The sequence below is a fragment of the Brachypodium distachyon genome, chromosome 2 (genome assembly GCF_000005505.3).
Source record: "Brachypodium distachyon strain Bd21 chromosome 2, Brachypodium_distachyon_v3.0, whole genome shotgun sequence".
NCBI lineage: Eukaryota > Viridiplantae > Streptophyta > Magnoliopsida > Poales > Poaceae > Brachypodium > Brachypodium distachyon.
The window spans coordinates 39,221,836-39,363,720 of record NC_016132.3 but is presented as its reverse complement, the minus strand read 5'-3'; the positions used below and the strand labels follow the sequence as shown (position 1 = coordinate 39,363,720).

Below are 141,885 nucleotides of genomic sequence, written 5' to 3'. Positions count from 1 at the left end.
GACTCCCAAGTACCATCGAGTCATGACGACGTACCTTCCAATGTGACATACGTCTTAGTCCCTTTTTGCCTCACGATATACCTTGTCGAACTATAGGCGATTAATCGTCATCCCTTTAATAGTTCAACTCTCTTCTCGATCTGTGATATACGATTCATCCGACTAACTCTTAGTCGATCAACCCGGTTAACAATTAACCAAGTCGCGCATGGCCATGCTTCCCGAATCATATCACTCGAGAGGGCCCAGAGAATATCTCTCCAGTCGGAGGGGCAAAATCCCATCTTGGTTATCCACATCACACAGCTTGATTCTCAGTCAACCCGAACTCTGCCTTTATAACTGCCCTGTTACGGAACAACGTTTGACAGAACCTAAGTTGGTGATCCACAACTCGGATTGTGCGATAACCTCAGGTCTAAGGATTACATTGATTGAGACATGCAAATGACGACCTACTCGTTGCATCTCAATATGGGTCAGTCCGACTCGCTAAACTCTTTAGCCGAGTCCGTGTAAGCTGGAATGACATCACCATGCCCATGACAAGTGGAACCGAGTCATCAGCCAACTTTCACATTAGTCTAGGTTATGTGTCCAGCACAACCTCAATGACTAAGGACAATTTAGTATGAACAACATGAATACATAGTTCCACAATCAAATCACATATTCAATGATACATATCAGATGTTTAAACAAGGACAACTCAATAATATTTATGAATACATTGGGAATTACATCATACATGATTGCCTCTAGGGCATATTCCCAACAGTCTCCCACTTGCACTAGAGTCAATCATCTTGACATCATATGTCTAGACATCTAATGCCCATACCTCTCATGTGCGCCTCATGCTTAGGCTGTGGTAGCGCCTTTGTCAACGGATCTGCAATGTTTGCATCCGTGTGTACCTTGCATAACTTGATATCACCTTGTTCGACGAACTGGCGAATGAGGTGGTAACGCATGAGTATATGTTTGTTCTTCTGGTGTTGTCTAGGTTCCTTGGCTTGTGCGATAGCACCATTGTTGTCACAATATACGTCCAATGAATTGGACGCGCCCTGAACCACACCAAGATCAATCAGGAGATTCCTGATCCAAACGGCTTCCTTTGCTGCCTCCGAGGCAGCAATATACTCAGCCTCTGTTGTAGACGCAGACACAGTATCTTGCTTGGAACTCTTCCAGCTCACAGCCCCTCCGTTCATCACGAACACATATCCAGATTGCGAACGAGAATTATCTGAGTCGGTGAGATAACTCGCATCCGTGTAACCCTTTACACTGAGTTCATCCTCACCTCCATAAACTAGGAACATGTCCTTAGTCCTTCTCAAGTACTTAAGGATGTTTTTAACTGCTACCCAGTGGCTTTCGCCAGGGTCAGCCTGGTATCTGCTTGTTGCACTTAGAGCATAGGAAACATCAGGCCTAGTACAAATCATGGCATACATGATGGATCCGACTGCCGAAGCATACGGGATCGCACTCATCCGATTTCGCTCATCAGTTGTCGAAGGACACTGAGTCTTGCTAAGCTTTACACCATGGGACATCGGTAAGAATCCCTTCTTAGACGATTCCATGTTGAATTTCTTCAACACTTTGTCCAAATATGTACTTTGACTCAATCCAATGAGCCGCCTAGATCTATCTCTATAGATCCTGATTCCCAGTATGTAAGTTGCCTCACCCAAATCTTTCATTGCGAAACTCCTTTCCAATGATTCTTTGGTTTCTTGCAACATCAAGACATCATTTCCCATCAATAATATGTCGTCCACATATAAGATTAGAAAATTTACTTTGCTCCCACTAAACTTCTTGTACAAACAAGAATCATGATCGCTCTTGATGAAGCCAAAAGATTTGACTACCTCATCAAAGCGAATGTTCCAACTCCGAGATGCTTGCTTCAGTCCATAAATGGATTTCTGAAGTTTGCATACCTTGTCAGCGTTAGCCGGATCGACAAAACCTTCGGGCTGTATCATATACACGTCCTCAGTTAAATTTCCATTGAGGAAAGCCGTCTTGACATCCATCTGCCATATCTCATAGTCGAAATAGGCTGCTATAGCTAACATGATCCGAACCGACTTAAGCATCGCTACGGGCGAGAAGGTCTCGTCGTAGTCAACTCCTTGAACCTGTCGGAACCCCTTCGCGACAAGCCGTGCTTTATAGACAGAAACATTTCCATCCATGTCAGTTTTCTTCTTAAAGACCCATTTGCTCTCGACGGGTCTTGCACCGTCTGGCAGATCAACCAAGGTCCAAACTTGATTTTCATCCATGGACTTTAACTCAGATCTCATGGCTCCAAGCCATGACTCAGAATCAGATCCCACCATCGCTTCCGAATAAGTTGTCGGCTCATCACTGTCTAACAGTAATACTTCACGAGCACTTTGCAATCTAGCAGATCTCCGTGGTTCTGGTGCTTTTACCGGCATAGATACCACGACCGGCTCAGCCTCTAAGACTGTAGCTGACTCGCCTCTAGCAGGTTCCTCCCGAATTTCTTCGAGTTGCACTGTGCTCCCACTGACTCCCCGACTGAGAAACTCTTTCTCAAGGAAGACACCGTTCCGAGCGACAAACACTTTGCCCTCTTCTCGGTTGTAGAAGTAGTACCCTAAGGTTTCCCTTGGATACCCCACGAAAATACACTTATCCGACTTGGCCGTGAGCTTGTCCGACTGAAGTCGCTTGACGAATGCTTCACAGCCCCAAATCTTAAGAAAAGACAAACTCGGCCTTTTGCCAGTCCACATCTCATGCGGTGTCTTCTCTACCGATTTCGATGGTACTCTGTTTAGTGTGAACGCTGCAGTTTCTAGACAATATCCCCAAAATGACAAAGGTAGATCTGTTCGACTCATCATTGATCGTACCATGTCCAACAAGGTCCGATTCCGCCGTTCTGATACACCGTTCCTCTGCGGCGTACCCGGTGGAGTAAGCTGAGGAACTATTCCACAACTCTTTAGATGGTCATCAAACTCATGGCTCATGTACTCGCCTCCACGGTCCGACCGTAGAAACTTTATTTTCTTGCCGAGTTGATTTTGTACCTCACTCTGGAATTCCTTGAATTTCTCAAAGGCTTCCGACTTGTGTTTCATTAAATAGACATATCCATATCTACTCAAATCATCAGTGAAGGTAATGAAGTACTCATAACCACCTCTGGCTGTCGTGCTCATTGGGCCACATACATCACTATGTATTAGATCCAACAAGTCAGACGCCCTTTCACAACTCCTTGCAAAAGGCGTCTTGGTCATTTTGCCGAATAGGCATGACTCGCATGTCTCGAACGACTCCAAGTCGAACGAAGTTAAAAGTCCATCATCATGGAGCTTCTTCATGCGCTTCCAACTTATATGACCAAGCCGACAGTGCCAAAAGTAAGTCATATTCAGATCATTTGGTTTTAACCTTTTCACATTTATGTTATAGACTGATTCACTATCAAGATTCAAAATAAATAACCCGTCCAGGACGGGTGCAAAGCCGTGAAACATATCTTTCAAATATAAAGAACAACCATTATTCTTAATATTCGACTCATAACCTTGTCTCATTAAACATGAGGCAGAAATAATGTTTCGACTAAGCACTGGAACATAATAACAATTATTCAGCTCCATTAAGAATCCTGAAGGTAAATGAAGTTGCATCGTGCCGACTTCCAACGCAGCGACTCTCGCTTTGTTGCCGACTCGAATATCAACCTCGCCTCTTGCCACGCTCCTAGTTCTTACCAGCCCCTGCAACGAGTTGCAGATGTGAATTACTGATCCGGTATCATATACCCATGAACTGTTAGGTGCATCAGCAAGATAAATGTCTATAACATTACAAACAAGCGTACCTGAGTTAGAAGTCCCACTTCCACTCTTGGCTTTGTCAGCCAAAAACTTGCTGCAGTTCCTCTTCCAGTGCCCATCCGTCTTGCAATAGAAGCAAGTGGATCCAGCTGTAGGAGATGGCTTAGTCCCTGAGGCAGCGCTCGGGACAGAGTCCTGAGTTTTGCCTCCTGACTTAGCCTTCTTCTTCTTAGTCCAAGAACCCTTCTTGAACTTAGCCTTATTCTGCACCATCAACACTTGACTGGTGCCTTTCTTGAGGTCAGCCTCTGCTGTCTTGAGCATCCCATGTAGTTCAGTGAGCTTCTTATCCATACCATGCATGTGATAGTTCGAGATGAACGGAGCATATGCACTAGGAAGAGAGTTCAGAACTATATCTGTAGCGAACTCATCGCTTATGGGAAAACCCAGCCTATCCAAAGACTGCACGTAACCAGTCATCTTGATCACGTGCGGACTCAGTGGATCGCCGTCTTTGAGCTTACAGCCAAGCAAAGCTTGAGAGACTTGATACCTCTCGGTCTTTGCCTGAGCCTGGAACATACTTTTGAGGCTTTCGATCATATCGTAGGCCTCAACATTCTCGAACTGCTGCTGCAAGTCCGGTTCCATGTGTGCAAGCATAAGACAGCTAATTTCCGTAGACTCATCTCTAGCCTTACGGTGGGCATTCATGACAGCGACTGTCGCATCTTCATCAGGCTCATCTGGGAGTGGAGTGTCTAGAACATGGTCCTTCTTTTCTTGCTTGAGGACTATCCTCAGATTACGATACCAGTTGGTGAAATTAGTTCCATTAAGTTTATCTTTCTCTAGGATCGACCTCAACGCAAAAGTGGACAAATGAGGAAGGTTGCTAGGTGCCATTGATCTACAACAGAAAATATGCAAAACACTTAAGACATGTATTCATAAAAGAGCAGGAATATTAAACGCTTTAATACTTATGCTCCCACTAGAACCAACATCTCTCCGATGGTTACTAAGTGATTCAGGATCCTAAATAAGCAAAACGACTAGTGAGCTTTAGCATCACCGCTAGCTGCCAAGTGATCTGGGTAGGCAACACCTTGCCAATCGCATCTCATACGACTCCTGTTAGTCGGGTGGCATCACATGCCTCGGCTCCCGACCTACCTCGCCCCGAGCCCCACAACCGTTGTGATGGACTCGTCTAGCTTACCAAGTGCTTCCGCTGTAAGAGTCCGACTCAAACCCACCTAGTTGGAAAGAATTGGTAGCACCTCAATTTCATGAGCCCACTACCAAGAATGTCCAACTTGTGATGGTGCAGCACTTGGCGGGGCGACCGACTAGACCTTCTTTGAGAGATTTAAACTACCAACTATCTAATAGAGGTAAAACTGAGACATAACAATAACACAAATAAAGCAATTATAATGTGAAATGGTATGGCTCTCTTCATGGTGATCTCCATCTCCACAAAGCTTGTAAGTAGACTCGTGCCAATTCTTGTCACGTGCCGCCTTACTCCATGTCGCCGACTTGTACATCGGATTGCATGTCCTCCAGGTTCTCCAAATAGCTACACTAGCTAGTGAACGGAAATTACATGGAGAATTCGACACGCAGGTCGTTATACAATAAATGACAGCACCTAGGCTCCAGCCGGCTGACAAAAAACGTGACACGCAGATCACGTATGGATTACACACATCACATGCACATAAGCCATACCATTCACAACATCCTGCAAAACAAGTTATGCATAGAAACGATATCTAGCGGCGTTGTGAATCTCGCAACGACATCTAAGGCGCTACGACAGGGCGAAGCCGGCGGTCCCGCGATCGTTGAGATGAAGGGCCTTCTGGCCTTGTTTCCTTTAGTTAATGTCCCTAGTATCTATCCGAAAACACTCTTTGGCGCTCGTCCGCCCGGCGCGGACGACTTGCGACAGCTTCTCCCCGATTCCCCCTTTCCCTTTTCTCTGACAGCGCGCCGCGGAGGGAGACAGTGCCCTTTCCCCTTCTCCTCTAAACGCACCAGCATCGAGCGATCCCCTTTTCCCCTTCTCCTCCAAGGCACCAGCCAGTGTTGACCGCCGCTTCTACCCGCCGCAGGTTGCCTTCGGGCCGTCGCTCACCGCGGGCCGCGCCAAATTCTAGCGGCTCCCTCGTCCAAATTTCCCTTCTAATTTTCCCCAATCCTCTATATTGTTTGCCGCCAAATCGGACGCCGCCTCCCTGCCCTTGCCCTCTAGGTGACTGTTAGAGCGCACAGCGGCTCGGCCCAACTACTCATACATGAGCTGATGCCTTACTGGGCCAGGTCCACAGGAGCCCACAACATATAAGGCCTCGAGCCTAACTCAACCCAAAAGACCGATCCAATAGGTGAGGTTTGCTCCACCTTTGAAGCGATCCCCCTTCACAAAGGGTTCGATCTCTGTGCTTACTTGTGCTAGTCCCTGGATCGACTCACTAGCACACACAGTTCAAGATGTAATACCAAGATACAAAGGTCAAAAGTACTTTATTACATCGTATCATCCAGAACTTAAATTGTACTTACAAACTTGCATGACCTCTTAGGCCAGCATAAACAAATAATGTTCAAAACCATGACAACAATGTATCATGAAGCTGCAGCGGAAAAGTAGAGTAAAAGGGCCTCATCTACTCCCAGAGGAGAGAGCATGTTGGAATGTAAGCACATGACCCAGAGAAATATCGACGAACCTCACTCTTCGTCAGTTTCACCTGCATTATTAATTGCAACCACTACGTGGTCAATACATTTGAATGTATTGGCAAGCTCACTAGAGTTATAAAGGACCTACCAAGTACATGCATAGTTTGGCTAAGTGGGGTTTGGCTATTTTGCATAAAAGCATCTTTATTCAAATCCTATCATTTTTAGACAAATAGTTTTGAATTCTATTGGACACGGGGTAGAAACACCCATGCTCCTATTAACCTAGGCACATTGAGTAGAAACATCAATGCTCCTACCCAGTTCAAACCATTCGTTTTATTAGGAAATTGGAATGAGTGAGACTTTCCTTACAGCTCCGATGTCTAGTTGCTCATAATTGTCCGTAACCGGGGACACGGCTAAGTACTTAGTTTGACCCTCTCGAGAGGTGGTACACTTTACCCACAAGAAATCGACGTGTTAATCCCTTGCTGTCCTCAGGGTAGAGTAGCAACGGCATCGATTACAGGAATTTTCAGAACATATTCCCCCAAACCACCTAAGGGACGCGTTCCAACCTACACTGCTACATACTGATGTCACCTCGGATCCAGGTTCATATTTCTTACATCCATCCTGGCAGAGCCCATAATACCATGTGGTTGTACTGGAAGCTACTAAACAGGAAACTAGTCCAGTCTCTGGTTACCCCGGGTGGCATCCCACATTGTGACGCAGGCGCTCCCCGAATCGCACGGGGAGACGACCATGGACGCTCCCGAATCACACGAAGAGACGACTCAGTGGGCCCCATAGAAATGGACCTAACGTCACGACAACCGAAAACTCAAAGCAACCCACCCAGAATGGTTCATTGAATTACTTGTTTTGCCACACGCTAGGAAATTCATATTGTAATTCAATAGTATCACATTGTATTAATACCACCCTCATATATTATCATAGCATAGCATTTTACTACTACGATGGCAATTGGTGGTAAGGTCATGACAAAGGGTATCATATATGAAGGGGCGCGTAGAGATAAACAAAAAACTTTTCCTACGCGAACTCCCAAGATCTAGCCGAGGTAGAAGGCCACGAGGATTACCACTAGACGCGCAGTTGCGGATTATTGATGCGGCGCCTTGATGCAGTGCAGTCCCTCGATCCGATCCAGCCGATCCAATCCCGCGATCGTCGAAGTGCTGAACGTACAGCACCTCTGCCGGTATCCACACGTGCGAGGAGGAGCTCCGGCGGCGGACTGCTAGATCCGGTGCGACGGTTGAACTGAATCGGGCTAGGGTTCTCAACGCATGAGAGTGGAAAAAACCGTGCCCTTTAGGCATCCCACGCCCCTGCTTATATATCGAGTGGAAGTGGGCTCCAAGCCTTGTGGCCCATCCACCCTGCGAGTCCAACTCGCATTGTCAGCCCAATTCCAGTTCGGGTCCAACCCGACCAAATACTTGCTCCCGCTCTTAAGTGTGTGACCCCACAGGCTCATGGCGACTTGGACACGATTGGAGTCCGACTCACAATCGATCAATCGGTAGCGGCTCCTAGCAGAACGTGCCGACTCCCAAGTACCATCGAGTCATGACGACGTACCTTCCAATGTGACATACGTCTTAGTCCCTTTTTGCCTCACGATATACCTTGTCGAACTATAGGCGATTAATCGTCATCCCTTTAATAGTTCAACTCTCTTCTCGATCTGTGATATACGATTCATCCGACTAACTCTTAGTCGATCAACCCGGTTAACAATTAACCAAGTCGCGCATGGCCATGCTTCCCGAATCATATCACTCGAGAGGGCCCAGAGAATATCTCTCCAGTCGGAGGGGCAAAATCCCATCTTGGTTATCCACATCACACAGCTTGATTCTCAGTCAACCCGAACTCTGCCTTTATAACTGCCCTGTTACGGAACAACGTTTGACAGAACCTAAGTTGGTGATCCACAACTCGGATTGTGCGATAACCTCAGGTCTAAGGATTACATTGATTGAGACATGCAAATGACGACCTACTCGTTGCATCTCAATATGGGTCAGTCCGACTCGCTAAACTCTTTAGCCGAGTCCGTGTAAGCTGGAATGACATCACCATGCCCATGACAAGTGGAACCGAGTCATCAGCCAACTTTCACATTAGTTTAGGTTATGTGTCCAGCACAACCTCAATGACTAAGGACAATTTAGTATGAACAACATGAATACATAGTTCCACAATCAAATCACATATTCAATGATACATATCAGATGTTTAAACAAGGACAACTCAATAATATTTATGAATACATTGGGAATTACATCATACATGATTGCCTCTAGGGCATATTCCCAACAATATACTACTAGGACAGATCATAGCTAGCATAGATACAATAATAATCCTAACAATGCAACTAATAAAATCTAGTGCATAATAAAAATAATAGGATGATGGTCAAAGTGAACTTGCCTTGATAGTAGTTGGAGTTCAAACACTCGTCACAATCGCAAGGTTCGCTCTCCGAGACTACTATACAATCAACAAACATATACACACACATAAACACACAATACAAATATGACAAAAGAATATGTATGCCATGATGTGATGCAAAACATATGACATGGGTGGGTTGGTTTTATTTGGGTGATCTACTGGTCCAAGGCATTGATAATTAAGCACATGCAATTAGGATTTTTAAATGAATTGCAATGCCTAGGGTTTAAACCCTAAAATGAGGTTTTATTAGCATCAGCCAAATAGATTAATTCAAAACATTTATTTCTCTGTCCCATTGGACAAAGGACATTAAAACAAAATTTTGGGCACTGGTTTCATTCAAAAAGGACTTCTAAATAATTAGTTATGATTTAAATAGTATAAACCCTAATCTGTAATTTGAATGTGATTCAAATATTCAAATTTGAATTTGGACAGTGCCAAAAGATTCTACACTTTCTAAGGATTCCAAAAAGGTGTGGATCAGTAAATTTGGCCAAACAGATTTGAAGTTATGACCATTTGAAGTTACAGGGGCCTATCTGCAAAAATGCCTTTTATTAATCCGGGGAAATAAAATTACATTTTTATTTTATAACTCGGGTGCCACGTGGCGCATTCCTATTCGTTGGTACCGGTTCGGTTTAAATGAATAAGGACGATCTAATCTACACCGTTGGAGATGGATGGACGGACGAGATCGATCGGGGGAAGCTCACCGGCGGGTTAGGGTTCCGGCGACGGAAACCGGCGGCGGCGCGGCGCGGGCGGGGCGGCGCGGGGGTGCTCTGGCGTCGGGGCACGACGGGGAAGTGACGGGCGATGACGGCGCGGCACGGCGGAGACGGGGCGCGGTCGGGGACGGCGGGGTCGGCGCCGAGGACGGGACGAGCGGGCGGCGCGGTCGGCGGACGGCGGCGCGGGCACGGGCGCGGCGGCGTGGGGACGCTCCGGCGACGTGGGCGCGACGGGGAAGACACGGGGAGGCGCGGCGCGGCACGGCAGAGACGGGGCGCGGTCGGGGACGGTCGGGGACGGCGGGGTCGGCGCCGAGGACGAAGACGGGCGGGCGGCGCGGTCGGGCTCCGGCGAGGAATCGGGGCAGCCTGGTGGTGCGATTGGATGGGGAAACAAGGGGGAAAGAGAGAGGAAGTCGCGGGGGTTATCAAGGCATGCTCGGGCATGAAAATGGAAGGCCGGAGGAGGAGATTGCGGCGGCGGGCGCGCGGGGACGGCGGCCGGAAATCGCGCGCGTGACCGGCGGCGCTTTCCTTCGGGGAAGACGCAGCTGACAGGTGGACCCCACCTGTCAGCGACTGCGGGCGCGCGCGCGCGGACCGGGCGGTCTGGGCCGGTCGAGCGCGGTCGGACTGGGCCGGTTCGGCCCATTTTGGCCGGGCCGGTCCGGTTTACCCTTTTTTTTTTCTTTTAGGCCTTTTCTTTTTCTGTTTTTCTCATTTCTTTGATATCTTTTGTGTTTGAACTCCAAATTGGTCCAAAAAAATACCAGAAAATTTGTAAAATCATGTTCTACCATGATACAACTTTTGGAAGTAGTTTCTCTTCAAAATAAAATATATAAAAATACATTTGCCCTATAAATGACTTTAGGGCTATATATCTGTTTGAATAAAATACTTTTTCAACTCCAATTAATTAACCAAAAATTATGGGATAGCTTACATATGCATTAAACCCTTTTTATACATCAACCCTATTGGTTTGAAAATCCAAAGGTTACAGGGATGTAAACAAAATCTCTTAAAGCCTTTTGTGATTCAAAATTTGAATTCAAACATGCAATTGTGGCATGATGCTCATGGATGCAATGCACATGTAAAGGTTTGAAATTTTGGGATGTTACAACCTTATATGTTGTGCTCCCCCATAGTCAATTTTCGATGTGGGACTAAACCCAACAGTGACGCCTCAAGCAGGCTGCAGCGGCGCAGCTTCCCTGTCCTTTCTCTTTCACTCTCTTGGCGGCGTGCCATGTTGTGTTGTCGTGCCACTGCTCTGCAACCCATCGAAGTGAAGAAACATTAAGAGGAGAAGGGCTTGTGGAGGCGGATCCAGTGGGTTGAACACTACTGGAAGTATGGCGAGGTCTTTGTTGCGTACGGCAGCTTCCCACTACTACAGAAAGGTTTATCAGTAACGGTCGAAAACCGCATCACTAACGGGCGAGGCGACCGTTACTAACTTCCTGCCAGTAATGATGGCCATCATCTGAAAGGGCATTTCGATCCCTAATGAGTTTTGGTGTTAATGACAACATAATATGTGGACTAACCGTATGCTAAGTGTTTTCAGAAATTATATAGAATCAAGCAAAGCAGTTCGTTGCCCTCAAAGGAAAGAAGCACAGAAGGATTTACGGCTTTTTATTTATATTGAGTCGTAGAAAAATCCGTATTATAAAGAGAGAGTCCATCTGGGAAGGCTTGGGTGAATCAATTTCACGTACACACAACCACCAAATTGCACCCACCAGGTAGCCTCAATTTCACCGGTGAAGATTAGCTAAAACTTATTTTTGAACCAAAGGGTTCTGCCAGTTTTGTGTCCAGGGCGGCAGTACCGGTCATCCCAAGCCGGTAGTACCGCACCAGTGCTATGAGGTAGCAAAACGCTCCTAACATATAGCGGTACTGGTACGGTACCGGTGCTGCACTATCCCTAGCGGTAGTACCGCTTGTGACAGCGGTAGTACCGCTCTGTGCAGAAATTGCACATAACGGACAGAAATCAAGGATCCTTATAAAAGGGGGTCTTCGTCCCCAACGGTCCCGAAGCTCCATTCCTGCAAGCGTTCTTCCCCTCCAAAGCTTCAAATCTTGAGATCTCTCTCCCTAGTGCTTCCCCCTAGCTAATACTTTGAGGAAGGGTTGAGAAGAGCTCGATCTAGGGTTTCACCAAATCAAAAGTTGATTCCCCTCGTTTTCCTTGGTGGATTTTGTTACTCTTGGGATTTTGGAATCCCTAGCCGGAAGGTGTCTCTTCAAGCACTCCAATCTTGTGAGGAGGTGTTTGAGGATTTGGGAAGGAGCCTCCAATTTAGTTGTGGATTCGTGCAATTTCCCTTGTTTGTAAAGGTTCGGCGTTTGCCTTCAAGGAAGCCATTAGGGGAACTCACCTCGCCTTTGTGATATTGTGAAAGCTCATCCCACCTTTGTGGTGTGGTGAGTTGGAGAATAGAGTGAGCCTTCGTGGCGTCTCTCCCTTTGTGGTAGAGCACTCCTCCAAACAGAGACGTACACCGATTCCAATAGGTGGAACTCCGATGAAATCTTCGTCTTCCTGTGTGGTATCATACTTGCCCTTTACTTACTTGTTTTACTTCATTGTCTATACTTTGCTTCGGCTATTGCACTTCATACTAGGGTTGCTTTTAGAGAATCTAGTAACCCTAGGATTAAGTCTTTGTATCTTTCAAGAAAAGGAAAAGAAAAAGTAAAATTTGTTAGTCGCCTATTCAACCCCCCTCTAGCCGACCATACCGATCTTTCAATTGGTATCATAGCCTCGTTTCTTAATTAGGGCTTTACCGCTCTTAAGAGTATGGCCAGCGATGATGGGTAACCCACCATGAAACCCAAGAAACCGAGGTGATAGGTGATAATGCTCCACTAACTTTTAAATCTATCAAATTGCTTTTGGATAGCATGCAAAAAATGATTCTAGATAGTGTGGACAAAAAGATTATTGAGCACCTACCTAACAAAGCCTTTTCTTCTTCTACCGAGTCCTTCCATGCCAAGCCACCAAGTGCGGTGGATTTGACTAAGGAAGATTCGGATGCCGAAGCCCGTAACAAGGCTAAGGCTATCAAGGAGAGTGCTACCAAATCCTAAGGTAGGGGTGGCTATGGGTTGTATAGTGAGGTGGCTTCACCACCTCAATATAAGCATCCTCACCATAATTTGCCACCTATGTACGACCAAGGTGATCCCCCATGCTAACATGTACTAACTACGTTGATTGGTTTCATTCCATGAGGACTCATTTCAAGAGCACAACAACGGAGTTGTGGAGAATTGTTGATGAAGGTTACTTTATGATCCAAAGAACATGTTGCAAAGAGAGTATGTGGACAATCAACTCAATGAGCATGCAATTGAAATACTCCTAAAGGCTCTACCCTTAGAGTATAGAACCTATGTCCGTGGAGTTGATTCCGCTAGAGATGCTTGGAAGCTCATTGGTGACCACTTTGACAACAATGAGAGTGTCAAGAAGTCAAAGTTTGAAGTGGTTATCAATGAATGCAAGAATTTCTTCATGAAGGATGGAGAGGTTCCGGATGAGCTTTATAGGAGAGTCATCACTCTTGGAGCCAAGATGAAGGACCATGGAAGTCGTGACATCAATGATGAATGGATCAAGCGTATACTATAGCTTGACTCCAAGTCAAGTGATGGGAGAGTTTGTGGCTATGGATATTCTCAAGAAGACCTCCGAGGACAATCTCATTCGCGCCAAGTTTCTCTCACAAAGCTCAAACCTTGCATTGAAGGCCAACGTGACTCCCACCTCAACTCCATGTGAAGCACCCCAACAAGACGAAGTTGAGATCATGGAAGAAAATTGCAACTATGAGTTTAGTGATCACATGGCTCTTGCGGCTCAAGCTTTTTGGGAGAACAAGAAGTTTGTGAAGACCAACACCTTCAACCCCAACAACTTCTACAACAACAAAGGAGTTTCAAGCTCCAAGACCAAAGGTCAAAGATCTCGTAAATGTTATAATTGTGGTAACAATGACCATTTATGAGAAGAGGGAGGAGAATGGTGGTCGCTTTATCCTTAAGGGGAAGACCAAGCCCTCCTTCCACAAGAAGCCAACGAAGAAGAGGCAACCAAGAATGCTTCTTGTTCAAGAAGAATATACTTCGGGTGACAAAGATGATGATGAGGAAGAGTCCACGAAGAGGGCAAACATTGCCATTGCTTCTTCACTTCCATCTCTCTTCGACTCCCCCAATGAGAACAAGAACCACTCACCCAAGTGTCTTATGGCCAAGACCTCTTCGGTAATCTCTCCTCTCACCAAGTTTGTCATTCCTAAGAGTTTATCTTATTTTATTGTGTGGAGGAGAGTAGTGTTGTTAAGCATAACATGAATGAGTTCGAGATCTTCATGGCAAGTTTGGAAGGTGAGACCAAAAAGAGGTTTGAGAACCTCTTGGAAAAACTTGGGGAAGCTCAAGCAATTATTGAAGAACATGATGAGCTCATGGATGAGAAGGTAAGACTTGAGTGTGTTGCCGCTCATGAGATTGCAGAGCTTAATGAAGCTCTTGATGAAGAACAAGCAAATAGGGAAGCAATTGAGGAGTCACTTACTAAGGAACTTGCTAAAATTAAATATTCCTATGATAATGCTATTTTCCTTGCTAATGATTACTTGGGTAGGATATGTGAAGTTGAGAATGGTCATAGGAACCTCCTTGAGGACTTTGACAAACTTGGAAAGGATTACAAGTCCTTGACAAGTGAGTACAAGTCTCTCAAAGAGCCTTGTGATCATCTTCTATATTCTCTTGTTAAGGATTTAATTTCTAATGATAAAGATGATTCAACTAACCCTTGTTGTAAACATATATCTGTGATTGAGGAGAATGCTAGGTTGAAGGCTCAACTTGAAAAGGGCCTAGCCACTTGCTTCCAAGGAGAGAAGAACCTCCATGATCTTTTGAATGATCATAGAAAAGCTTTTGGATTGGAGGGAATTGGGTATAACCCCAATGAGAAGAGCAACAACAAGAAGGCCAAGGCTCCTCCCCACACTAATGTTTATTTTGTGAAGGAAGGGGAGGCGGCCAAGGAGAAGCCAAAGAACAAGAAGGGTGGCAAGGCCACCTATGATAATAGTGCGGGGATTTCAATCCCTCATATGTTCTTTGTCGTATTAATGATGGGCATGTTTATGCCATATTTGTTGGTTCTCCTTATGAATATGTTCATTGGTCTATTTGGGTTCCTAAGACCCTTGTTGCTAACGCTAAAGGACTCATTCAAAGATGGGTACCTAAAACCAAAGCTTAAACTTGTAGGAGGTCGCTTCCGGTGGATCTTCATGGATAGTGGATAGTGGATGCACTAATCATATGACCGGGAGCAAAGAATTGCTTGTGGACACTAAAATGAGTACATCAAGGTCCAAGCAAGTTACTTTTGGAGATTTTCACAATCCACAGTATTGGGACTAGGCAAGGTTGCCATCTCTCCGGATACATCCATTGAGAATGTCATGCTTGTTGAGTCCTTTCCATACAATTTACTTTCGGTACTTCAACTTGCACATATGGGTTTTTATTCCTTCTTCGGCACAACTAGTGTGACCCTTTTATGGAGCAAGACTCTTAAAGTAGCCTTTGTTGGATATGTGGAAAATGGTCTCTATGTGGTAGATTTCGGTAAGAAACCCACTAGAGAAGAAACATGTCTAATGGCTAAAGTTTATGTGGGTTGGCTATGGCATCGCCGTCTAGCCCATGTCAATATGAGATCTTTGCAAAGTCTCCTCAAAGGTGAGCATGTGATAGGACTAACCAATGTTTCATTTAATAAAGACTGTGTGTGTAGTGCTTGTATTGAAGGGAAGTTACATGAGAAGGCACATCACCACAAGACAATTATCACTTCAATGAGGCTTTTGAAGCTCCTTCATATGGATCTCTTCGGATCTCCTACATATGATAGTCTTGGTGGTAAGAACTATTGTTTGGTTATTGTTGATCACTATTCTAGGTACAGTTGGGTATATTTCTTCAAGCACAAGACTAAGACCCAACAAACCGTCATCAACTTTGCCAATGAAGCCTAATGTCAATACAATGCAAAGATTATGGCTATTAGGAGTGATAATGGCTCCGAGTTTAAGAATTACACCTTGATTGAGTTTTTGTGTGATGAGGGTATCAAAAGACAATATTCCGCTGCGTATACCCCTCAACTAAATGGTGTAGCGAAGAGGAAGAATAGAACTCTCATGGATGCAGCAAGGACAATGTTGGCGGAGTTCAAGTCTCCATACAACTTTTGGGCCGAAGCAATCGACACTGCATGCCATGCTACTAATCGCCTCTATCTCCACAAGATATTGAACAAGACACCTTATAAAATTCTCACGGGACGCAAGCCCAACCTCAAGTACTTTCGGGTATTTGGTTGTAAGTATTTCTTGCTTAAGAAAGGTGTTCTTTTATCTAAATTTGAGCCTAAAACTTACGAGGGCATATTTGTTGGCTATGCATCAAACTACCACACTTATAGAGTCTACAACAAATCCACCGGATGTGTTGAAGAATCTTTTAATGTGGAGTTTGATGAGAATAATGGCTCCCATGTGGGGCAAGTTGATGTTGTGGATGTAGATGATGAAATTCCTCGCCAAGCCATACGAAGAATGGGCATAGGTCAAATTATGCCCGTTGAGGATCCCCGTATGGAAGAAGGAGAAGGACAATGCTCTACTCAAGTGAAGCCCTCATCTCCACAAGATCCACAAGCTAGCCAACAACAAGAATAAGTCTCTCATGTGAATGAACAAGTTGATCAAGGGCAAGATCAAGCAAATGTTGGTGTTGGTGACTCTTCACCAAATGATGTCCAAGATCAAGATCTTCAAGACGTTCAAGCTTCCATTGAGCCTCAATATTTATCTCAAGAAGCTATGGAACGTCGGGCCATGAAGATTGCCTCACGACTTCAACGTCAAGAACATACCTTCGACAATGTCCTAGGAAGTGTGAGGAAAGGGGTAACTACTCGTAGACAATTAGCTAACTTTTGTGAACATCATGCTTTTGTCTCTTGTGTTGAGCCCCAAAAGGTACAAGAAGCACTCGTGGATCCGGATTGACTTAATGCCATGCATGAAGAGTTGAATAACTTCTAGCGCAATAGAGTATGGTCATTGGTGGAAAGACCAAAAGATTGCAAGAATGTCATTGGCACTAAATGGATATTCAAGAACAAGCAAGATGCACTTGGGACAAGTGACAAGGAACAAGGCAAGATTGGTGGCTCAAGGTTTCTCCCAAGTCGAGGTCTTAACTAGGGTGAAACTTTCGCTCCCGTTGCTCGCCTTGAATCTATTCGTATCTTACTTGCATATGCATCGCATCATAACATTACTTTGCAACAAATGGATGTGAAAAGTGCATTTCTAAATGGTCCACTAAATGAGTTGGTATATGTCAAACAACCACCGGGGTTTGAGGACCCTCAATTTCCTAACCACGTGTACAAACTTGATAAAGCCCTTTTGTTGGAAATATGCCCTAGAGGCAATAATAAATTTGTTATTATCATATTTCATTGTTCTTGATAAATGTTTATTGCCCATGCTATAATTGTATTGATTGGAAACTCAAATACATGTGTGGATAAATAAACAAATACCGTGTCCCTAATACGCCTCTACTAGATTAGCTCGTTGATTAAAGATGGTTAAGGTTTCCTAACCATAGACATGTGTTGTCATTTAATAACGAGGTCATATCATTAGGAGAATGATGTGATGGACAGACCCAAAGCTAAACATAGCTTTTGATCATGTCACTTAAGTTTAAGTTGCTTATGTTTTATTATGTCAAGTATTATTTCTTTAGACCATGAGATCATGCCACTCCCTAGTACCGGAAGAATACTTTGTGGGCATCAACCGTCATCTCGTAACTGGGTGATCATATAGGTGTTTTTCAGGTATCCCAGAAGGTGCTTGTTGGGTTGTATGGATCAAGACTGGGATTTGTCACTCCTTGTGACGGAGAGATATCTCTGGGCCCTCTCGGTAATATAACATCCTAATGAGCTTGCAAGCATGCGACTAATGTGTTTAGTTGCGGGGGTATTATATTACGGAATGAGTAAAGAGAACTTGCCGGTAACGAGATTAAACTAGGTATGGCGATACCGACGATCAAATCTCGGGCAAGTAATATATCGCGAGACAAAGAGAATTGGATACTGGATTAATTGAATCCTCGACATAGTGGTTCAACCGATGAGATCTTCGTGGAATATGTGGGAACTATTATGGACATCCAGGTCCCGCTATTGGTTATTGATATTTGATCATGTCCACATGTTCTCGAACCCGTAGGGTCACACACTTAACGTTTCATGTTGCTTGGGTTAGATGAGATAAATGATGATGATATCGAATTATGATTCGGAGTCTTGGATGGGATCCTAGACGCAACGAGGAGCTCCGGAATGTTCTGGAGATAAAGATTTATATATGGAAAGTTGTTTTCAGGGTTCTGGAAAGTTTGGAATATTTCCCGGTTTTGACCGGGAAGCTTCTAGAAGGTTCCGGAGGGATCCGGAGGGTTCCACCTTGAGGCCCACCTATCCCTGGGCTAAATGGGCCTGTGAGGGAGCACCCTGGCCTTAATGGGCCGAGGGGCTAGCCCACAGGGCCCATGCGGCCAGGAGGAGAGTCCTGGCCGCGGGAGAGTCCTGGCCGCATGAGAGTCCTGGCCGCCGGAGAGTCCTGGCCACGGGATAGTCCTGGCCGGCCACGCCTCCTCTACCCCTATATAAATAGAAGGGGGGGTCAAGGGAGAGAGACACCCCAAGCTTTCAGTTGGATCTCTCTCCCCTGAGCCCTCCTCTCCTCCTCTTCTCACGCACACGGCGTAGCCCTGCCCGTGAGAATATTCACCATAGTCACCACGCCGTCGTGCTGCTGGGATCTCGTCTACCTCTCCCTCTCGCTTGCTGGATCGAGGAAGGAGGAGACAACGTGAAGCTGAACGTGTGGATACCAAGGAGGTGCTGTCCGTTCGGCACTGAGATTGATCTCATTGAAAGTTCCACTACACCAACAACGATCTCGTGATCGTAACGCTTAGTGGTCTACGAGGGTATGGTGTTCATGATCCCTCTCGTTACATACATCTAGTATATATATTCTTGGGTTTTCTTCCGCACTTCTCCTAGGAAATTTTTTGTTTCCTATGCAACGAACCTAACACCTTTATGGTCTCAAACAAGCACCTCGAGCTTGGTATGAGCACCTAAAGGAGCTACTAGACCGGATATTATGTTGAGTGTGGGTATTTGTGCAAGATATCAATCCGCACCAAAAGAAAGCCACTTAGTGGCGGTCAAAAGAATCTTTAGATATTTGGTTCATACCCCAAACTTTGGTTTATGGTGAAGCGATCCCCCTTCACCAAGGGTTCGATCTCTGTGCTTACTTGTGCTAGTCCCTGGATCGACTCACTAGCACTCACAGTTCAAGATGTAATACCAAGATATAAAAGTCAAAAGTATTTTATTACATCGTATCATCCAGAACTTAAATTGTACTTACAAACTTGCATGACCTCTTAGACCAGCATAAACAAATAATGTTCAAAACCATGACAACAATGTATCATGAAGCTGCAGCGGAAAGGTAGAGTAAAAGGGCCTCATCTACTCCCAGAGGAGAGAGCATGTTGGAATGTAAGCACATGACCCATGACAAAACGACGAACCTCACTCATCGTCGGATCCACCTGCATTGTTAATTGCAGCCACTACGTGGTCAATACATTTGAATGTATTGGCAAGCTCACTAGAGTTATAAAGGACCTACCAAGTACATGCATAGTTTGGCTAAGTGGGGTTTGGCTATTTTGCATAAAAGCATCATTATTCAAATCCTATCATTTTTAGACAAATAGTTTTGAATTCTATTGGACACGGGGTAGAAACACCCATGCTCCTATTAACCTAGGCACATTGAGTAGAAACATCAATGCTCCTACCCAGTTCAAACCATTTATTTTATTAGGAAATTAGAATGAGTGAGACTTTCCTTACAGCTTCAATACCCAGTTGCTCATAATTGTCCGTAACCGGGGACACGGCTAAGTACTTAGTTTGACACTCTCGAGAGGTTGTACACATTCCCCACAAGAATTCGACGTGTTAATCCCTTGCTGTCCTCCGGGTGGAGTAGCAACGGCATCGACTTCAAAAATTTTCAGAACATGTTCACCCAAACCACCTGAGGGACCCGCGCTCCCACCTACACAACTACCTCAGTACAATCCCTCGGATCTGGGTAAACATTTCTTACTCCATCCAGGCAGAGCCCATATTACCATGTGGTTGTACTGTAAGCTACTAAATAGGAAACTAGTCCAGTCTCTGGTTATCCCGGGTGGCATCCCACATTGTGACGAAGGCGCTCCCCGAATTAACGGGAGAGACGTCCATGGACGATCCATCTCCGAATCCACGGAGACTCGACTCAGAGGGACCCATAGAAATGGACCTAACATCACGACATCCGAATACTCAAAGCAGCCCACCCAGGACGGTTCACTGAATTACTTGTTTTGCCATACACTAGGAAAACTATATTTGTAATTCAATAGTATCACATTGTAATAATACCACCCTCGTATATTATCATAGCATAGCAATTTACTACTACGATGGCAATTGGTGGTGAAGTCATGGCAAAGGTATCCTATACTACTAGGACAGATCATAGCTAGCATAGATACAATAATAATCCTGACAATGCAACTAATAAAATCTAGTGCACAATAAAATAATGGGTAAATGATCAACGTGAACTTGCCTTGATAGTAGTTGGAGTTCAAACACTCGTCACAATCGCAAGGTTCGCTCTCCGAGACTACTATACAATCAACAAACATATACACACACATAAACACACAATACAAACATGACAAAAGAATATGTATGCCATGATGCGATGCAAAACATATGACATGGGTGGGTTGGTTTTATTTGGGTGATCTACTGGTCCAAGGCATTGATAATTAAGCACATTCAATTAGGATTTTTAAATGAATTGCAATGCCTAGGGTTTAAACCCTAAAATGAGGTTTTATTAGCATCAGCCAAATAGATTAATTCAAAACATTTATTTCTCTGTCCCATTGGACAGAGGACATTAAAACAAAATTTTGGGCACTGGTTTCATTCAAAAAGGACCTCTACATAATTAGTTATGATTTAAATAGTATAAACCCTAATCTGTAATTTGAATGTGATTCAAATATTCAAATTTGAATTTGGACAGTGCCAAAAGATTCTACACTTTCTAAGGATTCCAAAAAGGTGTGGATCATTAAATTTGGCCAAACAGATTTAAAGTTATGACCATTTGAAGTTACAGGGGCCTATCTGCAAAAGTGCTTTTTATTATTTCCGGGGGATTAAAATTACATTTTTATTTTATAAAACCGGGTGCCATGTGTCGCAATCTCATTGGTGCATACCGGTTCAGTTAAATGAAAAAAATTGGGATCTAATCTGGACCGTTTATCACGATCGGACGGACGGGGACTCTCGGGCTCACCTAGGGTTCCGGCGAGGAAACTCCGGCGGCGGCGCAGCGCGGGCGGGGGCGGCGGCGGGGTCTCCGGCGGGGCTGGCGTGACGGGGAGGCGCGGGTACGGAGCGGCGCGGCACGGCGAGCTCGGGGACGCGGTCGGCGCAGGGTCGGGCGGTCGGGGGCCTCGCCGAGGTCGGAGACGAGCGGGCGGGGAGCGCGGGCTCTGGCGAAGCTTCGGGCGGCGACGGGGGCGGCGCTACGGTGCATAAAACGACAAAACGAGCGTGTCAAAACGTGCGCAAGCGCGAGGGGCTCCGGAAATTTGAAGACTCGCGCGCGAGGGCTCACCGGCGTGGTCGGCGCGGCGCGAGAACGGTGGCGGCGCGGGCGAACTCCGGCGACGAATACCGGCGGCGTGGGCGCGTGCGGGTGCGGGCAAACAGAGGGGAAAAGAAGGGGGAAGCCGGGGCTTTAAAGGGACGCGAGCGGCTCGATTCGGGAAGGTCGGGAGCGGCGGATCCCGATGATGGCACGTGGCGGTCACGCGCGGGGACGGCGGCGCGATTTCGGGCGCCTGCCCGAGGTAGGGGACGACCCCGACAGGTGGGCCCCACCTGTCGGTGGCTGTGGGGCGCGCGAGCGGGCGGCTGGGCCAGCTGGGCGGTGGCGCGCGCGGGGGAGTTGGGCCGGTTCAGCCCAATTCGGCCGGGCCGGTCCGTTTACCCCTTTTTTTTTTCTTTTAGACCTTGTCTTTTTCTGTTTTTCCCATTTTTTTGATATCTTTTGAGTTTGAACTCCAAATTGGTCCAAATAAATTCCAGAAAATTTGTAAAATCATGTTCTACCATGATACAACTTTTGGAAGTAGTTTCTCTTCAAAATAAAATATATAAAAATACATTTGCCCTATAAATGCCCTTAGGGCTATATATCCATTTAAATAAAATACTTTTCCAACTCCAAATAATTATCCAAAAATTATGGGATAGCTCATATGTGCAATAAACCCCTTTTATATATAAACTTTAATGGTTTGAAGATCCAAAGCTCAAATAGGTGTAAACAAAATCTTTAAAGCCTTTTGTGATTCAAATTTGAATTCAAACATGCAATTGTGGCATGATGCTCATGGATGCAATGCTCATGTAAAGGTTTGAAATTTTGGGATGTTACATATGATATCCTAAAGGATCAAGTTTCAAGCTCATGGGATATTCGGATTCGGATTGGGCGGGAGACAAAGTGGATAGGAAGTCAACTTTCGGGATGTGCCAATTCCCTGGTAGGTCTTTGGTGAGTTGGTCTTCTAAGAAGCAAAATTGTGTGTCTCTCTCCACTACGGAAGCCGAGTATATCGCCGCCGCAAGTTGTTGTGCACAATTATTATGGATGAGGCAAACATTGTTGGACTATGGAATCATTTGTGAAAGCGTGCCTCTTTTATGTGACAACGAGTGCCATGAAGAAAATTGGGATGTTACACCCGGTCCCGGGAAGTGGAAGAAGCGCCTCCCCGGCAGCTGGCCGGGCGCACTAGCCGGGCAGGGGCACCCCAGCAACCCACGCTCGGGCATGCAGGCGGGGCCCGCAGAACAGTGAAGACAGGACAAGACGGCGGGCGCAATGCATTTAATGCACCGACAGGAGTCTTATCAGCAGGCCTAGTCTTGCTTATCAAGGCTAGGGCGCCTACTTTACGAACCATTTTTTTCTACCTTGTATAGTGGACCGGGCACTGCATGGCGTCCATCATGGATCAACGGGAGTGTATCTCATGTGGCTGGGACACGCATTGTCGTAGCCCGGGGATTGGACATCGGGGGTGCGTGGCACCCCCTTTTAGGTTCGGCAGAGGGCGTCGGGGATCGCTCCAGCGATCGCCGGCGAGGCCAATGTCAAGCGCGAAAAATGCACACGACCGTTTTACCCAGGTTCTGGCCACCCTGAGGTGTAAAACCCTACGTCATGTTTTTGTGTTTGTATTAGCTAGTGAACAAGGGTTTACAGGTTGCCGGGGGAGTTCCCGAGCGTTCTCTCCTTTTCTGCTAAGTGCTACTTGCTATTCTTGGGCTAAGACTAGTAGGAACCGAACCCTTTGACCGTTGGTGATGGTCCTCCTTTTATACTCAAGGGGATACCACAGGTGCCTTGGTACATGGGTGACAAATGTCAAGTGAAGACCCTAGGCAGCTTGCCATTGCTGTGCTGGCATGCATGCATGGTGCAAAGCACTGTACCTAGGGCGGTACGTACCTTGGATTCACTGACAGACACTCACTGTAGGCTGACTTGAGAAGGAACCACCCTTTTGTTGGAGTATTTAATGCCTGCTTGCGCCACACTCCTTGCCCTGACGAGCCCTGCGCACAGGGAGCCTGCCGGGGGCTGGGAGGCAGGAGGGTTGTCTGTGCTGTATTGTTTTTCGTGCATTTTGAATTTTTTTTTGCAGCATCTCGGGATTGGTAAGAATCTCACATGCAGGATAAAGATGGGGGTCAGACACACTGTGATGCTCATGGAATGCTCACGGACCGTGTCATCTAGCGGGTAGCCACTGGAGCATGGCGACCGCTTCAAGATTCTTACCGCAGGAGGGTGTCGCCACGTGTGCTGCGGTAGCTCGGCGCGCGCGGCGGCAGCATTCTTCACCGCGCCTATAAAAGGACATGGTGGCCACGGAGCAACTCAGAGCGGAGCTAAGAAGATGGCTACAACGGTGAGGGAGGCCGCAGAGACACGGTGGAGGTGCATGCCATCCGCGCTCAGTGTCGATGGGTGCACTGCCACCGTGCCCTTGCCGCATCCCTCCAGCAGGCGCCCCAAGTGCAGAATTGATACGTTCGACGTGAGAACGGACAGCTAAGTGCATGATCCTAATCGCCTAGCTTTCTAATACTCAACGTCGGCTTGTTGGCGTGGGTCTGGTCTTGCGTGTGGCTGGAGTGTTAGAAGGACGCTTGCGGGGAGAGTGCGCTTCTCATGCGGCTTGCGGGTCCGTCCCACAGGCGTGTGCTTGGGAGTAGCTAACCCGCAGGCGGAGTGGCTCGCCGCTGCTACTTGGCCCCAGGTTGGCACTGTGGGTCCGTCCCGGGTCCCTGGTCTGGTTAAGTGGGTAGCGTGTGAGTCCCCGGCAACACAAAGCACAACACACGGGGACAAGAAGATCCACCCCGCGAGTCAGTTTCAGGAACAAGAACCAAGTAGAACCAGAAAATGAAATTTCTAAAAGTAGCAAACGATTACATGGACTGATAAAGCCATAATTGTTCAACGGCGCCAAGCGCGACACTTGCAGGAAACAAAAGGAAAGACAAAAGCTTGCAGGGGACTAAGACGGCTGGTTGCCGGGGGCTTCTGCTGGGGGCTCCGGCTTCCTCTGCATCCGGTCCACCACTTCGTCGACGAACCGGCTTATCACCCTGGTATGGGAGGGGCCGTCCTCGCTGTCCGACCACGCGTCTAGCAGTGTCTCAAAGGGGAAGTCAGGGTGGTGGTAATGCACCCGGGGGAGGATCGTCTCAGCGATCTCCTTGGCGCACGACGCTATCTCCCCGTCGCAGAACTTGGAGATCCACACGTCCAGATGGCAATGGGTACCCATTACCCGTTTACCCGGCGGGTAAATACCCATTAGGGTACGGGTATGGGCAAATTTTTTACCCGTGGGTACGTAAATGGGGAAAAAGTTGTACCCGGCGGGTATGACGGGTATGGGTATGGGGAGTTAGTACCCATACCCGTTTACCCATGTACCCGTGTAAGATGGGTTGACAAGTGGGTCTTCTAAAGTCTCTGTACACTTAGTAGCCTTGTTTTTTTCCGAGTGAATCCTTAGTTGGGCCTTGCTAGACGCAGTAAATTGATGGGCCACTTGCCCGCCTCGGCCTGCTGGCCGCTAGCCACGAAAACCCTAACTCCCTATGCTCCATGTTTCTGTCGATCTCTCCTCTCACTATACGTGTTGTATGCTACAAATGCTGCTGTTTTTTGTGCGCCATATGCTGTTGTCGAATGAAGAATTGTTGTTGTTTTTAGCAAATATGCTGTCGTTTATGTCAAATATAGTGCTATTTATAACCATGCGATCAAAAAACTATGTGGGTATTTTTACCCGTGGGCACCCGTCTACCCTGGCGGGTACGGGTATGGGCAAAAGTTGTTACCCAATCACGGGTATGGGTACGGGTAACGTGTCAGGTTATGGGCGACGGGTACGGGTATGGGGAGCCAATACCCGTGCCCATACCCTGCGGGTGTCATCTTGATCCACACGTCCAGCGCCCCGAGCTTCCCCACCATGTCAGAGAAGAATGGGATCAGGGTGCTGATGTCCGTGCCGTCCACCTTCGCGGCTTGCGGCTCGAACCTCGGCAGCAGCTCATGCACGGCCTGGGCGATCTCATGTAGCTTCTCGGTCTCCCCCCGCCACTGCTCCGCCAACTTGTTGTGGTTGCCGCGCGCCAGCGCCACCGCGTTCTTGGCCTTGCGAACGATTTCCGCGAGCCGCGCGATCTCCTTGGCCTTGGTCACATTGTCCTCGCCCATCTTGACGAGCTCGCCCCGGGCGGTGGACAATTCCGACTCGAGATGGGCGCTCTTCTCCTTGGCTGAGTTGAGCTCCTTCTCCTGCCGCGCCGACGCCGCTGCCGCGTCCTCGGCGGCCCTGGCCTGCTTCTTCAGCTTCGTGCGCAGCGCCTGGAGCTGGGAGGAGTAGCTACTGACCAGCTCGCTCTCTCGTTGAGGTGAGCCTGAGCTGTCGTGAGCACCTCCTCGTGCTCCTTGTTGGCCTTCTCCCGCGCCGCGGCCAGCGAGTCCAATGCTTGCTGGTGCTCGGCGCGTTGGGCCTCCAGTTGCCGATGGAGCTCAGCCTTGGGGACGACCGGCGTTGCGGCCTCGTCCCTGGCCTACCGAGCCAGGCGCGTCTCCTCCCGTAGCCTGGAGAGCTCCTGTCGCTCCCTTTCGATGTCTAGCCGCACCTCGCCGAGTTGGCTCTTCGCGAGCTTGTGGTGCTCCCTCACCTTGTTGAATGAGGTGACGGACGCCAGCTGCTGCTCCTTGATGGCGTCAAAGAATTGGTGCCCCTGATCGTACATGCTCGGGTCCCAAGTCGCTCCGGCAAGGATGCCGGGGTCTAGGCTGGAGGGAGCGGCGGATGACGATGAGACCCCAGCCGCGACGGTCTGGCCGGGAGGAGCATCGTCTCCTTGCAGGGGAGCCGCCTGCTGCTCCCCCGCCACTTCCTCCTCCACCCCCGTGTCCGAAGGTTGCAGGTCTGGTGGAGGAACCGCGCCCCCGGCAGGAGTTGCCTCCTGCTTGGCACCCGCGCGATCCGTGCTTCCAGCCTGCGAGGCCAGGGGCGCGCTGCCGGGCCCCGCTGCGGGAGCGACGGTGGGCGCCGCCACCGTTGTGTCTGGGGCGGCGGGGCTTGGCGCGGGAGCCGCCTCTGGCTTGTCCCTCGACCCAGCGTCCTCGACGTCAGAGGTGAGGTCGATCACCGCGTCGCCCGCCCCTGTTGAGGGCGCAATAGTGCCTGAGACAAAGAACAAAATGAGCGCTTCGGGCAAAGCTGAGGTACCCGGCGACGAACGGAAGGAGGCTCTGGACGAGTACCTTGCGGGGCCGCCGTGCTGGCAGGAGGAGCCTTATCCCCCTCTGTCCCGGCTCCTGCTGCCGGGCTGTCCGCTGCGGGCTGGATTTCTCCTGCGAGACAAGGTAATGGCACGGTCGTGGGCCAATGTGCAGAAGGAGCATGTGCAATGGAATCAGGGGAGGGGCATGTACCTGCTGCGGGCTCCTCCTCCATTAGGATCGGGTGGGCAGCAAGCGTGGTGGCGGCGCTGCTGGCCCCCGTGCCGGTTTGACTGGCACTGGCACTGGCCCGGGTGCGTGGCTTCTTGCTTGGCGCGGCGGGTGCAGTGTCCGTACTCCCCCTCTTGCCGGCTCCCGCCAGGGTGCTGTCCCTGCAAGGCGTCAACAAAGGACTAAGGAAACCAGAGCTTGCGCAAGCCTTTTAGGAAGAAGGGGGGGGGGAGACGTCGCCTTACTTCGGGGGGTTGAGCTTGAGCGTGTAGCCCCTGAAGATTCCCCGCTTGGGCGGAGCCACGGACCCTCATGGGTTGCCGCCGCCCTGGTTACCGTGGATACCGCCACGGTGCTTGCGGCCGCTGCTGCGGGCGCCCTTGTCCTCCGCACCAGAGGCGCGTTGTCCTCATCCACCTCCTCCGCCACAGGAAGGGCCGTCTGGGCCCCGGCAACGTGGCCAGCCTCGTCGCCGGAGGACTCGACGTCGGGTCAGCTGAGCTTCGATTCCCCCCCACTTTCCTCGACCATTCGCCTCCCATGGGCTGCGGCTGGCGAAGGTTGCGGGGCTCGAGCAGGGGAATCAGACATCAGCCCCCACTCGTTGCAGGGCGGGTAGCTGCTGACGATGTCGTGCAGCCCCGTGACGCCGGCGTGGAGGGATGGAGCCCCCGATGGAAGATCCATGAATGGGGCATCCTCGCCGGTGATCCCTTCACCCATGCCCGGATCGCATCCGGGGTCACGCCCCCGTTCTGGAGGCGCGTGTTGTCCCCGGGCCCTGTGTACATCCACGCGGGGCGAGACCGCAGCTGCAGCAGCGCGATGCGCCGGTTGATGTAGGTGCGTGCCACGTCGAGGTCAGTGAGCCCCGCTAGTCGCAGGGCCTTGATCCTTTCGATGATGGGGAGGAGCTCCGTGTCGCGGCTGTAGCGGTCCCGATGTCGTTGCATGGGGCTCCGACACCAGGGGCGTGCGGGCACACCCCCTTTTAGGTTCGGCAGGGGCGGCGGGGATCGCTCCGACCATCGCTGGCGTGGCTGATAGCGTACGTAACCTGCAGAGAAATACACTAAGGATGCATGCTCACTAGGAACACATGCACGCACGTTTTACCCAGGTTCGGGCCACCCGGAGGTGTAAAACCCTACATCCTGCTTGTCTGAGCTCTTATTATTGCAAAACCAAGTGTTTACAGGTTGCCGGGTGAGTTCCCGGGTGCTCTCCTCCTTTGGCTAAGTGGTCCTTACTATTTTGAGCTAGTGGTAGTGAACTGCTTGTTGGTTGAATGAGCGAACCCTTTGACCGTTGGCGGGGGTCCTCCTTATAGCCAAGGGGATACCACAGGTGCCATGGTGCATGGATGCCAAATGGCGAGCAAAGAGCTAGGGCAGCTCCTTGTCGGTGTGCTGGCGTGCATGCAGATGCGCCAGCCCCGCGGGTAGGGGTCTAATAGCCTAAGAGTAGCCCTGGACGGCCACTGCTGCTTTGACTTGACGGATAACCTCCCTCCTGTCGGCTGAGCCTTGCGTTGTACTCCTTGCTTGCTGACTTCGCACACGGGACGCCCGCCGCGCGCACACATGGCGCTCCTGTCCTGCGCGCTCGGTCCCGCCCTCGCAGCAGAACCATCGCTCGGGAACGCCTCCTCCCGGGAAGCGGCTTCCCGGCAAGCGCCCAGGCTGGAATATCCCCGAAGCTCCACTAGCCCAGCCGGTAGCTTGCCGGTTAGTTTGTACTCGGCTGCCCAGGGTCTGACCCTTCTCGGGATCGTGCGACGCGACCCACGCGTCGCGCAGCGATGGTACCCCGGGTGCCACTGGTGCGACAGTAGGCCCCGGGCGTGGGCCAGCAATGCTCGCTCCCGAGCGAATCCTGCCTCAGCCGGTTGCCGGGCTACGCCCTAACCGACGCGTGGGTCCCAACTTGTTCCGGGCCCGCGTCTCCTCACCTTCCGGTAACTCCTCCGTCACAGGCGGAGTAGTGGGCGCGGGATTTCCGCCGTAACCTCCCCCTTAAACAGAGAAGTTAAGGCCACCCGCATCACATTCCCACGATCTGCAGTTATCCCTGCGCAACCAAGGGATACGGTATCTACCTCGCTGCAGCGCTGGGAGGCAAACACTTAGCCCCCTAGCTTTTCCTCTTCGCCTTCTCGCACCTAGCCCCCACGAACTCTGCAAATCTTGTTCCTCTGCTCCCATGGCGCCCCCCACCACCCAGAAAGGGAAGGAGGCAAAGCCCTTGAAGGGCAAGGACAAGGCGGCCACCGAGGCCGCCGAAGAGAAGGAGCTGAAGAAGCAGCAAATGTGGGCCACGCTTGCGTTCTTCCCTACCGGCAACAACGGGGAGGCGGTGGAGAAGCTCCAGGGGGCCGTCGCCTCCAGCTTCAACGAGCACGGGAAGACCGTGCTCCACCCCTCCGGCGCCACCATCGGGCCCAAGGGCATCCGGGTATTCGCCCGCTTCATCCTCTGCGGGTTGGTACCTCCATTCTCTCTCTTCCTCAACGCTCTGATGGAGGCGTACCAGATTCAGGTGGCGCAGCTCCACCCGATGTCCCTATACCTCCTCGCAATCTTCTCCTACCTCTGCGAGGGGTTTGTCGGAGTGATGCCCTCGGTGGCATTATTCCGGCATTACTTCTATCCCCACATCGAGAACAAGCACGCGATGTCCTCGGGGATAAGCTTCCGCGCCCGTGACCGGACGAAGTCAGAGTTCATCGTCCAGTCGGAGAAAAAGATCGAGAAGGACTGGCACCCGGACTGGTGTTGGATCCGGGTTGAGGAGCCTGAGGAGCTCATCTTCCCGCCAACCGAGTTGCCGGACAAAGCTCCTGGCTAGTAGGACCGGTACCACCGGGATGACGACCTTGCTCCGATCGTAGCGAAGATCGGGGCACTGCAGCGGCTCGGGCTCTCCGATGTGGACGTGGCGCGGGCCTTCATCATGCGCCGCATCGCGCCGCTCCACCCCCGCCTGGGCGTACACGGGGAGTGCAGACCAGACGCGCCTCCGCGCGGAAGGCATGGACAGGGACACGCTTTGGGCGTGGATCAAGGGGATCTCCGGCGAGGTTGTCCCTACGCGAGGCTGCCGCTGGGGGTCGTCGCCCTCCACGCTGCCACTGAGGGCCTGAGCGACGTCATCGGCTCATACCCACCCTGCAACAAGTGGGGGCTGATGACCGACTCCCCCGCTCAGCCCCTGCACTCCCCCCGGCCGGAACCCCGCGGGAAGCAGGTCCGGGAAAACAGCGGGAGCGAGTCGGAGGCCGAGCAGCCTTACGACCCGCCCTCGAACGATGAGACCAGCCGGGTCGCCGCCACCTGGGAAGTCATCCCCATGGGTGACGAAGAGGAGGAGGAGAGCGACGACGACAGGCCCCTGATTGTGCGCCGATCAAGGGCGCGCCCAGCGGCCGCGGCCACCTCCTCGTCTGCTATAGCGGCGGCCGCCCCAGCGGTGGCTCCCTCCTTGGCGGCCACGGCGGTAGCCTCCCCTGCGACAGCCGCCGGTGCCGCGGTGGCAACCGCCCCAGCTGCGGCTGCCAGCGGCCTGGCGGCAACCATCCTAGCGGCCGTGGTGGCTGCCACACCCTCAGTGGTTGCCGGCACCGAGGCGAGTCCTCCACCGGCTCCTGCGGTGTCGTAGGCAGCGGCGACTCCACGAGCTCCCATGGCCCCGCCTGCACGGGGGATCTTCTGGGGCTTCGGGCTACGGTGTAACCCCCCGAAGGCGGGACCGTCGGCGAGCGACGCAAGAGGGGGAGGGATGACTCCCCGCCCCCCGCACCCAGCAAGAAGGCGTGCGCAGATGGCAGCGCCGACTCTACTGGCGCGGGGGCTAGCAGCGCCACTGCCGCACCCGCCGCCGACCTAGTTCCGATGGAGGTGACGCCGACAACAGGTACGGGATGCTCCTTGTCCTCTTTTACCTGCAATTTCAAGCATCGATTTAACATATTGTAATCGTACCTTTTTTGTAGACGACGCTCCGCCAGCGGCAGATGCTCCGGCGGCACCTGCCGGAGTAGAGGTGGAGGCCCCTCTCGTGGCGGACACCCTGGCAGCGGTTGCCGGGACAGGGGAGGCAGCTCCCCCGGTGACGGACAACCCAGGAATAGTTGCCGGGATGGGGCAGGTGACTCCCCTAGCGACGGACGCCTAGGTGACTCCTGCCGGGACGGAGGAAGCTCCTCCAGCGACCGAAGCTGCGCCCGGTGATGCGCCTGCGGCCACGGGCGCCGACGGCGCGGACTCCCTCGCCTCCCAGTAGGAGACCGTCCCTGCTGGGAGCGCGGTAACCACACCGGCCCCGCAACCCTCGAACGTGGGTGCGGGGGAGGTTGCAGCGGAGGAGGAGCCGGATGCTCCATCGCGCGCGGACGATATCCCGCCCAGCCAGACGGTGGCAGCGGGGGCCTCATCTTCCTCGGGCGCCATCTCCGGCACCGAGCTCGAGACACTTGCCGGGGTCGCCTGGAATCCCCTGACCTGGGACCCGAGCATCTTCGAGCGCGGGCATCGGTTCCTGGATTCCGTCAGGGACCAGCAGGAGGCATTCGTCTCCTCCTTCAACCGGGTGCGGGAGCAACACTCCATCGCCAAGGGCCAGCTTGCCAAAGTGCGGCTGGACGTGGAGAAGGAGCGACAGGAGCTCTCGCGGCTGCGGGAGGAGACCCGCCTCGCCCAGGAGGCCTTGGTGGACGCCACGGTGCCGGTGGTCCTAGAGGAGGAGCTCCACCGGCAGCTGGATGCCCTGCACGTCGAGCACCAGGAGGCCTTGGACTCGGTGAGGACGGGTCTGACAAGGACCGAGGAGGAGCACCAGAAGGCGCTCTCCACGCTCCAGGCGCGCCTCAAGGAGAAGAGCGACTTGCTCGCCACCGACTCCGGCAAGATCCAGGGCTTGGCGGTCAAGCCGGAGGTGCAAACCAAGGCCACCGAGAGCGCGGTGACCGCGGCGGCCCAGCGCGAGCTCGAGCTCAACTCCGCTAAGGACAAGGTGGAGCGTCTCGAGACCGAGCGGGTCACCCTCCGGGAAGGGCTCGCCAAGGCCGGCGCGGACATCAGGCTCAAGGATGCGGAGATCAAGGGGCTAGAGGGGCGCGTCCGCAAGGCTAAGAAGATCACGCACGAGGCCCGGCTCCACCATGGCACGCTGATCGGCCAGCGGAAGATGGAGACCGAGAAGCTGCTGAAGATCGCCACTGCGCTGCGCGACCTGCTGCCTCGGTTCGAGCTGCAGGCCGCAGGGGTGGATGGCACGGACGTCTCCACGCTGATCCCATTCTTCTCCGACTTGGTGGGGAAGCTGGGGATGCTGGACGTCTGGATCGCCAAGTACTGCGCCGACGAGGTGGCCAACTGCGACAGGGAGGTAGCCGGGACAATCCTTCCGCGGATCCACCTCCGCCATCCGGACTTCCCCTTCGAGATGCTACTTGGAGGGGCAGCTTCTTCACCTTGGCGACCTCCTCCCGGAGCTTCTGGCCCTTGCCGGGGCACGAGCTCGAACCTGCGCTTCCCCCGGCAAGCTCTCGCAGGGTAGCGCGGGCCTTCTTCGTTGCCAGGCCGTCGCCCGGCGAGCTTCCGCCTTCGGCAACGTCCCCGTCACCGACGCCGGCTGCGGCGCCGACCCTGACGACGTTGCCAATGCACCAGGCCGCGTCCTTGAGGTCGCACCTGATGGAGAGGACCCCGTATACGGACGACATCTTCATCACGCCATAGGCTCAATGCGTCGCCGCCATGAACTTGATCAGCGCCGGCCGACCAAGGATCCCGTTGTAGGGCAACGGGGTGTGTGCGACGTCGAACACAATGTGCTCAGTCCTGAACGCTTTCCGGGACCCGAAGGTCACCGGCAGCGTGATGCGCCCCAGGGGGCGCACGATCTCGGGGTTTACTCCCCGAAACGGGTCAGTGGGCTTCAGTTGCTCTACCGGAAAGCGTTCAGGAGGTTCAGCCCTGCTCCGTTGTCCACCAGCACCTTGGTCACCGTCATGTTCTTGATGATCGGTGAGACCACGAAGGGTATGACCCCCGAACCCAGCTGCCGCGCAGGGTGATCGTCAGAGCTGAAGGTGATCGGGACGTGCGACCGCTTCAGCGGCTGCTGCGGCTCCGCGTCCGGCAACAGTGCGCACACGTCGCGGGTGAGGCGCTTCACCGCGGCATGAGATGGGGGAGCGTAAGCTCCCCCATGGATGCAGGCGACGCCGCGGGGCTCCAGGAAGCCTGGCTCGTCACCGTCAGTGCAATCGGACTCGTGCTGCTCCTCAACACGAGCCCTGTCCCGTCCCTGGGGAGGGCGTCCCTGCCAGTGCGGGCCTAGCCACGTCCCCCCTGGGCTTCCTCCCTGCCGGGGGCACCGCCGGCAGGCTTCGGCCCAGCCCTAGGGTCATTCGGCCAATCTCGGGAGAGATGCCCGACGTCGCCGCAGTTGAAGCAGGCGCCGGCTGTCCGGCGCTCCTCGTGGTGCTGCTCACGCCGCTGCTTGATACCCTGCAGGATGCGGCAATCCTGTGCGTTGTGGGTAGAGTTTGCGTGGATGGGGCAGCGGGACGCATCGCCCTGCTTGCCTCCAGACCCGCCACCGGGCGAGGCCTTCTTTGCAGGCCTCGCGGTAGCCCCCGACTCCGCAGTGAAGACTAGTTTCCCGCTGCGCTTGTGGGAACTCTTCTTCTGTGAACCCTCTCCTGGGCTCACGGCAGCTTTAGCTGCAAGTTCGGGCGCTAAGCGCCCTTCCTCGGCCATGGCACACTTGTGCACCAAGGCGTACAGATCCTGCATCGTTCGGATCCGATGCATGCTCAGCTTCTCGCGCATCTTGGTGTCGCGGACATTGATGGCGAAGGTGGTGTTGCGAGGTGCGGGGCGCGTCTCCGCGCCCTGGGTTTTGCCCGCGGCCTGAGCCTGCCGGGCCGCCCTCGCTCTGTGACCGTTGGGCGGCGAGCGCGAGGAGCGCATCTAGTTCCGCACTCCATGCCTCGTGTGCTGGCATGCCCTGCTGTGGCTCATACCGCACCATGACCCGCGCAGCAATGATGGCTTCCGCCGGGGTTTGGGCGGGAGGCGGCCGGTTTCCCGAGCAGCTGCCTTCCGCCCTATCCCCGGATGCGCCCGGGTGCGCGGGGTGCGACCCTGTTGGCGTCGCTTGCGACGCGATATGCTCGTGGCGCAGCTGACGCTGCGCGCCTTCGGCCCGCGACTCGACTCGCTGGCCGGCGCGGGCGACACCATGGCTGCTCGCACGACTGGCCCTGGCGCCGAGGGCCGTCGGCCCCCTCAGCCAGTTGTCTGCCGATGGCCGAGGAGGTGGGGATGGCAGCTGTGACTGCTGCGCTCGTGAAGGTTCAGGATTTTCCTGAACCCGCGACGCGGGCTGCACGTCATGGGACCGCGTGTGTGCCACTGGGCCTTCACGCGGATCGATCCGAGGGTCACCAGCCCGCTTAGGACGCATGGTGGTTGGCTCTGTCGTCGAGGAGGACGAGGCCGATGTTGGTGTAGACGTTGCCGCCGGCGGTTACCGGTGAGCTCTCCTCACGCGCCCCCCTACCTGGCGCGCCAGATGTCGTTGCACGGGGCTCCGACACCGGGGGCGTGCGGGCACACCCCCTTTTACGTACGCCATCGGCCACGCCGGCGATCGCCGTAGCGATCCCCGCCACCCCTGCCAAACCTAAAAGGGGGGTTGCCTGCACGCCCCCGGTGTCGGAGCCCCGTGCAACGACACCCGCCAACTGTCGTTACTCATGGGCAGCTCGGTGGGCGCGTAGATGAACTCATCGGGATCCTCCACGCGAACCCAGCACCAATCCGCGCGCCACTCCTTCTCGATCTTCTTCTCCGTCAGCATGATGAACTCCGACTTCATCTTGTCGTGGGCACGGAACACCACCCCCGACGACATCACCTCCGATTGCTCGACGCGCGGGTAAAAGTAGTGGTGGAACAACGTCACTGACGGCATCACCCCAACAAATCCCTCGCAGAGGAATTGGAAGACGGCGAGAAGGAAGAGGGAGGTCGGGTGGAGTTGCGCAACCCGGAGCTGGTACGCCGCCATGAGTGCGTGGACGAAGAGGGAGAACGGAGGCACCAGCCCCACAAGGATGAAGCGGGCGAACACCCGGAAGTCATTGTCCTGGTGATCAGCGCCTGCGGGGAAGACGAGCGTCTCGCCGTACTCGTTGAACCGGGAGGCGACGGCATGCCGGATCTTGTCAAGCCCCTCACCGTTGTAGCCGGGCCTGAAGAAGGCCTGCGTGGCCCTCAACTCCCGTTTCTTCTGGTCCTTCTCCGAGAGTGGATTCTTGGGAGCCTTCTCGCCTTTTTCGACTGCAGAATTCTTGGAGCCTTTCCCTCTCTCTTGGGGACTGTGGGCGCCATGGGGAATGCGGGCGGAGATTAGTAGGAATCAGGGGCGCAAGGAGGAATGGGGATGAGGAAGAAGGGCTGGGGGTTAAGTGTTTGCTCCTCAGCGCAGCGGTGGGGTCTTATAGCGCCCCGACGCTGAGCAACGGTCGCATCCGCACCCTACAGGTGCGTTGGGGATAACTACGCTTAAAGATGGGGAATCCGGGCCGTGGCCTTAACCACCCGTGATTAAGGGGAGGTTAGGGCGGAAATCTCGCCCCCACTACCCTGCCCGTAACGGCGGAGTCCTTGGAGTAACGCATAAACGGGCACCTGAAGCGGCTCGGGACCCACGCGTCGGTTAAGGGCGTAGCCCGGCAACCGACCAAGGATGAGTTCGCCCGGGAGCTGGTGTTGCCGGCCCACACCTGGAGGCTACTGTCGCACCAGTGGTACCCGGGATACCACCGTTGCTTAACGCGTGGGTCGTCCCACGTCCTCCCCGGAAGTACAACACCCTGGGTAGCACCGTTCGAGCTGCCCGGGGAGTCGCCAGCCCAGCAGGACTAGCCGGGCTGTGGGGGTTACCCCGGAAGGCAACAAGAGGGTCTTGGCCAGGACGCCTTCGGGGAAGGTCACTTGCCGCGAGGGTGTTCCCGGGCGCAGGCACCTACGACAGGGCCGGTGCCCAGCAGGCAGAGCATCCACACCACGTTGCCACCCCGGCAGGCTCCCTGTGCGCAGGGCTCCTCAGGGCAAGGAGTGTGGCGCAAGCAGGCATTAAATGCTCCGACAGAAGGGTGGTTCCTTGTCAAGTCAGCCTACAGTGAGTGGCTCTCAGTGAATCCAAGGCACGTACCGCCTAGGTACAGTGCTTTGCACCATGCATGCATGCCAGCGCAGCAAGGGGAAGCTGCCTAGGGTCTTTGCTCGACATTTGTCACCCATGCACCAAGGCACCTGTGGTATCCCCTTGAGTATAAAAGGAGAACCATCGCCAACGGTCAAAGGGTTCGGTTCCTACTAGTCTTAGCCCAAGAATAGCAAGTAGCACTTAGCAGAAAAGGAGAGAACGCCCGGGAACTCCCCCGGCAACCTGTAAACCCTTGTTCACTGGCTAATACAAACACAGAAGCAAGACGTAGGGTTTTACACCTCAGGGTGGCCTGAACCTGGGTAAAACAGTCGTGTGCATTTTCACGCTTGACATTAGCCTCGTCGGCGATCGCCGGAGCGATCCCCGACGCCCTCTGCCAAACCTAAAAGGGGGTGCCACGCACCCCCGGTGTCTAAGCCCCGGGCTACGAGACGCGTCTAGGAGACGTGTCGCACTACATGCATTGGCACCTGTGGTATCCCCTTGCCTATAAAAGGAGGACCAATGCCACCGGTCAAAGGGTTCCGATCAGTCTATCTTGAGCTCTAGTTAGACCCATCGCCAAGTAGCTCCCCGGGAACTCCCGGATCACCTTGTAAGTGACATACGCAATCTTGAATACAACAGAAAGCAGGACGTAGGGTGTTACACCTCCGGGTGGCCCGAACCTGGGTAAATTCACATGTCAACACTTCGTGTCTATCGTCACGCCGGCGATCGCCGGAGCAATCGCCTCGCCCTCCAACGAACCAAAAAGGGGGTGCTCGGCATCCCGGTGCCGAAGACACGTGCTCCGACATCTGGCGCGGCAGGTAGGGGGGCGTGCAGAGAGCTCTGGGTGACCGCCGGCGTCATCGTCTTCAACACCGGCTTCTTCGTCTACGACATCCTCAACAACTAGCTCGCCATGCCGCCCAAGAAGGCAGACGAGCCCTGGGTCGACTTGCATGGCACCCTCGCCATGCGCACTCGATCCCACGACGCCGCGCGCGTGTCGCAAGTTCAAGGGGACCAGGGGTGGCCTCCACGGCAGCAGCAGCAATCGCAGCTGGCACCTCCACCTCCTCGGCCGTCGGCGGACAACCGGCTGAGGGGGCCTACGGCGCCTAGCGCCGGAGCCAGCCACACAAGCAACCACAACGTCGCGTGCGCCAGCCAGCGAGTCCACTCGCGGGCTGAGGATGCGCAGCGACAGCTGCGCCACGACCACAGTGCGCCGCGTGCAACGCAAACAGAGCCTCGCCCCACACGTACGCCATCAACGTCCGCGACCCGAAGATGCGTGAGAAACTGAACACGCACTGGATCCAGACTACAAGGGATCTCTACGCTCTCGCGCACAAGGGCGCGATGGCCGAGGAAGGGCGCTTGGCGCCCGAGCTTGCCGCCAAAGTAGCGGCAAACCCACCCGAAACGCGGTGGGAAGCAAGTGCTTGCCGCGGAGCCGGGGGCTCCTCAGAGGCCCACCAAGAAGGCGGCGTCGGTGGGAGCATCAGGTAGCAAGCCGGTGGTGGCCGCGCGCTGCCCCATCCACACCAACGCCACCCACGACGCGCAGGACTGCCGCACTCTCCAGACCATCAAGGAGAAGCGTGAGCAGCGCCACGAGGAGCGCCGCGCTGCCAGGGCTTGCTTCAATCGCGGGGACATCGGGCACCACTCCCAAGACTGCCCGAACAACCCCCGCAGCGGAGCAGGCTGGGGCGCAGCCGGCGGTGACAAATGAGAAACTGCGGGGGGTTGCGGTCAAGCCCGCGGCGGCAAGGACCGGCCTCCTCGGGGACGCGACAAGCCTCGCACCGAACAGCGCGAGGATGACTGCAGCGACAACGCCGACGAGCCTGGCTTCCAGGAGCCTCTTAACGTCGCCTGCATCCACGGGGGAGCGTACGCTCTCACGTCTCACGCTACCGTGAAGCGGCTTACGCGTGAGGTCTGCGCCCTCCTCCCCAGCGTGGAGGCGCAGCAGCCGTTGCGGTGGTCGCATGTGCCGATCACCTTCAACTCGGACAATCACCCGATCCGTCCCTTGGGGTCAGGTGTACTCCCCCTCGTGGTGTCGCCGATCATAAACAATGTGACGGGGACCAAAGTACTGGTGGACAGCGGGGCGAGCCTCAACCTACTGTCTGCCAAGCTGGTGGAGAAGCTTCAGCCGCCCCTGGAGCAGATGAAGCCCACTGCCCCCAGATGGCAGCGTACGTGGAGGAAGTGCGAAAATTGGAGTCCAGGTTCAAGGGACTTCGGTTTGAGCATGTGATGCGCAAGGACAGCTTTGTTGCGAATGAATTGTCCAAATGGGCAGCGGAACGCAGCAAGGTGCCTCCTGGGGTGTTAGTGCAGAGGCAGTCAAAGCCCTCTGTCGACCCCAAGGCGGTTGCCGGGGAAGCCCCTGCGGCGACTCAAGGAGACCCCGCAGCTGCGGGGGACCATGCCACCAAGCTTGTGGCATGCACTAGCTGGGAACCACCACCCTGGGGAACGGATATTATTCGTTACCTCAGGGACAGACCCTCCCGGAGGAAGACGTTGCCACGGAGCGAGTAGCCTGGCAAGCCAAAATGTACGCCCGGGTGGACGGGGGACTCTACCGGAGGCATCCTAAAGGAGTCATGCTCCTCTGCGTGCCCCAAGAAGAAGGGTGCATGTTGCTTGAGGATATACATCGAGGCACATGCTCGCACCATGTGGCCTCCAGGGCACTAGCTAGGAAAGCATTCCGGCATGGCTTTTACTGGCCGACAGCACTAGCTGACGCAGAGCAATTAGTCAAGACCTATGAAGCGTGCTAGTTTCACGCCAAGAAGAGCAACCAGCCAGCGCAAGCCCTGCAAGTCATCCCGTCCTCGTGGTCGTTCGCGGTCTGGGGGCTGGACATCGTCGGCAAGCTGCCGAGAGCAGTTGGCGACTACGAGTACCTGCTCGTGGCCATCGAAAAGTTCTCGAAGTGGATCGAGGTGGAGCCTGTCCGAGCCGTCACGGCGTAGGCGGCCATCAAGTTTTTCAAGGGCATTGTGTGCCGGTTTGGTGTGCCTAACGACATCATCACCGACAACGGCACGCAATTCACTAGTGCGGTGTTCCAAGCTTACAGCGAGGACATGGGCACTAAGATTCACTTTGTCCCAAAAATCTTGACGTAAATTGAATGCCTTTGTCTGAAACGATCTCCTTAGGGACTCCATGTAGACACACAATTCTAGACATGTAGCGTTTGGCCAACTGAGCACTTGTATAAGTGGTCTTCACAGGTATGAAGTGAGCAACTTTAGTCAAACGGTCGATTACTACCCATATCGAATCATAGCCAGACTTTTTCCTCGGAAATCTGGTGATGAAGTCCATGCCTACTTTGTCCCATTTCCAGTCTGGCACTGGCAGCGGTTGTAATAGTCCAGCTGGTTTCTGGTGTTCAACCTTGATTCTGTTACAAACATCACACAGAGCAATATATTCCGCAATATCTCGCTTCAATCCAATCCACCAGAAACTTTCCTTCAGATCCATGTACATTTTGGTGTTCCCGGGGTGAATGGAGTATGGTGAATCATGAGCCTCTTGAAATATCAACTTTCTGATCTCAGGGTCCTGGGGTACGCAAATACGCTTCTTAAACCAAATAGTTCCTTGTTCATCCTCCCGAAATCCTTCAGCTTTGTTTTCGGCCATATTAGCTTTTATTTGTGCAATCTCTGTATCAGTTTTCTGGGCTTCTGTAATCTTGTCCAACAGTGTGGGTACCTCTAAGGTAGCTAGATAACCTTCCGGGACTATCTCCAACTTGAGGTCCTTGAATTGTTCACACAATTCAGAGGGTAACACTCCAGCTGTCAGTCCATTGACGTAGCCCTTGCGGCTCAAAGCGTCAGCCACCACGTTAGCCTTGCCTGGGTGGTATTGCAGATTCAAATTATAATCCTTAATTAGTTCCAACCACCTTCTTTGTCTCATGTTCAGCTCCTTCTGCGTGAATATATACTTCAAGCTTTTGTGGTTGGTAAATAATTCACAATGCTTTCCCACGAGATAGTGCCTCCAGGTCTTGAGTGCGTGCACTACCGATGCTAATTCCAAATCATGAGTGGGGTAATTCTTTTCGTGGCTCTTAAGTTGTCGCGAGGCGTATTCCACAACTCTCCCTCCTTGCATCAAAACACAGCCCAATCCTAGACGCGAGGCGTCACAATACACTTGGAAATCTTCCTGTATATTGGGCAAACACAGAACTGGTGCAGACACTAGTCTTTTCTTCAATTCCAGAAAACTTGCTATCTTGGTCCACTCAAATTTCTTATCGGTCCACTCAAATTTCTTCTCCTTCTTCAAGAGTTCCGTCATGGGCCTTGCTATCTTGGAAAAGTTCTCGGTGAACCTCCTGTAGTAACCGACAAGTCCTAAGAAACTGCGAACATCACCGACATTCTTAGGGTTTTCCCATTCTGTTACCGCTGCTACTTTAGCTGGGTCAACAGCAACTCCTTCTCCTGACACAATGTGTCCTAGGAAACTGACTTCCGATAGCCAAAATGACACTTGCTGAATTTGGCATACAGCTTGTGCTCTCTAAGCTTCTCTAAAATCAATCGCAGATGTTGCTCATGTTCTTCTTTGCTCTTGGAGTAAATCAAAATATCATCGATGAACACCACGACAAACTTGTCCAAATATTCCATGAATACCTTGTTCATCATATTCATGAAGTATGCTGGAGCATTGGTTAATCCAAATGGCATCACTGTGTACCCATACAACCCATATCTAGTGGTGAAGGATGTTTTGGGTATGTCTGCTTCTCAGATTTTCAGCTGAAAGTACCCTGATCGAAGATCGATCTTAGAAAAGACGCAAGTTCCCTCCAATTGATCGAACAGATCATTGATTATAGGTAAGGGGTACTTGTTCTTTATCGTCACCTCATTTAGTGAACGATAATCTATGCACATCCGTTGACTCTTATCCTTCTTTTCAACAAATAGAACAGGTGCTCCCCAAGGTGATGAACTAGGGCGAATAAAACCTTTAGCCAGTTGCTTTGCGAGTTGCTTCTTCAGTTCCTTCAACTCATCCACAGCCATCTTATACGGTCTCTTGGCTATAGGTCCACTTCCTGGCATTAACTCAATAAGGAATTCCACATCACGGTCGGGTGGCATGCCAGGTAGCTCCTCTGAAAACACATTTGGATATTCTTTCACTATCGGTACATCCTCTAGGCTAACCCCTTTAAGAGAATTTACCTTGGGTCTCTTAAGTTCATAGGTTGACTTGAAGCGGATTTGCTTCTTTTCCGGGGTGGTAAGGGTAATTGTCCTCCTGACACAATATATGATCCCCTCATATTTGGCTAACCAGTCCATCCCTAGGATAACGTCCAATCCTTGTGTTTCTAACACGACAAGGTCGGTGGGGAAAATTGTTGGAGATATGCCCTAGAGGCAATCATGTGATGATGTTATTTCCTATGTATTCATGAGTTATTGTTATTGTCCTTGAACATCATCACTGATATGTATCAATAAATACGTGATTTGTTTGTGAGACTATGTATTCTATGATGTTGTTCTAATGGTCCCTGGTCATTGAGGTTATGCGGACACATAACCTAGACTAGCAATGTGAATCAGTATGATGACTATGTTTCACAAGTCATAGGGCAAGGTGTTGCCGACTGATAGCATGGACTCGACCCGCACTGAGACACAACAAGATGATTGTCATTTTTTAGTCTCAAGTATGATGTATATGCCAGTCCTAGACCTGAGGTCATCGCATGAGCTTGGGATGTGAATCGGCCTACTTAGGGGTTGCCGAACGCTACTCCGTAACTGGGTGGTTATTAAGGTAGCTTTCGGGTTTGCTGAGAAGCATGCTACGAGTCATGGTTGATCAAGATGGGATTTGCCCCTCCTGTTCGGAGAGATATCTCTGAGCCCTCTCGAGTGATCAGATTCGGAAAGCATGGCCATGCGACTTGGGTTAAGTGTTAACCCGTTCGGGAATCTGTATCACAGGAACGAGAAGAGAGTCGAGCTATCCACAAGGATGACAAGCACTCGCCTTGAGCTCGACACACATATCGTGAGGCAAAAGGAATGTTGCATATGACACATTGTATGGTTCGTCAATATACCTTGTGGTTACTCGGGAGTTGGCACGTGCTGCTAGGCGCCGCTACCAACTATCGACTTGAGTCAGTGCCAGTGGACGAGTAAGGTGTTACTCAGGCCCGCAGTCCGAGCTCGTAGTCGTGTCCGTCTGACCGTGAACCTGTAGGGTCGCACGCTTAAGGGGACGGGACCGAATTCGATCGGATCCAACTCGTATCGGGCTTAGACTCCTAACAGGCCTCAAGTGTTGAAGCCCACCAGGGAGGTCTATATAAGTGGAGGAGGCATACCCGGTTAGGGTTACACAAGTCTAGACGCGAGTTAGACTCGGCCGTCACACCTCCACGCCCAAAGCCTTGCGATCGGATCTAGCAGTCCGCCGCACGGAGTTCCTCCCTGTACGTGTGGATACCTCGGAGGCGTTGCACCTGCGGCGCTTGGACGAACTGTTCGTGGGATCGGCGAGGAGGAGTAGGCTGTTCGACTACTCGACATCGACGCGCTACATCGACTCTACTTCTGCTACGGGTCTGCGCGTCTAGTGGTAATCTCGTGATCCATTATCTACAGCATTGATCCGGGCGGAAGCGGTAGAAATTTTTATTTTGTGCTAGCGTAGCATACCGCATTCCCCTACAAAAATATGCTTCCCAATATCTAAGGACAGTAGGCGGCATCCATAAGCTGCTATCATGGCTCCCCCCGGTGATTTCACTTTCATGGGGTCGGTCAAGGTACTGGTAGGTAGCTTATGTTCGTTGACAAACAGTCTTGGTATGAAGGAATTTGATGCACCGGTATCGAAAAGTATGAGTGCTTGAAAGGTATCTACGGAAAACGTACGGTGATCACCATACCTTTTTCCTCGGTGAGATCTTCCACGTCAATGTGGTTCACGTGCCCTTTTTGGAAGTTGTTTGGCTGGTGGACATTCCCATCAATTCCTTCCGGGCAGTCGTTGGAGTAGTGTCCATGTTTGTGGCACTTGTAGCACTCCACTTTGCTGATGTCGCGCTTGCGGCGGTTATCGTTGCTGTTCTGTCCTGGGTTGCCTCCACTACTCTGGCCATTGCCATTTCCATTGTTGTTCCTCGGACGTGAATGCTGGTGCTGGTGCTGGTGCTGGTGCCGGTTGCCATTGTTTCCCTGGTGGTTGTGTGTGGCGACCCAGACCCGTAAGGATCCGGACCTCTGTGTAATCTGTGCTAGTCCCTGGATCAAATGCTAGCACACACAGTTCCATTGATGAAATACCATACACATGTCTATTACATCGGTTCGAAATACAAATCCAGAGTACTTAATACAGGCCAAGCAGAAGTCCAAATGAAACAAACTGATAAAGAGGGAGTCCCATCAACGCCACAGGCAAGTTGAGTTTAGACTCGCGACTCTGCGTCTTCTTCTTAAGCGTCACTCTCTGCACATGATAGGTGCAGGTCAGTACATTGAATGTACTTGCAAGTCACACCTGTGTGGTTAGGAGAAATGCATGGAAATGATGAAGGATTTCCTAGTTTGGCTGCTAGGGTTGTTTTTGCAAAATGCTGCTTTTGGGGTTTTGAAATACTCATAGTACTTTTCTTTGAAAATCTCTAACCCTGGAGTTTTGATAAAACAGGGTTTGATCAATAGTATGGTCATTCTTTGGATGTTCATTCCACGACCTAGCTATGCACTCTGGGTCAACTGACACTCACATCGCATCCCTTTTTCCCCTGACTCATTCTGTGGAACCTTCCATCGAGTCAAAACAGTTTTGGGGTTTTTGAAAACAAAACTTGAAGATCTCCACTTCTCCTGACTTAATGACTCAAAGTCGCCCGTAACCAGGGGCATGGCTAATCGATTAGATTGACACTCTCGAGAGGTTTGTACACTTTACCCACTTGACACAATCAGTCCAAAGTGTTGCCGGACAACAAGCGTGCGCAACAGGTAAAGATTGTGACGAAGTCTTTCACTAGAAGCCCCCTGATACCTAATTCTGTCACCGCCCGCCCCATATGAGCACATTGGCCCCTCTCCGGATGGCGATACCCAGGTAAGGGTTTCCCGCTAGTTAGTCGACCAAGCCAGAGCCCATAATAGCAAGTGGTTGCACAAAAAGCTTTTGGGTACATGAGAAGGTTTGAACTCTTGGATTTCTGGACGGCGGTCCCCACCTTCTCCTGAGCGTGTACCCGTTACGGGGTTACAACACATGCCGACAGCCAACTAGCCTCCATCATACCACTCCATCCAGATAAAACATTTTGGTTTTATTTCGCAAACATTTTTCCAAAAACATACTCGCTCATAAAGAGCACTTAATACTTTTCAATATAGTTTGGGTCCCGTCCCGTTATAATAGTATACCATGCTTTGGAAAAATGTAAATACATAACCTAAGGTATCTGGTGGCATGGCAATAAATCCTATAAGCAGTCTACTAGGAATAACTAAACATGTTGAAAACGCATTTGATAAATACTTCATAAAGAAATAAATCTAACATGCATCCCTATGACTTTGTAAACAAAATAGCATAAGCAAAAATATAGGTACTACATGATCAATAAGTGTAACTTGCCTGGAACAGAAAAGTTGTTGCGGTCGTCAACTCCCTGACACTCGTCGCAATCACAGTCTGAATAATCTAACGCGAAGAACGAAACAAAATAAATACATAGTTCCAAACATATAATCCGATTCCAAATATAACTCCAAATGAACTTCGAATAAAAGAATGTATTACAAGCACTCAAGAACAGAACCTAAGCGTCATCTATGTAAAAGCATAGTATTAACAAACCAAGTTCTAAAGCCTAAGGCCAAGGCTAGAGTGGCTAAGTCTGAAATTCAGTAATCTGCTACTGTTAACAGGTTGCAACTAGGGTTGACAGGTAGAAGGTGCTAAAGTACAGTACATGGCATGAAACGTATGCTAAAGTACAGTACTAAGTTTTTACTAACTAACGCAAAAGGTTTCAGGTCAATTGGATAAACAAATCAAAAGGTATTGGCTTGCAAAGTGGCTAGTCAGATTCTGACAGATAAAGGGTACTAACTTCGACTGAAAGCTACTGGTGCTAAACTATTCCAATGACAGAGACTAAACATACGAATCCAAGAATATGATCTACTCTTCCAAATGGCACTGGTTTCACGAACTATGGAGATATGAGGCAGTAGCTATGAACAGATGAATGTGGCTACTCTAAAATAGAACAGTACAGGATATGAACTTCTACCGTCGTGCTGCTAGTGAAGGTGAAATTGAAATGGTCCAACTAGGAAATTTCTGTGTAGGGGTGTATCTAAGGTTCAAACTACAGAAAGAATCAACTAAAATGATGCTACGGACAACAAGAAGAACTACTGCGAATTAGACTACTCGGTAAGAATGGTGCTACGACTTCCTGCCGCGGCAGAGATACGGCAGAGAGGCTGCTAAGAATACAGTTTCGCAACGACGATGCAGTGCTCAAGATGAACCATCTATGGCTACTGTCTACAGAGAAATTATAGAGAAACATTCACTCCACAAAATGGTGAAATCTAGAGCACATAATGATCAGCGGTTTGAAAGAAATCGACGCCTGAACAGGGCTAACCAAAGAACAAGGAAGATGAACACGTTCATACCCAAATCTCTCTTTGACATGAACGAATCGACGAATCGAGGCTAGAGGACGAAGATGAAGGGTTGGACGAGGTTCACGGCTTCGCGGAAAGAAGAATGGCGTCGGCGTCTTCGCGAATCGGTCGGCGCAGCTCCGGCAATTTCTCGCCGGAGTTGAGCGGCGACGGCGGCAGCGGTTAGCGCGGATTGGGGCGCAGGTGTGCGGGGAGCGCGGGCGGCGAGCGGGTGCGGGCGAGAGCGTGCGAGAGAGGGTGCGGGGGCGCTTTAAAGGGGTCGAGGGCACGTGGGCGGGGTGGAGAACGTGGCGCCGACGGCGGTTGGAGTCGGGAGGCGGGTGTAGGCGCGCGCGGGGCGGCGGTTGGCGTAGGCGAGCACGGGCGGGCGCGCGTGCGGGATGGCGCGCGTGGGCCGGCGTGCGCGGGCGCGCAGGCATGTGCAAGGGCAGGCGGCGGCAGCAGTTAGGCCAGAAATCGTGGGCGCGTGGCGGTCGTGGGCGGCGGTTGCCGGAGGTGAGGGATGACAGGTGGGGCCCACCTGTCAGTGAGAGAGAAGGAGAGAGAAGAGAAGATTGAAAGTGTATTTCTCCGAGAATACGCTTTCCCGCGGAGAACGCTTTCCCGCGGAGAAAGCGTACTTCCAGAGAAAAAGAAAAAAGAATAAAAGAAAAAGATTATAAAATGCTTTTCAGGATCTAATATTCACCCGAAAATCCATTTAAATCATTTAAAATACCAAATGGTCTCAGAAAATTTTTCAAAAATTCTGTAAAATAATATATTTCATTTAGAGCCCAGGAAAATTATTCCCACTCAAAAATAAAATAATAAAAATATTTTTAATGTTTTTAAGCTTTAAATAAATCCAAATAAAATCCTAGAATGCATTTTTAAATTCTAGAAAATTCTCAAATCAATTTGTCTCAACCTAACACATTCCAAAACACCATTTCAAACACTTTCAATAATGCATCATGACGAACACCGAAATTTTAAGATATGATCAAAGTGATGTGCATGAGGAATGAAAAGGTGCAAACATCCGAAATTGAAAATTTGGGATGTTACATTGTGTCCATGTCCTCCATGGCGATGGTGATGTCCATTTCCCCCATGGTGATTGTGGTTGTGGTTCCCATGCTTGACCATTGAAGAGCTGCCACTACCCTCATAAGAGGTGCGCGGCCTTTGGTGTGGACCAGTGTGGGTGCTTCCATGGTGAGGCCTCTTCCTGCGGTTCTCCATCTGGTTCTGCTTGTTCTCTAGTATGATGGCCTTGTCCATCAGGGACTGATAAGTAGGAATGTAGACAACTGCCAACTGAACGGCAAGCTCGTCGTTCAATCCATCCAAAAACCTTTCACGACGCTTGGCATCAGTGTTGACATCATCAGGAGCATAACGAGACAGTTTGTTGAATGCCTCAATATACTCAGACACCGTGCGGTTCCCCTGCCTCAGCTTATGGAACTCCCTCTTCTTTAGGCTCAGCACGCCCGTAGAGATGTGGGCGGTGCGAAAAGCATCCTGGAACATCTCCCACGTGACCTCTTCCATGGGAGTGGTGATCTGGTAAGTCTCCCACCATGCTGCGACGGGTCCTTCAAGTAAGTGAGCAACAAACCTCACTTTTTCTGCCTCAGTGCAGCCCACAGTTACTAAACACTTGTTCACCGAGCGAAGCCAGTCATCCGCTACTATTGGCTCAGGGGAGCTTGTGAAAGTAGGTGGGCGTAGTCTCAGAAAACGAGTTAACATGTCAACCTGGGGTGGCGGGTTGTGGTGCTGATTGTTGTTGTTGTTCTGGTTGTTGTGGTTCTGGTTGTTGTTCATCTGTTGGGTGAGTGCTTGTAGGATCTGAGTCTGGGCTGCCAACAGTTGTTGCATAGTGGCGCATTGTTGTCTTGCCCCTCATTGTTGTCAGCAGCATTGCGACGAGGTTCACGTCTCGGCGGCATTTTTTTTGGGACAGCATAGATGAGGACAATAGCTAGACAGAGTCTAAGCAAAACTAAGCCCCACAACACAGGCAAAATAACAAACATAAACCGCAAGCACATCACAAGCATAACAATTTAAAAACATGACCAAGGCAAGTATAACACAAGCAAAGCATCCACTAAGATTTAATATCCAAAGCAAATAGTTCACGGGGCATTCAAGCCTAAGATGAAAGCAAATAGTCGCAAGCAAACCACACAAATCCTACATTGCCACACCACAAGAACGGTATGGTCAATGACTAATACGAAAGCGATAGATAAAAGATATGGAGGTCTCCAATTTAAGTTTAAGGGAGCCCGGTGAAGGTGCCGGTTCCATTGGCCCTCATCCTGGAGCGAGTGTTGGAGGCGGGGGTATCCATCTCCAGCGGCTCCTCCTGGGGTGGTGGTGGTGGTGGTGCTAGGGCGGTGTTGGTGACTTGAGCCTGGAGCTGGTCGAAGTTGTATTGCAGAAGGTCCTTCTCGTACAGGATGTGCTCCATGAAGTCATGCATGTTCATGATAGCGGTCCCCCTGCGGGTCAGCTCATTCTCATGCTGTGCCAGTTGTCCCTTGAGTTCTCCCACCTGTTCCTCAGCGATGTCCGCTCGAATCATCTCATCATAGAGCCACTTTCCCATATCCATCAGGTCGTCGTAGTACGCCTCGCACACACGCGCTATCGCGTGCTGCATAGCGAACTGCAGTCCCAGCACGAAGTCGGGGTAGCGTCCAGCATAGATGAAATCAGGCGTCATTGGAACAATCGCCCGTCCCTTGATCTCGGTCCCAATCTCCCAACGGGGTGCTCCTCCCTGAGATCCCACTGACTCGGCGCGTCCTCGGAAGCAAGGTGCTGCCAGGTGCAACGTCGTGCACAACACCGCCAACTGCTCTCCAAAAGGGATGTCGTCCTCGGTCGTCGGGTAGTGGACGTGAGTGAAGGGAGGAACGTCGCCAAAGTTTGGTGGGTTGTTCATCTACAAGATTTTTGGTGGAAGGAGAGAATCAGTTATATGCTCCAGTAGATAAATGCATAAAGGTAACAATGACAAGGTGGTGTGTATGTTATGCAAACATGACGAAAATGCGACGGTGGAAACATGACAGTGTAATATGAACTTGACATAAATGCACATAAATATCTGAAGGTGTATAAGAAGGAAATATATTGCAAGTGTAGTATGGAGGAAAAACATGTAGTATGTATGTGCTATACAATGATATGATCTGCAAGTGTAGATGAATATGAATAAAATTTAATATGCAAACTCAAAGGGGTATGAAATGCATAGAAGAATCCTAAGGTCTCTTTTGGTTTAGTCCATGCTAGGGTTATGTTCCTACAGGCAACACAATGCTCTGATACCATCTGAAACAACCGCGCCCATAAAAGGGTTCGGTCTCTGTGCTTAAGTGCTAATCCCTGGATCGACTCACTAGCACACACAGTTTCAAGATGTAATATCATAGAACAAAGGTCTCAAATATTACAACGCAATATCCAGAATTTAAGAGTGCTTACAAACTCGCATAACCACATGGGTTAACTGGAAATAAACGAAAAGTTCTATAGCGGAAAACGAAGATACAAGAGCCACATCAATACCGCAGTGGTAGCATGTTGGAATGTAGGCTCGTAACCCAAAGACCAAAACGTACCCTCACTCTTCGTCAGAACTTCCTGCATTATTAAACGATGTAGCCACTAGGGTCAATACATTGAATGTATTGGCAAGATCACAATTTGATATAACAGCACCTACCAAGTACATGCATATTTATGGCAAGGTGGAGTTCGGGCTATTTGCGTAAAAGCTTCATTGCTTAATCCTATCATTTTAACTAAATAGTTTTATCACTATTGGACATTGGGTAGACACACCAATGCTCCTATTAAACTATGGACATTGAGTAGACACATCAATGCTCTTATCCCCAAGTTCAAACCATTCATTTTAATTAAGAAATTAGCGTGAGTGAGACTTTTCTTACAGCTCCCTAATCTAGCTGCTCATTAATGTCCATGACCGGAGACACGGCTAAGTACTTAGTTTGACACTCTCGAGAGGTTGTACACTTTACCCACAAGAAACCGACGTGTTAATCCCTTGTTGTCCTCAGGGCAGAGTAGCAACGGCATCGATTACAACACTTTCAGAAGTAATCCCCCAGACCTCTAGTTACCCCGGGTGGCATTCCACATTTTGCGACGCAGGCGCTCCCATAGACATGGCGAGACGACTCATAGAAATGGACCTATAGACATGAACCTGACGTCGCATAACATCCAAAATCTCAAAGCCGCCCACCCAGGATGGTTCATTAAAAATTAAGTTGTTTTGCCATACACTAAGTAAAACACAGCTTTTCTCCATAACCAAATTATTTTCATGACGTAGTAATTTCCCCCACGATACTACCATAGCATAGCACTCAACTACAGACGATGGCAATTTGGTAGCATGGTAATGGCACGGATAAAAACTACACTACCTGGGATTCATAGCTAGCATAGAGATACAAATAATATTCCTAATGCAACTAATAAAACATCTAGTGCATAGAAAAAATATTAGGGAATGATCAAAGTGACTTGCCTTGTTCAAAGCTGTGGTAGTTTTCGCACTCTTCGCAACAACAAGGTTCACACTCCAAACAATCTAAAACAAACAAGCACAAATACACATCTGCTTTGTAGTATTAACCGAGATACCGAGATCTACAATGGTGCTCCTTGAGCAGTTTTCTTGAGGAAGAAGAAGAAGAAGGGGAAACCCTAGATGACTAAGTGAAAGACCCCTCTCCTGGGAGGGGTAGTGCTACTATTTATGGGCCGCCAATGTCACATTGACATGTGGACCAAAGGCTAACCTTATCTTCTAAATGCCCCGTCGGGCACACGCCTCGGTTCCCACCGGGTGGCACAGCAGGAGACAAAACAGCCTCACTTTTCCAGGCGTCAGGTGGCACGCACTGTAGCCACGCGCCGGCTTCCGTCATCGGTCCTCTTTCGGTGCTTGTTTGTGCAGTCGCCAGGCACCACGACGTGAGCAACAACTGCTTTCCCGTGATAAAGAGGGCGTTGCTTTACTATGCGCCATGTGATAAGGATAAGACCGTTGACGCATCTCGGCGCTGGCCGAGATCAAACTGCTCATGCTTATCCTGCAATCACATAATACAAGATAGACATGCCTGATGGGTCCGTTGCATAGGAAACAAAAAATTTCCTACGAGAAGTGCGGAAGAAAACCCAAGAATATATATACTAGATGTATGTAACGAGAGGGATCATGAACACCATACCCTCGTAGAGCGCTAAGCGTTACGATCACGAGATCGTTGTTGGTGTAGTGGAACTTTCAATGAGATCAATCTCAGTGCCGAACGGACAGCACCTCCTTGGTATCCACACGTTCAGCTTCACGTTGTCTCCTCCTTCCTCGATCCAGCAAGCGAGAGGGAGAGGTAGACGAGATCCCGGCAGCACGACGGCGTGGTGACTATGGTGAATATTCTCACGGGCAGGGCTACGCCGTGCGCGTGAGAAGAGGAGGAGAGAAGGGCTCAGGGAAGAGAGATCCAACTGAAAGCTTGGGGTGTCTCTCTCCCTTGCCCCCCCCCTTCTATTTATATAGGGGTAGAGGAGGCGTGGCCGGCCAGGACTATCCCGTGGCCAGGACTCTCATGCGGCCAGGACTCTCCCGCGGCCAGGACTCTCCTCCTGGCCGCATGGGCCCTGTGGGCTAGCCCCTCGGCCCATTAAGGCCAGGGTGCTCCCTCACAGGCCCATTTAGCCCAGGGATAGGTGGGCCTCAAGGTGGAACCCTCCGGATCCCTCCGGAACCTTCTAGAAGCTTCCCGGTCAAAACCGGGAAATATTCCAAACTTTCCAGAACCCTGAAAACAACTTTCCATATATAAATCTTTATCTCCGGAACATTCCGGAGCTCCTCGTTGCGTCTAGGATCCCATCCAAGACTCCGAATCATAATTCGATATCATCATCATTTATCTCATCTAACCCAAGCAACATGAAACGTTAAGTGTGTGACCCTACGGGTTCGAGAACATGTGGACATGATCAAATATCAATAACCAATAGCGGGACCTGGATGTCCATAATAGTTCCCACACATTCCACGAAGATCTCATCGGTTGAACCACTATGTCGAGGATTCAATTAATCCAGTATCCAATTCTCTTTGTCTCGCGATATATTACTTGCCCGAGATTTGATCGTCGGTATCGCCATACCTAGTTTAATCTCGTTACCGGCAAGTTCTCTTTACTCGTTCCGTAATATAATACCCCCGCAACTAAACACATTAGTTGCATGCTTGCAAGCTCATTAGGATGTTATATTACCGAGAGGGCCCAGAGATATCTCTCCGTCACAAGGAGTGACAAATCCCAGTCTTGATCCATACAACCCAACAAGCACCTTCTGGGATACCTGAAAAACACCTTTATGATCACCCAGTTACGAGATGACGGTTGATGCCCACAAAGTATTCTTCCGGTACTAGGGAGTGGCATGATCTCATGGTCTAAAGAAATAATACTTGACATAATAAAACATAAGCAACTTAAACTTAAGTGACACGATCAAAAGCTATGTTTAGGTTTGGGTCTGTCCATCACATCATTCTCCTAATGATATGACCTCGTTATTAAATGACAACACATGTCTATGGTTAGGAAACCTTAACCATCTTTAATCAACGAGCTAATCTAGTAGAGGCGTATTAGGGACACGGTATTTGTTTATTTATCCACACATGTATTTGAGTTTCCAATCAATACAATTATAGCATGGGCAATAAACATTTATCAAGAACAATGAAATATGATAATAACAAATTTATTATTGCCTCTAGGGCATATTTCCAACAGTCTCCCACTTGCACTAGAATCAATAATCTAGTTTACATTGTAATAAATTTAACACCCATGGAGTCTTGGTGTTGATCATGTTTTGCTCGTGGAAGAGGTTTAGTCAACGGGTCTGCGACATTCAGATCCGTATGTACTTTGCAAATCTTTATGTCACCATCCTTGACATATTCACGAATAGTGTGAAACCGGCGTTTAATATGCTTGGAATTCTTGTGAGACCTCGACTCCTTGGCGTTGGCTATGGCACCAGTGTTGTCACAATAGATGTCCATGGGATCCAACGCACTCGGAACCACACCAAGTTCAGATATGAACTCCTTCATCCAAACTCCTTCCTGTGCCGCTTCTGAAGCAGCCACATATTCCGCTTCAGTTGTTGATGCTGCCACAACGCTCTGCTTGGAACTCCTCCAGCTAACTGCACCACCATTCAAAATAAATACGTATCCGGATTGAGACTTAGAGTCATCCGGATCAGTGTCAAAACTAGCATCGACGTAACCCTTTACGACGAGCTGTTCGTCACCTCCATAAACGAGAAACATTTCTTTAGTCCTTTTTAGGTACTTAAGGATATTCTTAACTGCTGTCCAGTGTTCCACTCCTGGATCACTTTGGTACCTGCTAGTCAAACTAACAGCATGACACACGTCTGGTCTAGTACACAGCATGGCATACATAATAGAGCCTATGGCTGAGGCACGGGGGATACTATTCATCTTTTCTCTATCTTCTGCCGAAGCTGGACACTGAGTCTTACTCAATATCTTACCTTGCAACATGGGCAAGAACCCTTTCTTTGCTTGATCCATTTTGAACCTTTTCAAAACTTTGTCAAGGTATGTACTTTGTGTAAGTCCTATCAGGTGTCTTGATCTATCTCTATAAATCTTGATGCCTAATATGTAAGCTGCTTCACCAAGGTCTTTCATTGAAAAACTTTTATTCAAATAGCCTTTAACACTTTTAAGAAGTTCTATATCATTCCCAATCAGCAATATGTCATCCACATACAGTATTAGAAATGCTACAGAGCTCCCACTCACTTTCTTGTAAATACAAGCTTCTCCGTGAGTTTGGACAAATCCAAACCCTTTGATCACCTTATCAAAACGGAGATTCCAACTCCGAGATGCTTGCTTCAGCCCATAAATGGAACGCTGAAGTTTGCATACCTTATTAGCATCCTTAGGATCGACAAAACCTTTGGGCTGAACCATGTATAACTCTTCCTCAATGTGACCATGTATCGTTCAGGGCCATACATGTTATGCAGGAACAAGGGCCCTAGGGACAAGATCTCATCGCATATGTGGATCATTAGATGGACCATGATATCGAAGAATGATGGAGGGAAGAACATCTCAAGTTGGCATAGAATCTGTATCATACTATCCTGCAGTATCTAGCATCGTCTAACGGTGATTGACTTCTACGAGATGCTGTCAAAGAAGTCAGAAAGCTTCATGATTGTCTCCCTGACGTGCGGCTCCATGATACCTCTGATTGTGACTGGAAGTAACTGAGTGAGTATGACATGGCAGTCGTGAGACTTCATGCCAGATAGCTTGTGACTCTTCATCTCAACTAGATGCTTGATGCTCAACGAGTAGTTCGATGGAACTTTAATGCCCTACAGGCACTGGCACATCCTATGCAACTCGTCTTTGTACAGGTTGTAACATGCAAGACGACATTGTGTGGTCACCGTCACGAAAGCATTCTTGTCGGCTGCCGACACTTGATCTTTGCCCCACAACTCTTTTTTGATAGACATGAGTTCCAAGTCCTTCCGTGCATTGGGTCCATCTTTCGTCTTCTCTGGAATGTACATCAGCAACCCCAGCACGCTGTCGCATACATTTTTCTCCACGTGCATGACATTTATGCTGTGGCGGCATTCCAAATGTGCCTAGTACTCCAGGTCCCAGAATACAGACCTCATTTTCCACACGACGCCTTCCGGTTCCTTATATTTCATCGCAGTAATCTTTCCGGAGACAACTTCAAGATCGTTCAGAATTTCGAAGATTTGCATACCAGACTTCTCCTTCGGCTCTGTCCCGTGCTCCGTCTTCCCATTGAACCTTTCCTTGTCATCCCTCCAAGGGTCTTTAGCATCCAACCACTTTCGGTGGCCCATGTAAACAATTTTGGATGAAGCGGGCAACTTCTCTGATGTCGTGTTTTCCCCGCATTTTGTACAAGCCTTGTAGCCATGTGTCACCAAGCATGAAGTATTTTCATTTGCGTGGTAGTCATGCACGCGGGTCAGAAGCGCTGCTCTCATCGTGAAGTACTCCCTCCTGTTTGCGGTTCCAAAGCTGCTTCAGCTCATCCTTCACTAGCTGCAGATACACATTTAGGTCAGCTCCCGGCTGCTTTGGACCCTGTATGAGCATGCACAGGTGGATGTACTTTCTCTTCATGATTAACCATGGAGGAAGGTTGTAGACAAACAAGATCACTAGCCATGTGATGTGCTTGTTGTTCATGTTTCGGAAAGGATTTATCCCGTCAGTGCTGAGACCGAGCCTTAGGTTTCTGGGCTCCTCGCCGAAATCTGGAAATGACGTGTCGAAGTTCCTCCATTGAGTCCCATCGACAGGGTGTCTTAGGACCCCAGGTTCCTCCACATGGTAGTGCCCGTCAGGATCGAATGCTGCCTGCACCGGATCGTGACGGACGACATACCTCGCGTCCTTAATGTTTTGCATCCAACGCTCAAATCGGCCACCTGCCGTAAGATACCAGACAGTCTTTGCCGGCCTACCCTTCATCACTTCTTCCCCATAGTCTTCGCCAGCTCTGGCGTTTTTCTTCTTGTATCTCGATGCATCGCATATGTGGCAACTCTCATGGTTCTCGTACTCTCCAATGTATACCATGCAGTCGTTTGGACATGAATGATGTTTCACGCAATCTAATCCAAGCGGGCATGTAATCTTCTTCGCCTCGTATGTGCTCTTGGGCAACTTGTTTGGCTGTGGAAAAACCGAAGCAAGGTAACTCAACAAGTCCGTGAAGCCCTTGTCTGACCAGCATGATGCTGCCTTCAGCCTCAGAAGTTCGAGTGTTACTTCGAGCACGTTGTTTTCTTCGCCAGCTCCATCATACAAAGGTGTGTTTGCGTCCTCTAACAATTTTTTGAACTTAGCACACTCTGCCTCATCTTCAGGGTCCTCCAGCTGGTCCCGTAGGTACGGGTCATCTAGCATTTCGGCAATCCTGGCACGTGGAGCTCCTTCACCTTCCACATTAGCCTCCTCATCAACCCTTATTTATTCCTCGGAATCATTCGCCAGATCATACTGCAGGACATGATCATCTTCGCTACCACTACCGACATCAACTGCATCCTCCCTGTGACAAGTCCAGCGTGAATAACCTTCCACAAAAGCCAATGCTAGCACGTGCATCTGAACATCTTCAGGCTTCATCATGCATGTGTTTCCACATTTGCGACATGGACAACACATCATCACAAGACCTTTTCTTTCCATATCACCTTTGACGACTCCAAAAAAGACTGTCCATTCGGTTATCCAACGAGCATTGATTTTTTCCGTGGCGTACATCCAAGAACGGTCCTTCGATCTACAACACAATACACAAGAAAAACACAAAGCAAAATAGTTAGCCTAATAATTAACAAGGGGATTAAGGTGTTAATTAACGGGGGTTAAGGGGCTAACTAAATTTGAAATTGGGGACATTCAGAGAGAAATTGGAGGCCGGAGAGAAAGATCAGGAGGGAGAGAGAGCTCGCAAGGGAGAAGGAAGCTCAGGTCTCGAAAAATGGAGTTCACCGGCGGCCGGCGGCCGGATCTGGAGATAGGGGCCGGCCGAGGAGATAGGAAGAAGGGAGAGGAGGAAGGAGATACCTGCAGCTGGGCTCGTCGACCGCCATGGGAAATTTCGACAGCGCTCCGCCGTCGCCAAAGGAGAAGGCGTCGTAGCTGGTCAGTGAAGACGCGCAGCACGACCAGCTGCGGCTCTGTCCAGTGCATTTAAATGCGTTGATCATCAGTGTCAGTCGGGACACCTGCGACCATTATTGATAACAGAGGCGACATCAGTGACGGTCGCTGTATGGGCGACCGCGAGTGATGTACAGAACATCACTGGCGGTCGCGCCACGAGTGACCGTTACTGATATGCTCTGGGCATTAGTGGTGGGCGCGTTTGAGCGACCGTTAGTGATGTACCACTCATCACTAACGGTCGACCATTCAGCGACCGTCACTGATGACTCTCGCGGGGTATGATGGTACATCAGTGGCGGTCGCCTCGCACGACCGTCACTGATGTATGGCTGGGCGGAGACAGGCAGACCCCCGTCTGTTCTTCAGTGACAGTCGGGGCCGCGACCGACAGTGATGTTGTTCATCACTAACGGTCGCGCCCGACCCGTTACTGATGGCCCGTGAGATATAGACCGTTTTGTAGTAGTGTCTTCACATCCTCTTTGCCAGGGTACTCTCTCTCTCTCTCTCTCTGCATCTTGTTAGCCCCATTAATTTCCGAATGAACTAAACTGATGCTAAGTATGTGGTGTTCGATGTTGATTGGAGTCGATCTCACATTTTTTTTCATTCGTTCACTTCTCAGTGTAGCATGTTGGGGAACGCGGTATGCTACGCTAGCACAAAATAAAATTTTCTACCGCTTCCGCCCGAATCAATGCTGTAGATAATGGATCACGAGATTACCACTAGACGCGCAGACCCGTAGCGGAAGTAGAGTCGATGTAGCGCGTCGATGCCGAGTAGTCGAACAGCCTGCTCCTCCTCGTCGATCCCACGAACAGTTCGTCCAAGCGCCGCAGGTGCCGCGCCTCCGAGGTATCCACACGTACAGGGAGGAACTCCGTGCGGCGGACTGCTAGATCCGATCGCAAGGCTTTGGGCGTGGAGGTGCGACGGCCGAGTCTAACTCGCGTCTGAACTGGGGTTCGCACTAGACGGGTTGGTCTCCTCCACTTATATAGACGTCCCTAGTGGGCTCAACACTTGAGGCCCATTAGGAGTCTAAGCCCGATACGAGTTGGATCCGATCCAACTCGGTTCCCACCCCTTAAGCGTGTGACCCTTCAGGTTCGCGGTCAGTCGGCCACGACTACGAGCTCGGACTGCGGGCCCGAGTAACACCTTGCTCGTCCACTGGCAGCGACTCAAGTCGATAGTTGGTAGCGGCGCCTAGCAGCACGTGCCAACTCCCGAGTAACCACAAGGTATATTGACGAACCATACAATGTGTCATATGCAACATTCCTTTTACCTCGCGATATGTGTGTCGAGCTCAAGGCGAGTGCGTGTCATCCTTGTGGATAGCTCGAATCTCTTCTCGTTCCTGTGATACAGATTCCCGAACGGGTTAACACTTAACCCAAGTCGCATGGCCATGCTTTCCGAATCTGATCACTCGAGAGGGCCCAGAGATATCTCTCCGAACAGGAGGGGCAAATCCCATCTTGATCAACCATGACTCGCAGCATGCTTCTCAGCAAACCCGAAAGCTACCTTTATAACCACCCAGTTACGGAGTAGCGTTTGGCAACCCCTAAGTAGGCCGATTCACATCCCAAGCTCATACGATGACCTCAGGTCTAGGACTGGCATATACATCGTACTTGAGACTAACAAATGACAATCATCTCGTTGTGTCTCAGTGCGGGTCTGTCCGACTCAACAATCTCATTGTCGAGTCCATGCTATCAGTCGGCAACACCTTGCCCTATGACTTGTGAAACATAGTCATCACACTGATTCACATTGCTAGTCTAGGTTATGTGTCCGCATAACCTCAATGACCAGGGACCATTAGAACAACATCATAGAATACATAGTTTCACAAACAAATCACGTATTTATTGATACATATCAGTGATGATGTTCAAGGACAAATAACTCATGAATACATAGGAAATAACATCATCACATGATTGCCTCTAGGGCATATCTCCAACAGTGCACTAGGTCAGCCGGAGGGGAGGAGGTGGCTGAGGGCTTGTGGTGCCCGAAGGCTGCATGTCAAGGAGTTTTAGCTTGTTTTTAATGAAGAGCCTGCACTTTAGGAAGAAGGTTGTGAGCTTTTTGATGGTCGTAGTTTCCTGGATGAGATCTATTTTGTTTTGCTTTCCTGTTGAGACCTTACATGTGACATGTTTGTTCCGCATATTCCTATATGGAGCCACTTGTGTTTTCCATTGCCAATTCAGGTGCCACCACTAGTCAGAGTATTAGCATAACAAATGCTCGTGTTTAACTTCTAGGTAAACAATCTTACCATCTAGTGAAAGTGATACTATATAGCAAATGATGACACAATTGTTGTTCATGCTTGCAAGATAGAATTGGCTCAAATAGAGTTGAGATGAGTGAACAGCCGACAATAGTTGGAATAATGTTCAGAAAACATAACAAATTTATGCCTGCTAGTACTTTTTATCCCACATATGAAATTAATAGAAATGACAATTTGGTTATGCTTGCTTAATGACCTTCTTCTATTGTTATCTCAGATACAAGGCAAGCGTATTATTGTGTTATGAGGTGAGAAAAATGTATGCTCTGTACATAGAATGTTTTAGAATGCTTACTGTGTTTGTCAATTAAATGGATAGCCTCTTTAGTTAATTATATTGCATAAGGGACTACAAATTTTAATTTGACGACTACATACATAGGAAGCTTGAATATTTGAATCATTCAGGTTTCACAATTACTTTGACATGGCTATTCAGGAGTTTGTTTTTGTTTTCAGAAACACCAAAGTCAAAACTTTTAATTGCAAACATGGAATTTATTTCAGGAGCCTTAAGATCTAAATCCTGGTCTACTTGTCTAGCTTTATTCAGAATTAATCAGACAATAGCATGATTACACTCCGTGCCGAGCACGGCCAACAGCTCAACAGGTCCTGAGCCCAACCAAACGGCTGTACTCTCGTCTCTCCTAGCTATATTGGCCAGAGTATGACTTGCAAGATTCTCGAATCATGTGATCTTTTGAAACTTAAACGCCCTTTCGTCGCCAAGCAAGCGGCGAATCTCCTGGATGAGGAAAACATATTGGGATCTGGCAAAGAATCATTGTAGTCCTAAAAAAAAAGAAGAAACAAAATTGAATTAATTCAGAGAATAAAAAATTGAATAAATTGACACGAAATAAAGAAATGATTGAAATGATCCGGCAGAGTATTGCTATCCAATCAGCGAGATTAAAATAATCAAATCGTGTGCTGGCCATCTTCCTAGCAGCATCCATTTGATGTAATGCTTTGCACGAAATGTCCTTTTACAAAGTCTTCAAATGTTCATAAAGATAAATGTCCAAAGATAGGTTCGGTTTTAGATTCATTAGATGTTGCAAACACGATCCATAGTTCCTGTTTTTTTTAAAAAAAAATCATCATTAGCATAAATCAGCTGTAGCCTAATCTTGTATGGTGAAATTTATAAATGTCAGTTCTCAAAAAAACTTTAAACCAACTCTGCATCGTTAAAAAAAAGAAAAGTAAAATTGGAGCAAACTCCTATTCCTATGCATTCAAGTGTCCTATCATAAAACGCAACCTGAAAATCTAATTACTTTAATCTAGAGAGTGTTGTTTATATGATATGATATCTATCAATCTATTATGTTTCTCGAAGTGACCAAAGTGACGTACGAAAAGAGACTAATTGAATGTTGCACTCACCGGTCTCTTTTGCTTCTACAGAACTCCAAAGGGAAAACGGGTTGTCCTATGATAGAACAATACTTCTGGTTTATAAGCACTAATGAGTAATGAGACAAAGTCGCAAAGTGTATCAATATCAAGCATGCATTCTCATTGTTCTCGGGAACATACGGTTACAATATCCTTATCATACATGTATGCTATACAGATAGTAAATGTAAGAACAACCACCACGCTGAAAAGGTTGCCAACAACAATTAAAGTCTAACAATCTGTTCCAATAGAATTATACCTTGAATTAAAATCATTAACTAGATCCAGAAAGTAATATTCCTCCGATCCTAAATTCTTGACTCAAATTTGTCCAAATATGGATGTATCTATTCTTAAAAAACGTCTATATACATGTAATATTTCAACAATAATTTAGGATCGGAGGGAGTAGAATTTTGGAATTGTTAATAACTTTCCTATGTAAAAGTATACAAATAATCATGTTCTGAGCGTAACCGCACAAAAGATGTCAACAAAAGATCATGTTCTGGACATGCCCATTATCTACAAATTGGATGTGGATGCTTCAACTAAGAAAGTAAATTAAATTGAAGTGAAAGTGAAAATGCAGCAAAGTATTCGTAGCTACCTGTAGCAGCCTGGGAGAAGTTTGTGAATGTTCTTGAGGTTCAAAATAAAGTTTAATCCACAAGTGACTACTGGTACTTGTAGGTTTACTTACAATGATGATTCATTAACACTAACTTCACTAAAAAAGTGTAGGTTTACCACCGGCGGGTTGCTGCATCTGCGTATCAGAATTTGGTTCAATATGGTTTGTATACTCCATTTATGACCCAATTTTGTTTCATATGTACAGTACAAGCGTTAAGCTTCTGTTATGCAATGGTACTAGCCAACAAATACTGCAAGTTTTATAAAACCCGTACCGTACACTTCCTAGACCTTTGAACAATGCTTCCAACAATAGTGCATCATGCTTTCCTATAAAGTTGAACAATGCTGCCAACAATAGGGACGGAAGTAGAAAGACTCATCGTGTTCAATCATTCTGCTATTCTACAACAAATGGCTCAAATGGAATTTACCAGTTACCCGTAATTGTCATCAGGAGACATTGGCCTGACTGGCTGACCGTAAGAGATGTGTAAGAGAACAAAGGTAAAAAATCTTTACACGAGACAAAAATTCTCTTAAATAATGCCCTATGCCATACTGCCAATTACAGTCAACTTTCGGTGTAAAAAAAAGGAAAAGAGTATTTCATGGCTGCACCCTTCATCCTCTGCCAAATGTATGACCGGTAAATAACTACAGGCCATCCCTGATCAGCTCTGTTTCCTTCGTTGCAGCACCAGCATGTCCAAACTTGCAATTTCAATCAACAAGAACCAGCAGAAATGCTGCAACGCGATCCTTTTCGTAACATCTCAAGAGCCCCATCTTATCCTCCCAGGCTGCCAGGCACAACCATGCCTGCTATCACAGGACTTCCATGAAGAACAGGGCATTCTGGGTTTTCTCGTATCATCAGTGGACTGTCCCTTGTATGCATCTGTACGTGCAAAGTACTTGAACAGAGGATCATCTGATTCAAGAGAACCTTATGTGGCTTTCCACAAATACACAGGAGGCTATGCTTCTTGCAACCCTGTCTTACATGTGGGTTCACAACATAGCCTGCTGTTCCGACTAGCTGCCTGCTCAAAAACTGTGCAGCTCGGAAATGATCTGTGGACTACTTTACTCCGGGTTCAGTTTGCACATCTTCTCAACTTGTTAACTTCAGTTTTGACACTAAGTCATCCAAGATAACATATATTTCCTGATTCTCAGGTTGCCTCTCCCTGACTTTGAATTGATGAACAATTTCATTTAAATCCACCAGACGATGTCCAGGACTGAACCTTTCATCGCTTTCCTTTATGATAGACTTCACTCTGTGGACATCTTCCCATCTTCCTGCCGAAGCATACACTCCGCACAGAAGTGCGTAGTGGGCACAATTGCTTGGTTCCAGCTCGATCAACCTGAGGGCTATCCGTTCCCCAAGTTCCCACTCCCCCCGGAACCGGCACAACCCGAGCAAACCACCCAATGCACGCGCCTTCAGCTCCCCTGGAACACTCTTCAAGAGGCCCTCAGCTTCTTCCAGATGCCCAACACTCCCTAACAAATTTGCCATACACCAATAGTGCGCAAATGTTGGCCTGAGACTGTACATCGTGCTCATCTCCGCAAAATATACCTTCCCAGCATCCACGAGGCCTAGACGGGTACAGGCACAGAGGACACCAACGAAAGTGACCTCATCTGGTCGTAGAACCAATTTGTCATCTGAACCATTCTTCCCTGGAAAGGCAGACGATGGATATATCAAAAACTTAGAAATTGCAGCGAGCCGGAAGTACCAACACCATAGTAATGTCCAAACCAATGTACCCACCTCGTCCAATCATCTCATGGAACAACTGAATCCCATCACCAGGTTCGCCATACACGCAATGCCCGACGATCATCGCATTCCAGCAAACAAGGTTCCTGAATCTGAGCCGATCAAACACCTTCCTCGCAGCCTCCAACTTCCGGCACTTGCCATACATATCGACCAACGAGGTCCAAACCAACAGGTTATCCTCCTCGAAGCGGCGCATGAACGCGCAGTGGACCTCCCTCCCGGACCGCAGCCTGCCCAGCCTGGCGCAGGCGGTGGCCGCCCCGACCATCATAGCCGCGGTGCCCCTCACCCCGGCCCCCGCCATCCACCGCACCACCTCCAGCGCCTCCTCGGGCCGCTTCGCCCTCACGTACCCGGTGACCATGACGTTCCAGGACACCGCGTTCCGGAGCAGCATACCGTCAAACAACTGGCGGGCAGCATCGATGCCGCCGGATGAAACAGCAGCGGCGGCGTAGGCCGTCATCATGGTGTTGTGGGAGACGATGTCCCGGGACGGCATTTCGTCGAACAGGCGGCGCGCGGAGGGGAGGCGGCCGGCGCCGGCGTAGAAATGGAGGAGCGCGTTGGCGGCGTGGGGCGGTGGGGCGAGGAGGAGGCCGCGGCGGAGGAGCTGCGCGTGTAGGGAGAGAGCCGCGGGGAGGTGGGCGCGCGGGGAGGCGGAGGACGCGGCGGCGGAGAGAAGCGGCGGGAAGGAGAAGAGGTCCGGGAAGCCGGAGGAGGGGACGCAGTGGGAGGAGCGGAGGAGGCGGGAGAAGAGGGAGAGGAGCGCGGGGAACGGAACCCGGCGCCGGGCGAGGGCGCGGAGGGCGGCGTCGAGGGAGAAGAGCGGGAGCGGCGGCGGCAGGTGGCGGAGGAGGAGGCGGAGGATGTAGATGGCCGGGGGCGGTGAAGGGGATGAAATGGAGGAGGCGGCGGCGGAGAGGAGGAGGCCGGCGGGGACTGGGTGGCCGAGGAGGAGGCCGCGGCGGAGGAGGAAGGCGTGCGCGCGGAGCACGGCGGCGTGAGAGCGGAGGCCGCGGCGGAGGAACGCGTGGAGATCGTCGGAGGTGGAGGTGGCCGGCATCACGCGGCAGTGCGGGGAGACGGCGGCGGGGGCGCCGCCATTGGGGATTTAGCTTGGCGGCCGGTTTTAGTTTTGTTCAGCTTGGGACTGTTGGGATCGCTGACAGACTGGTCCCACCTGCAGGCCTCATGGGCTCTCAGCGACTCAGCGGCAGTGAGCGTGGAGGATTAAATTAAACCAAGAATGTATTTTTCCTGTGCTCCTTCTACGTACCTACTGTATTTTCTTCAGGGTAAACCGACAGTAGTACGAATAGTTTGTTTCTTTATCTTGTTGGTTGATTGGGCAGTTATATCCGCATGATCTAAAAAACATAAGAATTGAATGCCACGCCATATTGAATCCTATTTGAATTCAGGACACGGAAATTTGCAATACAATTTGTTCTGTTTCCTCCGCCGGAAATTTTGACACGGAAATTTGCAATATAATTTGTTCAATTCATAACACAGAAATTTTGACAAATTTGAGACATTTTTTGTTGGACGGAGGGAGTAGGAAAAATTCACATGATTTCAAATCCTAAAAATCAACAGGCGCCCGGGCTGTAGATTTTGCTGAATTTTCCTGCTACCACATTCAAACATGCATCAGAATGTTTGACCGGTCGTCGACGTTGATTAATTGTGGGAACAATTAACATGCATGCATGCATATGCATGTATCGTGGCATGTGGAAAGTAGTATGTCGAAGAGTGTGTGGCTTCCGATGATCGATCTGGTTGACGTTGTTTCCCTTAATTAAGAAACCGGCCAAGCTAGCTGACCACACAAACACAAACCGACAAAAACAAATGCGCACACGATCGATCTGATATCAACGACGATCTCACGTCTTCTTCGAAAGTTCAAATTAAGATGAGCCTCAAATTGAGCTAGCTCTACTGTACTGTCTACTGTGTGCGCGTGTTTTGGGTTTTGTAATGTTGTGCTGTGCCTACGTACGTCAATTAGACCCGACCCTGTACTTTCGTAATATACCGATTTGATGTCATATACGTTGTTACTATTTTCAACGAAGTTGGTCAAAATAAAAAAAAATGACTTAGGACAAAACATAGAAGTGCGCTTATTTGTGGACAGAGGGAGTACATACGTGCCACCAATTAATCCTTGCTCCTCACGCTAGGTAGACTCCTTGAAATTAAGTACGCACATATGTATTACGCTCTGGCCTTAATATTATTTTGATTGAAAGTAGAGCCACTGTTAATGACATATATATAGCTAGCTAGTATAGGAGATCGAGCAACAAAATTAGTATAATTTGGACGGTAGAAAGATTAATTGCATGTTTACATATCTACGTCACATACATGCACGTACGTACGGGCGACGTCATTGACCATACTAACTAGCCACTACCATAATTCATGCAAAAAAAGAGAGTACGCAATTAGTTAAGCAACCAACCAAGCTAGCTTAGCCACCGGTTTACATTATTCCCTATGGGGAGTAGGTAGCTTAGTAGGGAGAAATATACATGGCATGCATATATGGTCTCACTCGCTTCCTATGTTTTCACGTTGAAGCTAGCTACGTGTATACGTGGTTATGCATGTGTGTACGTGCATGCAAATTGCAATATATGCAATAGTGACCGTTGGTTGACTAGTACTGCATGCATGCTTGGAACGCAAGGAAAGACAGCTTAGTTTCATTGCTGTCCCGGCAAGTACCCTCCAGCTTTGCCTTACCTAGCAAGGTCAACGCCCCCTCTTCAGCTCCCCTCAGCTCTTAATTAGCTGCTATAAGATGCACACTACACACCACCTAGAGGAGACCAGCAACCAAGCATCCTGTACACAAAGCAAGATCGAGCTAGCTAGAGATCCACCCATCTCCATCAATCAGGAGAGATCGAGCTAGCTAGTTTCGAGAGAGCTAGCTAGCTAGCAAGAAAGATAAGAATGGCGGCACGGCGGGCGTTGGCCGTGGTGTGGCTGGCGGCGATGGTGCTGGCGATGGCGATGGCGGCGGCGCAGCCTCAGGTGCCGGCGGGGAGCACCGTGCAGGTGGTGAGTGTAGTCCCGGGGAAGAAGAACGCCAAGTCGACGTGCAAGAACAACGACAGGAAGCACCCGGACTGCCAGGCCGAGTGCCCCGACCGCTGCCGCACCAAGTGCCTCGTCCTCTGCCCCACCTGCAAAACATTCTGCCGTAATTATATATTTATCATGCACTCTCCTATATATCGATCTAATCTCATGTTAATTAATCCTGTATGAACATACTTCTATATACCAAATTAAGAGGGTCTATGTTAGCTAACTGCACCTGTGCTGCAGTGTGTGACTTCTACCCGGGCGTGTCGTGCGGGGACCCGCGCTTCACGGGCGGGGACGGCAACAACTTCTACTTCCACGGCAAGAAGGACCAGGACTTCTGCATCCTCTCCGACGCCGACCTCCACATCAACGCCCACTTCATCGGAAACCGCAACAACGACACCGCCCGCGAATTCACCTGGATCCAGGCCCTCGGCGTCCTCTTCGGCGCCCACCACCGCCTCAGCCTCGGCGCCACCCGCTCCGCGCGCTGGAACCCGGCCGTCGACCACCTCGACATCGCCTTCGACGACGACCGCGTCGCCCTCCCGCTCGCTGACGGTGCCCGTTGGTCCCCCGCCTCCGTGCCTGGGTTGTCCATCACCCGCACGGCAAGGGCCAACGGCGTCGTCGTCGAGCTCAAGGGCGTGTTCCGGATCGTCGCTGCCGCCGTGCCCATCACCGCGGAGGAGTCCCGGGTTCATAGCTATGGCGTCACCGCCGACGACTGCCTCGCGCACCTCGACCTCGGGTTCAAGTTCCCTGCGCTCTCCGACAATGTCCACGGTGTGCTCGGCCAGACCTACCGCTCCGACTACGTCAACAAGCTCAACGTTGCTGCCAAAATGCCCGTCATGGGCGGCGCCCCCAACTTCGTCTCCTCCGGTCTGTTCGCCACGGACTGCGCTGTGGCCAGGTTCGGTCGTGCCGGCACCGACGGAATCGCCATGGTCACCGACGCCAATTAACCGATCGACCAAGTCGGAGACTCAGCCTTTGAAAGATTAATTAAGTAATGGAACGCTAAGTGAAATATTTGGTCATGGATTAATCATCCTGGCTGTTAATTTGTTGGTATATATGTAAGTGGATATTTGTTATTTCGGCGTATGGAAAATGAGAAATAATTCGTGGAGTCTATATATATGATCATGTAACGTAATTAACTAAGCCGATACATATGTGTGCACTATATATGTGCAGCGCAGTGAGTTCATTAATGTTTACGCAATAACGTTTTTCTACAAGTTAATCCTTTTGCCTTTGATCCGGCCGATGCTTAGTTTTCCCTAATTTTGGGCTGTACTTTGCTGGTCTTTTAAGTTATTCGGAGAAAAAAATGAATGCGCGCGCGCGCGCACACACAAAGACATCGGAGAAAGTAACGATATGTCTTAACTGTGAAGGGACCATGTCTTGGCCGAAGAAAGTCAACTACTAAGAAGTGATATATGCCTCACCCAGGCCACACGCTTTAGAAGTCAACACTCTTTCTTTTTTCTCACTCCCCCGGCCGATCCAGCATGGTAGCGCGTTTGGCAAATTTAGAGAAGGAGAATGAGAATTTAATTTCAATTCCCCTTCTCACACGAATTACCACGTCCCCCACGGGAATTGAACTGTGTGAGAGTTTCACATGACGAGTTTGCTAACCATCACCCGACCCTTCGTGTAGAAGAAAATGAATATCTGTTCCATGGTATCTTATATGGCGATTAATGTTCATACTAATGATAATATGCAGTGGCTAAACATAAGTTAGATAACACATGACGAAAGGAAGACATATCGTGTAACGGAGAAAGTGATGTTGCAATGTCTTGATTGTGCAGGAACAATCTTCTTAACCAAAGAAAGTCAACTAAGGCAAGGAGAAGCGTCCAGTGCTACTAAGACATTGGATGCTCGTGCCATATTTCGAGCAATTTGGATCGTCCGATCTGTATCTAACACTAGATGGTACCCTGCGCATTGCTGCGGGAATTTCCACCGGGAATTTGTGGAATACGATGTACGCTAACATGCAAAGTACCAACAAATAGCACCTAATGGTGCAAAGCGCATAATTGAGTTATGTAATTTGAATTGGTTATTAAATTAATACATTTTCTGGTTGGCGAATGCATGTGATAATTAAAACAAAAATGTTTAAACAACAACGTCACATTGATATATTGGCAACGGCCTTAGACAGAATCGCATGGGCATGGATGATGGATGTAATATTTAAAGATACATGTACATATATCCTAGAAAGGCCCCGCAACTGCTAATAGCAGTATCGTAGAAAATGCTAACCCACTATTTGCACTTGATTTACGGATCTATGGTATTAAGTTGGGAAATACCAGGTTAGCTTCGCCTCATCACCTGCAGATTAAATTGACAACGTGTGAATATAATAACCGACGTTTGCAAAAATTATAATTGTCAAAATTGAAATATACTTTCTTGATGGGAATGGCAGGTGCTCTGCCTTTTCAATCAGCAGAAGTTTGGAAAAACAACATACACAGGCAAAAGCCCTGATACCGAAAGAAAGAAAGACAGCCGACAAAGCCCGGCTGTCAAAAAACAAAATTACAACTCTTTCGCCTCTTGATAAGGCCATAGTCATCGTTAATCAAACGAATCAACATCAACGGACTAATCTTCTTTTGCTTGAAAACTCTTCTATTCCTTTCGTTCCAAATGTGTCATGTTCCATAGGCCACCAAAGACACCAACTCCTCCTTGTCTGGACACTTCGTCGTGATGATCTTTCTCCACCAAATTTTGACAGAGGATCTATTAGTAGCGCAGTCCGCCAGCCATGGCCATCTGCTCAGGAGAGAATGCCAAAGTTCCTTTGCAAACGGGCAATCAAGAATGATATAGGATGAGCTTTCCTGAACCTGATCACACAAAACGCAAAGAGCATTATGAGGCCACCCTCTCTTGGCCAATCCATCTACAGTCCATAATCTGTTATGCAGCAGCAGCCACATGAAGAAACAGATTTTTCCTTCAGCCTTTATTCTCCAAACACTCTGAAAAGGGGCAGCCGAATATTCTGAATGAACTGTGCAGAGTACGCCGACGAAGCTGAATAATTTCCATCTGTCGAGAGAGTCCATCCAATGGAATCAGGTACATCGGTCAAGATAACTCTCTGCAATCTCTCCCACAGAGCAAGAAACTGATCAATCTCAACAACCGAAGCCATTCTGTGCATCCCTTTCATCCAGTTTCCGTTCGCCATTGCCTCTGCAACAGACAGGTTCTTCCATAAAAGAAACATTTGAGGTTCTGACGTCCATAAAAGAAACGAAGTAATTAATCAAAACAAAATTTGATTGCAACATTTCCCTTGCCTTCGGTCCTCTGCGCAAATCCCTTGGGCTCCATTCCTTCGTATTGTCCACGGTCCACAGGATCCGGTCGCAGTCTCCCGTCGCTGTTGGGACAATGAACATATGAATGCAACATTAGCACACTGCACCCAACAAATCTTTGGCCCTTTCCCCTCAAAAAATCACCTGGCAATGTGGAGTTGGAGCATTACCTGGGTGCATGTCTGTCCTACCAATCCTTTGGAAACTCATAGCTTGCGGAAGATACCTGTCATGTGCATAGAATCACTCGACCTCGATCGTCCTGCGACTGCATGTTGGGGAGGTAGCGCAGGGGGTGTTGGTGGACGGTGGTCGTCGAGGGCAAGGCTAGAAAAGGAGAGACGTGGAGCCGCCGATGCCATCAGAGGTAGGAACAATATTTATAAAGAATTACGTAGAAGGTAAAGAGACTTGGCATTGAAGTGGATCGAACATCGTGGACCGTGGAGCAATAAAAAGAAGAAAGTGAAGAACAACGTCAAGGAGGAAGCCAACAGATCGAATAAATTACTCTCTCGATCTCTCCTCCGTTGCCTCACGGGAGCCTTCTCGGCTTCTCGCCTCCGAGATGGACGGACCCTACCACTTGGCCGATCCCGTCGCGTCCTCCTCTGCTCCCGAGGCCGGAGGCTCCCACCCGCACAGGGGTTTCGTCTCGGCCTGCTGCTGCGCCGACGGCCTCGCCCGGCGCTTTCCGTGGCTTCTCGGAGCGGTGACGACTATGGAGGAGGCGCCAGCGGCGCTTAGGACGAAGACCTCGCGGTGCCACTGGGGCTTTACGTGTGTGCGATGTGGCTAGGTGCAAGTGGGCCGGGTGTTACATGGGCCAAAAGGATAGATATGAACGGGCTCCTAGGTGGAAGGAACGTGAGAGTCGTTAAACCGGATGGAGTCACGGGAATACACGGAAAAAAAATTTGATGACGTGGCAGCACGAGAAAACAGGAAAATCATCCAGTGGGGGCAAGATGCTGACATGGATAGGCTGCATGTGCAGCTTGCTAAATTAACTACACTTAGTGGGCTTCAACTTTATATGAATAAACCCGCACTCCATCCCTCTATGTAGGGTGTGATGTTGTACTAATATACTCCAGGGGAGTATCAAATGAATGAAGTCATTGGAATTTCACTGTTATATCATTGGAATTTCAATGATATGTCGTTATAATATCTATGAAATTTCAATCAAATACCAATGAAACAAACATGTTAATTAAATAATATTTTAAAATAATAATACACCACCAGAAAATTGATATCATAAATGAAACCTCAATAGAAAATGAAATCATAATGAAATATAAATCTATTGTGAAAATATAATGAAATCAAAATGAAAATATCAATGAAATTAACGAATTATCTTTTGTGGATTAGGGGTGGATTTTGTTAAACCTCTCAGTGATGCATGGAAAATGGTCCTATGACTCTTGATCACTCATAGGAAAACCATTGAAAAACCAGCAAGACTAGTACATTCATATTTTGCACCCAAGTACAAGATTTGACTTCTACATATATGCAATCTTGCAAATAAATGACACATGGAACACATGTTTTCCTCCCCCTTGGGAAACAAAAAAAAATCACGTGTTTCGATATTTTCTCTCCTCTAAAACCCATTTTGAGTTGAATTACTTCCAATTCCAAATCCTCTCCCTTCCATATCTCTAACTCCACCCTCCCAAACCATGCATCTGCTCCATCCTCTCCTTGACATTTTGCAGAGAAGTACAATATTCAACTTTTATATATGCAATCTTGTGGTAAATAAATAACACACAAAACACATATTTTTCATCCTCCTACGGAAAGAAGAAAAATATCACGTGTGTCGCTCTTTTCTCCCTACTATCCAAATCCATCACATCAATCGATCACCTTGTCTCCTACAAAAAAGGTTTGAGTTGAAATGCTTCCAATTACAAATTCTCTCCCTTCCCTATATCTCCGGCTCCCTCCCAACCCCTGTGTCGACTCCATCCTCATCGTCACCTCTGACCCCACCTACCCCTCGCCGCAACAACGTTCTTCACCACCACAATTCCGCACCAGTCGCTACTCCCTCTTCTTACTCCGCCTAGCAGCATTTGTCGTCCTCCACCCAGCCACCCTGTCCTAGATAGGCTGCCTTCTGGCCACGCACGAGTGGTTCCTCCTTCTTCTTCCTCCGCCTAGCAGAATTCGTCGTACTCCACCAGCCACCATGTCCTCGGCTGCTTTCTGACCACATCTCGTCCTATTTCTTGTCGCCACCCTCGCCGGCGATTCCCGCAAGATGCAAACGACGTCTGCGAGGTACCCGTATTTGCATAGATGATCTTGTCAAATCCACAGACCCAAGTTTTCCTCCTCCGAGGAAGAAACACTGTTTCTTCTCTTCTCCATTACCCAAATCCATCGCCGTCGAACTGTGGATCAATCAGTCACAATCACCTCTAAAAAGGGTTTTGAGTTGAGTTTGACTCCAATTCCAAGCTCCCCCCCTTTCCACCAAAACCCTGCGCCGATTCCTTCCTCGCCGCCGTATCCAACTCCGCCCCCAACCCCTCGCCCGCCGCAGCAACCTTCCTCTTCCTCCTCTTCCTCTCCCACCACCGCAATTCCGCACCGCAATCGCTCCTCCCGCCGCTCTCCTCCGCCGCCCCGCAGGCCGCAGCATTCGGCTCACCCAGCCCTAGGCCGCCGTCCCGTGTTGCCACCCATGGCCGGCGACTCGCGCGAGGGGCCGGCGGAGCCAGCGCCGGCGGGTTCTCCTTCTACTACAACCACTACGGCTGCTGCTCCGCCCTCTATCGCGAAGTACCTGTGGCTGGACCCGGCGGCTGCGGGGGAGCAGCCGAGGCATCATTATCAGCAGCAGCAGACGCGGGTCGGCGAGCTCCGGCGGGCGTTGCAGTCGGGCGACCCGACGGAGGAGCTCAGGCGGTTCCGCGACGGCATCTTCGAGTCCGGCGCCACGGCCAGGTATATATTCCCCCCCTGAAGCCCACCGCCCGATACATCGCATTTCCCAACCCGCCGCCGCCTGCCACATTGCATTGCTGGCTGCTGTCATTACTTGTCAGTTTGATCAATCTGCTCCCCTGCTGTATCGGGTAGGGACAGGGAGCGGTCGCTGCAGGACGCGGTGCAGAGGCTCGACAGGTACAAGAACATCGTCACCCGCAAGCGCCAGAGGAGCAATTCTCCTGCTCCTGGCGCTGAGAAGCTTGGGGCAGATGGGACGCCCTCCTCGGGCTCGTCGAGGGCCAGAGCTCAGAGCAGGAACTCCCCGGGGGCGATCATCAAGCGCGTGCGGTCCTCGCTGTTGGACGGACGGGTTCGTGCTTTGTCTGTCTTTCACTGCCATTTTAATGATGCTGGCGATTGGCATTGTGTCAATTTAAGGTTGGTGTGTGTGCCGAGCTCTCTTAGAGTGTTGGGGTTCAGAAAGTTTTGATCTTTACAATCTGCAGCATGCTTAATTATCTCTGCCTGAACGAATGGTCTTAATTACACAACTGTATCGCAACGTTGTCGATATCTGGAAGTACAATAGTTCACAAAGTTTTAGTCTTGTCGATTTTCGACTTAGACTAGTAGCCAATATAATCTGCCTGCTCTTGTTTTTGGCTAGTTACCAGCCAGAACATACAATTTTCACTTTATAAGTTATCATGGGTGGTTTGTAAACATAATGTTTTATGGTGCTCTTTAGAGAAGAGCCATACAGTATAAAGGGTGGGAAGATGGTGATTTTGTCCTAAGGCCCCACTTTTCCTTTCGCTGACCATTCAATCTCTGTTCCAAATGTGATCATTTCATAATCCAAAGGCAGTCTTCTATTTTGAACTGATCCCAAACCTATCGTTTATTAAGGATTGGCCTGGCCGAGATTCCTAATTTTATGTAGTAACTTGTACTTCTTGGGTTTTGAAACTGTGACAGATTTTTGAAAATTTCTGAATCCTGAACTTTCAAGGCGCTTGATGTCTACATGTTTCTCTTAGACTTCTGTAACAGATTTCTTATGATTATGCTTCCATATTCCTTAAAATTTTCCATATCTAAAACTTGTTTCAACATTTCTACATATTTCAGATGGAAGGACGTGGTGGTGTTCCTACAAGACAAGGTCCTGTGCCTAATAGTAATGAAAGTAAACCTTTGGAGAAGGAAAAGATCTGTGCAAGAACATCTGTTACATTACCAGGGATTTCTGAAGACAAATTACGGGGCTTATCTACTGGAGGTGAAGGCTGGGAGAAAAAATTGAAACGCAAGCGCTCTCTGGGAACAATGCTCAACAGGCATGATGCTGATGGAGTTGTCAAATCTGTGGGTCAGCATAAGCCAGCAAATGAAGCACCTCCGTGTTCTAGTGATGGCCTTGCACTCAGGTAAACTGTGTGCAGAACCATCACTTTTGTCGCTTAAAGTTGGACTTGGGTATCACTGTACAACTGACTTGTTTTAATTGAGAACCATGCTGGATTAAAGTTAGAAATCTGGAAACAACTCAAACACTAGAAATTTAAATATTTTTTGCCCAAAATATTAGAAAGGTAAAATGCTCATCTAGATTATTCTCTCTCTCTCTTCATAAATTTGACTGACATTTTGGACATTGGCACGGTCTTGAAAAGGTAACTCAGACCACTAATTTTTATTGTTTTATATGTATTATATACCCAACAAAATTTTAATATTCTGCAAGGACGTTGAAACAAATTTATACATATGATTTTGAAGTTTTGGATCTATACATTTCAAATTATATGGACAGCCAAGTTTTTTTTTGAGGAAAAACGTCCCTTATTTGTGAACTGGAGGGAGTATAACTTGGGGAGTAGAGAGTGAGGACTGACATGCACTGTCGTTCCAACATCACAAGAGAGATGAATGCCATTACTATGTATGCTTGTCACGACTCAGGCATCATCACGAGATTGACCTTTGGGTTTCTCAGCTCTTTCTTTAGGCTGTCTTCTGTTTATTTTTTTGATCCAGATAGGTTTTTCATTACGTTGCAGTCAAATTTATGCTTTATAGATATTCCATTTGAATCCTCTTTAAGCACTATATGGTTGTATGTGGAAATTTATTCTGCTAGTTATGTCATTACTTCCTCATCAGGTCAGAATTCACTCTTCTCAGTTCTTTTATTGCAGACATGGAGCTTCTGTCAGATCAGTAGCAGGTTGCAAAATGGATAGCAGTTCTCGGCAGAATAATTTTGGGTCTCGTGTCCTATCCAAGATTGTTGTGGATCATGTCACTCTGCCAAATGAAAGAAGAGTGCAGCATGCTGGACTTGAAAAGGATTGTGCTGTGATAAAAGGAAACAAGTAAGCATAGTGCATTACTTCATTTTCATGCATAAGGAACTTGTTTCCTCCCGACAATTCACAGTGTCTGTGTTACATAAACGGGAATGAGTAGTGCAACATCTTCCTTCTGATCTGCGGCAACTCTGTTTATACAGGGTACATACTTCTGATAGAAGCTTAAGTCCCTCTCCCAAGACTAAAGCATGCAGGTCACCAAGAACCAGTTCACTTATCACGCGCCCATCATCTACCCTCCAACGCTCGGCTGGAGGAAGCGATGAATGTGAACAAGCACCTTCCTCAAATAAAGTCTCGCCATTGAGAAGCATGGCCAGCCGCAAATGTTCCAGTGGTTCCACACATTTAAATGCTTCCTCACCTATTTCTTGGGTTGGCCAACGCCCTCAGAAAATGTCGCGGACAAGAAGAGCAAATGTAGTTTCTCCAGTCTCAGATTTTGATGATGTCTTATCTGATGGATCTCCACTTGATACTGCAGCTAGGTCAGCACCTATAGAGTCATACAGTGTTTTACTTCCGAATTTTTTTACTAGCAGTAATGCAGAAACAATGAGTAAAATTGATAGCAACTCATCTCCTGTTAGGTTGTCGGAAAGTGGGGTACTGGCAGTTGCCGAGGCCAAGGCCATGGAAAAAGTTAAGAATAGTGGTGTGGAGAATGAGGATGCAAATGCAATCCATAATGCAGCAGCATCAGTTGTTTCATCAAGTAAAAACAGAGAGCCTTCGAAAGAAGAACTTGAACATGGCGGTGTTCATCGTCAGGGGAGGAGTGGAAGAGGTACTATGAATGTTAAAGGGCATGCTTCCATATCTGAAGAAAATTTGGGTGCTACAGGCACAAGAAAACCACTAAAATGTGGAAGAACTGGACGTGAAAGGTATCTAATTTTCCTTTGTAAGGAAGTGGATTTTAGTTTCTTAATATGTGACTGATTTGGGCCTCTAAACATTGGTGCAGTAAGGTTGGACGGCCCCTGATGACTAAAGGTTCTGACCGCAAAGCTTCAGCTTGTCAGGCACAGGCTCTTAATCGTGACTCTAGAGTTATAACAGGTTGCCAGAAGACACTTCACCTTTGTACTCTCTACTCTGGCTATCATGGTTAAATTTGGAGTAGTTTCCTCTGTCAAACGTTAGTTTTTATTTTTAATAACTAACTGCGCATTGTAGGTGAACCAGAAGTTGACCGAGAGGAGCTTTTAGCTGCTGTAAATGCTGCTCGCAGTGCTATCAGTGCGTTTTCTTTTATGATTTTACCATCTGAGCTCTGTCAGCATCTCTCTGGGTTGATGGTATATAACTTACTCTTTTTCTGCAGTTGGTACATATTCTAGCCCTTTTTGGAAGGAGATGGAACCAATGCTAACTTTCATAAGCTCTGAAAATTTGGATTTCTTAAAACACCAGGTTGGTGCCCATTATATTTGGATATGTAATGATCGATTAGACTTGTTTCTTGTTTGGTTGGGTGGAATTTCTCACTTATAGGAGTTATCAGATTGACCTTGTGGAAGAGCTTGAGATGAGCATGCTTTATGGTGGACACAATGTGATGGCATCTGCTGACTACAGCAAACCGCAAACGATGGTATGTGTGTGCCATGAGTCACCCCATCTGAAAAATCCTTGCCCTTGCATCCAATTTATCTCTTTTTAAACTCATTAACTATATGCCTTGCTTCAATGCTTCCCGTGTCCCAAATATCTGCAGGAGCGTTTGTCTCAGGTGCTGGCTACATGTAATTCTTCTCTCTTATCTGAGCAAAGGAAAACCAATGTGGTTAGAACAGAAGGACCTATTGACTGTTCTATTCCTAGTGAGGAAAACCACAGCAATGAACCACAAAATGTAGAAGCCGACGAATGGTTTCATGAGATGGCCCCAATGGCACATAGACTCCTTTCAGCTTTAATTATAGAAGATGATTCTTCTGACTCCAATCGTGTGCAAAGTGATATGCCGAGTAGCCACGTTCTCTGCAGTGCCAACAGATATGTAACAAATGGACTTCAAGTCAGTGACATAACATCTAATTTTGGGCTGAGTGTTGATTTTACATGTTCAAACAATACTTCAATGGTAAATCAGAGCCTGTCCAATGGATACGCAGCTTCCAGCAATTTCATCAGCTCAAACAGTCAAATTTCGATCCAGTGTGAGATTTTGTCAGATGGATTCAGTGGTGCTGTATTCCCAGAATATGAGCCTTTGCATGACTTGATACCACAGATTTCACAGCAATGCCACAATCCTGGGAAAAGGATTCCTTCACCTCCTTATGAATATCAATACAGCCAGATCTCTGTGAATGATAAGATTTTGATTGAGCTGGAAAGTATTGGCATTTGTCCAGAAACATTGGTATGATCCCTAGTCCACATCTCGACATATTACTGCATTTGAAACTTAAATATCCCTTTATGTATTTTTTTAATAAGTTTCTGAGCCTAGGAATCATGTAAAATGTCACATAGGAGAAATGTCACAGTTGAAATGTTTTGAGCAATCTCAAGTGTTTCTTGGGATGGTAATTGACAAGGACTTGTGTTTCTTGATTGTTACCTTAGCACACAAGGTTTATGCACATGAAACTATTATTGTTCAGAACTGATGAACTTTGTACATGGAAGGGTTAAATTTTAGGAGCTGCTTCTTTTGGTTCAATGCTTTTCGTAGTTTAAAACATTTTGCTAAGTAGAGTAGTCACCAATACAGATGATATCTGAGAATACTTGAGATCCTTCTTGGAAGTGCCTCAAAACAAACTATCCATGCTTAGAAGGAAAATATGCACTTAGTACACACATTATTTTACTTTCTCATCTTTGATGACATTTTGTGTGTGTTCCAACACCTGCAAAGGCTGGTTAATTTTATGCAATAACCTGTCAGTTCCAAAATTTACTTCAGGAAGCCTTTTCCTTTTTACATTTGAGTTGTGATTGTTGCCTTATATTTGCATTACTACCCTTTTTAGCCAAATCTAAACTATGGAGAGGATGAGGACATCAATAAAATGATTTCAGAACTGAGGAGAAGGCTCCACGATCAGGTTACACGAGCAACCCTAGTTACATGCTTTCAGTTTCCTTGGAAAATGTCTTGTCTTCATTTTGATTGAACCTGGATGCCTGCTCCATTATTCTCCTTAGTGTGTTACCGTGGTTGTGTCAGATTAATGTAAACTGTTATAATATTATTGCATTTTCAGAATTCAGGTTTTGATGTAAGGATTTCTTTGGAAAAAAGAAAAGAAAATGGAACACTTCAATGTGAGCATATAAAGTTGGCCTCGCTCACCTGGCATTCATATACATGGTAGTAAGTATAGGGGTCATGTGAGCTATGCATTGAAGTGACATCCTTGGACATCATTAAATACACATTACAAAGACCTTTAGTTATTTCCCATTGAGAAACTGCATTTTTGAACCCGTCATAATAGTTCGGAGTAATAATACTACATGGTTATCCCATGGCCGCTTGATCAATTGGATGGTATAGTTGAAGGTGGTTTGTCCATATCACTAGAAGATGGAAACATATAAGTGCAGTGTGGAATACCTCAAGGGGTGTATTGAAAAGTAGCAGTGGTTTTTAAGTGGTTTCTTTAAGCCATCAGATACCCATTTTTTAAGGACAATTTATATTATCCTATTTTAAGATGTGTTCTCATATGCATTTCCTGTGATGCCTTCTCTTATATGTAAATGATATATTAAACGAAGATGAAATTATTTTGTTTTCATTAGGTGTTTATCCATGTATATAATTTATCATTTTTATTTTGCAGGTGAAGCAAAAGAAATGTGGATTACATAAGTTAGATAAAGTGATTCAAGATACCAAAAATATCGAGGAAAGGTATAAACGGATTTTTATCAGTGTATTAGATATTAAATGCTAGTGCATAAAATTACTTCAGTGGCTAATTTAAGATCTCCTGACAGGATCCTAGAGCAACATGCATTGAACAAACTGGTTGAAAACGCACACAGAAAACTTCAGGTAGTTGGTGCATCTCATTACATGATTGCTATTCTTATATTGATGTTAATACCATATGAGAATAACTACCCTGCTTCTGTAAACTATAGTTTTCCTTACAGCTATGCTACCTTTATCCTGTATACTGATCTTTATTACACATATGTATATAGCGTATGCAAGTTAATTCCCGCCACAAGTCTGCCAATAAGGCCGCAAAAGATCTGGCCTTTGCCTTGGCCTTTGCCAAGCGCACTCTTGCCCGATGCCAGAATTTTGAGAGAACAAAGAAAAGCTGCTTCAGCGAACCTTCTCTTTGGAGTTTGCTATCTGCACCCTTCCCAAGCTGTGATGCAAAATCTACTGAAGGTAATACATGTGGCACTGTTGATAAGACAGAAGGATCCTATTGTTTTTTCTTAACTTGAGAGCGGTGTGCAACTTGGTGATGTTAGTAGTCGACCTGTGTTTCACAACCCACATCGACCTTTACTTTTTCTGTTTCCAGGTGTTACAAGATGGAAAAAGGGCAACAGGGAAAGGCACCGCAACAAAGATGCATCTGCAAAGGGCTCTGGTCCGAAATCAGGGCGCCATTCATCAGGCACCGGTAGGAGCGGAGAACGTAAAAACAAGACAAAGTCGAAGCAAAAGCTGGTGCAGCTATCAACCTCTGGCAACTTTCTTGGCAGAGTTGTGGAGTCATCTTCAACACTGGCAGCGCAGGAGCACCCAGAACCAGCAGGCTCTGCAGGTGCCAGAATTGCCTGGCGACCAAGAAACGCTCCTGGGAATGCGGCTCAGCGATCTACCAATCCTGCAGTGACGAACTTGCCTGGATTAGACGACGACATATTAGATGTTCCCGGAGGGCTGGATGTGCAGGGCAATGATTTCAGCTCTTGGTTCCCGGATGGCCTTGATGATTCATTACCACAGGACGACGATTTCTCTGGCGCCCTGGAAGTCCCAGACGATGACCTTACTGAGTTGGGGTTTATGTAAAAGAACCTCATTGTCTATCCTGTCCATATTTAGCTGTTAGTTACCCTATTGCTGATATTAGTTCCTATAGCAAGAATAAGATGGTGATGATGCCAATGGCATCTTAGCTTGCAATTTTGCTCACTTGCAGTTCTGCCTCCATTTATTGTAGTGTGTTGAGCTGTTATGTAAAACAGCGGTTCTTCCGGAACAACCAATTTGTTCTTGGAAAGGAAAATCAAGCAGGAGTTTCTGGCATATTTCTCATCCACTTGTGTGAATTTGTGTTTTGGCGGAAAATTCTTCTCTGCCGTGGGAAGGGCTGCACCTATATTTATAACGAACATATCCTGAAGAAAATTGGTTCCATAGCTCAGTGGTGGACCATTTTCCTGCAGATCAAGAAAATTGTGTTTCTTTCAAATATATGGGTTACTATTTGTTTGATTTCTAGTTTTTGCTGTGTTTAACCTTAATAATTATTTTGCTTCTAAGCAGTGTATGTAAATAAAGCCGCTACATTTCAGCCAATCTTTATCAGCCCCCCTCCGTTTCTGTAAATTTAAGGCTGTCCTATGTAAAACTTCATCAATTTTGACCGATATTATAGATTAAAATATCAACATATTTAATAGCATACAAATGCAATATGAAAATATACTCAATACTACTCCTAATGATATTAGTTTGGTTTTGCATATATTTTGCGGTTTTTACTTCAAAGTTGACTAAGTTTGACTTCAAACAACCCCAAATGTACATATATTTAAAAACAGATGGAGTAGTAAAACTATATGTAATTTTTTTTACATCCAACCAATGATTGCACACTGCTAGAGGAATGGTCATCGTGCTACGTTGACTGTGCCAGCAGCACAAAAAAACGAGAATGTATAATAAAATAATTTTCAAGCAAAGGTCAACAAGGACAGTTTGGCCGAGTGGTCTAAGGCGCCAGATTTAGGCTCTGGTCCGAAAGGGCGTGGGTTCAAATCCCACAGCTGTCATACCATTTTATTTTATTTTCTCAGTGCTCTGATTTTCTTTTATGGTACAAGAATAAACGGAAGTTATTATCATTTGTCAAGCCATGTTCTTTGGCTCGTTTACACGTACGTCAGATTTTATCTATGGAGTTTTGCATGCCATGCCATGCCATGATACTGGATGCCAAACAAAACCCTCAAAGCCGATTAAGAGCCTACCACAAAGAATAACAGCATTCGAGAAGAAAGAAAGGTCTAGTAGATTCATAATTCATAATTTTCATCAAGCAAATTTAGAGTAAAATTTCACTTTGTACCTCTAGAAAATCCCATTTGTGCCTTTGAATACCTCATCTAAGAGTTTTTGTTACCAGCGTATTTCCTCCGTTTCAAAATATGACGTGCCCATGCATTTTGAGATCTAACTTTGACCATCAATTACACCAACAAAATGTGAATTTCATGTTATAAAATTATACTAATAGATTCATATCTGAAAAAAAAATTCCGGTGGTATAACTTCTATAATACATAGTTCTCGTTTTGTTGGTCTAATTGATGGTTAAAGCAAGATCTTGAAATACGTGAACACATGAAATGGAGGGGTACATGTCCCATTGTACTACCTGCTTACAGTACCGACGAACTGACACGAAGGGCCCACCCGTCGGGCTGATGAGGCAAACCACGTGAACACGTATTATTATGAGTACGCTTTCTAGCTGGACCAGGCGTCCAAGTCGCTCGCGCTTGCTGCAGTGCGGCACCACCGTCCAAGATTAGGTTGGCGGCGTGGTGGCCGGCGGCGAGCGAAGACGACGAAAGCCGCGGCCGGCGTGAAGGCGACGGTGATGGAAGCCGCGGCGAGCGCGAAGGCAACAACGGCGGAAGCGGCGCCAAGCTAGGGCCCAGGCGACAGTGACTGAAGACGCCGCGAGGGCTCAGGCGACACAAGACACGGCTTGGGACTTGGGAGGCCCCATGGTGGTTCCGGCCGAGGGGAATTGGGTTTGGGAGGCGAAATGCTCGTGGCAGGAGGTTTCTGAGCTGCCCCTATAAGGTACAATAATTGAGTTGCATTCTTTTTGTTTGTTTTTCTGTAATTTGGCAAACTGTTAGTCTGAATTTTGCATTGCTGTCGCTTCCAGGGTGATGATTGCCGCGGACCAATCCAGTGGGTCGGCAGAGTGTCAGAGCAGAGAGCTGGCTGGGTGATTTCCAAGTTGTAAAAGTACCATGAGACTCTTGTGGCTGAGATGGAAATCGGCGGACTGGAAATGGAGTTGTCTAATCTGAAGAACTAGAGTACACTTGTAAGCGTATTGGAATAATGTGTGTCCAGGTGGCTTGCCTCGTCAGGTGAACCTTCTTGTCAGTTCGAGGGCAATTTGGTAAATGGGCTGCAATTGGCAACAAATTTTTTAAATGGGGTACATTGGTGACAAAACTCTTCAATGAGGTACCCACTGTCACAAATGGGATCTTTGAGGGTACAAGCTGGAATTTAGTCAACACATTAAGTTAACCCAGATGCTGAACCAAACATGTGAGGATCGATATCCATCATGATCAGACCAGATCATCTTTTGCCTTTTGCTTTAACTTACTTCCCTTTGTAAAGAAGGAGGTGATATGTGGTCATCAGATCACAGATTTTCCTCTCCGTCAAAATTCATGTTGTCTCTTTCTTATGATCTCCCTTACTTTTATACTTGTCACTGCGGCACAGATCACTCCCAATTATGTTTATCCAGTAATTGCCCTCCTGAGCATGACATGCGCAGTCCTGCATGGTTCCAGAAAAGATATATAGCGTACTTGTTTGCAACTTTATTAGGAAAAATCTGCTACCTAGCCGATAGAAACACCCAAGTATATCAAATCAATCAAGTTGGATACTAGTAAACAGCAATATCATCATCCATCGAAATGCCCAATGGGGTAATTAATTAAGCGGCGCAAGTGTTACAGATATATAAACCTCAACCACGAATCTCACAGCTCGATCAACATCAATCCTTCTTGCTTTAAAACCTTAAGCATTAATTATGCAAATTCAACTTTAGATAAAGTCCTTTGGCAGGGCATGCGCATGTCAAGTTATTCCGATTCTTCTTTGATCATGTTGGTCCCCTTTGTCCCTTTATCCTTTATCTATGAGCAAAATCTATTCCTTCCTTGTTCCTGTAACCAAGCATCACATCTTTGCTCCGGCTGATGTTTCAGTTTGTGTAAATATAAGCCATCGGATCAAACATTGCAACGCCTCGCCCTCCTCTCCTAGCCATTTGTTTCTTGCAACCAAAACTTTCGACCTTGTTCTTCAAAATTCTCTGGTGTTTTCACTTACTCTTGTGCTTTCACATCTATAGGACTAATTCAATCTGTTTAATTCTAGTTATCATTAAAAAAGGAAAAAAAATGGTGTTTCTCCCTCTTGACTGTGTTCTTCGCATATACAAAATAGTATTTGTTTCTAGTGATAAGTACGAACAAAACAAAAGATATATATGCCTGTTCCATGTCATTGTTCTTTCTTCTACATTTACAAATTAATCTTTTTTCTCTAGTATTCATTACAAAAATAAAAATAAAAGAAATATTGGTGTTTTTTCCTTCTTGATTCTTGCTCTTTCACATATATAAAACAGTCTTCTTTATTGTAATCAATACAGAAAAAAGTTGGTCTTCCACTTCAGCATTGTTCATTCACATCTGCCATACAAGTATTTTCTAGTGACTAATATTGAAAAAATAAATTTGCTTCTCTTTACTGTTGCTCGTTCAGATCCACAACTGCAATTTGTTTTTTCTTTCGTTTTCAACCAAGAAACAAAAAAATTCCCTAAAATAAGCACTGGCTTTCTCTCTTTGTTATCTAATTTGCTTGCTTCAGTAGTTACCAGTTCCTCCAAAAACACCAAAAGATTGTTGGCATTTCTGACCATCGAGATTTTTGAAGAAGATCTAATTGATAAGATCGAACATCTATCAGCATCCATATTACTCACGGTGATAAATTCAGCCAGCAGGTACTTTTTATTTATATTTGTGTTGCTATTTATTTACTTCCGAGCTACTCCCTCCGATCCTAAATTGTTGTTGAAATATTACATGTATCTAAACGCTTTTTAAGAATAGATACATCCATATTTGCGCAAATTTGAGTCAAGAATTTAGGATCAGAGGGAGTACTATATAACAATTGACAAGGGTCAATTGCTTCTGTTTTCTCAGGACCGTGAAAGGAAGCTCTATATATTGATTGAGTATTTATTGGCAGCCTTCAGTTTAAGTGTTTCTGAGTATTGCCTCCTTTGATGATCTAAGAAGCTGCGTGACATTATACTATACCAAGTTATTCATGGTTTTTTAAGTTTCTCAAAGATCATACATAGCTGAGAGGTACATATACATTGATACATGAACGTTGATGGTTAGTTAACATTATTTCCTACTAAACAGTAGTGGTCTTGATGTTTAGCACGTCACATGAATAAATTTTAGATTGGAGAAGTAGTAGAGGATGACTCCAACCATAAAAGTTTAAATTTTGGTGCAAACCTGTATATCAACGTGGTGTGTTTGAGTAATAAAAATGCAATAAGATTCATGAGTTTATCATCTTTCTCGACCAGTTATATATACCCTGTGATTAGGAAACACATCTGTATTGGTGTATGTACTTGGCGGTGTGTATTACGTAATGCTCGAGAACTACGACGTTATATTTTTTATTTCAGTCCTTGCTTTGTTTAGGAGTATCTATTATTAAGGCCAGACTGTATTTTCTTATCCTTCCCATGGTCCTCTGTGCAACAAGTCGTGGAGTTCTACTGTCTGGTTTACACACCATATATTCAAAACAAAACATGTTTGTGTGAAACGATCATGTGATTCTTTTGTTGATAATTAATTCACATGATTTATTTATTTCAGGTTAATTTTGTGGAAACTAAAAGTTTGGTACACTACTGAAAATAAGTCATGGCGCCATCTAGTTTTGAGCGGACAATATGGCTTAAGAATCAGAGAGATAAAGACTTTTGGTATGATTCATAACCTCCTAATTTACACTCCTTCCTTAATATATACATAGTGCATTTTTGTAGTATTTATCCATATGTGTTTTCTTAACAACCTTATAATGATTATTTTACTACTTAATAGTTCTTCACAATTCACTTTTGGTACATAAATCTATATCTAAGAGTATATCCATAAAGGTAGAGTCAGTACTGAATTTCCACGTCACCTAGAGTCGACATGATTTGTCAGCATTAAATTCAATGGTGTAAAACAGTAACAAGATTGATTCTTAATCTACTCTTGGCTAAAAGTCCGAGCCAGTCCTCTTCTCTCTCATTTCTCCCTCCTCTACATAAGCAATTTTCAAATAAGAGTCAGCTAAGAGTCAACTTTTGTGGATGTCCTAATCCCAAACATCTCTCTACCTTAGAATCAGGGTGTATTCACATGATGTCCCATCTTGAGGTCCCTAGCTTGGTCCCTACCATCAAAACATTCCTATATTTCCTGCAACAATCAAAGGCCACAATAAATAGTTGAAACAAATTTTGGCATTCTGCAACACATATCTTATCACACTAGCGGCCAATGGGGAGAACTCTTTTACAAGTAGTTAAGAGTTAATTTTGGCATGATTCTCTTTTGGAGGTCAATCTAGTATGTCGATACACGAAATATTTATAGTCGTTTGTTTTCTTGCCTTGCAAACAAAATAGGAGAGACTGGTTGATAGTAACTAAGCTCGAGTCTATTTCATGTAATGCAAGCACCAACATGATCGAGTTACAGAGTTGGATAGACGTTTATCGCAGTCTAGTCGATCGTTTGACAAGATAACCACTATTACTTGCTAGTAGTAATTAATTTTTTTTCTGTGACCAGGCTGAATGAAGATCGCTGGCCGTATCTATTTCTTAACGTACCAGGTAGTTATGTGTGTTGGAGCGTTGGTGTGGGACCCATGGCTTCATTCACACGTGCTATATCAATCAGGGCTGTGGAGAAAATACATCAGCTCCATGGGCCTTTCAAACACGTGATAAAGGTGGATCTGGACCCGGCATTCATGAGCATAAAGTACCAGTTGGCCATCGCTGCGGCAAAGGAGCTAGGCCTGCTGGACGAAGAATACAACAGGATCAAAGAAGAGTATGAAGTGCTGCGATACTACTCCTACGAGGGCAATACTTACGAGTTGGAGAATTACGCGCGGGAGAGACTACTCCCTCGGATCGGCAGTCAGTTGTCATCCGAGAAGTACATGCTGGTTGTCGAGAACCTCCAGTGGCCAATTGAGACTAGCAGTTTTTCTGAGGATGTCGGGCTTCCTCCGCCTACCTGGGCAGAATCTCGATTGTTCATCTCGGTTACTTCTCAAGATGCCTACAACAGGAGCCGGCGGAAGTTAATGGAACAAGCTATATACATTAACAATGAGCAGGTTATGATGCTTACCCTCTGTTCACTGCATCACTCGGCCGAACACATATTCAACATGATCCATCAAGAAAGGAAGGAGTACTGGCATCACATAGCCATCAATTGCTTCCACTATGCTATGTTGATCTTTACCAAACATTCACAGGTAGTGCCTGTTACCTCAGACGAGCTCATCCACCACTGGGCTGCCCATGGAATCCTCCCTCACGTCTCCATCAAGGAAGAAGCAAACATGCATATATCCATCAGCAAACATGCCTATATGCATCAGGTTGGAATGGTCATCCTTGAAGCGTTTGAGAAATACTCTTTGTTGCAGCTGCCTTATTCTCCTGCGAATGACCCTGATGGAGCCACCGGTACTGCTGTGCAATTCTTTGCATACCATGGCCTCGTTGCAGAATGCATCACATTAGATGAACTCCTTGATAACAAGAAAAATTGGATCTCCTTCGTTGATGACCATGGATGGCATGTGAGCCGAGAATGGTTGAGCCAAGAGAAACCCAGGGGCCCGACTTCACTTATTCTAAGAGGCTGCTCACAACAATCACCCATACTGTCCAAGCTGGACCATTTCTTGCTCGAACTATGTTTTCTCCGTGTTCTTGATCTCTCCTACACTCCACTAAAGTCACTCCCTTCTACCATCGGTTCTCTACTGAACCTTTGGTTGCTTTCACTCAGGGGCTGCCATCATCTTAAAACTCTTTCCACTTCATCCACAACTAGTGCCACAGAGTCATCAACAAATGCCAGTTCATATTCACCATTGTCCACTCTATACCTGCTCCAAATTCTTGATATGAATGGAGTTCCGTTTTCCCATCTGCCACAAGATCTCGGCAACCAAAAGAGCAATTTGATATATCTTGACATGTCCTTTTCAGAAATAACTATTTTTCCTCCCAATTTTTTCCAAGGCATGTCAAATCTAGAAGAGCTTATCCTTGTCAACTGCTCTAAACTTGTGGAGTTATCTCCTTCCATGGTCGCGCTATCCAGTCTAACAACCCTTGAGGTCACTGGGACTCAAATAAGATACTTCCCCCAGAAGATATTTGAAGAAATGCAGAACCTTCAGTCACTGAAGCTCATTGACAACAAGAAATTGATTTCACTCACAGGGTCAATCTCCATGGTCCTACCCACTGTAGGATTGGACTCATTCATGGTGGAAGAAAACAAATTGGAAGGGCATCCTACCCTTGTATCCTTCATCTTGATCCGCGCACCTCACATAAGGCGATTATCCTTGCGTGGATGTAGAAAACTTGAGGCCGTCGAGCTCAAGAATCTTGATGCTTTGGAGGAGCTTGATTTGTCAGCTACAGCTATCAAGGATCTCTCTAGCGATATCCCTAATCTCCCCCTGCTTAGGAGATTGCTCCTCGCCGGTGTCCCTTCTCTGAGACGATTTCCTTGGCATATGCTGGAGCGACTCCCAAATGTGTTTTATTTGGATCACTGCACAGATGGAATTGGTAAACACTCTGATCAGATTTGTTCTCAACTGTGTGTTACTGACTTTAGGTTCTTTTGCACGTTCAATTATAGTGTTGCACATTTAGTAAGGGATGGACGGTTTTTCCAATCTTTCTTTGTTCAAGCCGCACCATGCATTACAAATACTAGCAAGCAGCTGCAAGATGAAGAAGCCATGGTCGATACCAAGTTGCAGGAGTTGTTGCAGAAGCAATCAACATATGTGGATGTATATAGAAGCTGTTATATACAGGAAGTTGCAATTGCATCACCGATTACCGTTCCCCTTCACCGAACTGAGCGCCATGTGGAGATCACAGGGATGCAATCGGTACTTAAAGATTTGGGATATCTTCTATATGTCACCAAATCAATATCAGTAACATGTGATAGTTCTATCAAGTATTTTGATTGCTCTCGCTATGTCGGCGAGCTGGAAGAATGTGAGCTTCGTTGGTGCCATAAAATGGAAGAAGTTTTCAATGGTCACACACAAGGCTTAAAAAATCTACGGAATGTGCATGTCCGTAACCTGAAAAGTCTAGTTTGCCTCTTTTCAAATTACAGTTGTAATGCCTTAAGTTCACTAGCGCACCTGCACTTGGAAGATTGCCCAAGATTGAAGCACGTGGTGGCACATGGAACAACCCTACCATGTCTCAAGACACTTGACATCTTGTTCTGCTACAACCTCAAGACAATTTTCATTCGCAATGCATATTCTCAGCAAGCTGAAGATACTTGCCAGCTACCAAGCCTGCAGAGGGTACGTCTGCAGGAGCTTCCACTGCTCCAGCACTTCCACGACAGCGATACCACCTTTACAGCACCGATGTGGAAGGAGCTCCATGTCCGGGGCTGCTGGAGCCTCCAACTTCTTCCGCGCCTAGATGTCCAGCAGGCCGAGAAGGTGAAGGTGAGCGGCGAGAGGAGGTGGTGGAGCAAGCTCCAGTGGAGCCCACTCTCGCGCCGTGACAGCTATAACCCCAAGCTTCCACCGAAGTTTGCCTCCTTGGACGAGCGCGCCGTGATGACCAGCTACCTCAGGTGAATCAACTCAAGCTCAACACATCCATGCTGCTATCCATCAGTTGGTATATATGTTATTTCACTTGAGCAGCATACTCCTCTGTTCATCGACCTTTGATCACGGAGTACCTTCCTCTTCCTAAACACCTGCCTTGTTAACAGGATATATTCCACCATACATCCATACCATATATGTCAAATACCACTGTGCCCCATCACTTGCCTGATTTCCTCCATCCAGTCAACTATCATTGTATTTGTATCCTTTGTCTCCATCCCCTGCCTCCATACATAAATGCCGTCTAAATAATTTCCCATTTCCAGTTCTCTATGTGACTTCTTCTGAACTAGTACCTGTGTGTGAATGTGTGTGTATACATACACAATCTCAAAATAAAAGGTTAGGTTCCCAGCCATCCGGTGACAAATTAACCATTGTGTGTCGTGTGAAATCAAGTCCGTCCCCAGAGTGTCATCTCTTGTACGTTTGGTGTGATCATCTATATATGTAAGATATTTATTTAATTTGTTTGTGTGGATCATGAGATGAGAACTATATATTCTCAAGTGTGGTTTGTAATGTTAACAGCTAGCTGAGCTGTGCATTTGATTCGTTGTACGATTTGCTTGACTGAAGAAGTACTGAACTGCGTGTTGTAGCAGCAAGATGTACTACTTCCTCCTGCCGGTATTACTTGTTGAAATATTATATGTATCTAGACGTTTTTAAACAAAGATACATCCATATTTTGACAAATTTAAGACAAGTAGTAGGGGTCTGAGGGAGTACTGATCTTCTGAGTTAGTTTGAGCCAGGTTTTAAAATTAATTCTGTCCGGATTGTCTGGGCGTAGGTGTTAGCACTTAATTAGCAGATCGAGACTTATCTGCAAATATAGATCTCGAATGTGAAGAGAGCGCCTACATGGAAGATATGATCAACTCCAGTACATACAGCTGCTGCTTGATCATCTGTCCACTGTCAAAATCTTGATTAGGTTAATCATTCCAGCTTGTGGCATACAGGAGGGCTGGTTAATTAGCTGCTCCCTCTTGATGTGATTAGTTCAAATTTGCAATAAAACACGGATTCTAAAACATAAATCGTACAGTACGTGGCCAGCACCACCTCAGTAGCAAGACGGAGCTCTCGATGAAGACGAAGAGGGAGAAAAATGAAATCGTAGTAAGCACTTGGACAGAAGGAATCGATCGAGCTCGTTATCAGTGGCCTGCATATATGTAGAGACTTTTCTCTTAGAAAATAGTACCAGCTTGGCTACCATCTGTCACCTCGAAATTTAACTAATAACTACCAGAAAAGAAAAATTCTAAACCATTTGTTCGATAGATCGAGCTACAGTAATTCATGAAACCTCCTAACAAAAATTTCCAAGAGGAGGCTAAATTAAACACACCAACTACTCAAAAGTGATGACGAACATTTAATCCATGATCAGCAGGTGACCTGGACCGTGAGCTCGCCGGACACGCCGGCGGCGACAAGAAACTCCTCCGTGTGCCGCACCGTGCACGACTCCTTCCCCACGCACGCCTTCTTGAGGGCCTCCAACGCCTTCTCTGACTCGCACCCGCCTTCGTACGCGCCGCCGCACCTGCCACGTGTCACGCCGACGCTCGCCACGTCGACGCTCGAGATGGTCCTCCCGTGCCCGCCGCACGCCAGCGCCACGTCATCGCCCACCTGGACGCCCTCCACGCAGGCCGCTCCCACGCCCACCGTCTTGAAAGCCGCCGCCGACGGGTCACCCCCAGCCTCCTCGAACAGAACAAGGCCTTAAGGAACGACCTCGGCACGTGGTAGAACCGCTGGGCGGGCTCCCCGCACCCCGAGAGGCACCGGACCCCGCCCCCTTCCGCCTTGAAGGTGCCTCTGTAGTCGCACTGCCATGTCGGACGCCACGTAGGACGGCCAGTACCGTCCCAGGTTGTGTCCGTTGACCCACGCCACGCCTTTCCCGAGCCCGAGGAGGTCCGCCACCACGGGCTCGGACCCTGCCGGGGCCGAGAACGTGGCCTTGTACCACGTGAAAGGGCGGTGCACCGGGATAGTGCCATTCAGGCTCTGCCACTGCTGCCTGGTGTCGTCGCCGTCGAGGTGGATGGATCGGTACTCGCCGGCGAGCCCGGATTTGTAGGACCATGAGGAGTTGGAGAGGTCCATGGCCGTGGTGTTGGATGTCGTCTTGATCAGCTTCACCGGGCCGCCCACTATGCCCGCCGGCATCATCTCGAACAACGCTCCGTAGTTCTGCTCAGATTACGTAACTAAGTAAGACCCAAATTTTACTCTATTATTTATTGATGGCAAATCAAGATACCTGAGAGTTCCAAATAAGAAAATTAAATGGAGAAGAAATTAAGCAAGAGTCAATTAGCACCTTGAGGCCAATGGTGGCGCTGAGGAGGGAGATGTAGTTCTTGCCGGAGTGTAGCTTCACCGGCGTCTCCAGCTGGAAGACGAAGCCGCCATTTGGCGAGTGGTGTTTCCCTGTCATAAACAAATCAAACCAAATTAATGTGCAAAGCAAAAGCCAAAAAAGAAAATAAAAAGAAAAGGGCTGCGGCTAATTACTCACCAACGAGCTTTCCATTGACGAAAGCGTAAAGCTCGTGCCCCGTCGTGTTCACGTGCAGCTTGTAGCTCGCCTCACCCTTATGCTCAAAGCTACACACACACCATTTTCATTCCATTTGTCAGAAACGCATTAATTTCCCCCAAATTAACATAGATCAGACCATGAATTTGATTGAATTTAGATGGTGATCATTCAGATGCTTAATAATTTGATTACCTTGTTCTGTACCAGAGATAATCGCTCTCGTCGGCGGACGTGGTGATCTGCTCCAGCAGCTCGTTCTTCCTGAAGCTGCCCTTCTCGTCCGTCATGAAGGGCGCCAGGTTCTCCGGCATCCACGACCACATCGGCTGCTGCTGCCCCGCCGCGGTCGTCGTCTCCGGCAGCTGATGTGGCTTCTTGGCCATGACGGACGTCTGCGTCTTGATCCTGGCGGTGTTGTAGGCGACGGCCTTGCAGCCCGGCAGGATGCTGACGGACCACGCCGGCACGATGACGTGGGTGGCTCCGTCGTCGAGCGTCACGTTCACGTCCCTGTCCTCGAACTTGTTGCTGATGAAGCACGCTGACGTGGACGATGATGTTGCTGAGGTGGAGGATGAGTTGTCCAGCGTGTACTTTGTCCCAGGTTTACTACTAGTTAATTAAACCTGGGAGAGGATGATGGGGCCTCCCTGGCCGGCGAACAACTTGGCCTCCTTGAGCTTGGCGACGATGAGGCTCGTGAATGTCTCCATTTTTTTTTCGAAAGGGTCGTTGTGCATCCGGAACTGCATGCCCGAGATGTCACGCAGCCAAGCCGGCAGACCTCTGTGCGTGCATGCATGCATGATAATTAAGTATCAAATTAATTTGATTTCTAATACAGTATATATTTCTAATTTGATTTTTTTAATAGACATGCTACTAATTAACAGACCCGTAGTTCCATTCGCCGCAGATGTAGGGGCCGATGCGGAGGATGGCGTATGTTGTACTTGCCCTCGAAGTTGTACTATACACAAATTGCAAACAATCGATATCATCATTTAGACAGAGTTTAAAATTCATACTCTCCTCTATCCAACAAAGGATGTCTCAACTTTAAATGCATCTATAGACTAAGTCATGTCTACATACATCCAAATTTTAACAAACTTGAGACATTTTTTGTTGGACGGAGGGAGTATATAGATTCAACATGTTAAGTACCTGGCGCTTGCGTGGCTCGTGGCCGTTCCAGAAGACGTAGGTCTCGATGGCGTCCAGCCCGCCTTCCTTGGCTTTCCTGATTAGCTCAGGCCACATCTCTGGGGTGCTCCTCGGGTAGTGGATGGACCCCGAGACGATGATGCGCCGCTCGCCGTCGATGACCAGCGCCCGGTTGTTGTGGCTGATCTCGGTGCCGCCGGCGCCGAGGACGACGGCGGCGGCGGCTAACAGCAGCAGCGGCAGAATGCGATCCATGGCAGCTGGGATGAAGTGAAATGAAGTCGGTGAGAAGAGTGGACTAGCAGCTGGTGGCGCATATTTGTAGGAGAATTAAATGGATGCTTCTAGCTTAATTGTTCTCATCTTGGGTTGGATGGATAAAGTCTCTCGGCCTCCGATCCTTGTGCATGCATCCTCATCCCTTCCATCCGAACCGGCCGGCCAGCGATCGCACATATATCAGCCGTCGCTTTTTTGGAGCCGAAATTGCTGCTTTTTTTTTTGAGCCGAAATTGCTGCTTCTTAATATGGGCCGCAACCGAGCCCTCCACCTTCTTCGATCCAAGGAAAGGTTGCTGGGCCAGTGGGCCTTCCCTTGGAGGATGCAACAAGTCAGGCCCACTGAGTTCTCCCACCTCCACGGCACCGCCGCTCAACAAGTCTCTACATGTAATGGAGAGGGAAGAAGAATTTTAATGTCTGTTTATGACGATTAATTTGGGCGACCTGTTGTTATGTTCAGACAGGTACTCAGGTCATGTGGCTCAAGATAGGGAGAGGAGGGATCGCCGTTGCCGGAGAGAGAACCAACCTGCGAGAGATGTTTCTTCAGGAACCCCAATGGTTATGATTTATGAATTGCTCTGTGGGTGAACATCAATCTGTCAGATTATTCGATCACATTGTTGATTTGTTGTTAGTTTCTTGTTTGCTAAAGTTTAAAAGCAAAGGCAAAAGAAGAAGGGTATATATAAGACTTCTTGGATGACGAGTCGTCGTGCATTACCATGGAGTAGCTTCTTCTTTATAAACAGGGCAGAAATTAAGACAGAGCTTTATGACAAATCTGATGATGGGTCGCTTCTTCTTTATAAACATGACTTCAATCATGCTGGAATGGATATCTTCACACAATAATTATTTTGTTGATGAAACAACGCGGACTGAGTCAAACTCATAATTACAAAATCATACTTTGTAATTAAATCGTGGGTTCTTATCTCACGCCCAACACCAACATTACATATCTTATTACAACTCAAGTGGCACAAACACACACAGAAGATACAAGAGCTGATACTCTGATGAGACAAACTTAATTTCACACAGCCAACAGTGGTCAAGTGACTGGAACCTGACCTTTTATTTGGAGACAGTAGAATTCACACAAGTATTTGGAAGCTCTTTTTAACGACATTCATGTATGGAGGACAGGGAATGGACACAAGGGTGAATTTAGATGACATGTAGGTTATGAATGCACTGAGATGGACACAACAACGGCAGTTGGCATATATACAGTACGGAGGTATGGTGGAACACTGTTAACAAGGGCAGGTGTTTAGGAAGGTACTTTGGTGAACGGTCGCTGAACAGAGGATAAATATGCCGCTCGAGTGAAATCACATACCAAATGATGGATAGCAGCATGGAAGTGCTGATGAGCTTGAGTTGATTGATCATCTGAGGAAGCTGGTCATCACGGCCCGCTCGTCGAAGGAGGCAAACTTCGGTGGAAGCTTGGGCTCGTAGCTGTTGCGGCGAGAGGGTGAGTCCCAGTGCAGCTTGTCCCACCACCTCCTCTCGCCGCTCACCTTCACCTTCTCCGGTTGATCTTGTAGGCGAGGGAGACGTCGGAGGCTCCAGCAACCCCGGACGTGGAGCTCGTTCCACATCGGTGCTGTTAAGGTGGCGTCGTTGTAGTGGAAGTGCTGGAGCAGTGGCAGCTCCTGGAGTCGTATCCTTTGCAGGCTTCGTAGCTGGCAAGTATCTTCTTGTGTACCATATTCGTAGTGGGTGAAAATTGTCCTGAGGTTGTAGCAGAACAGGATGTCAAGCGTCTTGAGACATGGTAGTCTTGTTCCACGTGGCACCACGTGCTCCAATCTTGGGCAGTCTTCCAAATGCAGGTGTGCTAGTGAACTGAAGTACATCAAATTGTCACAGAAGGTAACAAGACTTTTGAGGCTACAAATGTGCATACTCCGTAGATTTGTCATGTGTATAGTAAAAACTACTCCTATCTTACAGCACCAACGAAGCTCACATTCTTCTAGCTCAGCAAAATCGCTCAAGTAACCCAATGTATTGATTGAACTATCATCTGATATTGATATTGATTTGGTAACACTAAGAAGATACCGTAAACCACCGAGTGCCGAGTGCATCGTCCTTTTGATCTCCACGTGGCGCTTAGTATGGTGAAGGGGAACTGTAATTGCTGGCAAAATTGCAATTCCATCTGCATAACAGTTGGTATATACATCCACATATGTTGATTTCTTCTGCACCAACACCCACAACTTGCTATCAAGCATGCCTTCTTCATCATGTTGTCGCCTGCTACTTGTAAGGCATGGTTCGACTCGGACATAGAAAGATTGGAAAAACCGTCCGCCTCTTACTAAACCCACAGAAGTTTTCACAGAAGCTATGGAAGAACCTGGGATCACTAACACGTATCCGGGCAACATGGTCAGAGTGATTACCATTTCCTTCTATGCAGTGATCCAAGTAGAAGACATCTGGGAGTCGCCCCAGCATATGCCAAGGGAAACGCCTGAGAGAAGGAACACCCACGAGGATTAATCGCCTAAGATGAGGAACATTTGGGATGCCGGCAAGGAGCTCCTTGATAGCTGTAGCAGACAAATCAAGATCCTCCAAAGCATCAAGATTCTTGAACTTGACAGACTCAAGTTTTCTACATCCACGCAAAGACAAGCGTCTTATGTGAGGTGCGCGGATCAAGATGAAGGATGTTAGGGTAGGATGCCCTTCCAATTTTATTTCTTCCACCATGGACGACTCATATCCTTCAATATGTAGACCAATCAATCCCTGGGCCCTAGAGATTGACTCTAGGAGCGAAAACAGTTTCTTGTTGTCAATTAGCTTGAGGGATTGAAGCTTCTGCATTTCATCAAATATCTTCTTGGGGAAGTATTTTATTTGAGTGCCAGCGATCTCAAGGGTTGTTAAGCTGGATAGTGCAACCATGGAAGGAGGCAACTCCACAAGCTTGGAGCAGTTGACAAGGACCAGCTCTTCCAGATTTGACATGCCTTGGAAAAAATTGGGAGGGAAACTAGTTACTTGTGAATAGGACATGTCAAGGAATATCAAATTGCTCTTTTGGTTGGCCACATCTTGTGTCAGATGAGAAAAAGGAACTCCATTCATATCAAGAATTTCAAGCTGGTATAGAGTGGACAATGGGGAATTTGAACTGGTAGTATTTGTTGATGAAAGAGTTTCCAGGTCATGGCATCCTCTGAGTGAAAGCAACCTAAGGTACAGTAGAGAACCGACGGAAGAAGGGAGTGATTTTAGTGGAGTATATGAGAGATCAAGAATACGAAGAAAACAGAGTTTGAGCAAGAAATGGTCTAGCTTGGAGAATATGAGAGACTGTTGTGAACAACCTCTTAGAATAAGTGCAGTCGCGCCCCTGTTTTCCTTCGGGCTCAACCATTCTCGGCTTACATGCCATCCATGGTCATCGACGAAGGTGATCCAATTTTTCTTGTTCTCAAAGAGTGCATCAACTGTGATGTCTTCTGTGATGAGACCATGGTATGAAAAGAATTGTGCAGCAGTACCGGTGGCTCGATCAGCATTATTCGCAGGGGAATAAGGTAGCCGCAACAAAGAGTATTTCTGAAACGCTTCAAGGATGATTCTTCCAACTCTATGCATATAGGCACACCTGCTGCTGTAGGTGCAGTTGCCGGTTTCTTCTTCTTCTCCATTGATGGGCATGCGAGGGAGGATGCCTTGGGCAGCCCACTGGTGGATGAGCTCATCCGAGGTAACAGGCACTACCGGTGAATGTTTGGTAAAGATCAGCGTTGCATAGTGAAAGCAAAGGAGGGCTATGTGATGCCAATATTCCTTATTTTCTTGACGGGTCATGTTGAATATGTGCTCGGCCGAGTGATGCAGTGAATACAGGGCAAGCACCACAACCACAGCATGCACATGAATGGATATAACTTGATCGCCAGATGACTTGCTCCGTTTGCCTGCATATTTAGTGATTGTCGAGATGAACCAATGAGAATTTTCCCAACTAGGCGGAGGAAGCCTGACATCCCTTGTAAAATTGCTGGGCTCAATCCACCAACGGAGATTTTTGACTACCAGCAAGTATTTCTCGGTTGATAACTTCCTGCTAATCCAAGGAACTATTTTATCCTTCACGTAATGCTCCAAATTATAAGAGGCAAGGTCATTGCTACCGTAGGAGTAGTACTGAACGGCTTCGTACTCTTGTTTGAGCCTGTTGTATTCTTGGTCAAGCAGCCCGAGCTCCTTGGCTGCAGCGATGGCCAGCTGGTGCTTGATACTTGTGATGCCACCTCCATCTGCCGTGGGCATGGGTGACGGCTTCAAATCCACCTTTATCACGTGTTTGAAGGGTCCAAACTCTTCACTTAGTCCCTCGACAACCCTGACTGTTATGGCCTCTGTGAATGAAGCCATGGGACCCACCCCAGAACTCCAGGATACATTGCTGCCACTCGGATTGAAATTAACATCTGGACAGCGGTCTCGATTCAGCCTGACCAAAGAAGAAAATTACCCTCTCCATTCCATAATATAATAAAGCGCGTAAATGTGCATGAGATCAGCCTAAAATTTTAATCACTCAATAGATGCAAAAATAAACAGAATTAACATGCATGTGAGAATAATATTAGTGTACTTGTATTGCAAAATACTATGTCATGTTTTATTTTACTGATTTTGTAAGCATATAGTTTATGTGAGAATCATAGGCAAAGTTGTGGATTGGAGACCATGAAAAGTAGATCACGTATTATTGGTGAACGGATGGAGTAATTACTACTCCTCCATTTCACAAGCCATATTATGATATACATAATATGAGGCACGCAGGCATACCTAAATTCTCAATTTGATTTATTAAATATGTATGTTTCTTAACAAAAAATACACCATTAGATTCGTTATCGAAAGAACTTTCTAATTATTTAATTTATATTTAGTTAACTAAGTTGACAATCTAGGAATGCATGCGTGCCTCATATTATGGAACGGAGGGAGTATTAAGACAAGAATCGGATCAACAAGTACTCTGTTAGTATATATGCACTTTATGTGATATCAAAGTTATTTCATTGAACTTTTGTATTGAAAAAAGTGCATACTTATATTAATATAATGAACAATGGTTTTCTAAACCCGGTTGTATTGAAATCGCTGACCTATTGACGTGGCAGCGGTGCGTGGGAGGGGATTTCGCCGTCGCCGCGCATGTGAGGTAGTTTTTGTCAATGCATTGCTCAAGCCTCAGAAGTGTGCACCATGCGTGCACAGCTTGCAACCGCTGGTGCATGTACTAGTGTCAGGTGTTACATCGTCAGTAATTTTACATCGCGCGCCGATTGCACAGAATAGCTATTACTATGGATCATATCAAACTCTTCTCTTAACGAATATATAATATGACTCTATTATGAAACAAAGGGAATACTAGCAAGGAATGGTGATTACATGGCAAGCAATAGTAGTCATATATCCAGCAATTTAACGGCTCGATCAGGTTGGTGCTTGCATGAAATAAAACCAATGAGCTTGATTGATTGTACCGCCAAATATCAGGTGAAAACCACCATTTCAGTGCAAACTTCATGAAAACCATGTTTAGAAGTTTCAAAAAATTCTTAAAATACAGTATATTTGGAGGTGTGATGTTCTACAAACCTACAAAATTTCAAGTTGAAACTCAAATACTTTTGAAAGAAACAAAAAAGAGAAATATGCAAATGAATAGTGTCAAACAGTGAAGCACCATTGTTCATGCTGAATTTGTTTTTTTGTTGCCGCCAAATGTAATTGAGTTTGGACTTGAAATTTTACACACAGATAAAACATCACCTCTTCAACATATGTAATTTCTCGATAATTTTTTTGAACTTTGTACGATGGTTTTCACGGAGTTTTCACCCTAGAGGTGATTTTCACCAGATACACCACCTATTAATTAAGGGGAGTATAAATTAGGAAGTTAATAATCATATATCAGAAGTCTTTATCTCTCAGACCCTTAAGCCACCTCTCCCGTTCAAAATCAGCCCATTGTTCCCATGAAGTCTCCTCATAATACATGAATTATTCTCAGTAGTGTACCAAACTTTTAGTTTTTCCACAAAATTAATCTGCAAGAAATAAATGATGTGAATTAGTCATCACCAAAGGAATCACCTGATTGTTTGCACAAACATGGAAATTTTTTGACATATATAGTACGTGTAAACCATATAGTAGGAGTCCATGGCTTTTTAGCACAAGGACCTTGGGAGGATAAGAAAATACAGTCTGGTCCTAGGAAGAGATATTAAACAAAGCAAGAGGACTGAAAGAACATATCACACCCTTGTTCTCGAGCATTACGTCCTCTTGAAGATTAATATTGATGGTTTATGCACAAGTGGATGAGCTGCTCTCTGGTTGTGGTGATGGTTGCCCTTATGGCCCCAACGACGCCGATTTTGAAAAGGAAAAGAAGGACAGCCGCTATGGCTTTGATTTCTCGAGTGGCATTCCAGGGATAGGAAGTGGAGACTCCAAATCTGAGCTCTTGAAATTTGTCATCGGGGAGTATTTGCAGGGATGAAGAAAAAGAGATCCTTTTTTTAATAACGAGCGGGAGATAGTCATTAGGAGATTGAGGGTTCTTATTTCATTACTTAAAGGAACCACATATATGCAGATGTGTTTTTAAAATAGCATCTAGATACACCCATACAGATGTGTTTCCTATTTCACGTGCTATATAAAACTGCTAGAGAAGGATGATAAATATTCATGAATCTTATTGCATTTTCATTACTTAAAGGAACCACATATATGCAGTGGTTTGCACCGCGAAATTTAAACTTTTATTGTTGGAATCATCCTCTAGACCTCTACAACTTCACCAATCTAAAATTTATTCATGCGACATGCATGCATGCATGCAAAACATCGAGACCACTACTGTATAGTAGAAATAATATAGATTAACCATCGATGTTCATGTATCAATGTATACCTCTCAGCTATGTATGACCTCTGAGAAACTTCCAAAACCAGGAATAACTTGGTATAGTATAATCTATAATGTCACGCGGCTTCTAATTAGATCACCAAACGAAGTAATTAATACTCAGCAACACTTAAAACGAAGGCTTCCATAAATTAATCGATCAATATATGTATATCGCTTCCTTTCATGATCCTGAAAAAAGAAAAGCAATTGACCTTGTCAATTTTTATATAGCACGAAAGTAAATAAATAACAACAAAATATATATAAAAAGTAACTTCTGGATGAATTTATTGCTGAATGTAATGCGGATGTCAATAGATGATCGATCTTACCAATTAGATTTACTTGAAAAGTCTGGATGGTGGAAAAAGTCAACAATCTTTTTGGTGTTTTTTGAGGAATTGGTAACTACGGAAGTAAGCAAGTTAGATAAAAACAAAGAGAAAAAAATAGGAAGTCTAGATGTGACTAGAAGACAATATAACAAAGAGAAAAAGCTAGCCAACTCTTGTATTTAGGGATTATATTTTTGTTTCTTGGTTGAAAACTGAAAAAAGAAACAAATTGTAGTTGTTGCTCTCAACGAGCAACAATAAAGAGCAGCAAAAAATGAGTTTTTTTTCTTTCAATTTTGGTCACTAGAAAAGAGTTGTGTTGCAGATGTGAATGAACAATGTCGAAGTAGAAGACCAACTTTTTTTGTCTTGATTACTATAAAATTAGACTGTTCTATATATGCGAAAGAACAAGAATCAAGAAGGCAAAACACCAATATTTTTTGTTTGTTTTCTTTTTTGTAATGAAGACTGTAGAAAAAAATTTAATTTGTAAATGTAGAAGAAAGAACAAATGACATGGAACATGAAAATATTTTTTTTGTTTTGTTCGTACTTATCACTAGAAACAAATACTATTTTGTATATGCGAACAACAACAATCAAGATGGAGAAACACCATTTTTTCCTTTTTTTTAATAATGACTAGAATAAAACAGATTGAATTAATCCTATAGATGTGAATGCAGAAGAGTAAGTGAAAACACCTAGGAATTTTGAAGAACAAGATCGAAAGTTTTTGTTGCAAGGAAACAAATGGCAAGGACAGAAGGGCGAGACGTTGCAGTGTTTGCAGCGGTTGCTTATATATACACAAACTGAGACATCAGCCAGAGCAAAGAAGTGATACTTTGGTTACAGCAAAAGCAAGGAATACATTTTGCTCACAGATGAAGGGTAAAGGAACAAAGCAGATCAAGATGATCAAAGAAGAGAAGGGATGGGTGGCGGTGTTATCATCAGAGATGCTGCTGGACACTTTATTGCTGGCCTGAGCTCTAAGTATAAAATGGTCCGGGAACCTCTCCTCTCTGAGCTCCTAGCAGCAAGAGAAGGTGTGTTGTTGGCAAGAAAAATGGGTCTGTTGTACGTCATTCTGGAGTTGGACTGTGCGGAGGCAGTCCTAAAGCTTAATAAGACGGAGCTGGACAGATCTGTCTACGGAGGGTTGTTTCAGGAGATTAAAATGCTTTGTTCTCTCTTCATGGAATGTAAAGTTGTGTGGTGTTGTAGAAATGCGAATGTTTGTGCGCATGTATTAGCAAAGGCTGGTTGTACTCGCATGAGCGATGAAGTATATGGGAGGGCAATCCCCCTGATGTATTAGAGTATGTACTAGGTAAAGACATGGGGTTGCAGTGAATGAATTTCCAGCCTTTTCTCAAAAAAAAAGAGAAGGGATAACTCGCCATGTGCATATGCTTGCCAAAAGGTCTTTAACTAAAGTTGAATTCGCATGATGCGTATGGTTTAACGACAAGAAGGATTAATCCTTGTTTCTTGATTGAACTGTGCGATTCAAGGTTGAGGCTTATATATCTGCAACCCTCGCCCTGCTTAATTAATTAATGACCCTGTTAGGCATTGCTGCCGTAGATGATAATATTCCTGTCTAGTTTCAACTCGATTCATTTTTCTATCCGCTGTAGGTAGAAGATTTTTCTTTTCCTAATAAAGTACATGAGGACTGTATGCCATGCATTAAGATAGAAAAGATGCAACATGTGAGAGGCCAATTACTGGATAACACAATTGGGAGTGATCTTTGCCGCAGTGACAAGTATAAACGGAAAGGGAGATCATGATAAAGAAACAATATGACATTTGACGGAGAGGCAAATCTGTGATGTGCTGACCACGCGTCACCTCCTCCTTTACAAAGGAAAGTAAATTAAAGCCAAAGGCAAAAGATCATCTGGTGTGACAATGATTTTTATTCTTATAGTGGACTGCGTGTTGTTATTCTCAGCGGTGAGCTCTTAATTGGCTTGAGCTTTTGTCTTTCCTGTGGAAATGCACATATTTTTAGTAAAACCGGTTACCGGTGCATCTTTCTTACCGAGCACAGAACAAAACCAGAGTATTTCTTTCCACTTGCAAACTGCTGTTTGGATACACGAGTGGTTCCAGAACTAGCCCGTCACATTCACAGATGATACGCTTGCAGCTATCCTGGATTAGCGAGCTGAAAGTTGAACCAAGTGAGCTCAGATCCAAACTATGAAATGAAAGCGCGAGAGAGGAACTGATGCGGGGAAGAGAGAATGGGGAAGGGGCGCACCAAAAACAAGGACGGCCGGAGATGGCCAGGCTTGGTGGACGGCCGGAAATGGAGATTCGGAGGGCAGCGGCGGAGATGGCCGCCGCATCTCTGTGAGGTTCTCTGTCACCATTTCTGCTCCGTAAACTGTTCTGACGGCCCACCAGGCCACAAACAAGTCTGGGCTTGGACTTCTGTATCTGGACACACATGACACGAGCAGAGGAAACAGAGTGTTCTAAAAAAAAAAGAGGCAGAGGAAACAGAGCAGAATGCCCCTAACCTTGGTTTTTTAAATAGCGTTTAAGCAATTTTTCTCGTCATGCCGCTATTCTCGCTATTAGCCCGCTAAATGGCACTAAACGCTATTTGCTATACCGTCGCTAAATGATTTCGCGTCCAAAATCCAAATAGTATCATGCCGGCCTAAAGTCCAGCCTCAAAATCTCTTGTCTCAGTCTCTCAGACCTAAACGGCTCCACCATGAGGATAGAGGCAGTAAATCCTATAGCTCATGACTGGCAGCAGGAGCGACTCCAATACTTCAATTATGCTTCAAATCTATGTTTACGTCATTTGACTTGATCTTGTAAATGATTGAGAACTTTTTAGTATGTTGTTATGCTGAAACTTTTAATTTTGGGCTATATTTGATTCGTTCATTTTGCAAAACGTTATTTGAAATAGCGCGCGCTATAGCACGCTATAGCGTCTATAGTATATGAAGGAGACCGGCGCTAAATGTCATAGCGCGCTATTTAAAACTATGCCCCTAACTGAAGAATACAGCAATTGTCAATTCTTCTTCTGGACCAAAAAAAAAGGAACAATTGCAAACTTGTACACGCATATATCTACAGGCCACTTGCAACAGGCTGCAAGCCGACTTGCACAGGAAACACACCATGTGCACCAGGTTTAAGCCAACGTTTCGCTCCTTTTATTCATTGATGTTACACCAGGAAATGCATCGTTTGTGCGAAAAATGCTGACATCCAGCACTTATATCATCTCCTTTGATTCGTACTTATCAAGTACTACCTCCGTTCCTAAATTCTCGACATGGTTTAAGTTCAAATTTGAAATAAAACGACGACAAGAATTTAGGAACAGAGGGAGTAGCTTCTTCTTCATAAACAGGGCAGAAATTAAGGCCGAGCTTATGACAAATCTGATGATGAGTCGCTTCTTCTTTATAAACATGACGCCAATCATATTGAAATGAATACGTTCACACAAGAATTATTTTTTGACGAAAGAACATGGTCTGAATCAAACACATAATTACAAACCATACTTGATAACTAAATCGTAGGTTCTTATCTCACGCTCAACACCAACATTACATACTACCTTCCTTCCATAATTCTTATCTCAAATTTGCCCAAAAATGGATATATCTATTCCTAAAAAGCGTCTAGATGCATGTAATATTTCGACAAAAATTATGGAACGGAGGGAGTAACTTATTTGCAACTCAAGTGGCACAAACACACACACACACACACATGAGACAAACTTAATTTCACACAGCGAACAGTTGTTCAAGTAACTGGAACCTGACCTTTTATTTGGAGACAGTTGAATTCACACAAGTAGTTGGAAGCTTTTTAACGACATTCATGTATGGAGGACAGGGAATGGACACAACGGCAGTAGGCATATATATTCAGTACGGAGGTATGGTGGAACACTGTTAACAAGGCAGGTGTTTAGGAAGGTAATCTGTGGTGAACGGTCGATGAACAGAGGATAAACTATGATGCTCGAGTGAAATCACATACCAAATGATGGATAGCAGCATGGATGTGCTGATGAGCTTGAGTTGATTGATCATCTCAGGTAGCTGGTCATCACGGCCCGCTCGTCGAAGGACGCAAACTTCGGTGGAAGCTTGGGCTCGTAGCTGTTTCGGCGAGAGGGTGAGTCCCAGTGCAGCTTGTCCCACCACCTCCTCTCGCCGCTCACCTTCACCTTCTCGGCCGGCTGGACATCTAGGCATGGGAGACGTTGGAGGCTCCAGCATCCCCGGACGTGGAGCTTCTTCCACATAGGTGCTGTTAACGTGACATCCTTGTCATGAAAGTGCTGGAGCAGTGGTAGCTCCTGGAGATGTACCCTTTGCAGGCTTGGTAGCTGGCAAGTATCTGCAGCTTGCCGACCAAAGGGGTTGTGCATGAAAATTGTCTTGAGGTTGTAGCAGAACAAGATGTCAAGTGTCTTGAGACATGGTAGTGTTGCTCTATATCCCATCACGTAGTGCAACCTTGGGCAGTCCACAAAGTGCAGGTGCACTAGTGCACTGAAGGAAAAATGACCGTATTGAATACAAAAGAAAATCAGACTTTTGAGGTTACAAAGATGCATATTCCGAAGATTTTCCCAGCCTTCTCTAAAACCACAGAGAGGCCTTCTTCCATTTTATGGCACCAACGAAGTTCACATTCTTCTAGGTCTTCAAAAGGGCTCAAGTAACCAAATGTCTTCATAGAATTGTCATATGTTACTGATAATGATTTGGTGACATTCAGAAGATGGAGTAAACTATCAAGTGATGACTGCATCCCTATGATATCCACATGGCGCTCAGTTCGGTGAAGTGAAAATGTAATCGTTGACGCAGTTCCAATTTTCTCTATAAAACAGCTGTTATATACATCAACATATGCTGATTTCTTCTGCACCAACACCTCCAACTTGTTATCAAGCATCCCTTCTTCATCATGCTGTCGCCTGCTACTTGTATGGCATGGTGCGACTCGGACATAAAAAGATTGGAAAAACCGTCCGCCTCTTACTAAACCCACAGAAGTTTAACGGAAGCTATGGAAGAACCTGGAATCACTAACACACATCCGGACAACACGATAAGAGTGATTACCATTTCCTTCTGTGCAGTGATCCAAGTAGAAGACATCTGGGAATCACTCCAGCCTATGCCAAGGAAAACGCCTGAGAGAAGGAACGCCGACGAGGATTAATCGCCTAAGGTGAGGAACGTTAGGGATACCAGCAAGGAGCTCCTTGATAGCTGTAACAGACAAATCAAGCTCCTCCAAAGCATCAAGATTTTTGAACTCGACAGACTCGAGTTTTCTACATCCATGCAAAGACAAGCGTCTTATGTGAGGTGCGCGGATCAAGATGAAGGATGTTAGGGTAGGATGCCCTTCCAATTTTATTTCTTTCACCATGGTCGGCTCATATCCTTCAATATGTAGATCAATCAATCCCTGGACCGTAGAAATTGACTCAGGGAGTGAAACCAGTTTCTTGTTGTCAATTAACTTGAGGGATTGAAGATTATGCATTTCATCAAATATCTCAGGGGGGAAGTAGCTTATTTGTGTCCTCGTGACCTCAAGAGTTGTCAGGCTAGATAGCACAGCCATGGAAGGAGGTAGATCCACAAGGTAGCAGCAGTTGACAAGGATAAGCTGTTCAAGATTTGACATTTCCTTGAAAAAAATGGGAGGGAAAGTAGTTACTTCTGAACATGACATGTCAAGGAACATCAAATTGCTCTTTTTGTTGGCCACATCTTGTGTCAGATGAGAAAATGGAACTCCATTTGTATCAAGAATTTCAAGCTGGTATAGAGTGGACAATGGTGAATATGGACTAGTATTTGGTGATGAGTTTGTGTCATTAGTTGTGGATAAAGTGAAGAGAGTTTTCAGATCATGGCAGCCTCTGAGTGAAAGCAACCTAAGGTTCAATAGACAACCGATGGAAGAAGGGAGTGATTTTAGTGAAGTGTATGACAGATCAAGAGCACGGAGAAAGGAGAGTGTGGGCAAGAAATGGTCCAGCTTGGAAAGTATGAGCGATTGCTGAGCGCAACCTCTTAGAATAAGTGATGTCGGGCCACTGGTTTTCTCTGGGCACAACCATTCTCGGCTTACATGCCATCCATGGTCATCAGAGAAGGAGACCCATTTCTTCTTGTTATCAAAGAGTTCATCCATTGTGATGCCTTCTGCAATGAGGCCGTGGTATGCAAAGAATTGTGCAGCAGTACTGGTGGCTTCATGAGCATCATTAGCAGGAGAATAAGGCAGCTGCAACAAAGAGGATTTCTGAAACGCTTCAAGGATGACCCTTCCAACTTGATGCATATAGGCACACTTGCTGATGCATGTGCCAGCAGTTTCTTCTTCCTTGATGCTCGTACGACATAGAATGCCTCGGACGGCCCACTGATGGATGAGCTCGTCCGAGGTAACAGCTGCTGCTTGTGAATGTTTGGCAAAGAGCGCCATGACACAGTGGAAGCAATTGAGGGCTATATGAAGCCAATACTCCTTGTTTTCTTGACGGATCATGTTGAATATGTGCTCAGCCGAGTGACGCGGTGCATAGAAGGTAAGCACCACGACCTGCTTATGATCATAAACGGATGTAACTGTATAATTTCCTGACTTACTCATGTTATACGCATCTTGAGAAGTGGTCGCGATGAGCCAGTGAGAATCTGCCCACCTAGGCGGAGGAAGCCCAACATCTACAGTAAAACTGCTAGGCTCAATTGGCCGCTGGAGATGCTCGACCACCAGCAAGTACCTCTTGTTTGACAACTGCTTACTGATCGGACGAAATAATTTGGTCACCCTGTAATGATCCAAAATGCTAGAGGCATCATAGGCCCCATAGGAGAAGTACTGCTGCGCTTCATACTCTTGTTTGAGGCTGTTGTATTCTTGGACATCGAGCAGCCTGAGCTCCTTTGCCGCAGCGATGGCCAGCTGGTGCTTGATGCTCATGAAGCCATCTTCACATGTCGACCTCGTGGGTGACGGCGGCAACAAATCCACCTTTATCACGTGTTCGAAAGGCCCAGCATGAGCATCATGTAGTCTTTGCACAGACCAGATTGATATGGCTTTTGTGAATGAAGCCACAGGCCCACCCCAACATTCCATGATACATGACGAGCACCCACGTCAAGATCTAGATAAGGCCAGCGGTCTTGATTCAGCCTGGCATAAGAAAATTAATTACTACGAGCAAGTAATAGTGGCTACATAATCAAAATGATTGACTGGGCTCCGACAAACATCAATTCAACTTGGCAGCTTGACCATGTTGGTGTTTATAACTCGAGGAGCTTAATTACTTTCAACCAGTCTCTTCTAATTAATTTGCAAGGCAAGGGAACAAATGACGTCTATAAATAATTATGAGCAACCGGCCGACCCAAGCAATTAGTGAATCTACATGCTACATTGACCTCCAAAACAAATGCATCTCAAAATTAACTCTATAACTACTTGGAAAACAAATTTCCCAGTTGGCTGTTAGTGCGATATGTGCCGTAGAATGCTCATTTTTTTTGTCAACTATTTATTTCGACCCCTAATTGTTGCAGGAGCAACAACTTTTTGACGGTAGGAGCCAATTGATCGAGCACTAAAAATTGTTTCAACTATTTATTTCATCCTCAATATGGGACATCATGTGAATCTACACATACAGGTAGAGATGTTTGGCTTACGGTATCATGTTAGATATAGATTCCGTACTCAAAGAGTTGATAAGAATTACATATTAAGTACTAAAATAATAATTGTGAGTTTGTTGAAAGGAAAAGACGAAGACATGAATAAGCAATAAAAATGCACTTTGTAAATTAGAACACGATAAGAATTAGGTAGCTCAAAATTGTACCAAAACTCCATATCTCTCAGATAATCACGCCATTTTTCCCGCTCAGTATCAGGCCATTTTTCCCACCAAGATGACGGCATGATCTGCAAGAATCAAGTGATGTGAATTACTCCCTCCGTCGCATAATTCTTGTCGAAATATTACATGTATCTAGACGCTTTTTAGGAATAGATACATCCATATTTGGACAAATTTGAGACAAGAATTATGGGACGGAGGAGTAGTTATCAACAAAGGGATCACCAGATAGTAACTCAAGGACTTGTCACGATAACAAGAAGGACATTGGAAAGATATGAAAATGCAGTCTGGCCCTAAGAACAGATAGTAAACAAAGCATGGATGACTAAAACAAAAATATAATGCCCTAATTCTTGAGTATTACATCTGCTTGAACAGAGCTGATGATTAATTAATATTAATAGTTTGCGCGCCAGTGGATGAGCACATCTCCAGTTTTGGCCCCAGCATCGATTTTGAGAGATGGAAGGAAGGAAAAGAAGGGTGTCCGCCATGACTTCGATTTCTTGAGCAATGGTCGAACGAAGACTCCAAATCTGAGGTGGTAAGGTGGAAAGATGTGGAGACTCCAAATCTGAGCGTTTGGTATTTTGTTGGCAAGAAGTATTTGCGAGGAGGAAGAAAAGTAGTGTTTTCTACCAGGCAGCGGAGGGTCAAGGGGAGACTGAGAGTTCTATAGGGCGATCTATCTATCATCAATACAGTTTTTTAAATTAACCTTTGTTCTTTTTTTACCACTGTAGGAGAGGTTTCAACAATATATATATGCCTCATCACCTGATCTATTTTTTTTCTATGATACGGATGCTTGATACTTGCATACGCACCTCCAAGTACATATACAAATACGGATGTGTTCCCTATTCCCATGCTATATATAACTGGTGGAGAAGGATGATAAATTTCTAGCTTTCATCGAACTTCCATTACTTAAAAGCACCACGTACATGTACATGTTTGCAAAAAAATAATTGAACTTTGATAGTTCAAGTCATCATCTACAACTTCACCCATCTACGATGAGGTGGTTCTTTATTCAAACATTTTATGGTACATCTAAAATTTTGTTTAAGCAACGTGCAAAACATCATGACCACTGCTGTTTAGTGGAAATAATATTGATTAACCATCAATGTTCACGTATAAATGTATATTTACCTCTCAGCTACGTATGATCTTTGAAAAACTTCCAAAACCAGGAATAACTTGGTGTAGTGTAATGACACGTGGCTTCTTAGATCACCAAAGGAAGCAATACTTAGCAAGACTTAAAATGAAGGCTGCCAATAAATATTCGAATATATAGTGCTTCCTTTCACGGTCCTGAGAAAACAGAAGCAATTGACCTAGCTTGTCAATTGATATATAGCACGGAAGTAAATAAATAACAGCAACAAATATAAATAAAAAGTACCTGCTGGCTGAATTTATCACTGTATGTAATATGGATATCAATAGATGATCGATATTATCAATCAATCAAATTTACTTGAAAAGTTTCGGTGATGGAAAAAGTGAACAGTCTTTTTTTGGTGTTTATTGTGGAATTGATAACTATGGAAGCAAGCAAATTTGATAAGGAAAAATTAATCAAAAGCAAGTCTAGATTTGATTAGAGCACAATAACAAAGAGAAAGCAAATGCTTGTTTTAGGGAATTTTTTCTTTCTTGGTTGAGGTCTGAAAAAAATAATTGCAGCTGTAGATCTGAACGAGGAACAGTAAAGTGAATCAAAGATGTTTTTTTTTCAATATTTGTGACTAGAAAAGAATTGTATTGCAGATGTGAATGAAACAATGCAAAAGTGGAAGACAAACGAATATATTTTTTTGTATTGATCACTATAAACGAAGACGGTTTTGTATATGTGAAAGAACAAGAATCAAAAAGGAATTTTTTTTGTTTTGTTTTATTTTTGTAATGGAGACTAGGAAAAAATTCTTAATTTGTAAATGTGGAAGAAAGACAATGACATGGAATAGGCAAACTTTTTTTTTGTTTTTTTTCGTTAGAAACGAATACTATTTGTATATGCAAAGAACAACGAAAATCAAGACAGAAAAACACCAAGTTTTTTTTTCTTTTTTAATGATGACTAGAATAAAACAGATTGAAGTAATATTCTTATAGATATTAAATCGCAAGAATAACTGAAAACACCAAGGAATTTTGTAGAACAAGACTAAAGTTTTGGTTGCAAGGAAACAAATGGCTAGGACAGAAGGGCGAGACGTTGCGGTGTTTGCACCGGTTGCTTATATATACACAAACTGAAACATCAGCAGGAGCAAAGATGTGATACTTGGTCAGAACAACAAGCAAGGAATACATTCTGCCCACAGATGAAGGATAAAGGGACAAAGCGGATCAACATGATCAAAGAAGGGATAACTTGCCATGTGCATATGCTGCCAAAAGGTCTTTATCTAAAGTTGAATTCGCATGATGCATATGGTTTTACGACAATGATCAATTCTTTCTTGGTGGAACTGTGAGATTCAAGATTGAGGTCTATATATTTGTAACCCTCGTGCTGCTTAATTAATTAACGACCCTGTTGGATGAGGATACTCCTGTCTAGTATTCATTGCGGTGGATGATGATACTGCTATAGGTAGCAGATTTTTTTTCCTAATAAAGTTGCAGACAAATACGCTATATATCTTTTTTGGAACCATCCATACATGAGGACTGCATGCCATGCATTAAGATAGAAAAGAGGCAACATACTGGATAACATAACTGGGAGTGATCTATGCTGCAGCGACTATAAAAGAAAATGAGACCATGATAAAGAGAGAACATGAACTTTGACGGAGAGGCAAATCTGTGATCTGATGACCACATATCACCTCCTTCTTTACAAAGGAAAGTAAACTAAAGCAAAAGGCAAAAGATCATCTCGATCGATCCCTACATTCTCGACTTAATATATTGGGTTAAAATTTGAAGAAAATTTTGAGGTAAATGACTGCTCTGAATCCACTAGTAGACCTTTTTCATCTCCATGCATCCATGTTGTTATTCTTAGTGGCCTGCATGCATTTTGTTATATGTTCGTAGTGGTCAGCTCTTAATTAATTGGCTTGAGGTTCTGTTTGACATCCAGTATCATGGCATGGCAAAGCAAACTTATGTAATCAATTCGAACGAGGAACATGGCGGCATAGATTTGTCCTGTCCAAAATGGCTAATTTTAACAACTTCTGAACCAAAATGCCTATCATATTATTTTTTAATCACAAACCCACTAATTTTGAGACATATATCCATGAACTTAGAAAACTGAGTTCCTGGGCCAACATTACATCGGTCGTACGTCCGCTGAGAAGTAAATGACTGTTCTGAACGAGCTAGGAGACCTTTTCCTTTTCCATGTTACTATTCTTATACTGGACTGCGTGTGGTTATTCTTAGCGGTGAGCTCTTAATTGGCTTGAGCATTTGCCTTTCCAGTGGAAATGCACATATTCTAGTAAAAACAGGTTACCGGTGTATCTTGCCGAGCAGGAACAAAAGCAGAGCATTTCTTTACACTTGCAAACTGCTGTTTGGATACACAAGTGGTTTCAGAACTAGCCTGTCCCATTCACCGGCCGCCCATTCACAGATGACACACTTGCTTGTATCCTGGAATGGCGAGCAGAAGTTAAACCAAGTGAGCTCAGATCTAAACTACGAAATGTCAGCGAGAGAGAGGAATTGATGTGGAGACGAGAGAACGGGGAAGGGGCGCACCCCAAAAAAAGTAGGGCAGGAGCTTGTGCCAGTGAAGCGGCTTCCGCCTAGGACGTCAGGCGATTGGTCAGGGGGGACCGTTTAGTGCTAGATTGGTGGACGGCCGGAGCCGGAGGAGGCGCTTCGGAGGGCAGGCCGCAGCAATCTCTGCTTCTGCCTCGGCAACGGCGGCGGCGGAGATCGATTTCTGCTCCGGGCCTCCTGAGGGCAGCAATCTCTAAACTGTTCTGACGGCCCACCACCAAGTTTCGGCTTTTTTTTTTACGGCCCACCACCAAGTTTCGGCTTGGTCCGACCGAGCAGAGGAAACAGAGCAGAATACCTCTGGTTAAATCCTGATTAACGGTTCAGGGAAATGTCACCTTATTTCTAACTAAACCTTTTCTGCTCCTTTTATTGATCGATGTTACAGCAGGAAATGTGCATCGTTTGTGCAAAAAATGCTACCATCGTGTACTTACTACTACAATGGCGAGCTGGCGATATGGTTTGCACTTGGTTTCATCATCTTCTTCATAAACAGAGCAGAAATTAAGGCAGAGCTTATGACAAATCTGATGATGAGTCGCTTCTTCTTTATAAGCATTACTTCAATCATACTGAAATGAATATCTTCACACAATAATTATTATGTTGACGGAACAAGAAGACAGTCTGCATCAAACACATAATTACAAAACCATACTTGATAACTAAATCGTGGGTTCTTATCTCACTCCCAACACCAACATTACATAGCTTATTACAACTCAAGTGGCACTAACAAACACACACATATAAGAAGATACAAGAACTGATACTCTCATGAGACAAACTTAATTTCACACAGCGAACAGCGGTCAAGTGACTGGAACCTGACCTTTTATTTGGAGACAGTAGAATTCAAATAAGTAATTGGAAGCTTCTTTAACGACTTTCATGTATGGAAGAAAGGGAATGGACACAAGGGTGTATGCGGATGATATGTAGGTTATGAATGCACTGAGATGGACACGATGGCAGTTGGCATATATACGTTACGGAGGTAGTATGGTGGAACACTGTTAACAAGGTCAGGTGTTTAGGAAGTACTCTGTGGTGAATGGTTGATGAACAGAGGATAAATATGCTGCTCGAGTGAAATCACATACCAAATGATGGATAGCAGCATGGATATGTGCTGATGAGATTGTTGAGTTGATTCATCTGAGGTAGCTGGTCATCACGGCACGCTCATCGAAGGAGGCAAACTTCGGTGGAAGCTTGTGCTGATGAACGTGTATGGGACCGTATCTGCAAAGTACTTCATTTCTATTTCTGGATTAAGAAATAAATATATGGCATATTTCATTTTGACCAAGGTTTTGACCAATAATTACTCCACTAACATGTGGCTTATGTGATCCGAATCATAATTGTAATGAAAGCATTTTTTTTCTCAATATACAGATATCAATTTTATGTCATATAAATTTTGTGTCAACCTTGCTTAAAGGAAAGGAAATACGCCTTGTATTTTTTTAACAGAGGTGGTAGCTTAGATCCCAAAACACGAAGATTGACGGCTCAGGTTCAGAGCGTGAATGCCCCCAGGTGCATAAATCCGCTCCCCAAATTATTCCATTGTTAAGAATATACTGCACTAAGTATGGAATCAAATCAATAATAGGTTGGATGAATTAATTAACAACTACTTTGAGATATGTACTGCTGCATCATTCTCTACTTTAGTCTACCTTATCCACACCTCCAGAACACCTCTGAATCCTAGCCAGTTTTACAACCACCCCCCTGACCATTCAAATTCAATCCTGCTAATAAATCACGTATGACTAGACTAAGATTGCCAAGTTCTCTATTGAATTCGCGACAAGAATTCTTCTTCTTTCTTGTTTTCGAGCTGCTTTGTAATTAATTGTACAGGCTGCTTCAGCTTCCAGATGCTATCGTGAGGGCGACCAGCTGGTATGAACAGATTGCAGCGGTAGCATCTCCTATTATCACGCAGATGACGGCGAGCCAAGATATCTTTAACCGGTGGTGTCAATCAATGTTGGATCTCGCAGAGCTCCCAGTTTCCCTCGCCGTCGATGAGCTTTAGCTCCACTGAATGGAAGGGTATCAGAGCAGGCCTCTGGAAATGGAGAAGGAAGGTTTCAGCGGAACTGAGATTGTCTGGGAGAAAGTTTAAAATTTTGAATGCAGAGGCGTCCACAAATAACTGAATGACCATTGCAACAGATACTTTGCACAATTCACTGGGTATTACGAGTATTTCTTCCTCGGAAAAAGAGACACGAGTACTTACTTGTGATGAAGTGATCACAGTTATGCCCATGCTAGTTGCTAGCCTGTACAAATGCTCTTCAACATCAACACTCGTGGCACTGCAACGAAGTACAATTTTTTTAGGACCCACAGTAATTGATCAGAGAATGGGAATGAAAATGGCAGAAGAAGGTTGTGGCGCTGCACATACTTTGTGCACTCGTCGAGGATGCCAAATTTAGGATGGTGGAAGAACAAACGAGCCTGGAACAAAAGAGTTGAATCAAAAGATATTTAAGACGAGAAACCGTGGTTTTGGAAGTTAGCACGGCTTTAAGTGAAGTTAACACTGACCATCCCAAGCCTCTGCTGTTCTCCGAGAGACAAAACATCCTCCCAGTTTGGGGTAGAGTCCCAACCTTCTCTCTCTAGAAGATAGACCAACCGGACATTCACAAGAACCGTCTTCAGGTGATCATCTAGCAACTCAGGAGCACTAGACATGTTGCCTACATTACCATAGGATTTCTGGTTATCAGGAGAAGCAACATACAACTTGCTACTTATTTATACAGTTCTTGTCCATTCAAATGACAGATATTCTAGCAAGTGGCACCTACCAGCCTTATGTAACGAAAGAATCTTTATCTCTGCTTCCTCCCTTGATAGAGGGTATATGATCTGATCCCTCAGAGTACCCAAGCTGGTATATGGACTCTGAGGAACATGGAACACCCCTTCAGAAGGCTTGTTAACTCTCCCAGAAAAGACGGGCCATAAATTTCTGAGCACCCTAAAAACAGAACTCTTCCCGGTACCATTGGGGCCTTCAGAAAATCAAGGTAAAAAGGAACACATTAGCACAATTCCACCTTTGAATTAAGGTTGCATGCAGAACACAGACAGGCGACATACCAGTCAGGAGAAGGCTTTTCCCTTGTACCACATTGCATGACAGCTTGTTAGCCAATAGCTTCTGCGTTGGTGTCACAATATCCACTTCATGGAATGAAATAATTTCTTCTGATGCTGAACTAATGGCACTGGAAGGCACCACAGTATCTAGGGAAACAGTTAAAAAATGGTGCTTAATTAGCGGAAGACATGCTGCCAAACTAACAAAATGATCATACCGTCAGCTAACTGAGGACATTACTAATATAAAATTGCCACATAACCCAGTGGTAAAAGTTTTGAACTTTTTACAGAGCTAGTAAATGCTAAAAAGAAGCAATATCAAATTCCTGCAACCACTTTCTAGTTTCTACACACTAACATGTACTCCCTCCGTCCCGTATTAAGTGACTTTCTATTACATGTACCTAGAAGCTTTTTAGGTATAGATACATCCGTATTTGGGCAAATTTGAGTCACTTAATATGGGACGGAGGGAGTACATAGCATTCTATTAAGTTTGGCTTAATGAAAAGGCAACCAGTGTTAGATCGATAGTGCTGTCGTTGATGTGCCAAAGTTGCATCATAATATGCTAAACAGGATGTTCATCACAAACATGCACTGGGAAAATGTTACAAGTTTTCAACCAAACATGATGCAAACAATAACATTACTTATGTCCTGCATCAAATAATAACACCACCGCAATATGAACACTGAAAAAATAAAGAAACATGCAGTAAAACATTTAAAACAAAATGGCTCTGCTAATCTTATTTTTATCTATTTTTGACCGCGTGCTGTGCTCATCAAGTCCTAGCCAACTGAAAATTACCCCTTTGAGCTGCACGTAGAATCTCCTCAAGCTCAAAGATCCGGTTAACCCCACCAGAAAGTTCAAGGAATTTCTTATGTAACTCAAGAATGTCGCCAAAGGCTATGAAGCTTTGTGACACCACAGATGCCAAGAACCGCAGAGCATGTGCCAACTCTCCTGTTGAACAAAAGAGAAATAGCATATTTTGCAAAGTTCGCGTTTAATAATCAATCCCAGACAACTGCAGCGTTTTGATGATTAGTAACCTTGTGTTGAAGTCAAAGCTCTGTCTCCCTTGTGCTCCAGAGCATATAACAAACTCAGACCCCATGTCACATTGTGTGGGAGTTGCTTTGTCACAAAATCGTCAACAATACCATAAAGCCATTGTTTTCTTAACATAACCTTTGAGTGGTTAAGCAATTTCATGAATTTAGCTTCAACCATCTGAGATAGAGAACAGAGCATAAGGAAGGTTATAACAAAAATCATCTACCAAATAACAGCAGCAAATGCTATTGAACAAGGAAAACATCTTTCATTCATAAGAACGCATAAAGAATGGGAAATCATTAGCACATACGGAGTATTATATTGCAAGTTGGAATCAACGAACACTGGTAGAACAAAGCAAAAGTTTAACGGGCAAACAGTAAAATAGACAGTATGTGAATGGCCTCTACAGTGCATTAGTTGTATTTTAGCCAGTCCAAAAAGATTTTCCATATAGATGCTTCAAGAAAAGCAAGGTATTGGTAACTATGAATGTAAATAGGATTCATAAACAACCTTTTTCCATTATCAAGAATACGGATGAACTAAACAGGACAACACCAGCTTAATATTTGGAGAGGTGTATTAAGAATTAACAAGAGACTTCTTAGTTCATATTTAGCAGAGTTGTTAAAACATTATGCAACTAGCACCCAACTGACAGAGTGCACAGGTCACCGAAATTCATTGAAATAGTTGGCCAAAAATACATCAAAACAGGCACTGCAAAGTGTAAACACATGGGTATGAATATATTTGGCATTCATTGTGAAGAAACTCACAGCTTTTTCTCTTGAACCACCACCAAAGAAAGCAATTGATTCAGCGTGTGTCCGCAACCTCGAGTGCATGAACCTTGTACATAGTTCACCAGGTTAACTAACACTTGGAATCTTAAAGCATAGTCAGGTCTACCAAAAGACCCAAGACACAGCAAGGAATGTAATATTAACCTGAATGTTCCTTCAAGTTCTTGTTGTTGACTTGCAAGATGACCAAAGTCAGGGGATACAGCTCTCAGAAAGCCCAAACCTAGTAACATGTAAGCATACAATATACCAACTCCTCTTCGTCCCGACAAAAGCTTCATTCTCCACGTAAACCTAGTGAGTTCCATTGCATTAGTATGCTGAACTTACATGCTAACAAAGATTAAACTAAGTAGATACCAGTGCTTACACCAACGATAACTCACCAAAGAATGTCGACTAGTGGTTTTACCATTCCAGTAACCAAGCCAGCAAGGTCAGTGCTCAACTTATCCACATCAAGTGTCAATCTTTGGTCTGCATCAATACTTTTACCTGACATATTGAATACCTGAGAACATAAACAAGAATAATTTAGCTTCAGGCGGATGTCCCCACATTTATACCTCTGTTCAGTATGCAATATTATCTCTAAACCCAGTTCCCCTGCACGTCAAGAGACATCAACTGACTCTGTCTAATCCTCATGAAGATACCGAGCCTAACAAACAACCTAAAGAACCCTTCCCACTCGCTATAGATCATCAACTCTGAATATCACCGAGCTTCAACTGAAATATACAAACCCACTAGAGGATATACCTTGTAGAATGCATTTCTTCTCAAATAATATTGAAGCAAATGGTTGGTCATGCGAATTCGCCATCCAAGGGCAAGTCTTGCGGTAAGGGTTCTGTAAGATATAGATTATCAAAACCATGAAATCAAACATACACAGAAATAATCAACAAGGCATCAACCCACCAAGCTTAAATTTGCATGCTCGGAAAAAGAGATTAGACAAGCAGCGAACGCCAAACAGAGAGCAGCAGGTGATTCATTAAAACTGAATATAAAGTAATTATTCATGATCCCATGTTGAAAGAATCTAGTAAGTGCAGGTAAACAGGTTACCTCAAAGATGGCGCGACAAAAGAATTTGCAGCACTTTGCAGCACGCTAACACCAACCAGACGAATAAAAGCAGCTTTGTCCTGCTCCAAGACAAACTTCACAGTTGTCCCTGACAAGATGAGATGAATGAGACAAGAATTTTATTTGTAGCTCTTCCCATAATGGAAAATATTGAAACAAAAAAGCTAACCATTCAACGAGGCAATACGATCCGAGATCACAGTGCGGGAGAAAATAAGTAGAGTGACAGCAAGCAACTGCCCTCCTTGTTTGTCAAGTAATTTAGGAACCTGGGAAACAAGAAGATAAAAACATTAGAATTTGAGGACATATTAACATCAGAGATAAGCTTGGTTTTGTATGCTTCGTCGGATATATGTCATGTCAGTTTTTTTCATAAAGCCTGAGCTTATATTTGCATCTGTGCACTCGCATTCTAAGTTTTTAGCACCTGCAGGCATACAATCTAAAAATTCTAGCATCTGCAGATGTAAGAGGCTAAGAGCCACTGAGTATTAACAGGTTACAGTATCCAAAGTCAAATTGACTTACTGAGGAACAAAAAATAAAGAGAACTAGCTAACTATGAAACAGAACAACATACCAATATTTTAAGCATAGAAGCTGCTCGCAGAGGTAGAGGCCTTGGGGAGCATTGTAAGTGTGGAATTAGAGGTGTTCGCACTGTTTGTTCTGTTTCCAATTTGGGGGAAGTTGCTATAACCTTTGTAGAATAAGAATGTTCCTTGGCCCTTAATGAAGCATTGCTCTAGTAAGAGAACGAATAAAACTGTGACACAGATAAGATTAGTTTGTAGTAATGGAATACACATATATCTTAATATATACCTTTGACTTGTTCATAAAAGCCCTTTGAACAGTTAGGGCATCTGATTTACGATCAGTCTCCAGTGATGTAAAGTCAGACTCTTCGGTGCTAAAGGATGAGTCATCCCTACAAAATCAAGAGTGATATTAAACTTACAGTAAATTAACTTTGGACCATATAAACATTTAGTGAACTATTTCAGGACTTATAACCTTCTGTGCTGAACATCCCATCCTCCTTCACCATCCAAGGACAGGACAATATTATGAAATGCAACTAAAGCTGGGCGATGAGATATTGTTATGCATGACGTTCCCATCGCTCGAACCTTTTTGCAAAAACGTTCTTCCATATCAATTGTCACAGCACTAGTACACTCATCAAGAATGGCAAACTTTGGCTTATGGTAGAACAGCCTGGCCATTCCTAGTCTTTGTTGCTCACCAAGAGATAGCTCATCACCCCAGTTGACTTCTTTGTCAAGAGGATAACGTTGTAGCAAGTATTCCAGGTCAACCTGCAAAAGGAGCATGATCACAAATTCCAACAGGTTCACATACTAAGAAATGTAACTCAAGAAGCCATAATACAGCTCTAATATTATATTAATATGATGGCTATTACATTCTTTAGAAGGTCCATCATGCCATCATAGCTAAGTGGTTCAATCTCCTGATCAGCTGTAAGAGGATAGATTAGCTGTTCGCGAAGTGTGCCGACAGCAGTGTATGGTCTTTGTGGGACATAAAAGATTTCCTTGTTAAGATCAGAACCAACACCAGGTTTGACAATATGACCAGATACCAGTGGCCATAGCCCCCCAAGGACACGGAAAAGGGAGCTTTTCCCACTACCATTGGGACCTGAAATAGGAATAACATAAAAAGTATTCAAATATGAAAACATGTAATAAAATTGTACATTCTCCACTTAGTGAGAATAGCTTGATGGAAGTAACATGCATGCATGTGCAAAAGTATGAGTTTTCCACTAAATAGGTGTGAAGTGTGAACAAATTAATTATGTGATGATGTGGCATGCTTGCATGTTTAGAGAAATCAAGTAGTGGGTTGCTTCTACTTAGATATAGAAGATTTCAGTGTCAACGTTTCACATAACTAGCACTTTCATTCAAAGATGTATGTGAACGGACACTGCTAGTATAAGATAATTCAAGAATATAAGTATCAAATTTAAACCCTATCATTCAAGGTGTGTTTAATCAAATGACTGACTTTGAGTAGTTAGTCCTAGCAACGGAGCTAACTACCAAATGGTTGCATTTGAGACAACAGAACTTTCATTGAGGTAATCCGAGAACTTGGCAAAACTATATTATCCGGCTTTGTTTCAGTACTTATAAATTTCAATCGATCTCCTTTCAGGAACTAAAGTTCGAATGGAGTCAGTATGTTTTTAGATTACTACTACAGAACCTGACATATCCCAAGTGTATTTAGGTCCTAAGGGTGAGCAGTAGCCTATGACATCAACAAATATCGGAAAATAAAATAGCAACCAGAAAAAAAATGCCATCAAAACAGAGAGGCCAGACATGAAAGAACTTCCATGCCAGGACATATCATGTTCCATAGCTCATAACTATGTTCATTACAGAAAGCATTGCAGTAGTTAATCACAAAAATTCCTTTTGGTAAGAGATTATTACCAGTGATCAAGAGATTAGAACCCGTTTCTACTCGGAGAGTTAAATCGTCAACCAAAACATTCCCAGCAGGTGTCACCACCTGCAATCACTTGATATCAGAACCACAGAAATATATAAACAAATAAAAAGTGATTGTGCACCTCCAAGCATGTTGTTACCTTAACACCTGAAAATTCTATATGGTTTGCTTCACTGATATAATTTCCAGCAGAAAAATTGTGATTCAACGATCTATCACGAACCCCAGACAGCTCGCGTGAAACATCTAGCAACTCACGAATTCGGTCTGCATAGCCACTGTAAAATACAGTGAAAGTTGCCTACATTAATGACGGGACTGAGAATGAAATGAACCTACTGAGTGCTGTCAATAGTTTTCGTAACAGATGGAATTACCTCAGGATGTTTAAACGCCTAGTACTGATAGAGAGGGTCCCGAGAGACTGAAACAATGATATGATGACGCTTGTGTGGTATCGAAGATTACTCAACATATCAGCCCTTCCTAGGGTAGATGAATCGGGTCTAAGGTCGCCAGAGAAGAACGGTTCGATAATTAGGACAACTGCTACAGTGGCACCAAAGTACTTCAGAAAGAAATCTTGAATCATGCCAAACCACCAGTTTTCATGGATTACATGATTCAAGTGCCTAACAAGTGCCTTGAACCGCTGCATAATATGAGATGCTTCTCTGTTCTCGCCACCATAAAATGCCACACTCTCAGCATGAGTTCTTAAGCGTGAATGGAGTTGACGATACTCCCCTTCTAGGTGCTGCTCTGTGGATTTCAGTTTTCCAAAAGCAGGAGTGAAATTTCTAATTGCTCCACCAGCAACTAGTATATATGCCTGAAAGAATTTTGCATCTTAATAAATTGCAGAAACACCACGGAAGCAAAATATATCAAAATTGAGCAGCACTCCTCACAGCAAGGGTATTATCTTTAGATCATAAACTACTAGATGAATTACAGCAATTGAAATTATCTATCAATAATTACCAGAATCCAAATCATGTATTTTGGACTAGCATAAGAACAGAGACGCCAGGTATATATCAACCCTTCTGCAACTGCAGCCAAATCATCCTGTACAAGTTCACTAAGTTCAGAACAGAACTTTGGAATATCACTCGCAATCCTTTGCTCTGGGTTTGATATTCGATGATCCACGTGTGAGATCTTGTAGTAAACCATATTCTGGTCACAGAAGAAAAAACAACACGATATCTTATTAACACTGTATTTCAAAAAGAAAACCTATCAAGCTAATTAACCAAACTATTGGTTAACAAGTGTTCTGGAAGTTGTAAATCGGTGCATCCACCATGTAAATCTGATGTGTTTTTATAGTTGGACTTGAGAAAGAAGAAAATAAACTTGAATGATCCCAAGTTCAAGATCAAATAAGAAAAAGAAAATGATGACCTGAGGCTGAATTGCATGAAAGTAACTGCTGCCATGTCACTATATCACACAATTAAATAGAGGAAGCAAATTCAACTAGCACGGGAAATTCACAACACCATAGAGGGAGAGAGGAAGAATAATTTACAGGCAAACGGAATGTTGAACTAGAAGAAACAGTAAGGAAATTTCTTCATGGAGAACCTAATACTATTACAGCTAACTAACATATCACATAAATGACAGTGGCCATATCAAATAAAAAGTATTGGTAACATGAAGATTGGATCAGTGATCCCCCGGTAATCTACAGTTTAGTTTAGTATTTTTAATGATATAAACAGCCAGCGACAAAATACACGACCGTTCTCCTTCCATCAGCTGTTATCTTCGAAGCACTGTCAATACTCTTAAGTCAATGGTTATTATAATCTATGATATAATCCTCTCGACCAGACCAACTGGAACCATATCACTCCCATTTTATTATTATTTCGAGAGAAATCATATCAGCACATTGATAGGCGGAAATTTGAAAAATTATCTACATAATCAAAATTGATCAACTGATGTACCTGAAAATAATCAGCATGGACGAGGTCTGTTAAAATTTTCTTGAAGCGCAAATTCAAAGACCCTGTTAAGTATTTTGAGGTCTGGTATACTGCTGACTGGAGAAAGCATAAGATTAGATTTTCTATAATTAGGCGCGTAAAGGTTGGAACACGCCGAAGAAATGCTGCTTTAAACAAGTAGCCTTGTACTTTTGCTAATCTATGCCCCACAGCAGTACGCAGCACCTGAAAAAAAAACATACAGGAGTAATGTTTCCAATCACTAATTACTTACTAAAACTTCAAATGCCATTTTAAAATCCAATGGAATGTAGTAGTATCAGTGTCCTTGTATAATAGTAGTATCCATGTATTACATTGTATAGAGAATGGACAAAATAAAGACATTTATAGCATTTTACTACATGTAAGCACACAAGTAAGCTTAGCCATTTCAGTTATCACCAAGTAAACATAGGAAAAGCGTATTAGCTTGCACCATGCCACCATGGCACTGCAAATATAACAAAATTGGACGTTTTCAAACTTGCTATATCCACCATGAAGTTATCAATTTGCATGCCGCCGATAAGAAAGTAGAGTAAGTGTCACAGATCCAGCCAGTATGCTCAATGTTGGGTTTTTCACTTGCAGGACCAGCATGATTGCAGACAAGACCGATGGTCACAAAAGTCCTTGTCTTTTTGTCCACAGATCAGAAAAAAGGACTTAATTATTGTCTAACGATGAAAGCTAGCTGTTCACTTATTCAGGCAAGGTAAAAACATTGACAGTACTTACGGTGTACTACTAATTCTGAACTTCCCCAAAAGGAAATCGAAACAAATGCAGCAGCACAAGAAAATTGGCAAAACTTACGGCTGTTAACATCAAGCCAAGAAGGTAGCGCGTGCCATTCGGGCCAATCTTCTTGAGCAGGATAGCAGCCAGGAAATGCAAAGATTTCAAAGCACTCTTCCTCCGCTTCGTCCCAGCCAACCTACCATCCACACCATTTTGACCCAACCTTCCCCCATTCCTCGCCAATGCATCACCATCATCACCACCTTCCGAACCGCTTCTCCTCCTCCGGCCTCGGGCCGACCGCGCATACGCTAAAGCCCCGCCAGCGACCAGCGCCCCGGAAACAACAGCCAGGGTTCTCCTGTTTACCACCCCAAAAATTGACAGGAACCAAATCAAGATTGCGTCTTTCAGACTTCAGAGCATAATTGGGAGAATTGATTAAAGAAGGGGTAAAGACAAAGCTTCTGAGCTAAGCAAAGCAAGCACCTCCTGGACGCCAGGAGCCCCCGCCCATGCTCGGTCAGCTTCAGCAGCTGCAGAGACGGCATCTCTCCTCCGCTGCCGGAAGACCGCCGCCTCCGCGGAGCAGCAGGTCAGGCGCACGCGAGTCGCCGGAGGGGAAGAAGAAGAAGAAGAAGAAGATCTTGCTACCTAAAGCAGCGACACGCGAACCTCCGCGGGGTAACCGGAGCCCGCCTCCCTTGGCCGCCGCAGCGCATCGTCGCCGCCGCTGCCCTGCATCGGAGAGGAAGCAGAGGAGGTGGGCCAATTTGGGGCGGCCGTGTTGGAGAAGGCGCAATCCGGGGAGGAAGAAGGGGGCGGGTACCTCGATCTTGGAGGAAGTGGTGGGCCGTGGGGAGATCGCCGGAGGTAGATGCCGCGAAGCAAAGAGGAGGCGAGGCGGGTGGAGAAACAAGAAACAACAGAAGGGAAGATGAGAGAAGTTGATGCGGTTTTAAGACAAGAGAGAGTGTGTGGTGACAGCGAGACTGAAAGAGAGATTTAGAGAGAGAGAGGATGAAAAGCAAAGAGAACTCTTGCAACTGAATTGCAACTTGCAAAAGCATCCTAAGATGTATGGAAGATATGTATTTTTCCTTCACATTTCTTTAAAGTTGTGCTTCTTATGTCATTCTTTCTTGTGTTTTCCAAATTCGTTGAAATTTGGAGAGTTTTACAGGTCGGGACGGGAAAAACCGTTATGTGAGTGCAAGGGTCGATGGGAGGTGGCTTTGCCACAGTTTGGTAGGTCTTCACGCCAAAAAAGTTTTTAGTGCACGACCTCCTAAATAACCGTTATGTAAGCGTTATGAGATGGTGCGCTCAGAAAAAACCAGTATTTTGTAGTCGCTACTTGGCCTCCCCTATCAATGTTTATGTATCAATGGTATATTTAGTATTCCTTTCGATTTCGATTTAGTATGAACTGCAAAAATCTTTGCCCCCATTCAGTCTCAATTGCTCTTTATTTAAATTTTACCCCTCCTCCCCAGCTTAAACCCTGGCTCCTTCACTGATTCTACCAAAAAAAGAGTACCGCGCGCTGGATCAATCAAAGAAAAAGGTGCATGAATGAAAGAAAGTGCATGGTAGAAACAATTAAAGAATTTCGGAAAGGGGCGGGGTGGAAGTGTGCAATTGTCCGTTGGTTGGGCTGTCATTTTTAATAATGTGGATGGTTCCCTTTCTTTCTTCTTCCAGGTACAGTGGGAGCACACGTACTATTACCTTCCGTGCCGAGCTTAGACGGCAAGCATCTGCTAACCAATCAGTTAATTAATCAAACAGCCCAACCGAATTGTACAGGAAAGGAAGAAACGCAATCGCTCTCATGCAACGTCTCGTTCGTGCCATGGGCAGTTGACTCCATTCGCCTGTATCGATCACTATATGTATATATAGCTTCCATAAACATCTCCTTAATTCCTGCTTCCTTCCTTCCTCCTCTAGAATCACATTGACATGTACTCCAGTACTACATGAACATAAATATGTTGCATGTGTGGCTTCTAGAAGCAACCTACAACTAGTTCTCAGCTGACCTAGCTAGTGGCGGAGTTTAGGAGCTGAGCCGTAGCCAGTTCGACCTCCATCCCCAACGCAAAGAGTACTTTTTACTGAATCTTATTTGCAATTTGTTGACGTGGAAGAAAGAGAAATATGAGAGAGAAAAGAACCGACTCTTCGTAAAGAGTCTGACTGATAAGACAAGAATCAACTAAGATTCAGCTAAGAGTCACCATATTTATCTCATTGTGCATCGCCGTCCTATTTGGTACTAACAAATCATTTATAGTATGTCTGGAAACACAACCCATTATGTGTGTTATTTTGTCACCGACTGTAAATGACGTGAAGAGTCAGAACCGACTCTATCATTGTTGATGCCCTGACAAAATCCTTAAACGGGGTAATTAACCTGGAGGAAGTTTCACTAAATGGGAAAAGGCTATCGCAAGGTAAGGGTGCAAAACAAAATATTTTACCCCTCGGATCCTAAATTCTTGACTCAAATATGCATAAATATGGATGTATCTATTTTTAAAAAGCGTCTAGATACATGTAATATTTCGACAATAATTTAGAATCGGAGGGAGTAGATCATATTTCGAATCTGCAAGTCTAATTAATGAAACTTTCCGCAGGGAATTAATTAAGCTCGCTTGTGCATGTTCCGTGTATACCTTGTGAGCGGCCGAAGTTGTTTAGCATTGTTCCTTACGACGTTGACACTAGGATTATTGGATTAATTATCGCATGTGCACATGCAAGCTAGCTAAGCTAGGAACACACACTGTACGTACGTCACTCTGTTTTCGAAAATGACAGTCTCTCCTCCCTAGTACCTTCACCAAGGCAGACAGGCAGCTAGCACGTACGTGTCCGTCGGAAGATTTTCCTCCTTTTAATTAAATTCTACTCCCTCGCTTCAAACCATATTTACAATACTTCCACGCGGGACTCAAATTTATCTAAAAATGCACATACCTATATATACTAAAATACGTCTGAAATGCAATATTTCGACACTTAATAAAAAGTACGTTTTATTTTTGTCCTGCGTCAAACTTTTAAAAGTTCAATTATATAAGTTTATAGATTGCATGCATATGGTTAAAAGCCAGAGAGAGCATGTCACATGCATGCAAAGCAAGAGCAAGAAATGCTACTGGTACTAGGAAACATGCATGCACGTATACGGGTACGTAGAGGAGGACGTATACGGTGCTGGTGCGTGGGCCCGTCATACGGTTGTTTGTCGCCTCATGCATGGATCCATCCATCTCTAGTTCTCTACCATCCATCCATGTCGTCTGCTCACATGTTCAACTTTGCCAACAACCTCTCTACTGTATAGAGCACTGGCGAGATCTCTCGATCGCTGCTACATTTCCAAATCGATTTTTGGCTCTACTCGACATATATATCCCCACGCAATTGCATGCACTGGATCCATTCTATCGATCGATCGCGCGCATGCGCCACTCAATGATTTAATTTGATCGCTAGCTAGCTAGCTTTGCCCCGATGGCACCGCCACAAACACGAGTTACTTAAGTACGGAGTAACTATTAACTAATTAACCTCTTGTGCATATAGCAGTGCAGGTGAAATTAAGCGAGCCTTTCACCCCCACAGATACGTAGTGTCCAAACGTATGCCCAACAAAATTTTGGCAGCCAACAATACTTTGGTTTTCATTTCATTGGTTGCTACAAATTTTGGTAGTCTGTCACTACTACAAAACGGTCTATATGCAACGGCACATCAGTAACGGGTCCGGCGTGACCGTTACTGATGAACAACATCAATGTCGGTCGCGGCTGTGACCGTTACTGATGAACAGAGCGGGCTCTGCCCGTCCCCGTCCAGGCGACCACCACTGATGAACAATCATAGCTCGCGAGTTACATCAGTGGCGGTCGGTTTCTGGCGGACACGCGGCGCGACCAGCTGCGGCTCTGCCCAGTCTAATTAAACCGTGACGATTATCAGTGTCGGTTGGGGTTCGGACGACCGTTACTGATAATCGTGGGCACACGCGACCGTTACTGATGAATGGTTACATCAGTGATGAATGCAGTGATGATGTCCTGCGGTATGATCTGGCGAATGATTTCGAGGAAGAAATAATGGTCGATGAGGAGGCTAATGTGGAAGGTGAAGGAGCTCCACGTGGCAGGATTGCCGAAATGCTAGATGACCCGTACCTACGGGACCAGCTGGAGGACCCCGAAGATGAGACAGAGTCTGCTCAGTTCAAAAAATTGTTGGAGGACGCAAACACATCCTTGTATGATGGAGCTGGCGAAGAAAACAACGTGCTCGAAACGACGCTCGAACTTTTGAGGCTGAAGGCAGCATCATACTGGTCAGACAAGGGCTTCACGAACTTGTTGAGTTACCTTACTTCGGTTTTTCCACAGCCAAACAAGTTGCCCAAGAGCAAATACGAGGCGAAGAAGATTACGTGCCCGCTTGGATTATATTGCGTGAAACATCATTCATGTCAAAACGACTGCATGGTATACATTGGAGAGTAAGAGAACCATGAGAGCTGCCACATTATGCGGTGCATCGAGATACAAGAAGAAAAACGCCACAGCTGGCGAAGACGATGGGGAAGAAGTGATGAAGGGCAGGCCAGCAAAGACTGTCTGGTATCTTACGGCAGGTGGCCGAGTTGAGCGTTGGATGCAGAACGTTAAGGACGCGAGGTATCTCGTCTATCACGATCCGGCGCAGGCTGCATTCGATCCTGACGGGCACTACCGTGTGGAGGAAGCTGGAGTCCTAAGACACCCCGCCGATGGGACTCAGTGGAGGAACTTCGACACGGCATTTCTAGATTTCGGGGCAGAGCCCAGAAACCTGAGGCTCGGTCTCAGCACTGACGGGATAAATCCTTACGGAAACATGAACAACAAGCACAGCACATGGCCAGTGATCTTGTTTGTCTGCAACCTTCCTCCATGGTTAATCATGAAGAGAAAGTACATCCACATGTGCATGCTCATACAGGGTGCAAAGCAGCCGGGAGCTGACCTAAATGTGTATCTGCAGCTAGTGAAAGATGAGCTGAAGCAGCTTTGGAACCCTGGCAGAGTGGTTTGGGACGCAAACAGGAGGGAGTACTTCACGATGAGAGCAGCGCTTCTGACCTGCGTGCATGACTACCCCACGAATGGAAATACTTCATGGCAGGTGACACATGGGTACAAGGCCTGTACAAAGTGCGGGGAAAACACGACATCGGAGAAGTTGTCCGCTTCATCCAAAATTGTTTACATGGGCCACCGAAAGTGGTTGGATGCTAAAGACCCTTGGAGGGATGACAAGGAAAGGTTCGATGGGAAGACGGAGCACGGGACAGTGCCGAATGAGAAGTCTGGTATGCAAATACTCGAAATTGTGAACGATCTTGAGGTTGTCCCCGGAAAGATTGCTGCGTAGAAATATAAGGAACCTGAAGGCGTCGTGCGGAAAAAGAGGTCCGTATTCTGGGACCTGGAGTACTAGGCACATTTAGAATGCCGCCACAGCATAGATGTCATGCACGTGGAGAAAAATGTATGCGACAGGGTGCTGGGGTTGTTGATGAACATTCCAGAGAAGACGAAAGATAGACCCAATGCACGGAATGACCTGGAACTCATGTCTATCAGGAAAGAGTTGTGGGACAAAGATCAAGTGTCGGCAGCCGACAAGAATGGTTTCGTGACAGTGACCACGCGGTGTTGTCTTGCATGTTACGACCTGTACAAAGACGAGTTGCATAGGATGTGTTAGTGCCTGTAGGGCATTAAAGTCCCATCGAACTACTCGTCGAGCATCAAGCATCAAGTTGACATGAAGAGTCACAGGCTATCTGAAATGAAGTCTCACGACAACCATGTCATACTCACTCAGTTACTTCCAGTCGCAATCAGAGGTATCATGGAGCCGCACGTAAGGGAGACAATCATGAAGCTTTTGACTTCTTTGACAGCATCTCGCAAAAGTCAATCACCGTTAGACGATGCCAGATACTGAAGGATAGTATAATACAGATTATGTGCGAGCTCGAGATGTTCTTCCCTTCATCATTCTTCGATATCATGGTCCATCTAATGATCCACATATGCGATGAGATCTTGTCCCTAGGGCCCTCGGTCCTGCATAACATGTATGGCCCTGAATGATACAACGGGGTTCTAAAGCGGTAAGTTCGTAACAGATCGCATCCGGAAGGTAGCATCGTGGAAGGCTTTAGGGCAGAAGAGTGCATCGAGTTCTGCACGGATTGGTTGGCCGATCAGAAATCAATAGGCGTTCCTGAATCACGGCACAAGGACAAGCTCGATGGCTAAGGTGGCTTTGGACATACATACCTTAATGTCTATGGAAGATGAAGGGAAGCTGACTTTGAAAGAGCATATTTGGTTGTGTTGCAAACTGTCGATTGCTGCCGGCCTTATCAGGAAATGCACATGGAACAACTGCGAAATGAAAACCCTAAAAGAGGAGAAGTCTGGCTCCACTGGGAGCACAATAAAACATTCACAACGTGGCTGAAGAATTATTGGTACGGCAGGGAGACAACCAATCTATCAGAAGAGACAGTTGCATGTTTTTCACGGCAACCTGCGTTCCATGTCTCTACTTGGCAATCATATGTGATCAACGGTTATAACTTCTACACTGCGTTTCAGGACCGTAAAAGCACGTATCAAAATAGTGGTGTAGTCATGACTTCTGAGACCGCGACCGACGACAACAGCAAAACCAAAGCATTCTTCAGCGTTATCGAGGAGATCTGGGAATTGGAGTACTCGATCACAAAGATCCCAATGTTCCGTGTAAGATGGACCAAAGGTGATAAAGAAGAAAGTCACAGGTTCACGACGATGGTGCTACCTCCTGTGATCCCTCGTGAACAAGTTGACGTGAGAAAAATCCCGGCAAGAGAGGAACCACGGGTCTTTGCTAAACAATGCAAGCAAGTTTTCTACATAGACGACCCGGTAAATAAAGACCGCGTCGTAGTAAGAAGAGAGAAAAAAAGCATTGTTGGAGTGGACGGAGTTACTTCACAAGAAAACTACAAAGGTTAGGGTTAACTGAATTAGGGTTAGGGTTAACCCTAAATTGCTGTTGTTAGGATTAGAAAATTAGTTGCTGTTAATTTAGCAAATTAGTTGCTGTTAAGTTAGCAAATTAGTTGTTGTTAGGGTTAGGGTTAGCAAATTAGTTGCTGTTTATATGCTGTCATATATTAGATGATTATTAGATGGTGTCATATATACATGCTAGCAAATTATATACATGTTGTTGGTTAGCAAATTAGTTGATGTTAATTATATACATGCTGTTGGTTAGGTGTTAGGGCTTAACTGAATACTTCTTACTTAGCAAATTAGGTGTTTTATATGATATATACATGCTGTTGATATATACATGCTGTTGGTTAACAAATTAGTTGATGTTTATTGGTACGGTTGCTATATAAGTTGGGATATACATGCTGGGATAAGAGTTGATGGCATGGAGTGGCATCGACGTGACGACATGTAGGTCCAGCCGTGGCTGGATGAGAGCTGTTTATGATAAAAAAAAAGTAATGGTGGCTCGTCTTCCTTCCGCCGCAGTTCATCTGCTGTTGGTGAACCTGATGATCTGGTAGCTGCTTTATCTGGGATGAACCTGTCATCATCTAGGGCTGGTAATGGTCAAAATATGGACCAGTCTAAGCTCTACCAGGATGTTGATAATGCCAATAGGTTTCTCTTTGATCGACATGGTGATCAATCAAATGGCAATCAGCAGCACTCCTACATGAAACGTCCTGAGCAAGGACAATTCAGGGCACCTGAGGGGTATTCTGCAAATTCCGCTAATTCTTCTATGATGAGAAATCAGATGAATGCTGGTAATTTCATATCATCTGACAATTCGTCTGTTGGGTCTGGCTTTGCTTCCCCTAGGATCGGTTCGAGATCTCCGGGAGGGAATTTATCTTCTAGGCAAAATTTAGCTGGTGCCTCTAACTTTCTCAGCTACAATGGAATTGGAAGTCCAACTGGAGCAAATGCTCTTCAGATGCCTATCGATCCAGCATATGTTCAGTATCTTGCTGCCCAAGTTGCGGCTAGTTATGAAGATCCTTACATGGCCAGTGGTCTTCTGGGAAGTTCCTACATGGATTTACTTGGTCCTCAGAAAGCTTGTCTTAGCCCGTTGCTTCAGTCACAGAAGAACTATGGCTGCTACGGAAACCTTGGTTTTGGCCTTGGTTATGCTGGAAGTCCTTTGACGAGTCCTGTTCTCCCCTCTTCACCTGTTGCATCTGGCAGTCCACTTAGGCATGGTGAACGCAGCATGCGCTTTGCATCAGGCATGAGAAATTTTGGTGGTTCATTTGGTTCATGGAATCCAGATCTGGTTGGAAAGATGGATGGGAATCTAATGCCCTCACTTCTGGAGGAGTTTAAGAGCAACAAGAGCAGAACTTATGAGCTCTGTGAAATAGCTGGTCATGTCGTTGAGTTCAGGTACACTTCTCATTGATGTATATTAACGTGATAACAAATAAATCGATGCTACTATTCAATATAGATGAAGAAATATGTATAGATAATCCGAGCAAGAAACAAGCATTTTCTTCTTCTTTTGTTTCTCTTTCACTACAACCTAGTGTATGTATTTCCTTTGTGTGCATGTATGTCTTGTATAGTATTAAGCCAAATAGTCTAGGAAGGCCCAAAACACATGCAACCCTCTTGTGTTTGTTCTGATCACTCAATAGAGAAAAGCAATCTGGCCATTTCCGTTGTAGCAATCTGTCCCTCTCAAATGGGCTTGCGTGCCCACATGCATGACATCCTGCGCAAAGATGAGAACAATTGTAACACATAGCAGTTTCCCCAGTCTGTATTATTGTTGTTGCTCTTTTGATAAACACCTTGAACCATGAATTTTAACCATGTTCTTGTTTGTATGGATGATCCCTATCCCAATATTTATTTCAAAGAGGATAGGTTTTCTTTGCAGTTTGCACAACTTTGCACTGGATATTGACCCATTAATTACCACTAATTTCTTACTCACTTCTGGAAATACGCAGAATCCAATATATATATATATATTATATTCTAGGCTTATTTACTTTACTAATTATTGATTAATTTGCAGTGCGGATCAATATGGGAGCAGATTCATACAGCAAAAGCTCGAAACAGCCAGTACTGAAGAGAAAGACATGGTTTTTTCAGAAATCATGCCCCAAGCTCTCACACTGATGACCGATGTATTTGGAAATTATGTTGTTCAGAAGGTATGGAAAAGTAATTTGTTTGAGGTGCGGTGGCTTGACTATGATACTTAATGTTTGCTTTTTGTCCAGTTTTTTGAGCATGGAAGCACTACTCAGATAAAGGAGCTCTCTGATCAGCTTATTGGGCGCGTCCTTGCTCTCAGTCTTCAGATGTATGGATGCCGGGTTATACAGAAGGTGTGTATCAGTTGATTTTTATTTATCTAGGGAAACATGAGGACATTCTTGCATTCTGCAGTTAAATTGTCTGAGAAGTAGGAAGACTTCTTGCATGTACAGAGTAGTATTTTCATTTGACAATCACTATCTACTATCTTTGTTATGTTTCTGTACCGTGAAAATTTCCATATGGCTTGTTGCGATAGGGTATTCAATTTTTATCAAATCATTGAATAATTCTTAGTATGTTACCTAGAATTCATGGAGCAAACAACTTGGCTGGTTTTGAGAACTTGTCTCAAGTTGTCACACATTTGTTTCTGTTGTACAAGAATATATTAGATGAATACTGGCATGCCTAACATATCCTCATGTATTCACAATTTCTTCTAGAAATGATATTGCACGCATATCGGAATACATAGATTATCTAAAAAATATCGGAATACATAAATAGTTGTTAGAGTGAAGACATCTTATGAGTAAAGGCATCTTATGTAATGGGTGATATATGTGTGCAGGCTATAGAGGTCGTGGATTTAGCTCAGCAGACTAAAATGGTTGCTGAGCTGGATGGACATATCATGCGCTGTGTGCGTGATCAAAATGGTAACCATGTGATACAGAAATGCATAGAGTGTATTCCTCAGGATGTTATCCAGTTCATTGTCTCAACATTTTACGGTCAAGTTGTGCTGCTATCCACTCATCCATACGGTTGTCGGGTTATACAGGTATGCTAATACTGCATAGCATGCCTCAAATGAATCCATTTTGAACTTTACAATTGCATGTCACAATGTGACCTCTCTAATCATCATATCATGTAAATTACCAGAGGGTGCTGGAGCACTGTGATGATCCCACAACACAACAAATAATGATGGATGAGATTCTCCAGTCTGTTTGCTTGCTCGCTCAGGATCAATATGGTAACTATGTTGTTCAGGTCAGTCCATGCACACACTTCCAAACATTTTTGCATACCTTGAAGTTGATCAAGCTTCTATGCTGCTTTCCTATTTTGTGGTGCATTGTAGGTGGGCTATTTTGCTAGCAAGTAAATGTTATTTGTTTTATAAATATTCCTTTTGTTTTCTAAGATGTAGTTGTGTACGTCTTTTTTGAAAGTGTCTTGCAACGAAATGTAGGTAGACTGTTTTCTACTTTCTACAGTAGGATCTGCAGGCTACTGCACTGATCCTGCTGGTTGTTAATGCTAACAATTGGATCTGGAGCTTTGCGGTTGTAATTCTGGAGCTTGTGTCTCACTTCAGAGATTTTTTTTAGAACTTTCTTGTTCTCAATTCCGTGATGTTTCGTTTCTAATAAGATTCACTGAACATTTACAGCATGTCCTGGAACATGGCAAACCACATGAAAGAACAGCTATCATTGATAAGTTGATTGGACAAGTTGTACAAATGAGCCAGCAAAAGTTTGCTTCAAATGTCATTGAGAAGTGCTTAGCTTTTGGTAATCCTGTGGAGCGGCAGATCTTGATTGGTGAAATGCTTGGATCCACTACTGAGAGTGAACCTCTTGAGGTCTGTTAATTTAATTTAAATTTACAAGCTTTCAAGCGAATCAGTCCAAATGTTTGTTCACCTTAATGAAGCTATCTGCATTGTCCTTGTAGGTAATGATGAAAGATCAGTTTGCAAACTATGTGGTGCAGAAGGTGTTGGAGACTTGTGATGATCAGCAGAGAGAGATGATCCTTACAAGGATTAAAGCGCACCTGAATACACTCAAGAAGTACACCTATGGCAAGCACATAGTTGCACGCGTTGAGAAGCTCGTCGCAGCTGGAGGTACGGTCTATCTTTTGTGCTCCCATGCCAATCTATCTGTCCCTAGATATACCCCCATCAAGCCTGTCTTGATGCTAATGACACCTATATGCCGTTGCTCACGCAGAAAAGCGCCTGGGGCTTCAACCGGCATGCACTGCCGCCTGAAGGGCGAACACTGCAGTTGTACAGCTAACAGTGGCTAGGTTTGCGCTCGCTTTTTCCCCCAACTGAAAAAACCCTATAAGACTAGTATGGTATGGTACCGTCAGGAATAAGATATAATCTTGGTTGCACCGGAGAGTGTACATTCTGTAGCTGAGGAAGCAAGACTAATCTGAAAGTAAGCTGTAAAGAGGAAGAAGAGGAGTAAGGAAATGTTACCACTCTGCTCATTGTACAAATTTAGCACTAGAGAGAGAGAGAAAGCTGTTAGCTGTCTAAAAGTCGGAATTAAAGCCGCTGCGACTATTTTGTTTATCCTGTTGTGTCTCGTGTCAATACAAACAAACGATGGTGGGCATGCATGCTGTTGTTGTAAGATAAATTCTGGGGCACTAGCCTTGTTTCCACTGTTTAAGCTGAAGTTATTAGTATCAGCTTACCCTGAACTGTTTGAACAGTTTGTTGTATTAATGGAGTGTTGTCTGTCCTGTAATCTAATCCCAGAATGATGATATGCATGAAGTAATGCTGATGCAAGTTTCCTTTCCACCAAATTCCTGCTGTTTGCTGAAACAGGTCTCTGAAATGTAGTGGTGCCTGCTGCATTTTCTATGGCTTTTTTTCTATGGCTTGCTGCTGTTGGGAAAGCATAGAAGCAGAATTATATACCTTGTCCATTTCAAACTATTGAAAATATTTGAGGGATTATCATTGTCACGTAAGCATAGCAGCCATATCGGAGCTGTAAGCCCGACAAGGATAAAGCCCGGGCCGCCGCATTATCTACTCACTCCGTCATATAGATATATTTTAGTATATAAATACGTCCATCATATTTAGACAATTTGAGTCAGTTAATATGGGACGGAGGGAATATTCTTTTCACTGTACTCCCTCCGATCCGTAACAACCGCATTACCATTTATTCTTTTCACTGTACACCCTCCGATCCGTAAGGAGTATCGACGATGATTTAGTACAACACTCATATTATTACTCGACTGTAGTACTTCCTCCTATTTGTATTAATTGTCGCAATTTTATCTAGATAAGCATGTATCTAGATGCGTTTAAGTGTGTAGGTTCTTTTAAGTGCGTAGGTTATCTCGTCTTGTAAAAAACATTGGACAATTAATTTGGATGGGAATTTGGATCGGAATTAGTATTATTTATGCGTTGATGCTCGTGAGTGAGGTAACAAATAGTGGAAAAGGAAGAACAGAAGATTGCCAGATTTTTTTTGAATCACCTGTAAGTCTGGGTCCTAGGGGCAGGGGCCAGGCTGCTTTCTTTCTCTAAATTGGTCAGATGCTTGGCCTCTGGAAAAGCTAACAAGATGCGAAAAACAAAACGCACAATTTTTCCACTGAAATTATGTAAAGCAAGGCGTAAAATTCCAGTTTCTCACCAACCTGCCGGCCTGTCCAAAATTCCCCTGCTTTCTAGCACTGGTCCAAACTCCAAACTTTTAAAATAGCTGACCACCTGGGCCTGGACTTTTAAAATAAGCCGCCGTCCCGAGCGGCCCGGCCCGTTTACGAACGTCCCCGACCGCCTGGGCTGTGCCAGGGCCTGGGCCGGACCGTTGGACCGCTATAGTCCAGATTCCCAGCCCAGCAGCGACACGACATCATGGGGCTTTTCTACTCCATGGCCATGGCCCATGGGCGAGCAGCTCTTCTCTGAATCAGTCTTGTTCTTTGTGCATTCGATGAATAAAACGCCAAGGATTACAACACCTCCAACAAGGATTCAGATTAAGGAAACGAATATATCCTGGTTCTCTTGGTAACAGATTATTACAAGATCGCTCTCTAGCGTGAAGAGAAACTTGAAAAAGCCAGGGTCTCATACCAGCCTGAAGCTGTCACCCGACAAGCATATGCCCAAACTTGAATTTGAAAAAGCAGAGTACCACAAGAAAGCAGAGTGGAAAACCTCAACAAACTGGATGCCATGCACGGCCGGCTTTATTTGATTTTGAGCAGTGAAAATTTGAAGGTAGTCTTTCATCACAGATGGACCGAAGATTCAGTTTGTACCATGGACCCAAGTTTTTTTATCAGCTTGTTCATCACCTTGATTACTCCTCGTCCTCGATATCTGCTTGAAATGAAGCACATATGAAGGGTGGATGAGCGTAGGTGAATACGTAGGTTTATGGGTGGAAATCAGTGGCAAGGGTGGATGAGCGTAGGTACCTGAAGGTGATCAATTCATCTTCCGCTTGTAATCATCACAGATATCATCGCCGTGAGCATCTTTGGCGAATTTAGGAATGAAATTGGGAAAGAAAGAAACAAAGTCAATGCGCAAGAAAGCAAAATCATTCCGATAGTTAATTAGATGTATGACTCGATGCTTTTTCAGTACCTTTTGCTATTCGTGGCTGCATATACATCCCAAGGCGGGGATGGTTAGGGTGGTCCTCACCGAGGCCTCCGCTTCCCTGGCCTCTCCAACCGTCGCTCCATCACGACAGATGCCCACATAGGTATCGCGAAGCGAGAGCAGGTTCCCCTTCAGGCCCAATTCGAACTTTCCATTACCATCATCTTTCGCCACCCGCACACCCACACTGAACTCAACATGTTCCGCCCTCGGCAATGCTCCCGGTTCAAACATTATTTGCGCCCCTGATCCACATAGCAATACAAAACACACCACTCGACGGTACCCATCAGCACCGATGACCAGCCGCCGTTGTGTTTGCTGAGAGCAGAGTATCACAAGACCACGAAGAGCCGGTAATCCCCCAAGGATTTGCATGTCCTCCTGCTGCACTCCCTTGACTTTGAGCCTTAACTCGGAGAGGCTCGAGAGACGCGAGGGGTCTCTCTTTATCCATGCCGGCAGTGTGGAGAGGTTGCTGGGTATGCACGACTCAAATTTGCGGAGACTTGGAGGAGGCACCCAGCTGTGTTCTTCCAAAAGATCCATGAGACCAGCGGAAATTTCATTGTACCTACTAATAATTAGACTTTCCAAATGCTTTAGGTTGCACACAGACTCCACGAAAGGTCCGTACAAATCGAAACTCTTTCCCGGGAAGCAAATGGCAAGCTCCCTTAGTCTTGCGAGGCTGCTAAGCTGTTGCACAATGTCCAGAGAGGCTTGAATCTCGTTCAACACTTCTATGGATGTTAGATTCCCCAACACACCTGGAGGCATCTCGCAACCAAGATGAAAACCTAAGAACATCAACCTTCTCAGCTTGCAAACAGTCAATGGAATTTTTTTAAGATAATAATTGCCTTCGAGATCCAACACCTGCAAAAACTGGAGATTTCCTATCTCTGCCGGGAGTTCACGAATAGCGGTATGTGCAAGACCAAGGTACCTCAGGTGAAATAAATTTCCAACACCCTTAAGCTTCCAACTACTTTCCCCAATATCACATCCAGCAAAATCCAGTACTCTTAAAACATCAAACCTCGAAAGAGCCGGCATGATATCAATAGCAGGTGGAAAGATAGTGACAGACCTCACTTGTGATATTCTCATGGAATTGATGAGAGATTTGGCTTCATGGTCTTGTCTATGTTGAAGAGAGAGCCGGCGAATATTGTTTTGACAAGACGTGCCATCGCTAGTACCATCCAATAAATTTACAAAAAGTTCTTCTCTTGACAAGGAACAAATAAGATCGAGAACCATATCATGTACGCGGCAACCTTCTACCTGGCCAATATTATTGTATGTTGGCTGGATCATGCTTCTGTTAATGAGCTCGTTGAAGTAATTTTCTCCAAGCACAAAGAGGCTTATTCCTTGCTTTCCAGGCTGAACAAAACTTTCAGTGACCCACTTCCATATTAATCGATCTTTCCCAATATAGGAATCTTCTGGATATATACTTAGATACAACAGACAAGTCTTCAGATGAGAAGGTAGGTCATAATAACTGAAAGATAATATCCTCTGCATTTCCTCTAGACTCGCATCTTCTGTAAGTCCGAGACCAAGAGACTGGAGCAAAGCATGCCATTCATGTACTGGTTTTATATGCTGACCACTGCTAGCCAGAAGACTGGCTATTGTAATTATAGCTAGCGGTACCCCACCACATTTTTTCAATATATCGCTTGATACATCTTCAAACTCAGCAGGACAACTGTCATGAAATATTCTTTTGTGGAATAACATTTTGGAGTCATCAGCAGAAAGAGGCTTCATGTGATAAATTGAACCATCAGCTGAAGAGCAACATGCTGTGGATACACTGACTTTGCGGGTTGTGGTGATTAGCCGGCTGCCTAGATTGTTTCTATTGGAGAAAGCTAAGTTGATACCTTCCCACAGTTTTTCATCCCATATATCATCAATTATGATGAGGTACCTACATCAGTTGCGAGATCATTATTAGTTAAAGGCCTGCACACATGCTTGATTTAAACTTATTAATCAAGCATATTGCACTTGAATGACAAGTGTGAATCTATCTACAGTATGCACTTGAATGACAAGTGTGAAGTCTACATGCATCTCAAACTTAGTAATCTGATTTAAACAAGCATGCATTATGATGGAAATAAGATGCTGAAAATAAATAAATAAAGAAATAGAACATAATATGCAAAGGAGTAAAAACGTGGAAGGCGAGCAAATTGCTGGAAGGGAAAATATGTAGCAAACAATTTATTACTAAATTTCTATTATTGCTGGATGAATGACTATGTTGCAATATATTTAATACAAAATTTCTAATATTACTGGATCGACAAGTATACATGCTTGATTTAAACTTAGTAATCAAGCATGCATTTCAATGACAAGTGTGAAATCTCCATGCATCTCAATCTTAGTAATCTGATTTAAGCAAGCATGCATTATGATGGCAATAAGATGCTCAAAATAAATACATATAATATAATATGCAAATGTGTAAAAACATGGACGACGAGCACATTGCTGAAAGGGAAAATATGTAGCAATACAAACCCAACCTGTCGGTTTCGCTGTCAAACTCGCTATTTGGTAGATTTCGGTTTACTAAAAGTAATTAGCCCTGAAGTTGTGGTTTTCTGTTGCAAACCCCTAGAATTGTGCCTGAATGAAACCCTAACCCCAAAAGGTGTGGTTTTGTGAAATTTACTCGTGTTAAATAGTGCATGCTTGAAAAGCAAAAAAAGATACTCCAGCCATGATTTTTAAATCCCTCGGCACAATGTTACAATTGCTATCAACTCTACGACAACTACCATACTCTCTCCTTATCAGTTTAGTAGCCACATCTAAGAAATCCAAAATTTTCAGTTTGTAAGACCATTTGCTTTGGGAATAGACAAATAATTGATTGTCTCTCTACACTAATTTCTGTGTACTTTGGTTTTCCAATGTGGAACCAATCAATACATGAAGGAGACGGGTGGCTAGGCATATTACATTAATAAATAAAAATGGGCTAACACTTTCTTTTTTGCGAAAAGGACACAGATCTATTAGAGAGGCTCACCGGAAGTACAAAGCAACTCAAATATAATAAAAATTAAGCTCCATAGTTACTGTGATTTTTGAAATGGAAAATGAAGGGTATATAGTACAAGGAAATGAAAGATCGCCATCAAGCTTGTGAGTACCATTTTGGTACGTGATGTGCATATACCTCTTGTTGTCGAGGAATAGCCGAAGCCTGTCGATAAGCTGCCTTTCATCCAACATCGGCAGGTCTGAGCTAGAGCTGCCGAGGTCAATGAGGATATCTCTGAAAACCTTCTTGACGTCAGGATTCCGGCCGACAGGAACAAAGGCCTTGCAATCAAAATCCCCCTTGATCTTGTCATACACTGCTCTAGCCAGAGTGGTCTTGCCCAACCCACCGAATCCGACAATAGAGACTATCTTGAGTCTCTTGGTAGAGATGTGGTCGCCCCCAATGGACAATAACTCCATGAGCTCTTGATCCCTCTTCCCATAGATGCCAACGAGCTTTGTCGTATCAATGTACATAGCGTGAAGACGAGGATCGATGGTCGTCGCGGCAGGAGGGTTCGCCACAATACCATCGATCTTGTTTCTGTCACGCCGGGCGGCCACCTCTTGCAGTTCCGTGTTGATGTCCTTGATAGCACCGGCGATCTGGTGGCGAGCCTTGCCGTGCGTGAACACGTTGCCCATCCTCTTCACGAGCCGCTTGAGCTTGTTTGGGTTCGGCTTTCCGTCATGGCCATCGACACGCACGAGGAAGGTGTCTACGACGTCCTCCATCTTGTAAGAGAGCTCTCTGACCTCGTTGGCCCAGATCTTGACCTGCTCGTCGAGCTGCTCCCGTGGCACATCGGCCACCTTCCGGAGAGCAGCGTTCATGCTCTTCATCTCTCTGGAGAGGGACTCGACGTGCTTCTTGACGCTCTTTTGCAGGTCGTACTCGTCCTTGAGCAGCTCGGCCAGCTTGGGGAGCAGGCTGCCCATGGCTCCCGTCACCACCGCCATGGCCATGGGCGAGCAGCTCTCTGAATCTGAATCTGGGACGTGCAATATAAACCAAATTGTGAGAAGAAGTCTTGAAACGAAATAAAATTGATCAAAAAGTTGAGACCCCAAGAACACTACAGCTCTGGACCAAATTAAAACCCACCTCTCGATCTGTTCGGGCTTGGGAAGAAGAGAGTGAGAAACTTGAGGGGATGGGGGAAAGCAAAGCTAAGCTAGGCACTGTGTTTAGCTGGTGTGGCTAGCTTAGCTAGTTAGCTTGAGTTGGTTGTGTGCAAATGCTGTACATAGATCTCGGTGAGAGGTCTAGCTAATCAAAGGTTAATTTGTACTTAATTTATAGAGGATCACGTGCATCAGTGCATGAAACGGCGATACTCCATCTTGGAGCCGACGTCGGTCAAAAGATGCGCCGGCCTCGAGTTGTCCTAAAACTATTTGCATGCATTCCTCCCATCACGTGGTATGTTTAATTGTTGCCTGGGGGCGCGCACACGCGCTGCAAACATCAGATTAATCTTACCTTAATTCTGCCAGCTGCCCCGCAATCACGTGAGATGTTTTTTTTTGGACCGGCCAGGTCTTAAGATATGTTTCCTGGCTTTTG

The 141,885-nt window shown here is 46.0% G+C and overlaps 8 protein-coding genes, 2 long non-coding RNA genes, 2 other non-coding genes and 2 pseudogenes across 15 annotated transcripts; 5 read left to right on the top strand and 9 right to left on the bottom strand.

Annotated features, from left to right (window-relative positions):
* Window positions 1–30,449: 30,449 nt before the first annotated feature.
* Window positions 30,450–30,845, bottom strand: LOC104583267 (antifreeze protein Maxi-like). The gene has a single exon (XM_010235101.1). It carries the CDS (start codon window positions 30,843–30,845, stop codon window positions 30,450–30,452), a length of 396 nt encoding a protein of 131 aa, XP_010233403.1.
* Window positions 30,846–61,662: 30,817 nt separating this feature from the next.
* On the bottom strand, window positions 61,663–64,351 carry LOC100825403 (pentatricopeptide repeat-containing protein At3g51320). The gene is made up of 2 exons (XM_010235100.3): window positions 63,165–64,351; window positions 61,663–63,070 (listed from the first exon to the last, which is right to left on the bottom strand). The coding sequence occupies exons 1-2, from the start codon at window positions 64,240–64,242 to the stop codon at window positions 62,490–62,492; spliced, it is 1,659 nt and encodes a 552-aa protein (XP_010233402.1). The 5' UTR covers window positions 64,243–64,351; the 3' UTR covers window positions 61,663–62,489.
* Window positions 64,352–66,024: 1,673 nt separating this feature from the next.
* On the top strand, window positions 66,025–67,434 carry LOC100825097. Its single transcript, XM_003566670.4, has 2 exons — window positions 66,025–66,402; window positions 66,531–67,434. Exons 1-2 carry the CDS (start codon window positions 66,153–66,155, stop codon window positions 67,256–67,258), a joined length of 978 nt encoding a protein of 325 aa, XP_003566718.4. The 5' UTR covers window positions 66,025–66,152; the 3' UTR covers window positions 67,259–67,434.
* A 1,327-nt stretch (window positions 67,435–68,761) lies between these two features.
* On the bottom strand, window positions 68,762–70,454 carry LOC112270998. The gene is made up of 3 exons (XR_002963755.1): window positions 70,176–70,454; window positions 69,835–69,991; window positions 68,762–69,726 (listed from the first exon to the last, which is right to left on the bottom strand). It is a non-coding gene; the product is annotated as an uncharacterized LOC112270998 (long non-coding RNA).
* Window positions 70,455–72,132: 1,678 nt separating this feature from the next.
* LOC100824795 lies at window positions 72,133–80,242 on the top strand. 2 transcript variants are annotated; one of them, XM_010233558.3, is made up of 16 exons: window positions 72,133–72,634; window positions 72,770–72,989; window positions 73,751–74,049; window positions 74,821–74,997; window positions 75,135–75,482; window positions 75,585–75,881; window positions 75,962–76,056; window positions 76,174–76,236; window positions 76,322–76,410; window positions 76,502–76,591; window positions 76,715–77,365; window positions 77,982–78,056; window positions 78,798–78,868; window positions 78,955–79,012; window positions 79,165–79,360; window positions 79,500–80,242. In XM_010233558.3, exons 1-16 carry the CDS (start codon window positions 72,372–72,374, stop codon window positions 79,994–79,996), a joined length of 3,489 nt encoding a protein of 1,162 aa, XP_010231860.1. In that variant the 5' UTR covers window positions 72,133–72,371; the 3' UTR covers window positions 79,997–80,242. The 2 variants fall into 2 exon arrangements, with proteins under 2 accessions (XP_010231860.1, XP_010231861.1); XM_010233559.3 differs by lacking the exon at window positions 72,133–72,634 and having other exon boundaries at window positions 72,928–73,057.
* Window positions 80,243–80,902: 660 nt separating this feature from the next.
* Window positions 80,903–80,982, top strand: TRNAL-UAG. The gene has a single exon. It is a non-coding gene; the product is annotated as a tRNA-Leu (tRNA).
* Window positions 80,983–81,436: 454 nt separating this feature from the next.
* Window positions 81,437–89,612, top strand: LOC100824488. 2 transcript variants are annotated; one of them, XM_010233554.3, is made up of 5 exons: window positions 81,437–82,021; window positions 82,110–83,993; window positions 84,199–84,366; window positions 84,901–85,010; window positions 85,873–89,612. In XM_010233554.3, the coding sequence occupies exons 4-5, from the start codon at window positions 84,949–84,951 to the stop codon at window positions 88,964–88,966; spliced, it is 3,156 nt and encodes a 1,051-aa protein (XP_010231856.1). In that variant the 5' UTR covers window positions 81,437–82,021; window positions 82,110–83,993; window positions 84,199–84,366; window positions 84,901–84,948; the 3' UTR covers window positions 88,967–89,612. The 2 variants fall into 2 exon arrangements, with proteins under 2 accessions (XP_010231856.1, XP_010231857.1); XM_010233555.3 differs by lacking the exon at window positions 84,199–84,366.
* On the bottom strand, window positions 85,014–86,582 carry LOC112271127. 2 transcript variants are annotated; one of them, XR_002964019.1, is made up of 4 exons: window positions 86,446–86,582; window positions 86,183–86,373; window positions 85,914–86,107; window positions 85,014–85,497 (listed from the first exon to the last, which is right to left on the bottom strand). It is a non-coding gene; the product is annotated as an uncharacterized LOC112271127 (long non-coding RNA). The 2 variants fall into 2 exon arrangements; XR_002964018.1 differs by having other exon boundaries at window positions 85,183–85,497; window positions 85,914–86,104.
* A 533-nt stretch (window positions 89,613–90,145) lies between the features above and the next one.
* On the bottom strand, window positions 90,146–93,172 carry LOC100824179 (annotated as a pseudogene).
* A 694-nt stretch (window positions 93,173–93,866) lies between these two features.
* LOC106866253 lies at window positions 93,867–104,703 on the bottom strand. Its single transcript, XR_002963550.1, has 6 exons — window positions 104,391–104,703; window positions 102,628–102,806; window positions 100,344–102,531; window positions 100,015–100,200; window positions 98,186–99,139; window positions 93,867–97,518 (listed from the first exon to the last, which is right to left on the bottom strand). It is a non-coding gene; the product is annotated as an uncharacterized LOC106866253 (transcript).
* Window positions 104,704–105,076: 373 nt separating this feature from the next.
* On the bottom strand, window positions 105,077–112,259 carry LOC104582778. Its single transcript, XM_024459556.1, has 5 exons — window positions 112,033–112,259; window positions 109,709–111,924; window positions 109,453–109,617; window positions 108,274–108,356; window positions 105,077–107,585 (listed from the first exon to the last, which is right to left on the bottom strand). Exon 5 carries the CDS (start codon window positions 107,526–107,528, stop codon window positions 105,531–105,533), a length of 1,998 nt encoding a protein of 665 aa, XP_024315324.1. The 5' UTR covers window positions 107,529–107,585; window positions 108,274–108,356; window positions 109,453–109,617; window positions 109,709–111,924; window positions 112,033–112,259; the 3' UTR covers window positions 105,077–105,530.
* Window positions 112,260–113,605: 1,346 nt separating this feature from the next.
* Window positions 113,606–124,402, bottom strand: LOC100823561 (ABC transporter D family member 1). The gene is made up of 26 exons (XM_010233553.2): window positions 124,243–124,402; window positions 123,903–124,151; window positions 123,489–123,774; window positions 122,631–122,855; window positions 121,651–121,848; window positions 121,044–121,498; window positions 120,806–120,944; window positions 120,648–120,726; window positions 119,603–119,841; window positions 119,191–119,495; window positions 118,999–119,104; window positions 118,754–118,918; window positions 118,340–118,439; window positions 118,150–118,258; window positions 117,838–117,928; window positions 117,462–117,586; window positions 117,220–117,369; window positions 117,049–117,121; window positions 116,260–116,440; window positions 116,012–116,170; window positions 115,195–115,341; window positions 114,900–115,106; window positions 114,634–114,788; window positions 114,491–114,543; window positions 114,320–114,398; window positions 113,606–114,145 (listed from the first exon to the last, which is right to left on the bottom strand). Exons 2-26 carry the CDS (start codon window positions 123,962–123,964, stop codon window positions 114,059–114,061), a joined length of 3,975 nt encoding a protein of 1,324 aa, XP_010231855.1. The 5' UTR covers window positions 123,965–124,151; window positions 124,243–124,402; the 3' UTR covers window positions 113,606–114,058.
* Window positions 124,403–131,003: 6,601 nt separating this feature from the next.
* Window positions 131,004–135,372, top strand: LOC100829594 (pumilio homolog 2). Its single transcript, XM_003569064.4, has 8 exons — window positions 131,004–131,947; window positions 132,588–132,729; window positions 132,799–132,906; window positions 133,410–133,622; window positions 133,727–133,837; window positions 134,241–134,435; window positions 134,528–134,702; window positions 134,809–135,372. Exons 1-8 carry the CDS (start codon window positions 131,094–131,096, stop codon window positions 134,847–134,849), a joined length of 1,839 nt encoding a protein of 612 aa, XP_003569112.2. The 5' UTR covers window positions 131,004–131,093; the 3' UTR covers window positions 134,850–135,372.
* Window positions 135,373–136,576: 1,204 nt separating this feature from the next.
* LOC100829294 lies at window positions 136,577–141,585 on the bottom strand (annotated as a pseudogene).
* Window positions 141,586–141,885: the final 300 nt, after the last annotated feature.

What these genes read in the sequence shown, in the direction of transcription:
- LOC104583267 (XM_010235101.1), bottom strand. Translation starts at nt 30,845, where the DNA reads ATGGGAGCTCGTGGAGTCGCCGCTGCCTACGACACCGCAGGAGCCGGT.
- LOC100825403 (XM_010235100.3), bottom strand. Translation starts at nt 64,242, where the DNA reads ATGCCGGCCACCTCCACCTCCGACGATCTCCACGCGTTCCTCCGCCGC. An exon ending in CCATGAGATGATTGGACGAG is followed by an intron (nt 63,071 to 63,164) that starts GTGGGTACATTG and finishes CTGCCTTTCCAG; the next exon opens with GGAAGAATGGTTCAGATGAC.
- LOC100825097 (XM_003566670.4), top strand. Translation starts at nt 66,153, where the DNA reads ATGGCGGCACGGCGGGCGTTGGCCGTGGTGTGGCTGGCGGCGATGGTG. An exon ending in CACCTGCAAAACATTCTGCC is followed by an intron (nt 66,403 to 66,530) that starts GTAATTATATAT and finishes CCTGTGCTGCAG; the next exon opens with TGTGTGACTTCTACCCGGGC.
- LOC100824795 (XM_010233558.3), top strand. Translation starts at nt 72,372, where the DNA reads ATGGCCGGCGACTCGCGCGAGGGGCCGGCGGAGCCAGCGCCGGCGGGT. An exon ending in TGACTCTAGAGTTATAACAG is followed by an intron (nt 76,057 to 76,173) that starts GTTGCCAGAAGA and finishes TGCGCATTGTAG; the next exon opens with GTGAACCAGAAGTTGACCGA. An exon ending in ACAGCAAACCGCAAACGATG is followed by an intron (nt 76,592 to 76,714) that starts GTATGTGTGTGC and finishes AAATATCTGCAG; the next exon opens with GAGCGTTTGTCTCAGGTGCT.
- LOC100824488 (XM_010233555.3), top strand. Translation starts at nt 84,949, where the DNA reads ATGGCGCCATCTAGTTTTGAGCGGACAATATGGCTTAAGAATCAGAGA. An exon ending in CAGAGAGATAAAGACTTTTG is followed by an intron (nt 85,011 to 85,872) that starts GTATGATTCATA and finishes TTCTGTGACCAG; the next exon opens with GCTGAATGAAGATCGCTGGC.
- LOC104582778 (XM_024459556.1), bottom strand. Translation starts at nt 107,528, where the DNA reads ATGGAATGTTGGGGTGGGCCTGTGGCTTCATTCACAAAAGCCATATCA.
- LOC100823561 (XM_010233553.2), bottom strand. Translation starts at nt 123,964, where the DNA reads ATGCCGTCTCTGCAGCTGCTGAAGCTGACCGAGCATGGGCGGGGGCTC. An exon ending in TTCTAATCTCTTGATCACTG is followed by an intron (nt 119,842 to 120,647) that starts GTAATAATCTCT and finishes TTCCTATTTCAG; the next exon opens with GTCCCAATGGTAGTGGGAAA. An exon ending in AGCTTTGACTTCAACACAAG is followed by an intron (nt 116,171 to 116,259) that starts GTTACTAATCAT and finishes TTTGTTCAACAG; the next exon opens with GAGAGTTGGCACATGCTCTG.
- LOC100829594 (XM_003569064.4), top strand. Translation starts at nt 131,094, where the DNA reads ATGAACCTGTCATCATCTAGGGCTGGTAATGGTCAAAATATGGACCAG. An exon ending in GATGCCGGGTTATACAGAAG is followed by an intron (nt 132,907 to 133,409) that starts GTGTGTATCAGT and finishes ATATGTGTGCAG; the next exon opens with GCTATAGAGGTCGTGGATTT. An exon ending in ATGGTAACTATGTTGTTCAG is followed by an intron (nt 133,838 to 134,240) that starts GTCAGTCCATGC and finishes GAACATTTACAG; the next exon opens with CATGTCCTGGAACATGGCAA.